The sequence below is a fragment of the Idiotropiscis lumnitzeri genome, chromosome 8 (assembly GCF_059441095.1).
Source record: "Idiotropiscis lumnitzeri isolate Australia: NSW breed Sydney's pygmy pipehorse chromosome 8, RoL_Ilum_1.0, whole genome shotgun sequence".
NCBI lineage: Eukaryota > Metazoa > Chordata > Actinopteri > Syngnathiformes > Syngnathidae > Idiotropiscis > Idiotropiscis lumnitzeri.
The window spans coordinates 20,087,679-20,224,222 of record NC_142398.1 but is presented as its reverse complement, the minus strand read 5'-3'; the positions used below and the strand labels follow the sequence as shown (position 1 = coordinate 20,224,222).

The 136,544-nt window shown below is 41.9% G+C and overlaps 15 protein-coding genes across 33 annotated transcripts in view; 9 read left to right on the top strand and 6 right to left on the bottom strand.

Annotated features, from left to right (window-relative positions):
• The window catches only part of aspscr1 (ASPSCR1 tether for SLC2A4, UBX domain containing), a 7,054-nt gene extending 6,267 nt beyond the window's left edge, over positions 1–787 (bottom strand). Inside the window, exons 1-3 of the mRNA XM_088301707.1 lie at positions 671–787; positions 399–454; positions 104–218 (exon numbers count right to left, since the gene is read on the bottom strand). Of these exons, the coding sequence (XP_088157833.1) occupies positions 104–218; positions 399–454; positions 671–760 (261 nt within the window). The 5' untranslated portion in view covers positions 761–787. The remainder of the gene's footprint in view (positions 1–103; positions 219–398; positions 455–670) is intronic.
• Positions 788–2,215: 1,428 nt separating this feature from the next.
• On the bottom strand, positions 2,216–12,892 carry tmc6b (transmembrane channel-like 6b). Of its 4 annotated transcripts, XM_088301702.1 has the most exons (22): positions 12,796–12,892; positions 10,091–10,250; positions 9,497–9,627; positions 8,488–8,646; positions 7,980–8,135; positions 7,283–7,391; positions 7,119–7,203; positions 6,844–6,918; positions 6,661–6,729; positions 5,967–6,181; positions 5,722–5,866; positions 5,369–5,524; positions 4,910–5,088; positions 4,730–4,820; positions 4,537–4,634; positions 4,220–4,315; positions 4,064–4,139; positions 3,550–3,683; positions 3,277–3,453; positions 3,071–3,149; positions 2,768–2,854; positions 2,216–2,687 (listed from the first exon to the last, which is right to left on the bottom strand). In XM_088301702.1, exons 2-22 carry the CDS (start codon positions 10,144–10,146, stop codon positions 2,676–2,678), a joined length of 2,385 nt encoding a protein of 794 aa, XP_088157828.1. In that variant the 5' UTR covers positions 10,147–10,250; positions 12,796–12,892; the 3' UTR covers positions 2,216–2,675. The 4 variants fall into 4 exon arrangements, with proteins under 4 accessions (XP_088157828.1, XP_088157825.1, XP_088157826.1 ...); XM_088301699.1 differs by having other exon boundaries at positions 6,661–6,918; XM_088301700.1 differs by having other exon boundaries at positions 6,661–6,918; positions 12,792–12,861.
• Positions 10,441–20,829, top strand: tmc8 (transmembrane channel-like 8). 5 transcript variants are annotated; one of them, XM_088301706.1, is made up of 16 exons: positions 10,441–10,672; positions 14,370–14,595; positions 14,740–14,888; positions 14,994–15,128; positions 15,213–15,265; positions 15,345–15,484; positions 15,916–16,063; positions 17,269–17,439; positions 17,517–17,668; positions 17,754–17,823; positions 18,290–18,387; positions 18,492–18,678; positions 18,963–19,120; positions 19,223–19,378; positions 19,964–20,042; positions 20,538–20,829. In XM_088301706.1, exons 2-16 carry the CDS (start codon positions 14,567–14,569, stop codon positions 20,640–20,642), a joined length of 1,830 nt encoding a protein of 609 aa, XP_088157832.1. In that variant the 5' UTR covers positions 10,441–10,672; positions 14,370–14,566; the 3' UTR covers positions 20,643–20,829. The 5 variants fall into 5 exon arrangements, 4 of the variants coding, with proteins under 4 accessions (XP_088157832.1, XP_088157830.1, XP_088157831.1 ...); XM_088301704.1 differs by lacking the exon at positions 10,441–10,672 and adding an exon at positions 13,888–14,228 and having other exon boundaries at positions 14,746–14,888; XM_088301705.1 differs by lacking the exon at positions 10,441–10,672 and adding an exon at positions 13,888–14,228 and having other exon boundaries at positions 18,996–19,120.
• A 24-nt stretch (positions 20,830–20,853) lies between these two features.
• LOC148332673 (Fc receptor-like protein 5) lies at positions 20,854–25,085 on the top strand. 4 transcript variants are annotated; one of them, XM_088301712.1, is made up of 10 exons: positions 20,854–20,982; positions 21,831–22,109; positions 22,186–22,482; positions 23,138–23,410; positions 23,711–23,818; positions 24,160–24,210; positions 24,310–24,408; positions 24,519–24,543; positions 24,618–24,714; positions 24,894–25,085. In XM_088301712.1, the coding sequence occupies exons 1-10, from the start codon at positions 20,943–20,945 to the stop codon at positions 24,912–24,914; spliced, it is 1,290 nt and encodes a 429-aa protein (XP_088157838.1). In that variant the 5' UTR covers positions 20,854–20,942; the 3' UTR covers positions 24,915–25,085. The 4 variants fall into 4 exon arrangements, with proteins under 4 accessions (XP_088157838.1, XP_088157837.1, XP_088157835.1 ...); XM_088301711.1 differs by having other exon boundaries at positions 23,492–23,818; XM_088301709.1 differs by having other exon boundaries at positions 23,138–23,818.
• Positions 25,086–25,261: 176 nt separating this feature from the next.
• On the top strand, positions 25,262–31,358 carry LOC148332672 (Fc receptor-like protein 5). The gene is made up of 13 exons (XM_088301713.1): positions 25,262–25,438; positions 25,515–25,541; positions 26,307–26,430; positions 26,526–26,701; positions 27,440–27,626; positions 27,737–27,843; positions 28,350–28,622; positions 28,702–29,007; positions 29,093–29,194; positions 29,298–29,325; positions 29,982–30,027; positions 30,151–30,216; positions 30,559–31,358. The coding sequence occupies exons 1-13, from the start codon at positions 25,405–25,407 to the stop codon at positions 30,616–30,618; spliced, it is 1,536 nt and encodes a 511-aa protein (XP_088157839.1). The 5' UTR covers positions 25,262–25,404; the 3' UTR covers positions 30,619–31,358.
• Positions 31,359–32,113: 755 nt separating this feature from the next.
• Positions 32,114–38,417, top strand: syngr2b (synaptogyrin 2b). Its single transcript, XM_088302838.1, has 4 exons — positions 32,114–32,373; positions 35,107–35,344; positions 36,996–37,132; positions 37,356–38,417. Exons 1-4 carry the CDS (start codon positions 32,263–32,265, stop codon positions 37,596–37,598), a joined length of 729 nt encoding a protein of 242 aa, XP_088158964.1. The 5' UTR covers positions 32,114–32,262; the 3' UTR covers positions 37,599–38,417.
• A 47-nt stretch (positions 38,418–38,464) lies between these two features.
• tk1 (thymidine kinase 1, soluble) lies at positions 38,465–42,039 on the bottom strand. The gene is made up of 7 exons (XM_088302840.1): positions 41,569–42,039; positions 41,368–41,399; positions 40,881–40,994; positions 40,581–40,674; positions 39,828–39,917; positions 39,499–39,618; positions 38,465–39,428 (listed from the first exon to the last, which is right to left on the bottom strand). The coding sequence occupies exons 1-7, from the start codon at positions 41,632–41,634 to the stop codon at positions 39,219–39,221; spliced, it is 726 nt and encodes a 241-aa protein (XP_088158966.1). The 5' UTR covers positions 41,635–42,039; the 3' UTR covers positions 38,465–39,218.
• On the top strand, positions 41,903–46,710 carry afmid (arylformamidase). The gene is made up of 12 exons (XM_088302837.1): positions 41,903–42,181; positions 42,270–42,355; positions 42,607–42,697; positions 43,440–43,544; positions 43,613–43,661; positions 44,079–44,164; positions 44,940–45,012; positions 45,086–45,183; positions 45,267–45,345; positions 45,529–45,664; positions 45,846–45,950; positions 46,097–46,710. Exons 1-12 carry the CDS (start codon positions 42,154–42,156, stop codon positions 46,124–46,126), a joined length of 966 nt encoding a protein of 321 aa, XP_088158963.1. The 5' UTR covers positions 41,903–42,153; the 3' UTR covers positions 46,127–46,710.
• Positions 46,711–47,497: 787 nt separating this feature from the next.
• Positions 47,498–52,202, top strand: cant1b (calcium activated nucleotidase 1b). 2 transcript variants are annotated; one of them, XM_088303833.1, is made up of 5 exons: positions 47,498–47,808; positions 49,294–49,882; positions 49,951–50,091; positions 50,847–51,050; positions 51,126–52,202. In XM_088303833.1, exons 2-5 carry the CDS (start codon positions 49,354–49,356, stop codon positions 51,494–51,496), a joined length of 1,245 nt encoding a protein of 414 aa, XP_088159959.1. In that variant the 5' UTR covers positions 47,498–47,808; positions 49,294–49,353; the 3' UTR covers positions 51,497–52,202. The 2 variants fall into 2 exon arrangements, with proteins under 2 accessions (XP_088159959.1, XP_088159958.1); XM_088303832.1 differs by having other exon boundaries at positions 47,498–47,872.
• Positions 52,203–52,651: 449 nt separating this feature from the next.
• ogal (O-GlcNAcase like) lies at positions 52,652–58,717 on the bottom strand. Of its 2 annotated transcripts, none has more exons than XM_088303829.1 (17): positions 58,364–58,717; positions 58,150–58,201; positions 57,908–58,005; positions 56,753–56,883; positions 56,455–56,626; positions 56,200–56,298; positions 55,721–55,860; positions 55,431–55,575; positions 55,249–55,347; positions 54,919–55,163; positions 54,661–54,835; positions 54,343–54,428; positions 53,889–53,981; positions 53,719–53,807; positions 53,336–53,456; positions 53,126–53,249; positions 52,652–52,914 (listed from the first exon to the last, which is right to left on the bottom strand). In XM_088303829.1, the coding sequence occupies exons 1-17, from the start codon at positions 58,434–58,436 to the stop codon at positions 52,778–52,780; spliced, it is 2,079 nt and encodes a 692-aa protein (XP_088159955.1). In that variant the 5' UTR covers positions 58,437–58,717; the 3' UTR covers positions 52,652–52,777. The 2 variants fall into 2 exon arrangements, with proteins under 2 accessions (XP_088159955.1, XP_088159956.1); XM_088303830.1 differs by having other exon boundaries at positions 55,249–55,338.
• Positions 58,718–59,102: 385 nt separating this feature from the next.
• Positions 59,103–64,981, bottom strand: LOC148332666 (uncharacterized). 4 transcript variants are annotated; one of them, XM_088303824.1, is made up of 11 exons: positions 64,664–64,981; positions 63,502–63,606; positions 63,224–63,385; positions 61,340–62,786; positions 61,187–61,240; positions 60,404–61,076; positions 60,130–60,321; positions 59,944–60,004; positions 59,729–59,850; positions 59,497–59,648; positions 59,103–59,297 (listed from the first exon to the last, which is right to left on the bottom strand). In XM_088303824.1, exons 1-11 carry the CDS (start codon positions 64,757–64,759, stop codon positions 59,200–59,202), a joined length of 3,162 nt encoding a protein of 1,053 aa, XP_088159950.1. In that variant the 5' UTR covers positions 64,760–64,981; the 3' UTR covers positions 59,103–59,199. The 4 variants fall into 4 exon arrangements, with proteins under 4 accessions (XP_088159950.1, XP_088159952.1, XP_088159954.1 ...); XM_088303826.1 differs by having other exon boundaries at positions 59,944–60,001; XM_088303828.1 differs by having other exon boundaries at positions 61,340–62,579.
• Positions 64,982–76,439: 11,458 nt separating this feature from the next.
• Positions 76,440–89,141, top strand: ldb1b (LIM-domain binding 1b). The gene is made up of 11 exons (XM_088303831.1): positions 76,440–76,603; positions 82,181–82,283; positions 83,039–83,083; positions 83,285–83,360; positions 83,438–83,540; positions 83,827–83,999; positions 84,786–84,908; positions 84,985–85,068; positions 86,023–86,146; positions 86,239–86,387; positions 87,050–89,141. Exons 1-11 carry the CDS (start codon positions 76,561–76,563, stop codon positions 87,278–87,280), a joined length of 1,254 nt encoding a protein of 417 aa, XP_088159957.1. The 5' UTR covers positions 76,440–76,560; the 3' UTR covers positions 87,281–89,141.
• An 824-nt stretch (positions 89,142–89,965) lies between these two features.
• armh3 (armadillo like helical domain containing 3) lies at positions 89,966–105,564 on the top strand. Of its 2 annotated transcripts, none has more exons than XM_088303464.1 (26): positions 89,966–90,078; positions 90,893–91,002; positions 91,090–91,146; positions 91,214–91,360; positions 91,464–91,571; positions 91,678–91,770; positions 91,861–91,935; positions 92,790–92,876; positions 93,025–93,081; positions 93,407–93,450; positions 93,815–93,875; positions 93,983–94,029; positions 94,181–94,256; positions 94,477–94,570; positions 95,804–95,905; positions 96,071–96,129; positions 96,218–96,283; positions 96,642–96,711; positions 96,937–96,997; positions 97,091–97,179; positions 98,391–98,473; positions 99,198–99,324; positions 99,785–99,860; positions 100,989–101,067; positions 103,427–103,543; positions 104,890–105,564. In XM_088303464.1, exons 2-26 carry the CDS (start codon positions 90,901–90,903, stop codon positions 104,980–104,982), a joined length of 2,070 nt encoding a protein of 689 aa, XP_088159590.1. In that variant the 5' UTR covers positions 89,966–90,078; positions 90,893–90,900; the 3' UTR covers positions 104,983–105,564. The 2 variants fall into 2 exon arrangements, with proteins under 2 accessions (XP_088159590.1, XP_088159591.1); XM_088303465.1 differs by lacking the exon at positions 89,966–90,078 and adding an exon at positions 90,172–90,344.
• A 3,211-nt stretch (positions 105,565–108,775) lies between these two features.
• Positions 108,776–117,788, top strand: LOC148332663 (A-type potassium channel modulatory protein KCNIP2-like). Of its 2 annotated transcripts, XM_088303142.1 has the most exons (9): positions 108,776–109,082; positions 114,359–114,457; positions 114,542–114,666; positions 114,740–114,809; positions 115,311–115,381; positions 115,564–115,671; positions 115,752–115,856; positions 116,023–116,085; positions 116,165–117,788. In XM_088303142.1, the coding sequence occupies exons 1-9, from the start codon at positions 109,010–109,012 to the stop codon at positions 116,210–116,212; spliced, it is 762 nt and encodes a 253-aa protein (XP_088159268.1). In that variant the 5' UTR covers positions 108,776–109,009; the 3' UTR covers positions 116,213–117,788. The 2 variants fall into 2 exon arrangements, with proteins under 2 accessions (XP_088159268.1, XP_088159267.1); XM_088303141.1 differs by having other exon boundaries at positions 114,359–114,666.
• Positions 117,789–118,135: 347 nt separating this feature from the next.
• jupa (junction plakoglobin a) lies at positions 118,136–135,785 on the bottom strand. Of its 2 annotated transcripts, XM_088302471.1 has the most exons (16): positions 135,610–135,785; positions 125,817–125,852; positions 125,328–125,495; positions 124,999–125,249; positions 123,732–123,970; positions 123,175–123,376; positions 122,665–122,809; positions 122,356–122,459; positions 121,759–122,097; positions 121,106–121,258; positions 120,914–121,033; positions 120,659–120,809; positions 120,251–120,372; positions 120,116–120,155; positions 119,307–119,445; positions 118,136–119,006 (listed from the first exon to the last, which is right to left on the bottom strand). In XM_088302471.1, exons 2-15 carry the CDS (start codon positions 125,827–125,829, stop codon positions 119,309–119,311), a joined length of 2,184 nt encoding a protein of 727 aa, XP_088158597.1. In that variant the 5' UTR covers positions 125,830–125,852; positions 135,610–135,785; the 3' UTR covers positions 118,136–119,006; positions 119,307–119,308. The 2 variants fall into 2 exon arrangements, with proteins under 2 accessions (XP_088158597.1, XP_088158598.1); XM_088302472.1 differs by having other exon boundaries at positions 118,136–119,445.
• Between the last annotated feature and the right edge of the window lie 759 nt (positions 135,786–136,544).

Genomic DNA, 136,544 nt, shown 5'->3' with positions numbered 1-136,544 from the left:
GAATAATTTCTCTTGCACGTTGCAACTCGCTCACTACACACTTGATTCTTGGCATGGACTTCAGGGACATTCACAAGTCACAGGAAAAAGGCTCGTAACTGACCTGACTATCAGATGAGGTCTGTGTCCTTGTACTTGACACCACTTCTAGCTTCGCGTTGTTGGGCAGGTTAGCAAATCTCCACTGCAGCGCCAGGTCGAGAACAGTCCTTTGAAATCTGCCCCCCAAAAAAGCGGTGTCCGTGGAATTGTATTTTAAAAACATACCCACCAATTAAGTGAATTTAAAATTGTGCACAAGTCAAAAATTTCACTTGGTATGTGACTATCATACACCAACATCACAACATATTAACTTGGATTTATTGCTGATTTCTAACTCTCAATAATTGACTTACTTCAAGCCGTGATTGTCGGGATTGAAACCATGCTTCTTGCAGACCTCCTCCAGCACCTACACACAAGACAACTAAAACTTAACATGCACATTACACATTACCTCATGCGACCAAAGTGTAGCGAAACAAAACCAGGAAAACCGAATTTGATCGGTCACGAGCTATAGCGACAGTTAGCCAAAGAAGCTAACTGAGAGCTACATTGTTAATACCAATACTGAAACAAACTGCCCAAAACAGGAAACGTTTAATGTAATTTAAATGAATGTTACCTGTAATAACGGTGTGTTGGGGGAAACTTTAACTGTCTGTCTTCTTCCATTTGGAGTTAGGACAGTCACGGATGTACCACTCGCTGCCATTGCGTTTTGTGACGTCACACTGTTTATTTGAACAACCTTTATTGATAGAGAAACACACGTACATGTAGTAGTCGGTTTAAAAAAATAAATGCTCGATTATCGCCACTTGTTAGGTGTAAATTCTCTAATTTCTATAAGTAAGACTTTTAATGTTCAGCACAGTTTGAGTCCTCTGAGTGAGAAGTGTTGTATCTTTATAAACAACTAACATTCATCTGTTTCTACATTACATATTTTGTCTTTGTAGTATATTCAATTAAATATAGGTTGAGATTTGCAAATCACTTCTGTTCTTCACATGACGTTGGAACAAAATTGGAATTGGGGTTTGTAGAAATTACAAAAATGTCAGATGAGTCAAATTTAGCATGTTGCAGCCCAAAAACATAATTTTACTTTTACAGCACCTTTCAAAACACATTCAGTACTGTGTGTATATATATATTTGAGCCTGTTTGAATAACATTACTCTTTGACGAATAAAGAAAATACCAAATTAATTAAAATGTACATTTCTAAAAAATATTAAAGTTGTTACAAGGTTTACTGTATTTTCTGTAAGTGCACAACGAGCAGAGAAGAACAATAATTGCTTCCTTTGCTGACGGGCGCAGGTGAAACAGGCATCCTTCTGAAGGTGGGCCACAACAGGATCCTGTGGTTCAAAAGCAACAAAGGGTTGCAGGTCCCAGGCCTGACTAACTGACTGAAATATTGGTCTCATTTTTTTTAATAAAAAAAAACTGGCATTTGACAGGAGATTGCAGTGATCCAGATTGTGAAGTGCATGAGCTTTGACGTGCAGAAAATGGCCCAGCAGCAAACGGCGAACGCTACTGGAAATGCTCAGTAATGGCAACTAAAAAGCCATTTTGCAATGGATGTGTATTTTTGAACCATGCAGAAATAATAAACCGCTGAACATCTGAGAAAAGGTGTACTCATAAAATAAATACCTTCCATCAACCAACAATCTTTGCTACATTGCAAACTAAATGAAAAACTTAAAAGTGACTAAAGTTAGGCACATTCAGAGAATGCGGGACACTGCGTATGGGATGCTGTCAAATATAATAGTCCCATATATAAATCAATAATCGAATATGCCGACTTAATTTTTAAAAATTGAATAGGTAAAATGTACATACTTGTAAACATATTTACTTTGTTCTACTGATATACAGTATATACTTCTATACATTTACCAGCAATTCAGAATCAATTTTTTGTGGCAACATTTCAAATATTTAGCATTAAAAAAAAGCAGAAAGTCATGCAATTTATTACAAATATTAGCTGCAAAAAGCATATTGCTGCACGTGCATTCCAATTCTGTCACCCAGGCAATTGTTGTGAGTTTGTTGGCGTAATTGAAGAATATTTTTTTTTTCGACAAACCGTCCATAGGTGGAAATGTATGCATGATTGTGCCCTGTGATTGAGTACACGACAATGTGTATAAAATATAATTTAATTCTAATGAGCATATCTAATGAGTTATTACTCTAAAAAAACAAAACAAAATACAATTTCCAGCATCCAGTTGCTAGCAGCACACACACTTGTAAAATTTTACAATATAAAAAAAAAAGACTACTGCATACTTTTCATGAAAGAGCTAAAAAATAAAAACAGTTCAACATTCATATGAAAGTGCATCTATTGCTGTTTTAAATCATTTACCTTATCTTATACAGTCCATTACTTTGACTTCCTTCAGGTATGTCACTTATGCCCAAAACTATTTCCTCTTCCTTTCCCTCAGAGAAACCTTTCCGCATCCAATTCCATTATGTTCAGTTCAACATTTGAATTTTGGTCAGATGCCACTACCCTTGTCAAGTGATTTTTCCAGTTAAAAGGCCTTCAGGTTTGAAGGAAGTTGATCTGCTTGAGAAAGGGAGTAGTTGTCTCATCAGGTAGAATCCTAGAAAATAAAAAGTTGGAGGTGAGTGGGGTGGGCGTTCTTTTCACGTTTATGCACTGTTTAAACTCAGACTCCTTTACCTGGCTTGTGAGCCTCCGGGTGGGTGTTCGTCTCTGCTCATGGACGGACTGCAGGCGAGTGATGAGAAACTTCTTGTCTTCGCCTTCCTGAGCAGGTGAGAGATACACAGAACGATGTTAGGAGAAAATAGTCCAAAAGAACATTCAGGCATTGTTGTTGTCTTGTGGAAAAACACATATTTTTTTTTTCACATTAATGGAATGTCTGTAATGCGGAAACCCCATTAACATTAAAAAAAAAAGTTTAAAAAATGGATGCAAGTGTTTTCCACAGGACAGCAACGATACGCATACTTAACATACATTCTCAATCTGCTCCTGCAGTAAGCCGATGATCTTCCTTTGGCCATCAACCACTTGACTGTGGAAATAGATGACGATCCTAATGGGAAAAACAGACATCAGCAGCGTCTCCAATAAAGAATAGCATTACACAAACCATATGACATGTGATTGTCACAATCGCATCTGTAGCCAGTGAAATTATATTTTCATTGTTGAGTACTAACAGGAAGATGCCTGCGCCCACAAACAGGAAGAGAGGGTTCTCCACAAGATACGAGTGAGCCCTGGCCAGCATTGATAAATTGGGATTTTCCTTTTCAAGGTCTTCCACCCAAAGCTTTCCAGCCTGAAACATTGTTTTGAGTTCACGAAAGGGACCGCATGAAGAGGAGGGTGTGATACTGGAGAGAAAGACAATGCATATGGGAATGAGTCAACATTTTTTGGTCACTGTTTGGATAAAGACCTCATGCAAGTTATGCACAATATGCGTTTACCTCCACATGGTGTAGGTGACACACACCGAGGCTCCGAGGAAGGAGGGGAAGCAGAGTAGAGTGATGAAGATGGTGGTCATCTGGCTGACTCTGTACGGCCTACTGGGGGCCTGACAGTTCATCATCACACTGCTCTAGAGCGAGGGAAAATTGAATTCAGTAAACATTGTTATCTTAAATCAGTCCTTTGCTATTATTTTCTGAAATGCCCCCCCCACCCCCAGCAAGAAGAAAACAATTCGCGCACCCCCGCAAGTATAAATAATAGCATTTTCATTGTAAAACAAACCTACACCGTTGAGTTAATACTCGTTGCGCACAATGTGTAAGGAGCGCGCCACTGCCATCTGCTGGAGTAAATGTGAAATGACACTTTATTGTAGTTAGCTGCAGCGGGAAAAAAAGCATTTTCCCCAGGGTCACACGCGCCCCCCTCATCATCGCACCGTATCAAATTGCCTCATTTGAAGTATATACATTTATTTACATGGTCTCTATAAATGAAAAAGTATACCTTTTTAATGTAAAAAAGCAGCAGGAGTTTCAGTATCTGCACCGCAGGCAGCAGAGGAGTGAAGAGAACGCCCAGCCTGTACAACACAATGTTCCATGTCAGTCAACAGAAAGTTTTATACAGTTTGCATTTGAGGCCAAGGAGCTCATACTGTACCAGGCCAGCGTTTGTCCATAGATGAGGTCAAGAACATTCTTGGCAATATCAAACACTGGTTTTCTATTCTTCTTTAGCACCTTCTCCGAAAACAACCTGCAGACATGTCATGACTTTGACTTTCTCTTCTGAATATTGGTCGATCCAGTGATTGCCATGCAACCTTTTCACGCTGGCAAACAAACTACCAACTGCAGTAACTCATGATAAGTAACGACGAGTATTAGAGATTGGCCTCGTCAAGCACCACTCATTGATTTCGTAGCTCTAATTAATAAATAAACAGTGACCAAAAGACATGATTGTGAATGACCCACCTCCAAAGAAACTCTCCAAACAAGGTGTCAAGGAGAGTAAAGATGAAATCTATTAACAGGAAGCGATAAAGTTCTTGGCCAACAAAACTCTCCCAGCACTGCGGATCAAAGAAAGCATGAAACATAAAAGAAAACAAACCAACACAATTGATAAGACTCCCAAAATTATTATTATTGTGCTGAGCCACGTTACCTTGAGGCCAATACTGTTTGGATCAGCAGCCACTCGACCCAGCCAATGGTAGCAAAGTACTCCAAGCACACTCACTTTTAACATCAAGTTTCTAGAAAACGATACACCATCTTATCACTCTGACGTCTTTTTAACAGTCTGTTAGGATTTGCGCACGGGCAATCGCTGTGGCGGTCGTACCTGCCAATGGCAACGTATGTGCGGACGGAAGGCGACTCGTAGTCCTCCATCCACGATGCCAGGTTGAACATAATAGGCAGCAGCAAGTTTATACACGACACCACCACAGGGAGAGCCAGGAGGCTGGCCTCGTTCAGTAAAGGGTCCTTGGTCACACTGCGAGAACTTTGCTGGAGGTTCTAGTGAGTGGCAGGGAGTGCAAGACAGTTCTTGGTGACATTTAATGATATTAAGTATACCTGTATCTACACATCTGTCTTGAAAGGGGAAGTCAATCGATTTTTTTTTTTTTTTTTAAATCAAGCAATCTTAATCAGAATGCCAGGTTTTGATTAGTGAAGGCGCATGGAACATTGTATTGCAAAGAATTTGGGGAGGTTGCTTTCCCCTTTAAATCGGGGTTTATACTGTACATTCAGTACAATGTGATGGAAAAAAAACAACATTACAGCACCATACCTGGTGCATGTGTTCAGAGAAGTAGAAGATGGAGAGCACACAAGCGGTGGTGCTCGCTACACATATGGCCCACGCCAGACCGTGGACCGCCGCTCGCCAGAGCTTCTGGCACAGTGTGTTTTGGGAGTGTTTATGATTCACCTCTGCTAGCAGCTCCTGCAAATTTGGAATGGAGAAAGATGATGTGAGAAAATCCAAAATTCCACCAAGTAGCTGAAGCTCATTTCTGTTTGATACAAATATGCACATTTTTTTGTATTTCCATTATCAGTTTTGATGGGTAGCAAATTGACACAACTCCACCACAAGACTGCAGTTTTTTTTGTCCCCACAAATGTTATTTTTCCTCTTACCTTGAGCTGAGTGCAGATATTCCCGGACATGAGTTTAATGGAAGACTTTTTGCTGACCTTGAAGTCCCAGGAGCAGAAGGCCTTCATGGCCAGGATGCTATACGATTTGTCAATTCGGAAGCTTCGACCAAATGACTTTGACATGCTGGTGGGAGATCACGGTCAGAAAACGGACATCCCATGTTACTCAGTGTTCTCATAGTGTGAGTTTAAATTGTACACATCGCCTGACGAAGAATGCATACCTGTATACAAGGATGATACACGTGACAAAGAAGGCCATGCCGATCGTAAAGAAATAGGCAAGTGACATTTTGTAAGGCAGACGCTTCAACGTGCAGTCCAGACTGGTTCCATTGGACCCAGATATATACTGCCCTCCACTTTCATTTTTGCAGTTCATACGAAGCGTGTAGTTACAGTAGTACCCATAGTACATCACCGTGTCTGAGAAATAGCCCTGAAACATGACCAGAAAATATACAATTCATCTGATTCTTGGCGACATTTAATCACCGGCAGGATATTAAGTATACAACAATTATCTACATTTCTGTCAATCACAATGTTTCTTTATAAAAAAATGTGTTCAATGCAGGCTCACCAGTCACAACATGGCTATTCTGATTCATATTCTGTTTGTGAAATATGACTTAAGCAGTAAATTCCACCCAATTTTCAGAGAGCGACAATTTTGCCGCTTGCTGTCAACTGAAAATGACATCACAGATAGTCAGGGCTCAGCTAACAACGAATTACGGCTCAGCTTCAGAAAATACGTAAACCGTGATCGGTCTTTACCTGAGCCCTGAGCAACTGTAGTTACGAGAAACGAGATCATTTCCAGCAGCAGACGTGATGCTCTCTCACGGCACAGCAATTGAGAACCACTTTTTAAATAATATTCAAAAAGGGCAATACCATAAAAACACAGCTTACCGCCCCCGTAAAAAGCTCCAGTCCGGTGAAAGACTGTCTGCCTTCAGACAGAGCAGGAGGGTGAACTGCCTGAGGAAGCACGATGAACACACCGGTCATCAGAAAGAGGAAGATGTTGAAGAAGAGCAGCGTCTTGAGAAACAGGAAGTACGACAGGACCCCGCTGCCGAATCGGCCGCTCACTCGCTTGAGTGCCACTTGCCACAGTTGGAGGGAGTGCACGAAAGAAAGCCAACTGTACCAACTCTGTCTTGCGGCCTGAGAGTACGAAGGAGAGGGAACCATGTTTTGTTCACAACATTTAACGCTGATCTTTGAAAAAAAAATCCACATATGTAATTTCTGTTAACCACTCGGAGTAAATGTTAACTACATGTATTCATGCAAACAAGTAAAAGGAGTAAATTACACAAAAAAAGACGCATGAATTGTAGACATTGGAGGTGAAAGTAACTCACAATGATGACGTAATATTTGAGTCGACTGCAGCACGGGATCTTATTGCCAGACAGAGTGCGTTTCTCCTTTTGCAACGCTAACCTTCTGCACATAAGCACAGAGGCAAACACAACATTCAGCGGACGGCAGAAAGCCTCCAAAATGGGGTCAAACAATACCGCACCGGAGTTCACTCTTTTCGGCTACATTGAGAGGCATAGCCCGGAGCATCCTGACTCGGTCGCTTGCCGACAGGTTCTGCAAGTTATTCACCAGATGATCCCTTTTACTTCCTTGAACACAAACACTTTGTGTAAATAAAACAAACTCTGCTACTTCATAATAGGTCATTTCTTCTGGTGTGACCACCCTGTATAAATAAACAGAGCAACTTATAGAAAAAAAAAAAAAAACTCTCTAAATTGCAGTGATGGGCGGGGTCAAGGCCTTCCAGGCCTTCTCTGCTGGCCTAACATAATCAAGAAATTATGATCATCGTCTTCAGATTGATGTCATATAATATCCTAGTGTTGAATTTTTAGGTGAGCGTTTTTATCCAATCAGAATTTAGCTAGCTTGTGTTGCCAGGCAGATTTTGTAATGCCAGTGGCAAGCACTATACACTTGTGCGGGTGTCTGTTCTGTGTCTCAAGGGTTTTCGATAGCCAATCAGATCAAGAGTTGATGACAGTAAGGCCTTCTCGCTGTCGAATGCACGGCCACTGCTAAATTGTACGTTGCAGCGCAGTTCTTCCCGATTGTAAACTCTCACACTTATGATCATAGTGTTAAATGAATACTTATCCAACAGTGATGTTAAACCCATTGCAACCTTTGTGTTAATTGATGTGCCTGCTTTAACTGTGCGTCATTCTTCTCACCCTCTGCGTCTGTACTGTCGGCCTCGATGCCGAAACCTCGAATGCTCGGTCGAGCCGAGTGTGAGAAGTCTTTGATGGAGGGTCTGCTCTGCTTGCGTCTCCGAAGCTGCATGGTCCTGTTGTAGTACTGAGAGATGATGGCTCCCCTGCTGCGGCCTGAAAGAGCGCCAAGAACCAGTTCAGAAAGCCGGCAGCGTTCTTTAGAATTTGCGCTCCACAACATGAAAAGGTCAAGAAATGACGCAGCTGACAGCTTAAACTCTAAAAAGAATCAGGATTCATGTATGCGTGTGTGAAGTAGACAGTAGGGTCGGGATTTTTGCGTGACAAAATAGTAAAGACTGTTTCCATTTTTGCAATGCTGAATACAAGTAGACAAGAAAGACTGAAATATTTTCAGCAATGTGATAAATAACTTTACGCATGCAAATTTGTCTTTTTACATCTACATTTGCAGTACAAAAAGTGATAATGTGTTCTATTTCCTGACAGGCGCAGTGAGACCAACCGATGGTGCGGCTGGGCATGGAAGACAGGATCTTCAAGGTGGCTGAAGACCAACGTTCGCCAATGAGCGGGTCAGGTTCACTTTCAACATCCTGTATTCCCGGCAGTCTTCCCCGATTCCTTCGCTCTGGTCCAGGGCTGGACAGGTGGGCCACATAGTCTAAGGAATTCAAACAAAAAGAATAAAGTAAAAGCCACTGTAGTATGTATTGAGAAGAAGACTCGCCATGGTCATAGTGTAAACAAAATTTCCTGCAGTCACACCTTTTGGGTTGATCGTAAATTGGTTCCGATTTCAAGGAAATTATTCACTAATTTGAATTAACGTGCTACAACAATCAGAATGAGAACGGTGTTTTACTTGATTTTCGGGGGAGATTTTTGCCAATTTATGACTATGTTGGTCCTTGAATTGGCTCCAAAAATGACTTAGATATTAAAAAAGTGAGGTGTAGTCGTTAGAGGCCTTCCTGTGACGTGTACTATGGCAATCACAATGAGGGAAAAAATAAAAAATATTTGATTTTGGGTGAATATTTTTGTCGATAAAGTTTAGTCTTTGTCCTTAAAAACTGTCTCCAACCTCCCCAAAATTATTCTTTTTTTTCTTTTTTTAATATTTAAACAGTGTTAATGTTCAAATAATGTTACAGTGACGTGAGATCACAAATAATAAAAACAATAATAATAAAAAAATCTTATGCCTCTGCCTATTTTTTTTGCTGAACACTTGGGCCTACTAAATTTATTTTTGTTCAACACTTAGGTCTGCTACGTGCTGAAACTTTATTTCAATGTTGCCCATTATGGTGGTACTTGGAGAGGTAGTCGTATGCATTTTTTGGGAGGTTGCACTCGGTGCAAAAACTTTAAGAAGCACTCAGCCATACAATCTGAAAATTGTACTGAAAATGTGAAAAATATGATCTAGCGGTAGTCTTTAACAAACTCTCACTGTCAATTTGGGCAAGTTTTAGATAGACTGCAGTTGTGCTGCATCCTGTATGTACCTCGACTCTCCTCATCCAGTTCTTTCTGTAGTTGCTGCAGTTCGAAGGCATCGCCCAGGCCGCCGTTGTGAATCTGCTCTGCTATTAGTTGATGGAATGAGTCATGAACGCCTTCCTCATCTGCCGGGCTCCTGACACCATGTCAGACACATGAGAGCACGTACACAAAGACAGGAAACTGCACTATAAGCACAAGAGTGAATCAAGTCCAGTTTCAATATAAACATCGCAATGAGAGAAGTTGCGGCCCTAGTGGAAGAAACTGTGAACAGATGCTCTGCGTTATCTTGATGTACGGTGAGGTCAAAACCGACAACACAGTTTGCGTGAAACAAACAAAAAAAAATAGAGGCAGTTCACATCTGTGCAGTTGCGAAAAGCAAATAAATAAATAAATAATAGTCGCAGGATTATGGTCTACCTTTTCACAGGCAAACACAATGTCCAAGACCAAACCGTCCAACCACCTGTGTTCCTTACTCTCCGCCCACTCACTGTGCTTAGCAAAGGCAGGTGAGCTTGAAACAAGCCAAAGAAAAAAAACTACAAGACTACACTGTAGAAGCATAAAAATTAAATAATGTCCACACTCACTCCAGTCCAGCTTCAATGAGGGGGTGTCCCAGGTCGAAATTAACATTCCGAGCCATTCTTCCGCTGACGGTGCGTGTGTTGACTCCTGGCAGCAGGCTTCACAACCTTACCAGATCATAAATGCACTCCACTCCCACCATGGCGCTGACTCCACTACCTGCTGAAAGGGGAGGAGACCAAAAAAAGAAAAGGCAGGACCATGAGAACATGACGAGAATATGACAGGTAAAAGGAAGGAACGCCAGCACACTACTTTGGAATCTAGACACACGAGTTGTGACTTGCCCGGAGCACTCGTTCAATTCCACGCAGGAATGAGACCTCGAGGTCTATTAAGCTTATGATCGTTGAGATTTTGTCCAAGTATTCTTCTTAGTATAGGGAAAATTATTATCAGAAAAATATATGCATCCATGGTTGTGGAGCTTCAAAATTAATCAACACTTTGGTCTTGTCATGGGAGCTTAGGTCACTAGAGCCTTTTTGTGGCACGGCATTTGATGAGGACTGAGTCAGATGCCACCGTGACCCTTGGAACATGAATATTCATGAACAAAAGCAGAATGATGCATTGTCAGAATTGTGAGTATGTGCGTGTGTGTGTGGGGGGGGGGGGAACAGTGAACAGTTCTTCTCCAAAAATAGTATGTAGGCAGTTGGCTGATGGCTAACTACGGTACTAGCTACAGCTAGCAAAAGAAAGCTTCAGAGCGCTACTTTTCGTCCAATAGCACAAACAGATGGGAATCAAATGCACCACCCCAGTCCCAGTCAAGCTAACATATCAAAGTCCTTAAAGCTTTTTGGGTCAACACCTGCTAAAAGGACCGAGAGCCATGTTTACTTCAAAGCTGCGTAACTTTTTTCAATTTTCACGCAAGCCACGACACAGTGCCGATTAAGCCTCTCAGCTCCTCTAAAATCTTTAAGTATCTTTTTGTATTTTAGCTTTGATATTTTATGTCGACTGGTGACACCCCATTGCTGCCGCAGCACAAATTGTGCATTTTACCTAGAAATGGGAGGAGCGTATCCTTGTCTCTCGTTTGTTAAAAGCTAACTTAACATATTACTTTGCGTTTCTGAAGCGGAACATAATTCAATAATCACCTCTTCTTTTTTCCTCACAGCCTTTCCCTCAAAACAGAATAAAAACATTCTAAAAATCACACGATGAAGAGGCGGGTGCTGGCGGCGTCATATCAAAGCGACAGCCCTCTGGTGGTAATGAAGAATTCCAGTCTCAGGGTGTAGCTTTAGCATAAATGAAAGTAGTTTAGAAGGTTAAAAAAATTGTTTGTTATTCTTCCTCAAGCTGCTTCATTTGAGGTTTATGATACCTTATATAATGGTTTTGCAATGATTAGCATAAGTAAACAGCGTTAGTTTCTTATAACATGCATATGCAACATTATCAATGTGGGGGAAGAGTGTCTGCTGCATGCACCACGTGGACAGATCGGCACACTTATCGACAATTTGATTTCTGTGGCGTGCTATTGAAATATTGCCTCCACCAGTGAAAATGTGTCTTCATGGTGATTCGCTTTTCTTTTGAAACTGCGCCGCTTGAGAACAAGTTGCCACTCGTCTAGATGCAATGCAACACCCTAGAGCCGTAATCCTGGTAAAGAACGCCCAGAGGCCTCTCAGAACAGAGGTTGGGGTAAACAGTGTTTAATTGTTTTGCGCTAAACTGACTTAATCATCAACTCCCATCCCTGTAACCGTTAAGCTTTTAATCTGGGAAATATACATGTCTGTTCTTATGCTGTCGCCTTAACTGGTGGGAAAAAAGGCACAATGACAAAGTGTGCATTTTGTTTTCATGGACAATACAGCCGGGACAGATTACTGTGGAGGTGACATAGCCACTTGGAGGAGGAGGCTGCATCACTGCCAAAACAAATAGTCTGGACAACTCTTATTTAGACATAGATGGCCAGAGAGGTCAAAATGGAATACAGGCTGATAAAATCACAACAGGAAAAGGAGTGGTGTCACATCTTTTTCATCGTAAAGAAATGCTTCACTTACTGAATGGGGTGGAATATTCCCAGAGGGCCAAATTAAGAGCAACAAGAAAACATTTAATTGGGTGCTTACCTTGCCAAAGCAAATGTATGTATTTACAGAAAGAATGCACATGTGGCGGAACATATTAGGAAGATTGAAAAGGGGCGTTTGCAATAAAGTCAGTCCTTATTACAAGGGGGTCTGCACGCCCGCATTAATCCAGACCAAAGGGGACAAAACCAAAGGGTCAATTCTGGCTTCATCGGAAATGAAATTTCCTCATTGCGTGTCTAAGCACAATGCATCCATGTAGGAACGTGAGAAAGCTCGAATACAATATGCAACTTTTAAACAACAAACCATCCAGCCATTGTTCAACAGAAGACACAAGCTCAATCACCCGGCTCGTTTTTTTTCCCCAAACCTCTGCATTATTTTTCTGCTGACCAAGCTTACTTCTCTCGGTACCAAGAGATCAAAAATATATATTTGTATTTAGCAATTTATAGCGACATTCTCAGCTGTTAATTTGGAAAGTAGTTCTTTCGGTAGGTGCCGCCGGTCGCTACTTCGTAATCAGTTTTATGAAGTTGTCAACGGTTTCGATATAGCGACGTATTTAACATTTAATAACCTGTCTGAGTGAGACAGAATATAAAATCAAGTCAAAGAAGTCCGTACTTACTCACCAATTGCTAGACTTCACAAACTGTCGAAGTCTCAGTTTACTTGTTGCAGTCAAAACAGACGACAGCACACTAAAACAGCGAGCCCGTGTGGGGGAAACCATCATTAAATGGGTGTTTGCGTTTTTAAGTATTGTACAAATTGCATAAAAGCGCAATTTTCGGCTAAGTTTGACTCCCCGTTTATCCTGTTTACTACTATTTCTTCTCGAGCCATCACTGATATTTTATATTTAGCAACATGACACTTTGATTGATAAGCAAGTAACCTATAGGTTTCCCACAGGCATTTCTCACAGTGGTTCAGCCCGAATCGCACGAGTCGCTCTTACCGATGTTTGGAAACACTTGACCAATTTTTAAACTGTAATCAGTAATCAGCACTTAATAGCATTTCTTGCAGTATATAATTTATAGAACGTATAGTGCCCATGTGAGGTTGAGTCTACCACTTGCAGAAAAATATTTAGATTTAGTAGTTCTGGTAAATCGATGTTAACTGATTGGTATCATTTGGATATATATATATATATATATATATATATATATATATATATATATATATATATATATATATATATATATATATATATATAATTCACTCAGAAGTATGCATAAAACTGGTAATCAGTGCAAAAGAAGCACTGACAACTATCAAAAACGTTGGTGACCCCTGTAATACTATTTATAATATTGGCTTAGGTTAACAACATATTCTAACACCCCCAAAAAATACATATAATATGAGTCAATATACTTCCCCATGTCACCGTTGAGATTCTCCAACAACCTTTTAAAATTAATCTGTTCTAAATAATAACACAAATGATTTGTGTTTATTTAACATATTCATAGAAATCCAATGATGATGTTGATGTAGAATAATGTATTATTATTATTATATTTTTGTATTGTTGTACTTTTACGGTTGGTGAGGTGTAGACGCCAGGAGGCTTCTGAAGTTCTTTAATTAAGAGATTAATTAATTGAGCATGTGTTCGTGGTCGATGTTTGTCGATGTCTGTCTTGTTGACAAATCATCATTGCATGTCATGTTTTTTGCATCCTGTCATGTGATTTCCTGTCAACCGCAGACTCCGGGTGTACTTTTCGATCAGATGATGCATATCTGACGTCTTTTCCACACAATGCAAAGGGAGCCCTTCAAACGGGACTTTGAAGACAAATGCTAATACTTAAAAAGCCACTGAGGAACTTTGAATATGATTCAACGGTGCAAAACGGGATATTTCTGATTGAGATTGCGGAACTAACTTTTGTGAAGGCAAGGTAGCTGCTGAGAAGAAAATGATTTCTTTATGAACATTTTTTCGCGGGACCGACATTGCGTGTTCGTACATTTTGTGACCTGCGTGACAAGCTAATTCATTGAGATAAAATGGAAACTAATGCCAACCTCTCAAGACTTTTATCAGGTAACATGACATTATATTCCAAATGTACTTGTTATCTGTGTGTGGGAGGCTAGATGATATTTTCCCCTGACAAAAAATGCAAAGAGTCAAAGCAAAAGCTCTCTCATTTTAGTTGTATTTTTTATTTTATTTTGGTTGCAGAAGAAAGCAATTGTTCCACCCTGTCATCAGACTCCTGCCAGTATTATCATACAGAGATATTCGACCAGTTGCCTAGCATCCAGGTTTTCCGGCCTCGGCAGAGCAGACAGAATGCTTCAGAAGCTGATGATCGTCTCGGACCCGTGTCCAAAGGACTCAGAGACAAGATTTCTACACAGCCACTAAGGAATCTTACCATGTGCATTCAAGCAAAAAGACAGGCCAGGTGGGCAGACTTTGTACATGAAGCTGCATGCTTCCTCTTTCTTGTTTTTTTCACTTTGCACTGCAAATTTACATGATCCTGCAATAACTGCTTCATAAGACATGTGCAATCTTGTGCAAATTATTTTTTTTACAACTTTCATAGAAACAGAAGGAAAATGCAAACCAGCAACATTGGTTTTTGGACATCATGGAGGCGGAGCCAAACTACCAACATAAAGAGGGTGTGGTCTAAAATGGGAGGGGTTATTCCAAGACTGTTACCATGGCAGCACACGCTACGTGTCATTGAAGGTATTGAATCGATTGTTCGGATGAGTTGCGGGAGGTGCATTTGGTACCTGATGATGATAAAACGATATTATATAATACAATAACCTTCACGTTGATCTTTTTCAGGCCGGTTTGGCGTTGGCGTAAATGCCTATTTTGTATTCCTCCGATATCTGATATACTTGAATCTCATCCACTGTGCTCTCATATGGGCTTTTATTCTCGGGCCTACAACATTTTACGGTAGAGGCAACAAAAATGGTGAGTGAGCTTTCCGAAAGAAACCACAACTGACTTAGATTAAAAAAAATGACAAAATGATGTTTGTTGTGTGTGAATTCACAGACCCATTAAAGTTTGGAGGCAATGACTCAGTTCTGGATTTCTTTCTGGGATCGGTAATGTTCTATGTGTTTGTGTGCGTCATGTGTTTTTTTTTTTCTTTTCTAATCTAACGCTTTCATTTAATCTGCTCAGGGCTACCTTGATCGTTCTCCAGTTTTTTATGGTTTCTATACACGTGGTTCACTCAATTATCCTTGCTTGACTACTCCACTGCTCTACTTCATTGGCATCCTTGCTATCCTCCTCCTCAGTGTCATCGTGGAGGTCCGTAGGTCAGTGGTCCAACAAATAATTAGATTTTTTTTTTTATATACTGGCTTGTAATAAGTGCCATTGAGTTTTCTTTTTGTGCTGTTGATTTTGGAACAGCAGCAGAACTTCAGTAACACCTCTCATGTTGCGTTAGCTTGAGTGCCATTGCTAATTTACGGTTTTAAATAACAATATCTGTTCTGTCACACATGATACAACTATAAGTGCCGAAATGAGAAACCAATCACGATTGGTTGTTATCTGAGAACGCAGCAACTGTGATGTAAATTTAAGTCGAGAGAAGTGACAAAATGGCCGCCCCACCTGACATGGCTAAAAACGGGTGGACGTGTTAATCACAATGCCATGTTTCAACTGCATCAAACAAAAATTTCTTGGGGCGAATGTTCACAAAGTATCGCTGTTGATATTTCTTTTTTTTAACAAATAGAACAACCGTCGGCTACAAGCACACATGGATGCTGGGAAAGCGTTCCAGGATGAATGTGAGCTATAAAATCTTTTGCGGCTGGGATTTCACCATCAAGGAGGCGGATGCAGCCACGCTGAACCGCAGCTTCCTGAGAAATGATCTCAAGGTGAATGGACACCTAAACAGAATCTTCATCAATGTTGACAAATTTAAATTTAATTTAAATGTTCATTTAAACTCTCAACTCATGTCTACATACTGTAGCTCCTTAGCTCGAAGAGGCCATTAGAGGGCGACAAAGCACTACTGTTGTCTAAATGAATCTCCTTAATTCACTTCAACCTCAGCACCAAAATGGCACCAAACGAATGTTGTTGTTTTGCTCTGGCCTGAGAACAAAAGCAGTGAAGTGGTGAGTTTTTCAGCAAACTACAGAAGATAGGCTCCGAAAAATATGTCATTTATGACTTTGTGAGAACCATTTTTTGGCAGAGCCTTTAAAAGTCGCTGAACCCCATGGCAAGAACTCACAAGGGAGTCGGTATTACACAGTTACTCAGCTGGCGATGTTAATGTGTCACTTGGCACATGTTGATAAATCACTAACTCATTACAAGTTCAACCTTTACACTTGGGTGCTTGGCCAACCCTTTTTTTTTTTTTTAAACCCTCAAAGGCCTCTGTACTGAGGCTAATACGACTCAGGAATGGCAGTTCCTATAGTGACACAAGTTATATGACACATAAATATGGTATCATGTGGTCATTTGCATAATTAAACTGCCAATTCCGTTGATCTTCATTCAAACAAGCTACATTCAGAGGAGACGATGGACATCCGCGTACACCAGCTATAGCAATGCCTTAAAATACAAATCTAGAAATCCAAATCAAACCTTTTTATCCACATCCATCAATTTCTATAGCGCTTGCCCTCATTAGGCTCGTTGAGTGAACTCGGGTCGGCACGGTGGATGACCGGTTAGCACGATGGATGACCGGTTAGCACGATGGCCTCACAGTGCAGTGGTCGTGGGTTCGATTCCGGCTGCGGCCTTCCTGTGTGGAGTTTGCATGTTCTCCCCGTGCCTGCGTGGGTTTCCTCCGGGTACTCCGCTTTCCTCCCACATTCCAAAAAACATGCATGGCAGGTTGATTGGACACTCTTGAGTGTGAGCGTGGATGTTTATTCGTCTCTGTGTGCTCTGCGATTGGCTGGCAACCAGTTCAGGGTGTCCCCCGCCGACTCCCCGAAGACGGCTGGGATCGACTCCTATAATAGCAATCAAATCAACAGCGTGAGGGTTGCTAAAATAACATTTGAGGTTTAAAACTGACCATGACGCTCACACACGTTCTTTATCTTCTCAGCTATATTTGGAGGAGCAGCGCTTCTCCCAGTATGAGGCCAGGAGGACAGTTTGCCAGCGGGTGCGGCTCTACCTGCTCCGGATCATCCTCAACCTGCTCGTTCTGTCCCTACTGGGTGGAGCGTTCTACCTCATCTATTTTGCGACCGAAACGTCCCAATCTATCGGCAAGGTAGCTGGAGTTCATGTCGACTTGTCGGTGAAAAGCCTCGTCTTTGTGATGTCGCTTAATCTCCGTGTGTTCTCCAGAACAGTCACTTCTGGTTGGTCAGTCTCCTCCTCCAGTACCTCCCGCCCATCACCATCACCTTTGTTAACTTTTTCCTCCCTCACATATTCCGAAAGATTTCATTTTTTGAGGATTACTCCTTCACCATGCAGGTGAACATCACGTTGGTGAGGTAAGAAGCACGTCATGCTGCACACAATGTAAGGAATGGCTTTGGTGCGCGCACGCACGGCTCAACTCCGATTGTCTTTCGTCAGGAGTATCTTTTTGAAGCTTGCCTCGCTGGGGATTTACTTATTTTTTGTCTACACAGCAACATATGAGCAAGTAAGTCATGTTTTACTTTCATGGTCATTTTTGAACCAGCGCTTTTTGATTGTCTTCATTCACATTCTAGTTTGCTTAGTTTTTAGTATTGATTGATTTGGAGGCTCTCAATTTATCCCAGTAATATTGATTTTGGATTATTCATTAATGAGCATGATAGATTACAAATAAAAATAAGATAGACTCTAAGCCGCAGCAACAGAACACACCCAAGAGTAGAAAAAAAATTGAGATCTATTTAGCGTATTTTCTGAACTCTAGAGCGTCCCCTACCGGTGAAAGAAAAATGCACAGAAAAGCCTCACCGTTGTAATAGCCACATGGTTCAAAATCTATGATAAAAGTAGCATCTTATAGTCCGGAAAATACAGTAAATTAATTTGACTTGACTTAGTGCACCTTCTTTTCCACATTGCGCATACAAAAAAAAATGCCATTTCACCTTTGACCTTATTCTGTTTTATAGTGCACGGAGAATCAATTTGGAAGAGAGCTGTACAAGCTCTGTATCTTTAACTTCCTTGCGACTTTTTGCAGCGCCTTTCTCGTCAACTACCCCAGGAAGTGAGTTTGTTTTTTTTTTTAAAGTCATCCTTGCTTTTTGAACTTAAATATCAATTGTACCAAGCAACTTGGTTCATCTCCTCATTCTCTGTATCGACTATCAGGTTGGTGCGTGAGAAGTTCGGCTCATCATTACTGGGCCGGTTATCAGGGAAGCAACATTTCTTGGTCCCCTTGAACGTGCTGGATCTGGTCTACGGTCAAACTGTGTCTTGGGTGGGCGTTTACTTCTGCCCTCTGCTGCCTCTGATAGGAACAGTCACGCTGATGGTGACGTTCTACATCAAGAAGGTAGTCTAAAATGTACAATGAACTTCATAGAAACACTCCGAGGTGAAATACACTATTTAAAGGGGAAGTCAAGCCAAAAATGTTCTATGCCCCTTCACTAGTTTAAACATGGTATTCTGATTAATATTGCGTTTATGAAATATGAGTTAAGAAAAAAAAAAAATCCCCGCATTTTTAGCCATCTCAGGGTGGCCATTTTATCACTTCCTGGTGACTGAAAATGTTGACTTCCCCTTTAAGATTGTTCAAGAAGAATGTTCACATCTTCACCCCTGTGATGTCAGTTCACAGTCTTGCGATGCTGTGTGGCAGAACAGAAGATGTTTCGAGCCTCCAACTCCTCGGTTTTATTCCACTTCATGTTGCTGCTCGGCCTTGTCATGGCTTCCACCACGCTGGGCTTCTCCCTCTTTCAGCAACAAGCCCCGGAGGATAAAAACATGTACTCCTTTAGTGAAATCAAAAGAGTTTAACTTTGAGTCTCATTATTGCATTTGTACTCGACTGATCATCTTCGTGATGTGTTTTTCCTCATGTGTGGCAGATTATTTCAACATTCCCCCTGTGGCCCGTTTGGAAATGGACAAAGTGTACTTAATGAGGCGGGCGTGTGTGTGAAAAGTCTTCCGAGCCTAGCACAAACCATTATCCACTACCTGACCTCTGAGGTCTTTGCACTGCCGCTCATACTTGCCGAGATGTAAGTCACCCACTTTCTCAGTAGGTTGAACTACGATCAAAGGCCTCTGCTATTGCATATGTGGCCTATTTATGTCAATGGATAAAAGCAACTTCAGAAAGCAGCGCACAAAGTGACTACATTTCTGGCTGGTTGACTTCCAAGCTATTCTTCTTTGAAACTCAACAATGTGAACTCATTCACTCCCATTGACGGATATAGACGCCAAAAAGTACATTTAGTTTACCTGGGCTGAGTGAATGTGTGTATGTCAACTTTTTCCAAATCTAACCACAAAGTGACTTTAGAGCACTTGATTAAGAAACTTAGGATGATTGTGACGAGTCACAATTAAGATGAATTCTACATAAAATTCGAACAAAAACTCTTCCAAAAATCTTGGTAAACATTAGAAAAGATTTTCCGCAAAGAATAGAAAAATATTGAAAACAAAATCCACAAGTATGCAAACCCGTGGGGGTTTTATGACCTAAAATCTGTAGACTAACTAATGAGAGAATTGTTCCAAATAACATCCAACCAAACATAACCTCATCAGAACTGCTTTCGTGCCTCAAAGTGAAACGTAACATTTTATTTCCTCAGTGTTATCTTAACCTCCTACGTGTCACGAGGACGAGCCAATCAGAAGACAATCGAGAGACTCAAAGATATGCTGGTTATGGTAAGTCGAAATTCTTGTTTTGTGCAAAAAGTACATTTGTTGTTTTTTAGAAATGCTGCAATCATGCCAGATGAATATTTCTCTGTGTGCTTATAAGAATACAGCCAGGGGGACGGGGACCGAACCCTAATAATGAAAATCCACAAGTAATTTGTTTATATTTGCCCATAGATTCTAAAACAAAACGCTACTTTTGTATTAGACAGGGCTATGGCATGAATGAATGGCGCTCCTCATCACTCTTTACCATAGTTCCTAGGCAACAAGATGTCTCTCATATTAGACATGGCTTTAGCCCAAAACAGCGAGTAGGGAAGTTTTTCAACAAATAACCAAGGTTAGTTTCCCAAAAATCAAGTGAGTAAAACGACCGGAACTTGTCAAAAAGGAATGGAACTCGAACTAATGTCATATTTTTTTTTTATATAAACAACTTCAACAGACTATTTTTTTTTATATAAATAATACACTGTCTATTTTTCTTTGCCTTCACAGAGCAGTTCAGATAAGCGTTTCCTGGTGAAAAAGCATGCGACGATGCTCCGACGTAAGAACATGCTCTCTCTGCATGATAGGAGAATGCCCACTCAAGCCACGTGAACCGGACTCTTGGCCTTCCTTCCACTGAAATGAAAACATTTCATGTAGCCACACCACGCTTGAGTATTACTAAATACTCTAATATAAATTGGAAAGCGTTCAGCTAAACAGAAACATTTTTATTTGCTTGTACTTTTGTAACAGTTCTGTTCAAGTACTGATCATTAAAGCCTCCCGTGAAGCCGAAGATGACGCCTGAGTTGTTATCTATTTCTAACATGCGTATGACAGCAGTAGAATTCACGCGTGCGCGTGAAAACACAGAAAAAAAATGTGTCGCGGTAAATTTGGAGCAGTGTTATGAGGACTCTACACACACTTTTTTTGTGGCCACTTCTGGGTGAGTAAAAGAAAAAAAATTTGAAAACAAGATGAAATTATTTTGTCGTATGCTGTTTTAGTCCAAAAAAAAAAAGAATCTATGAAAATTAGAATGAAGTAATTATATTGACTTCCGAAATAATTGGTTGTGTAGTGAATAAAAGCAAAGTAACATTACTCAAAATGCCAATGGACAATGTTCTCCCAAAAAATACATAGGTTATGAGAAACTCAAATATTTCGCATTAAATCTTTTTTTTTTTAAATATTTTGACCAATAGACATAGTTGCCAATCAAATTAAAAATGAACATGGCAGGTCCTCCTGGATATCGCCGTCACAACTCTGTTAAGGATCGAACTTGTGAGCCCATGGATAATTTCTGAGTTGTTGATCGCCACACCATCTGTTTTTGCAGCCATGTTTAAATTGTTGAAGTCAGACACACATTTTTAGCAGTGTCAAATGTGGTTTCAATCATTTTGGAAGTCATTGGACTATTTCTGGCTTTTCAACAGCAAATAGAATTTTGTTTTACAATTAATGATTGAGAAAACAGACTTTGACAGTACAAATAAAATCTCCCTCAAGGACTAATGTAATTCTATTTTTCAGCTTGGGGAAATACGACAATATAATATATTTTATATATATAAAATATATATATATTTTATATATATAGCGCCTCTGCTGGCTAAAGTCAAGTAGTGCACTCGATTTGACCTTACTTTCTTCAGTCAGTGAATTCCACGCAATTGACCAAGTTCTTAACAATGAATTAATTATGACAGTGTTGTTCCCATCTCCACTTTTACCAACATTTACATGTGAGTAACTAGTTGCAGTGCATGACATGGATTTCCTCAGGTGGATCAATAGCTTCTCACCCGGTGCTGACTGGTCCCGACATGGCATACCCTGGTTCACGAGTGGTTCTCCGTTGTATGGCGCCCGACTCCTCTCCACCAATCACATATGAACTGAGAAGGGACGGTCTCCTGATTGACGGTAGAACGCATCTCCAAGAGAACCAGCCGGCATCATTCTTGTTGACGGTGACCGTGACATCAGGAGGGTTGTACCACTGTGAGGCAAAAACTGAAGGAAGCATGAGAAGGAGCAACAGCATCAGAATCAGTGTCGCGAGTGAGTATCAAGCAAAGACACGCTCACATAAATTGATGTCCACTCTAATCTTCCGCCATCAATACCCCACTTGCAGTTCCACCCTCAAACACCAGGGTGAACTCTGACCCCTTTCCCGCAGTCCTATACGAGGGGTCCAGAATGGTTTTGAGTTGCGACACTGCCAGGGGCTCCCACCTCTCCTATAGTTGGTTTTTCAACAGGAAACAACTTGCCTCTGCAATCTCCCCTCGGCTTCACATCACTGGGAATAAGCTTGTGATGGAAAAGGCGACTCCAGAGAATGCTGGGCACTATTCATGTATGGCATGGTCCAGGGTGCGGGATGTCCAAAGAATTTCCAGCAGCTCAGAAGTCAAAGTGGTCATCAAAGGTATAGATTGGTTTTGAAATTACTCGATCAAGTGACAATGATCATGATTTTGTGGTTAAACATCTGCACAAGGGCAAACCGGTGTTGTGGCAAGTGGTGGTTAGCTTTCAATCTAAATATGACCAAAAAATTAGCCAATAAGGAAGCAAGATGAAGCTTGGGCTTTTGCCGGGCTCACATTGTAGAACGTCATTCATCACAATAGAAATGACAGAGAAGCTTGTAAATGTAATGTGCTGATACGTTTTTTTTTTTCATTTCTTCTCCTACTACTGACTACTGTCCTTGTTTCTATCGATGCATCGTGGCACCATGCCGCCTCTCACAGGTCAAACTTGGTACTGTGTTTGACATCTCACGCATGCGATCTGTGATGTATTGTGTTGCTCGTCTTGACTACCTCACTGATTCTGTTTATGTACTTTTATGTGCATTCACAGTACAAAATCGTTCTGTACATGCGAAAAACAGCAAATGTTTTTCAGCATATAAAATGGCGGCTTATAGCCGGTGCGGCTTGCATATCTTTTTTTTTTCCCTGAAGGGGTTGCTGCGGTTTAGATGCAGGTGCGTCTTACAGTCTGGAAAATATGGTAAATGTAAATTCCGCCTTTTTTTTTTTTTAACATTTTCTTCCTTTTCATTCAAACTTTAGTCCATCTTTTGAAACCGGAGATCTCGCTTTCCGTCTTCAAAGAGGGAGCGAGTTACCGTGGGAACGTGACCTGCTGGTCATCCAGAGGAACTCCTCCTGTCAACTTCTCTCTTTCGGTGGACGATAAGATGGTGGCCTCCGTTGTGGCTGCTGATTCTGCCTCTGCCTGGTTCAATGTCGCAGTGGTCCCTGGGTTAGATATGGGCGCGGCTCGATGTTGGGTGAAAAACGAGGTTCAGGAGTTGATGAGTGAGCCTTTGACACTGGAAGTGGGTATGAGCTATTCTTACTACTTTTTTGTGTGTTTTTTCCTTTTTGTTTTTTTTACGAATAATTCCTTCCCTGCTTGTCCAGTCCCAGTTGGAGGTGACGTAAACATTGAAGTCGAATATCTCTACAAATCAGACTCCAAACTGGCGGCAGCCAAACTGACGTGTCATGTCAGTCGAGGGTCTTTTCCTTTAATCTCTTGGCTTTTTAATAACGCCACACTTCCTTGCGAAACGCAAATGGTTTCCACGGCGCAGCAGGCCCGGTATGCTCTGACGGACTGGAAACGTACTCTCATTTTAGCCCAGCTGGACCCCGAAGACTCTGGTTTTTACCAGTGCAGGGTCAGGGACGGATATGACGAGTCCGGTTCCTGCCTGGAGAGTGAAGCCGTCTTCATCCAAGTTAAAGGTGAAAAGTTCACGTCTACGATTCGCAGATTGTTATTGTTTTGAATACTCTGTCAGAAATGCAGAGGTGGAGCTCAACACTGGGGTTGAAGTTATAAATTACATGTACAGCATAACAATGACCGAATCATATGATAAATTGTCGATTCTCTGCAAATGTTGAATGAGAGAGATGAGATTTGAAGTTGCACAACAAATCAATACTTTATCCCCCTCCCTGCTATATTTAATAATATATTTCAAAAACACCAAATGATGCCTTGAATAGAATCTGACACACGTTTGATTTCCTTTTTTCTGCACATTTTTTTTTTTTGATGATGCATTTCAATTCTTAACCAGACTGGATGCTTGACAACCCACCCCAAGAAACAGCGTCGCCCGAAACATCAAGTAAAAAGTTTTTATCCGAGCTTATGTCAATTATTTAAATGCTGCTTTCCCACGTACGCAAATTCAATAACTGTTCTTTTTTTTTTTGTACCACACAAGTGACCATGGAGATCATTGCCATAATATTCTGCTGCTTTCTCCTCCTCACTTTGGCAGTCAGCAGCTACTTCGTGTATGTGATGATTGACAACAAAAAAGGTGTGTGTGTGTGTGTGTGTGTCTGCATGAATTTGTATAAGTGAGGGGACATTTTCCTGGCTGCAGAATTAAATGTGATTTTTTTTTTTCCCCTTGCCAATCTAACTCAGGTGTTCACCCCCGTTCGGCCCCAAAGTAAGTGAATATACTTTGCTGCATTTATTATAATGACCAGAAAAACACGGTTTGTTCAAGATTTTTCCTTTCAGTTCCACTTCTGATGCACTGCCTTTGTCTATACCTAAATTCCATCTGGAGGGCCAACAGGCTGATACAAGATCAACAGGCTGCAGTATAAACACTCAGGTAAGAAAGTAAACTGGACTTAAAAAAAATATATAAAAAAATGGAGAAAAAAAATAACAGTGTAACATTCACTGACCGTGGCGCCAGAATTAAAAAGATGATATTTTCTGTTTTAAATAGAAACTCTAGATCAACTATGAACCAACACAATTAAAATTTTTTCCTTTTTCTTGTTCTAGATTATGGAGATCGCTGTATGAGAGTGCACATTTCATCAGACTCTTCAAGCATATTTTCATAGTTTCAATACTTATTATTAAAATTGTCATTTTCTGATGCTATTGTAACACAAATTTCAATTCACCCTTATTGCATAAGAGGATATTAAATCAATTCTTTCTAGACCAATTTAAAAGACCAACGTTACTGTATACTGGCAAACAAAATCAAAAATAAAAATTTCCAAATGAGGTGTTGTTTTTTTATATTCAGGAGACATAAATTGTTGCTCTTTTTCTGATACTGATGTTGCAGGAAAACAAAATAATAGCATCACAGCATGAGCGGATTGGCTCGTGCTGCACTGTGACAGAGGGGGTGGTCGTGGGAGGGAGGTGTACCATGCTATCAGTTATTTGCACGTTTCAATGAATTGCGTATGCGCGCATGGGTGTCTTCTTGACAAACTCTAAAAGCTCATGCCTCACGCCATCTTATTACAACACAGCATAAAGAAAATTTTAATCAAGAATGTTTCTGTGCCTACTTGTGGGAATGCTTCTAGGTAAGTGGAAGAATTTAGAGTAGACTGGAGCACTCGTAATTGATATTTTTTGTTTTTAAACTGATCCTGTTCTTAGGCTCATGCTGCTGCAGCAACGAAGGCAGTAAGTGAAGTCACAAATGTGTTCATTCTGTTCTGTACGAAAAAAAGCAGGTCAGAGGCATTGCACAAAACTCAAGTCATTTCAAATGGCAACTTTCTGGCTTTAAAGGGGAAGTCAACTCCGCAAAAAAAGTTTCAAAAATTATCTTCTGTGTGCCTTCACTCATCTAAACATAGCATCCTGATAAATATTATGTTCGTGGAATATAGATTAAGGACCAAAATCTACCTGTTTTTCTCGGGGTGGCCATTTTGTCAATTCTGTCAACTGAGAATGACATCACAGTTGCTCATCTGTTTTCCGAAGTGTTTGAATTAGAGCCCGCCACGGAAATGGCTTAGAAATGAAAAAGTTTTTATGCAACAGGACCAACACCAAGTGTGTTCGGGGCAGGTCAGAAAAAGTGGTTTAAAAAAAACATAACCAAAATCAGCCTTCTTGACCCTAATTCTATGTTTATTTGTTATCTGTGTAAACACGGGTGGATTTTGCTGCTTAAATCATCTTCCACAAATGCAATATTAATCTGAATATTAATCTGAATATGTTTAGACGAGTGGGGCTACATGAAACATCTTACGGCAAAAAACACGTTTGGATTGATTTCCCCTTATAAGCAGAAATGACTTTAGTTTGTTGTCATATCCATGATCTGCTTTTTTTTCCCTACAAATTGAAACAACTGAACATCCTCTGAGTTTGGAGATTCAGTCATTTTTGCCAGCGTTTGTATTTTTTGGAGGTTGTAGTCCCATTTTTCATTAGGTATAACATTGGGACGTCCAGAGTTGTTTGGTCCTTCAGTGGCTATGTTGAATGACATTGTCATCTTCAAGTGTGTGCTGTCGGTCTACCCAAAGAATGAAACCATCCTTCTGGAGTTGTACAAGTGCGTATTTTATGATTAATAAAAAAAAAATAAAACATACTAAAATGTTTTCACTCATCGACAAATTTTCCAATCCCTCAAATTTGTTCTCCCAGGGAGGGAAACAGGAACAAGTTGCTGGGGTTCTACAGTTCCCCGGATGGGCAGGTTGCGTCCTTCCCAGTTATAATCAAAACCTTTCATGACGGCAACCTTGAGTGTGTGGCCAGAGCACAGAACAATTCTCACGTGTTGCCGTCTGACAGCCATACTCACAACCTCAAGGTCATAGGTAAGTGTTTCTCCCATACAAGGGAAATATGTTACACATTGCACACATACGGCGATCATTGATACCTTTGCGTTAACGTGCACCCTTGCTATTCCTTGGAGATACGTTCTCTATATTAGTTTTACAGCTATCAATCATCTCTTGTCATCAAATATTTTAAATGGTATTCAAATTTGTGATGAAAAATAATAGAAATAGCCGATCCACTGGCTATTGCACCTTTCCTCATTAGTATCCAGTGGCGGGCGGTCACGGCCTTCAAGGCCTTCTCTACTGGCCTAACATAATCAAGAAATCATGATTATATCCTTCACATTGATATACAATTATATCCTAGTGTTGAATTTTTAGCTTGGAGTTTTTATCCAATCAGAATTCAGCTTGTGTTGCCAGGCAGATTTCATGACACCAGTAGCAGGTACTATTCGTCCGAGGCCTTCAGATACAATCGTCCGGGCGTCTCTTCTGTGTCTCAAGGGGGCTCTTGCCGTTGATAGACAGTTGCGATAGCCAATCAGATCACGAGTTGATGACAGTAAGGCCTTTTTGCTCGTTCTGGTTCTCTGGCTTAGCTGTGGATTACATGAGGTGGAATGCAAACTCGGGTTATGACGAGAACTAGAATCATATGCAAACCATCTGATGTTAACCAACTCCAATTGGACATTCCCGGAAAGCAAATGACAGCTAATATGATCCAGGCCACGTTATCAGTTTTTTACTACATCTGTTCTACAGAGCCAGTTGCAGGTGCAAAGGTCATCATTCAGTCGGATGCAGAGAAGCTCTTTGAGGGGAAGACACTGGAGCTGAGGTGTACTCTTGCAGCTGGGAATTATGTCTCTTACAAGTGGCGACTCAATGGTCAGCCTGTCTCACAGTCGCCGCTCCGCAATGTTACACATGACCAGCTTTTCATCTACAGGTCAGCCGTCTGCCAATGACAGGCATTTTTGTCTGCGATAAACTGACATATCTGAAAGAAGACGTATGTAGCAAAGTGAGTTAAGATATGATGATGTGTGTCGCCCTCAGAACCACCTCTGCAGACGTTGGCCGATACATGTGTGTTGCTACAAACAGCTACAACACAACACAGGTCTTCACATCCTATAGCTATGAAGTGGAAATCACATTCAAAGGTTAATTTGATGTATTATTATATTACATTAAAAAAAACACACAGGGCAACAGTTTACCAGTACTTGCATCTCTCATTTAAAAATGTTTTAAAAATCTGTTGATCAATGTTATATGATGCACACTGGTCTGGCCGCAGCCCACTTCGATGGTGATGGGATCGAGGAGGTTTACTATGCCCAAACGCAGTATGGAAATTTAAAACTAGTCCAATTAATTGAAGTCTAAATGGTATAAATTGGCTTGTTTGATTGTGCCCTCAAACACTTTAATAATAATAATAATAATAATAATAATACTCCCTTTATTAGTCCCACAATGGGGAAATTCGAGATTCGAACCCAGGCCTCCTGGGGAGACTGGGTCCGGAACGCGGCGCCTTAGACCACTCGGCCATCCTGGCAGCCAACGCACTTGACTAGCACTTTTCCACCTAATACATATAGTTTTCCAGGTGTGTTGTACCGGATTTCTTTTGACGAACCCTTTTCTCAACATCATCCCTCAGACACGGTGTCCGACGCGAACATTTCTTTCAACGTGCTGAAGAAGAAATCCGACAACTATTTCGCTGTGGTCACCTGCGAGTCAACCAGCGGGACACTGCCCATCACCTTTTCCCTCTACAACAGAACAAAATTGCTTTTCAATATGACAGTTGACGAGAGAAAAGTAAACTTCAAGGTTCCATTGGTTCTGACCAGTCACTTAGGATGGCTCCAGTGCCAAGCCAATAACGGCGATGAGGTTGCGTACAGTCGGTGGTTGCCCTTACAAGTTGGTAGGGTTTTCTTTTTAGTAAGGTCCTGCAAATCCCGCGAGACCGACCACTTTTAATGTCTCTCGATTTGTCTTGCCAGTAAGTGTTGGTGGGCCAGTGAAGATGCACTATGACTATGACATCGGACAAAACTATGCTGTAATTGGTCTAAGGTTCTACTGCAAGGCAACAAAAGGATCTCATCCACAGTTCCGATGGTTCCTCAACCAAACTCTTCTCCAAGATCGTGGAAGCTTTTACTACACGGTCAATCAGCCACCAGACCAGTCCATCCTGCTGTTATCTGTCGGGAGCAGCAGTGCAGGGACGTACCATTGCGAAGTATCTGACATCTTTGACAACACCACCGCCATCAGCAGTAATAAGCAGTACATAGACGAAAAAGGTAAAGCGATTCCAGTCCTTTTTTTGCTTTGATTGGATTGAATATTTTTTGATCTCACAACTTTTTTTTTTTTTTGTGCCACTAGTGCTGAATCATCTCCCTGTTTCTGTGGTGGCTGTTGTCTTTGGATGTTTCACTTTCTTGGTTGTCCTGGTCTGTGCTTGTTGTTTCATTGGAGTGTTTTTTCGTAAGTCCACAATCAGTCACAAATGTTTGGTTTTTTAATTGCTCTGGTTTCTCTTCTTCCAGAGTTGTGCAATGATAACTTAACTTTAACTCTTTTTTTTCAGGGAGAAGAAAGAGTAGAGAAGTTTACGTGTGAGTTACCTACATATTGTCGCGCTTGTACCTTCCGGTGCGATGGCGATGAGTGCGTAGACACACGACGAAGAATCTTCTCTCGTCAACTTGACTTGCCTCCAGTAACAATAAAGTTACAATCACAGCTGACATTGGTTGAGATGATACATGATGTTGTTTCGGTCCCTAGCTCGGGCACAGACAGCGTTTTAGCAGTGTCCATGTAGTGAGCCGCGATTACCACGCAACAAGAATCGATCCAACAACAGTCTCGCGATAATAAACGGCACTCATAACATCGCGTTGCATTCACTGACCAAACATAGGCTGGGAAAAAACTAAACAAAATAGCACTGCATGTTCCTAGGTTAATTAACAGGTTAAGTGCACCACACGATTTTTTTAAACAAAATTGTCCATAGTACATTTATTTATAGGACGAATTTAAAACCCTAGGAAGTTCTTATTCTGACATAATTATTAATTTGGAAGTTCTGTGTCTAACTTAAATCTGTCACGCATTGATACCGTATGTCTTGTATTGGGGCATCTAAGTTCTGAATAAATAAAATATCATCCCGAATTTTAAACGCAAAATAATACAACAAATGTCAGCCAATCATCTGTGAGTTCAAAGTTTATTTGTTTTGTATTTTTCTGCTTTTATCTTTCAGGGTGCGCCAGCAGACAGAGACATTTGCTGCATACGACGATGGCCTGGTTTGTCACATTTCTGGATCTTTGTCGTTAGGAAAACTTATTTCTTCATAGTGTCTGATCACATGGAGATGTCAAGCATATTATTGCATATGTTAAAACTATTACTTATATCGACACTTGCAGGCCATGTCAGAGTACTGCGAGAACAATGATGTGGTGAGGTCAGCCAGATGTGATGAGTTTGATTGGGTAAGACCAAACACAGTTCCAAGAAAAAATATTTGGAATGACATGGATTTCTGCATGAATTGTTCCTAATTTGTAATGAATATGCTAGCTCCTTCTTAAAAAAATAAACAAAGTCAGGAGTCAGCGAACCGACAGTCCAATTAATGTAACAAGATCGGAGGTGTTGGTTAAAGCTGCCCACACACGCTAGCTTGCTATCCTATCAGATGAAATTTTACGACCAATTGAACCAGTAAACCAGGTCGAGCAATTCCAAAGTTTTCGTATGTTTTCTTGCAACTTTAAATGTCATCCTAACAAAGCCGGTGGCCTCTTGAGTGACTGAATGTGTGTTGCTTTCAGGCATCAGAAGCCTCTGGAGATGATGCGATGTTTGCGGAAGAACCAGCTGATGAGGCCTGAGAGATCAAACTGTTGTTGTTTTTTTTTCAGTCTTTCTCACAACAAAGTGGTAGCTTAAGGAAGTGTATGTTGCAGAGTCTAAAGGAGTTTGAATGTTAGCTCAGGACTTTTTCTGTGCTGGCCAAAGGTGTGTCTCGCCTGCTTTTGAGCGTGCCGAAGAACGCCTAAAGTAAATCTAAGCACCACCAAACTTTGAGAGATTTAAAAAAATTATTACTGTGCGTGCCTTTCAGTCACACGGAATAGTACAAGGATATGTAACAAATTTTTGAACTTTTTTTTTTTTTTATCATTACCAGGCCTAATTTCTGTTACATTTAACCATAGGTCATTGTTTATGTTGTTTAGTAGGAATTATTTGCCACTTTTTCCTGCGAGGAAATGTTACAGGAGTTTAGATTAAAGAGCACTGACCTTTTTGAATTGCAATGAGAGAAGCACGCTTTTGCCGTGAGCATGTGTGTTAATATCAAAGTCAAGGAATGACTGACTAGCAAACTGAATGATGCACATTATCGCTGAAACTCCTTTTGTGTAAGCATGTGTGTGTTGCGCATGCATGGTGTGTGCATACGTGTGTTTGTGAGGGTGTGTGCATGTTTCTGAGTGGTAAAATGTGAAGCGCCCAACATCCCCCCCACCAACCGAGTTCCCGTCATTTTGAATGTGCTCTGGTGGCGAAACTATCAATAAACTTCTGATTCTATAATCTCCCACGATGAAAAATAAATAAAAACATATGTCATGTCTACCTGTGCTGTGGAAAACGTTTTATGGTGATCTCATCGTCCGTTCTCTACGGTGATGGCAATGTTGCCCTCTGCCGCAGGTTGCTAGCATTGTTATGATCATGGCTGGCAAAAAACAACAACAACAATATTTTACTGGGCCTCGGGCACAACATAATGGCCTCCTATACAAGCTCTTATGTTGTTGGGTTCTAATTACAATATGCCCATGTGACCAGGAAACAGAATCTGAGTTGTTCGGGATGGCTGCTAGCAAACAGACACAGACCATTTGTTCTCGCTCTCTCTCTCTCTCTATCTCTCAGCATGGTTGTTTCTCAACCTAGAGGTTGTGGGTTCAATGTCCGGCCCTCACAAGTGTCAGAGTGTCCAGTAAAGGCACCATGCATGTTTTTGGAACGTGGGGAGGAAACTAGAGTACCCGGAAAAAACCCACACAGGCACGAGGAGAATATGCAAACTTCGCAGAGGAAGGCCGGAGCCCGAATTAAACCCTGCACCTCTGAGCTATAAGGCCATCGTGCTAACCAGTCTGTACCGACCTTAAAAATAAAAATAAAAAAATAAAAATAAAATAAAAATAAAAATAAAAATAAAAATAAAAAATATATATATATAAATTAGTTATTATTATTATTATTATTATTATTATTATTATTATTATTATTATTATTATACTGTCCACACAGTCGTCAGGCGCTCCTTTCTTTCCCCTCCGGCACCGCAGCGGACGAATCTCCACCTCCTCAACTCCTCAACTCCTCTTGACGCCGTCAAATCAGACAACCCGGCGGAGTGAGGAGGCGGTATTTGCCTGTCACCCTCAAGACTCCCGACTAGTCTGCCTCCTTAGCTAGCTTCAGAAGGAGGGAGTTGCTTGTCAAAGGGGACAAACATGGAGGAGACCGGAGCCACGAGTGCGTACGGGCTTTCGCTCGCCGCAGGAGGCTTGGACGTTGGGAAGTTTGCCCGACAACCGCAAACTATTGTGCGGCTACTGAGCTGGGTGAGTACTTGGATGTGGGGGAAAAAAAGGTAGTATGCAAGGTCCGACTCGTGAGATTGAAAAAAGAAGGAGGAGAATCGTAAGTCAACAGGTGCAACCGTCCACTCGCCTGTGGAGCTACCAGACCAGGGCGTGTTTTTTTTTTGTTTTTTTTAACGACTTAGCTTAGCTCGGACACAAACGCAACGAAGCGTCTTAAATGTGGCGTCATGTTGCAATATGCAGCTGTCGGGTGACAGCATGCACATTGCACACACTAAGGACAAAAAAAACGTGTGCATGAAACGATATGCTAAGATAACGATGATCAGCTTGTCATTACATGTGCAATACTTCATTTTTCGACTCACTTTCAGTCGGAACATTCTGTAATTCTTAATTCTGTAATGTTTAAAAGTTGGCTAAAACGCAGACGTGGTATATTATCACTTTGTGGTTAAAAGTAGAAGTACACATTTTTGCTTTAAAAAAAAGATTGGTAAAAGTATAGATTCAACTGCTGCACGTAAGTAAGATTAAAAATAACTACTACGGTAACTCTTTAATGTACTTTCGTATAAAAGCAAAAAGCCAGCTAGCATTGGCTCAACCTCAACATAGTATGGAAAATGCTTTGTCACAGTTCCGACTGTTGTGAAATGCGCTATATAAATATAAATAAAGTATTTCTTTATTTATTGTGTTGAAAGTAGGGCTGGGCGATAAGACCTCAAATCAATATCATGATAAATTGAGCATGATAACAATCAATGCACGATAAATCATTGGAAAAGACCCACAAAAAAACTTTTATACTGCACCTCACATTTTGACAAGTTAGAGTTTTTAGCTAAATGCAAATTTGGACCACCAATCTGTAAAGTAATTGCCCGCACCATGATCAATCAATTTCTCTGATTGACTTCAAATAATTTTCTTACTCAGTGTGAACTTAAGCATGTTAAGTTGAACACAAAGCTGGTAGTCGCAGGAAACCACTACTTTTTCTGTTTTATGAATGGCAATAATTTGCATAAACGAGTTAATAGTACCTTCTGCTAAGAACCGGAAAAGCATTTAATTGCTCTACCTGTCACGATATGTCGCTGGCTTAGATTGATGGACACTGATGTAACTGTAAAAAATAAAGAAAATATTTTCCCTGCACACCTGGAAGGGTTCTGGGAATGGTCACGCTGCTGATCATCTGTTACACTTTTTTTTTTTTTAAAGTCTGTATCCCGGGTCCCATTATAGAAAGTCCAAAATGAACCACAACCTGGCAAGCTAAATAATGCATGCTGTCTTTACCCTGACTGATGTGAGGAAGCAGGTTGTAGGATTAATGTTTGAACTATTCCGAGCACTTTCATTCCAATGTCATCTATCCTCAGCTTGCTCTCCGTAGTGAATTTCACAGACTTGTGTCACGAAGTTAAAAATGTTACCCTTGGTGGGTGAGGACAGAATGTGCTTTGAGCTGTGAGCGTTTGTGTGCCTGGGGATGCAGTCAATGGTGTGTGTCACTTGTAAACAGGTAAGGTGATATCTGCGCCTGGCTGAACCTCCGTTCCAGTTTATGTCTCATCTCTATTCCACTCTGGAGTTGCCCACGATGAGAGGCGCCTAGCAGGCCAGGTGTTGGCATACTTATCAGCGATAGACCGATTATCGGCCGCCCGATTATCAGGGTTGATATTCGGCCTTTTAATTTTCAAGGCCGATAAATGAAAAGCCCGTTTATTTTGCAGATCACTTCTCTCTCTCTCCCTCGCTCTTTCTCTCGCTCTCCGATGTGCTGGTGCCCCCGCCTGCAGAAGCAGATGGGCCCGCCCACAGCAACATCTGATTGGTTACTTGCTTTTTCATTTTGTGTCAGTTATCGGCCTCCATGACCACTAATAATCTGTATTGTATCGGTCTTTCACTAATACTTTTTCCCCCTCCTGGCATGTACTTCGGGGTTCGCCTCTGTGAACGAAAGAGTGACCTCGTTCTGCCTTGAGTCGGGGGGTTACAGGACCTGACTGTTGTTTGTGACTTTTAACAAAGCATTTTCACACTGCTTTGCTTAGTCGTACTTGAAATGAATCCCCCTCATGTGAAGAATATGATCACGATTTCTTGATTATGTTAGACCAGCAGAGAAGGCCTTGCAGGCCTTGACGGCTCACCACTGGATTCCACATACAGTCCAATATTCCCACCCCGCGGCTCGTTGTCAGGATCTTTTGTCTCCTCGTCCCCACTAGCCCAAAAGCCCCTCTCTGTCCTCCGCCCAGACTTCATTATGAGCATTATTAGGGAACTGCTGGAGTCACAAGACTGGAAGCGGCACTCAGAACGAGGTCACATGATGAGGTGGTTTGCAAATGTGGACGGCAACAAACCACGGGATGGCCCTGGGAACCAGTTCAGTTAATCGCTAAATGATTTAGGTGCTACGCTGTGTTTTATTTATAATGAGGCCATGTGCGTGACGACCGCTCTTGGAGCTGAGTAGTTAGAAAATCACAAAATAAAAATGGGAATCCACCACGACAACAACTTTCAGAAAATTTGTTGCCTGCTGCCGACAAACATTTAACAATGGGAATGCGGTCACACATTTTAGTTTGCTTTTCAAACGGGAATTGAAAGTAGCCGAAGGGTAAACATTACAAACACTTTACTGAGACAGGTGTGTCTTGTTTGGTGGTAAAAAAAAATAAATCTGTGTTGTCTAACTGATCTCGTTTCTTTATCTGACTGCAGTTATTCGCCATTGTGGTTTTTGCCTGCATCACCACCGAGGGCTACATCAACCCGGTCTACAGTGCTGAGCCAAAGTGCATCTTCAACCAGAACGACTCTGCGTGTCACTACGCCGTCGGCATCGGTGTCATTGCGTTCCTGGCCTGTGTGGGCTTTCTGCTTTTGGATGTTTACATGCCTTTTATGAGCGACGCACAGCAGAGGAAATACGCTGTCATGGCGGACCTGGGATTCTCTGGTGAGAACGTCACTTTTATAAATGGCTTTAATAGTGAAAGCATTTTTGTGTTTCTGGTTTTGCGCTTGTTGTTGATTTGAGGTCAAATTGGTTGCTTACTGTAAGGATTAGGAATGTAGAAAAATGTGCTTGTCCTGATTGACCTGCATTTGCTTCATCTATTTTCTTGCTGCTAGCACTCGTCATCAGACCATGACACACACACACACACACACCATGTGATCGCTTCTTTATTAATGTAGTATGATAACTGTCACATATGTTTCTCTCAGATTGCACATTTACGTCAAATTTTTTTAAAATACCGTAAGTATGGACCAATCTATACGCTTCGCATTATGTGTCACAACTACAACTATTGAACTGTATATCGGCTATTCCCACTGATCGGGATGTAACCGATTTAAAATCGATTTTAAACTGCTTGAAATATGCATCGATGGAGAAAAAAAATGAAAGCATTGATTGGCAAGGCCAGGTTGATGCAACATAAATGCAGATGTTGAAAGTCAAATTTTTATTTAAAAAAATGACTATTTTTTTTATTTAAATTATTGTATTTTGGTGTTTAATTATGGCACCAATGAAACACTGATAAGAAAATAATGCAGTTAAATTTGAATAATGTTGCAATTTTTTATTTTTTTTTATAAACTTGCTGTTTGTTACATAAACAAAATGCAGATGTTTAAATAAAAATAACTAACGGTTATATAATGAGTCATTCATTTTCATTAAAAAAAAAAAATGAAATTGAGATTAGAAAATCGAATTACCCACTGTGGATTTTTTTTTCCTTCATACAGTATCGCATTTCTTACAGCGTTGGGAGATGCTCGACGCCACGAGTGATCATTTCTTTTTTGCCGATTTACCGCTGGTCCTCTCCTCCCTTGACACCCGGTCTCATACACAGATCCTTTGTGTTCCATAATGCCAGACAAACTACTCAGTGTTATCCTTACATCACAAAGTGCATTATTCATTGTTGCAATCAGCAGCAGATGATGCTGAGTGAGCATGTCGGAGGCCGAGGATGACCTCACAGATCCTCTTTAAATTCATCGGCTGGACATGCCGGTGTTTGTGAGACATTCTCTACGGAAACAATGACGTGCTACTGTGAACCTTGTGGTCATTTAGGATAATTGCATCAATTTGTGTGAATTTCTTCGGAACAGGCTATCCTTTTCATTTCGGAGCGTTTCGCTCGGCTTCACTGCATGTTCGTAAACGATAGATTTTTTTTTTTTGTACGATTAGATATCAGCCTCTATAAGAGCCTTTAGAATCACTACTGCTGTTTTTATTTTATAATTTTATTTTTTAAGCAATTAGACTGTAATGTTTGCCCTCAAAGGGTCATGTGCTACTCTGAAAGAGTAAAAAATGTAACCAAATCTGCATCAATTGAACACTTCCTAGACATTTTGGGCTCATTAATGAGGTTTTCAAATCTGTACGCCGAGTTGCGCTTTTGTTATGATATAAAAGCTTGGTGATGTTGACTGTGCTCTTTTGTCATACAACAAAACACGGTTACATCATCAGCTCACAATGCAATGCATACCAGAGAGATGGTGCCCCCTAAATCGGTGACGTTTGAGTTTCTCATGCAGTGACTGCGTCTGTGTCTTTGTATTCTTATCAGGGACATGGACCTTTCTGTGGTTTGTGTGCTTCTGCTTGTTGGCCAGTCAATGGAGTCGCACACACGACGTCAGTGGAATCCCCCAGGATGCTGCGCGTGCAACAGTGGCTTTTTCATTCTTCTCCATCGCTACCTGGGTGAGCACGGCCGCAGTTTTTTGTTGTTGTTGAATCGATTCGACACGCGAGGGCATGATTCGATTCGATTCACTTTGATTGATTTTCGATTCAATCAAGGATTTCATGCAGTACCAATTTTACTTCCATCGGGTAGGTATTCTCAGAAGAACCAATGATGTAATTAGGTGCATTAGTAATATTTACATTAAAACTGCATGCACCCCACTGTTTCATTTTGCAGGGAATCCTAACCTACTTCGCCTTGGGTCGTTTCCGCCGAGGCGCTGAGGACGTCGCCATCCCGACCTATACCGAGCAGCCTTACGACGAGCGCACGCCTTACCCACCGACCTACGCCCCCGCCTCCTACAACCCCACGCCGTACACCCCCACCACCTATAGCGCCTATCCCGACTTGAGTCAGCAGCCGACCTTCACCCCGAACCTGCAGCCGACGCCCGGCTATGAGCCGCCTAATTACTGACGCAGACGCCACAGCAAGACTCCTCTCTGTTGGTTAGCAGCCGATCCAGCGTGGTCGAGACATTTCTCCCTTGATGATATGGCTTCTCGTCGGATTTAACACTTCTCTAATTGTTAAACCTGAAAAGTTAACGATTGAGACCTGCATGCGAGCGAATAGAAGAGGGACAGGGACATCTTCACATCGGACTGCACGCTGACATGAGGTGGGATCTTCGGATCGGCTGACCTCTGCGCTATGATGTAACGCTTACCTCAAGCAGGATAATGGAGAGACAGAATGTACGCAGAATTTTAGACAACTTTTGACGCTCTCAACGACAGTTGCAATCCACACCATGTTTCTCTTGGATTTGTACAGATTTCTTCCTGAAACTCTTGCCATTTTAGTTGCTGTGTGCGACAATTTGTTTTCATCTCCCATCAATTGAATGGTCTTTATTCGCCGCAAACGTTATGGCGATATCGGTGCAAAGTGTTTCTTCTGTTTATTGTTCAGATTGTGCAGTTCAATTAGTCATCTCATAAATCATCCTTGAGAGTTTTTGAGTTCTTCTTAATAGCCTTTGTTTTCTCTTTTCCTGCAAAAAAAAAGAACAATTGTCCAACTAGACCTGGTTGTATGAAATTGCCCTTTTTTTTTTAAACTTGTGGTTTCGATTACGATAGTCAAGGTGGGTGGGAATGCAGAGAACGAATTGCCTGAATGCTGAAAGCATATATTGGAGTCTTTTATTTTTTTTCATTAGTTTATTATTCTTATAAGTCCCTCTGACTAAAAATTTGTCCAAGGCACAAATAAAATGAAATTCAAATCCAATTGAAATCAGTAACTCTTAATTACAAGTTAGTCACGCTTAGTTTAACCAATAAAGTGTGTATTTGGTTTTGCTTTACAACACTGCAGGTGATAGATCATTCCAAGTGCTTGTCAGCTACCTCCTGGGAGGCTGTCAGCACATTATTTTGGGCTACTTGCACAAGACAATAAAATTAGAAACCGGACTGCCAAATAATTTAAAAAATTTAATTAAAAAAAAAGAAAAAAAAAAGGGGGGCCAGTAAGGGACAGAGTGATGAGAAACCAGCACAGAAACATATCCCAATATAATTTCATTCATAAACAATGTACATCAAATCATGTCCCGAACTTAATTTCTAAACCAATGCCCGGTCCATTTATACACAGACTGTATTTCACGTTCATACGCAAGACCTTACGTACCGGCGGCTTTTAGAAGTTTCTGAATATGTTAATACTGTCCATTAAACCACCAAAAAGGCCGTCTAGATAACAAAAACAGAAATGCACCCAAAACTAACCATCTCAGCAATACAAAGTGGACCAAGTTGTGTTAAAGGCAAAAAACATGAAAAACAAAGCCCTCACCTCAATAACTTACTCAAATAAAACATACAAATATCAAAGTTCTTGTAGTGGTTACATTGATAACGTATAAAAACACATCATCGTCAATGTAAAAGCACAATTACCATTTCTTAACGGAACCTAAATAATTTCCCCATATCAGGATTTAAGTGGGCGGGACTTCACCACAAATCTAATTCATTAAATCGAAACTGTGTGTAAAGAAATGAAACTGCTTCAAACGCACAACAGCTAGACTTCACCTCTGCGTACTTTTGAGTGTTCAGAGGTGGGGGGAGAGAAAAGCTTCCTGGGAATTCCTGAGTCCAAAAGTTGTCCATTAAGTGCTTGTTGAGGAGTTTCATTCCTGAGCGGAGGTCGGTTCTCTTTGGTCGCCATCAGATCTCCGTAACACTTTCGACAGACTGCCTGATATTTGTCAGCACCGCCGATCACTTCTACCTGTGTAACGCCGGAATCATGACGGGGAATACAAAATAAATTTATTTTCTCGGGTGCACTGCACGCTCACCTCTTTCTCCGCGCCAATCCTCTTTGTGTAGGCCGCTTCTTTGTAACACTGCATGCAGACGGCGTGAAGCTTCACCACGCTTTCCGCCAGAGGGACAAGGTTCAGGATGTTTCCGAATGGCTACCAAAAAAAAAAAAAAAAAATGCACGAGAGAGTAGTTGACGCGTGAATAAACGAGGGGATAATCACCAGACGGAACAGAGATGTCTTTGTAAAAGAACAATGAGCACATTTTCCTCCACCTTGACCGTTTAATGCGCCGAAATTCCCACTCCGTCGCTAGACTCGACAACGATGTGCATTCGTTCGGAAAAAAAAAAGAAAGTCACCTTTCTCTGGAAGGTCGCATCCAAGGCAGCGACGATAACGATCTTGCCCAAATTGGCCATCTCCTCACAAAACTCCACCGTGTCCGGGAACTTTAGTGACACACACAAGCAGTTGACACACCAGTCCATCCACAAACGGTGTCAAGTTTTCTCAGTTCCAGGCAATTTGCAATCCACCTTTTGCACAAAATCATGGTCCAATTACAGTGGCTTGCAAAAGTATTAGCCCCCCTTGAACTTTGGGGGTTCACATTAGTTTGTTTTTTTTCCCTCTTGGCCAAAAAGGCTCAACTTTGCTTTCATCTGACCAGAGCACCTTTTCCAAAAGTTGTCTCCCAGGTGGCTTGCGGCAAACTTCAAAATGTAACTTGTAATGGATTCCTTTGAGAAATGGCTTTCTTCTTGCCACTCCTCCATAAAGGACAGATTTGTGCAGTGGACGGGTAAAGACAAGGATTTTTTTGAAATGCTGAAAGAATTTTATTTTTGGTGGATATTATTTTATGAAGATAAATAAAAATAATTGGGCATTTATCACTTTGGGCATATTGTGCCTGTAATATTGTGATTCTCCTCCACCACTGGTCAAGAATCCAGTCCTCTGAGGGGGGAGGTAGCTCTTATGTGATCACATACAGCCCTACTACAAACATAGCACTGTCTGCAATGACATTATTATTCACTTTTTTATTTTTAATTGTTATTATTTTCAGTCCGAAAAAAAAATGTACAGGAAAAGAATTGCACACTTACAAACTGCCCTTCATCAATTCCAATGACACAGCTTCCCAGTGCCAACGGGCGCACATCTCTGAGACAGTTTGACGGAACCGCCTCCATTGTGTTTCTAAGGAAAGCTCAAATGAATTCTTTTTGTGATCTACACTCCCATCGATCATGCCAGATGCATGCAATGACTAAGACAGAAGTTCAATAATAGCTGTCAGTTTGGTGCCGTTGCCATAGATGGAAATTGCAGAAAATAGTACAATATAAGATGATGCTGCAAAATGTTTTGCAAGACAAAACATAGAACTATAGCAGGTGGCTTACCTATCATGTGTGGCCATGCCAACATCCGAGTAACGTGTATCCTTGGCGTATTTGATCACCAAGCAGCTATACTGGGCTATTAGGAAACGCCGCACCCTTCGCATCAATTCAGTGCTACAAAAAACAGACATCAGTTTAGTTAATTCAATGCAAATTGCACAGAAAAAAAACATGCTTTGTGCAGTGATTCTCAAAGTGTGGAAAAAGTACCACTTGTATAAGGCCAAGCAATTACTGTATTAAATACAAATACAAATTATAGCATGGAATACAAACATATTAGAACAACTATTATTCGCTGGCCACATCGTAGATATGGGTTCCCTTTGAACACATTTGAGTGAAAGAGAGCGGGAGAGAAAGGAGTTGAGTGACGTGACGGATGAGTGAAATTTACTGTTGTTGCCACACCCAATTTAAAACACATTTACTATATAAATGAATGAAGCGAGGAACGATGACGATCGTGACATATTGTATGATTTACCTTTTGCCTGAAAACATCGGTCCAAATATGACCTGTGGGAATACATAGGCAGGGACAGTTAGAGAACAACAAATTTACGGAAATTACGGAACACAATCTCTCAACGTGCAAATACATTGCTAGCACAAACATGTCAACAGGATTACATTAAACATTTATGTTCGCTTTGATGGAAAACAAGGCAATACAGCTACGACAAACCTGGATTTGCCCTTGGGCTTTCCTCGGCGAATTTGGAAAAACTCTGGGAAAATCTACACAGTCCATTTCTTTTTAGAGCACAAAAAACTGTTTAAAAAAAAAGTAAACTATAGCCGTTACCAAGTCACAAAAACAGCTGCATTCAAGCAAGAAATTCAACGAGCGCGCGCTTCTGAGTGTATTCGCCCGGCCAGTTCGCAACCGGAAATGAATTCGACCAATTGACAGTTGTTTCTTAATATCACATGATTCTTTTAGCCAATGCGGGCTGAAACCGTGCCACTGCCTGATTTTTTAAACTTTACTCGCGCAAAAAAAACACACACAAAAACATGCTGTTCGAAAATCATCTCAGAGCACCCGAATACACACAGGCACCCACACGAACATTGGTGTTACGACCTCAAGAAGAATCCGAACGCACCCAAAGTCGCACGCTACAAGACGTCCAAAGAGTATATTTTTCTTTGACAAATCTATGGTCAAGACTTAGAATTCCAAATGTAGTACAAATGAATCAAACTGACAGAGAAACAATTATGTGACTTATCATGACATTCAAATCAGAAACTCCTCCAGATTGTTATGAACTTCAAGAGTATCGAGGAGTACGGTATACCCCTTTTACGTTTCAAAATGGTCTGTCTGGTGGGAGTCAAGCGACTAAAGTCCAAAGCAATTCTCCCCACTGCTGTTCACAGTTTGCCTTTGGTCATCTATCAAGAGACTCGCAACAAGGCTGCTTCAAGAAAGGAAAATGATATCCTGGACCGCCATGAAGAAAGATGTAAGACTGTCGTTATCTTATTACTCTTGGCCTATGAGAGACATGAGCTAGAGAGTGTGATGATGTCATGTTAGAGTTTCAGAACATGCGATAATGCAATGCTGTACCTGACTAACATGGCGGATGGCCACACCAAATCAGCAGAGGGCGCTGTTTTCCTTGTTTACCGTATTACTCCGCGAAGTGATGGCAGATGCCCGGTGCGGTTGGGTTCGCCTGACACCGTACTGAATCACTGCCTGTGTAACTAGGAGCTCGAGAGGCAGTATTCACCCAGCCGATGGTCACACAGGATGGCGGCGGACGACGTGATTAAGGCCCACGTCAAGGCTTTAAAGGAAGGTCAGTCGCTTTTAAAGTGAAACTTAACCTCGATAATATACAGTAAGTAGCTGCTGTACACAGAAGCCTCGTTCACGTTGAAACCATCGAGACGTGCAAGAAACAGGGGCGAAATCATTCATTGTAAAACCGTGTGAAATATTGCGCTGGTCTTGAGTATTTGTAGCCCATAATCGCCATAAAAGCGAGAGGTGTTTTCTGACCAATACATAACAATGGAATACTTAATTTATAAAGCGCATTTCACAACAGCCGGAGCTGTAACAAAGCACCTTCCATATGATGTAATATAAATTAACAAGAAATTAGAACACAAATTAAAACACATCAACACATATACAGTAGATACCACAAGAACAACAGAACAGCAACAGTCTCTTGTTGAGTCGAAAGCCAAAGAATAAAAAATGTCTTCAAACAAGTTTTTCAAGTGGACAGAGATGGCTTGCCTAACAAATAATGGGAGGTCTTTCCATAGGATCGGCAACAGAAAAGGCACGACTGGCTGACTCCAAAATAAAGTGCTTAACAATCTCGAGCCTACATGTAACAAAGGCATGGATTACTGTTTTGAAGTGCTGCTGAAAAACAAAGGGCTTCACCTTAGCCAGCTGCCTAAAATGAAGGAAGCTGGATTGCACAACAGCAATGATTTGTGTGTTATGTGTTGATCAAAACTTCAGCAATTTAAATGACTCATATGCATAATGGGATTTTGACTTTGTAGTTTTTTGACATTCAGGTACGGACCGTGCACGCAGTCTGGCTCAAACTCTACTCAATGTGCCCTATGGAGAAGGTGAAGGGGAAAGACTCGATGCCTACATACCCACCACCAACTGTCTTGGTATGCATCTGTCACGACTCGCCAACATGGTGTCCGATGAGTGCTGATAATGCACGTGTGTTTTTCAGATTTGCCTCTTGTTATTTACCTTCATGGAGGATACTGGCAGTTTCTCAGGTAAGCTCGTCACAATTTCTTGACAAGTTTGTGGTTTTTATTTTCGGGACACACGGTGGTTGCCCATCTGCCTCGCACCTGAGAGGTCTTGACTTCAAATCTGATCACAGGCCCTCTTCAAGTATGCACGTTCTCGCCGTGCTTGTGTGGGTTTTATTTTTCATTCGTTTTTTTTTTTTTTAGGTTAGTTTTTAGGTTACCTTCAGACTAACTTTTTCAATGGTGTTAATGTGAGTGTAAATGGTTGATTGGCTGGCGAGCAGCCTTGTGTGTGCCCTTTGTCTTGCCAAAAGTCAGCCGTGATTTGTTGCAGCTCACCTGCGACCAAAATGACAACACTTATTATATAAAAATGGATTGATATTTTTTGTTGTTGTAGTTCAGTTTTTTTCATACTGATGCGTTGTGTTTCGACAGTAAGGAGGAGTCAGGATTCATGGCAGTCCCGCTCATCGATAAAGGTGTCGTCGTGGTGGCAGTTGGGTACGACATCGCCCCGAGAGGTAGAGTCTGTTCCTGATGGATGTCCGTGTCTGGATTTACACTGCAAGGTTCAAGTGACACAATTCCTGAAAAAATACACGGAATTGGATGGATGGTATGATAAACAAAACTTCGACATCGACTGCAAGAATCAAGCATTCTATTCTAAAGACAGATTCTTATAAAATTTGTATTCAGACATGAATCTTGACCATCCCTGTCGACCTCATAGCTCTGGCACTAATGTGGATTTGTTCAGTTTGCTGTCTATAATTAAAATGGATTAATAGACCGCTCCCACTAAATTGTGGGCCAATCTCTTGAGGTCAAATGGAGGAAAAAAGTCATTAAATAGCATTGCGTCATCTTTTAAAAACTCCCACTGTAAATTTTGTACCACAGCAAAAGCATAGACCCGCAGATGGAGTTCAAACTTGGTACATTAGAGGCACGTCAATCGCCCAACTGCGTCCAGTAATGTGGATGTTACCCTCATTTAAATCTGTGGTGCAAAGAGTCAGCCCAAGCTTACTAAACATAATCTTATGTTTTCTATTTGTAATAATTATGCATTATCTGTCGTGTCACTGCCCAGTCTTGATGCTGGTTGTTTCATGTGTCCTGCAAATGTAAACACCTAGATCAGCAATGCGTCACTTGAAATATACATGGAACGACTCAAATAAATCGTGCATGGGCCGGCATTAAATCAGAGAGGACCACTTAAATGTGCAGTGTAAATCCAGCCCTGATGATAAGATGTTGGACTGCGTGTGAAAATGTTTCTTCTCTTAGGTAACATGGACCTGATGGTTTCGCAAGTGCGCAGGAGTGTTGTGTCTGTCGTTCAACAGTATTCTCATATCAGGTACCCCTCACGCTCGGTTGTCTTCAAAAACGCCACGTGACACTTGTAGGTCACATGATATGTCTCTTATTAGCGGTCTGTACCTGTGTGGCCACTCTGCCGGTGCTCACCTGGCTGCAATGGTTCTTTCCACGGACTGGTCGCAGTTTAGTATTAATCCTCAAATCAAAGGTGAGCAGAGTGTTGAGTTATTGTCTTTGGAGTTAAAGGAGAATGAGGGAAAAAAGGTTCACAATGTTTTTATTTTTCTTGAGGTGCTTTTCTTGTCAGCGGTATCTATGACCTCTTGCCCATCCTGTCTACCTACGTCAACGAGCCTTTGAAGATGACAGAGTAAGTATTTAGATGGCTGCCTGCCACTCTTGGCCTGCTCTCAAAATATAATTGTGAGCGCTCAGTTTTTTTCGGGATGATCATTTAGGTTTGTTTCAATTTGTATGTTTGATATGAATACAAATTATTATTATTATTGCTATGCAGATGAGAGATTTATTTATTTATTTTAACTTATTCCAGGGAGGTGGCCATAAGAAACAGCCCGAGCAAGCTGATGTCTCAGGTCAAACTTTCGTCCGCCAGTTGCCAAATTGTTTTGGCCGTCGCTGAGAACGACTCGCCGGAGTTTCGCAAGCAGTCGGACGACTACTACAATGTTTGTATTACGTAATTCCTTGTTCTGGTTTTGCTGTTTGTGAAGATGCAAAATAATTATTCACAATTACCATTAGTTGTTTGTTCCCCAGTGATTTCAGTGACTATGACTTTCATAAATTAAATTTCACACATTTTCTTATTTCTCCGTGACAAGCCATCTTTAATTTTGTCCCTCAAAGACTCTGAAGGCAACTGGGCTGAATGTGACCTTGGAGGACGTGTCGGACACGGACCACTTCAGTATCGTAGAGCAGCTGGTTGATGGAGATTATCACCTGACAAAGGTAGTTTGTTGCAAGTTGTCATAAAAATGAGGGCTCCGAATCAGAAATTCCCAATTTCTTGAGCAACTCCCTAAAGTAGACAAATGTTACCCCAGAAGAACAGCGCTTGAAATTCAGCACAATTGCTTTCACTTTTACTCTTGCAGCTCCTGTTGAAGATGATGGGCAAGTGCTGAGGTGGAAATGGAGATACCTCTGAGGAGACGTACTTGTTCGGAAACATGCACTGTGATGATAAATGAATCCCAGCATCAGGTTAAACTAGTATACAAATATTCACTGTAGTTACTTTTGTGTTGAAAATGCAGAAGAATATTTTATCTCTTGAAGGAACTGGGGAAAATTCATTGCATTCATGGCTACTTGGATTCTCTGGCATTTTTCTCGTTTTCATTGTGCTCAGCACGCAATTTATTGTTTTATTTGGTTCACATTCAAATGTTGTGTTTGTAGCAACGCTTAAGAGCTCAGCGTGGGCCAAAAATGCCTGTAGTTTAGATATTGTCCATTTGCAACCATGTTTTGTTAGATATCAACAACACAGAGTGTTGCCATTGTACTCTGTCATCATTAGTTTGTCTGAGAAAACTCAACACAACACAATGGGAATATATTTTAATGTCATTCAGGGATTGTTAACTTCAATGTAAAAATGATAATCACATGCTGTATCTTTATTGTATGGTTATGAAATGGAATGGTCAGTGTAAAATGTCTATATTTTAAGTGGAAGTACGGCGTAAATAAAATCTTGAATAGATGCACACAATCATTCACCACTTTGATTGCACCTTAACTAATGACGTGATTGTTTACACTTTGTCCTATATGATTCGTTGTCGAAATAAATAGATATGTATATTACTAAATGTGTTGATGTGGTTTGTAACGGGACGGGTGGTTCACTTTTATTCGAGATGTAGGCTTTTAAGATTTGTAATTTACTTTTATAGCGCATTTTGTAAGTAAGCGCTGGCTGCAGAGCCACGTTCCAAGCGTCATGGCTCAACCTAAAACGTATGACCCCGCCCACATCAATTATCGACATCTTTTTCCTGAGTGGATTTAATGTCTTATGACGTCACTTAAAAATTCACATTGAAAAAAAACCAAATAAACTATCAACGGACAGAAACCCAAATAACCATGCAGGGGAGTTCGCCCTCTCCTGCAGACATGCGGTACTACATATTCTTTTCATTTCTAAGTCGAGGAAGCCTTTTGACCACAACTTTTGAACCCAACACTCAGAATCAAAACTAACTCCCTCATTTGCACGGCCCCTGGACACACTTTCCAAGCTTTGGTGGCTCTATACAACCCTCTGTTGACCCAGAATGGACGTCAGATGGCCGTTTCGACCACTTCCGTCAACAGTTCATAGCTCCGCCCCGACTGATTGAGAGTTGAGAGTTTGTCATTTTCGATATTCACTAAAGTGTTAAAAAGTAAGCTTGACATCATAAGACGACACATCATTAAAATCACCAATTAAATGGTTCAACAAAAAATAAAAAAGGCGATTATGATGCATGTGGGCGGAGTCAAACGTTTAGCCACGCTTCTGACTGCGCTTAGCAGCGAAGGCTACTAGATTTTTGTTGCAGTCATGGTTGCAAATTGCAACCCTTGCCCTCGTTTTTGACTTCTACCGGGAATTGTTCCTGATAGCGACGTGTAGGAAACGGAGGTCGTTAAACTCGTTTACTGTCAGCCCAGATAAAAAGAATGTACTTTTTGGCTTCTCTACTTGTCAATGGCAGCGAGTGAGTTAACTCAGGCCAGGGGAAAAGAAGGGCGTTCGACGAAGTCGCCTTGAGACGAGACTGCAGGAAATTCTCTAACTATTACAAAAGAGGTAATTACAATTTACTAACACGTCGATGTAGACTGACAGACATGGAGACGAACACCGACACCAGGTAAGCCAACAGCTTTTAAACATCGTGAAGTTACTTTGGGGGAAAGGTGCTAAAGTCCAAATGGGGCTATGGGAAAAGTTTACACTCGGCAAACTTGTCAACGAAGCTGCTGGCTCACGTTAGCACGATGGCGACACCGTTTTTCGACCGGGTTCGGGTTAACTAGCCTAACAAACGCATCAAGGTGCTTTTTCTATCCTCGGAGTTTAAACATGCCACGTCGTGACTTGATTTCTTCTTCTTTCCTCCCCCCAGATGCGGTTTTCAGTCAAACATATTTCTTATAATTTCGTCCCACTGGGAGTTTTCATGCATCTATGGTTACTATTATATCGTCAACAAATGCAAGGAAATATTTGTAAATGCTAAATAAATTACCTAAAAAGGGTAAGGCATATTGTGGCTAAAACTAGTGGTTCGTACGTCTGTCTCTGTTTTTTTCCTAGCAACTCTAGCTCCCTCCAACATGCCCAAAAAATACGTTGGGTTAACTGAAGTCTAAATTTCTTCTGTTTTTTTTTTATTCACTGCCAAGTGTTATTGAAAATGGATGGATGCTGGGACTCAAGAAAAAACTCTGAGGACCCTTCCAGACAACACTCATCTAATCAATCGGATCGATCGATCAATGCTACCCCCCCCAAAAAAAATATTGTTAATACTCATGTATTAGCCTTCATACAATGTGTAGTGAACAGCCCGAACATCTTAAGCAACAACATGATATCTAATCTGTTGATGCCGTCATCTGGTCAAATTGGACCACAGGGGAGGAGAGTCGGTGATGGGCAGTCATGGCAAATATGGGTCGTGCTTACACTAGTGACAACAAAGCAGGCATTGTTGGTTGTGTGTGGGAAAAGTTGAACAAGCGTTTGGTGTAGTTGTGTGTGCGAGGAACATGAAGGCCAGAACAGAAGTACTGAGGATCAGTTGTCCTCAAGGTTTGCATTTTGAAAGTAAAACTTCTTATCAATGGAAATTATATTCTAACGCAAAGCTGTCCATGTCATGAAATGTTTAATTGGATAAAAGTACAATTTTTGTTAACATTTTGTAGCTGTTTTTTTTTGTGTGTGAAAAATACGAGGGCTGAACGATTTTAGGGAAATTCTGAATTGCGTTTTTTTTTTTTTTTTTTCTGACACCAAAAATATAGTCAAACAGCTGTTAAGGCACCATTAATGCTGAAAGGTTCACGCAGGTTTTGGAGAAACACGCTGCCATCCAAGCAACGCCTTTTTCATGGACGACCTTGCTTATTTCAGTCAGTCAATGCCAAACCATCGATCACATACCTTTTCCACAAAAAATGATCTGATCAGGATGTGTGGCCAATCGACGGCAGCGACCCTATTAAAAATGTACCAAACAATGAAATTTCTCTAACCTGGCCCTGACCTCTAAACTTCTGATCCTAGAACCGTCCCTGCATCCTTCCCCAGTTTGAAGTGCACAATGAGGATGAAGACGATTCTTCTATGAGGACTTTTGGCATCGACGTGCGAGACCTCCCCTTGGCCCTGTCATCCATGACGCAAGCCGTAACCTCGGACTCCCGCTTCAAGCCCAAATGGCGGGCGATCTCTGTGGCCACCATGCTGGCTTTCACGTTCATGTTGTACCTGCACCGCACGGGAAGGGACGGAGACGCTCCAGCCAGCCAGTCCTCCCGCAACACTTTGCAAATATATCATCGGGGTGATGACCACACGTTCTGGGACACGCAGAGACAAAATATGTTGCACTTCTCCCATTTGGAGAAAAGGGAAAAACCGTATAATGACACGTACCCTCTAAGTCCGCCTGTGAAGACCAGCAATGGCGTCCGGTACCGCATCGCCGTCATTGCAGACCTCGACACGGCGTCACGTAACCCGAAGGACCAGACGTGGTTCAGCTACATGAAGAAGGGTCACCTGACCGTTTCAGAAAGCGCTGACGCACTGGATGTGGAATGGGACGAGGAGACGATCACACTGGAGAGTCACCTCGCAGAGAAAGGACGAGGTGGAGCGACAATTCTGACGCCAAAGTGCACGTGTGCTCCGCATTGACTAATTGAGGCTCTTCTGCAGGTATGGAATTGTCGGAGCTGCTGGTGTTTAACGGGCATCTGTACAGCGTGGACGACCGCACAGGCGTGGTGTACAGGATTGAGGGCAGGCGGGCGGTACCCTGGGTCATACTGCCTGACGGCGATGGGACTGTTTCTAAAGGTCAGTCAACGCACTCACCGCATGTCTTGCAGAGCCAAGTGACATCTTCCCATTTCTTTCCCGTACTGTTTTTTTCAAGCCAATATTCATTTGTTGAAAAAAAAAAAGGGATAAAATGGTGTCAATGTTTTGAAAAATAAAATCTAAAAAAATTTGACTTAGTTTAAATGCGTTTAACCACATGTTTATGAAACAACTTTAGTCATTTACAACATGTTAAATATTTTTAAAAGTCAAACAAAAATTGCATGGAGGTCCCATGCTCAGCTACATGTTTTTCTAGTTCAATGAAAACAGACAGCTTTCTGCTGATTGGCTGCTACACGGAACCAATCAGATGGTGAGGTGGGCGGGCTAATCTGCTTCTGCAGGCAGGGCCACCAGCACAGCAGGGAGAGAGTGAGAAGTGTGCTGCAGCAAGCCAAAAAAAGAACAGCTTTTAATTTAGCGGCCTTGAAAGTAAAAAAAAAAAAAAGGCAGATGCTGATAATCGGCAACATGCCCGATATTGGCCCCGATAGTCGGCCCGGCCATTTTTCCCTGCTGCAACACACCTGATTCAAATCGAGGAACAGGATTGACAAACCCAGGTTTAGATTATTTTATTTTGACTACACTTTCACTTTTGTTGAAATATTTTATAATTGCGTAGTGATATTTTTAGTCAGTAAGCCCAGGTAGCAAATACTGCTGCCAAAAGTTCCGATAGATTGTGTCCTTTCTCCTGAGTTGAGTGTTCATGTGTGCATTCGTAGGCTTTAAGGCAGAGTGGCTTGCAGTGAAGGACGAGCACCTATACGTCGGCGGTCTCGGCAAGGAGTGGACCACCACCACGGGGGAGGTTGTCAACCACCACCCACAGTGGGTCAAAGTCGTGGGTTACCATGGCGACGTCGAGCATAAGAACTGGGTGTCCTACTACAACGCCCTGCGGAGCGCTGCGGGGATCAAACCACCAGGTTCTGATATTTCTCAGTTCCGTTCAGTCTCACGGACTCCATCGTACAATGTGCGCGTTGTCGGTTTGCTTGCAGGCTACCTTATCCACGAATCTGCAGCATGGAGTGAGCGGCTGCAACGTTGGTTCTTCCTGCCTCGACGCGCCAGTCACGAGCGCTACGAAGAGAACGCAGACGAGCGGCGCGCTACCAATTTACTGCTGTCCTGCCGGGCGGATTTCAGCGACATAACAAGGCGCCGCGTTGGGCCTCTGAAGCCAACCCACGGCTTTTCCTCATTTAAATTTGTGCCCGACACGGATGATCAGATTATTCTAGCCCTGAAATCCAAAGAGGATGCGGGCCGCATCGCCTCCTACATTGTTGCGTTCACGCTCGAAGGTCAGGTGCTGATGCCCGAGACAAAGATCGGAAATGTTAAGTACGAAGGCCTAGAGTTTATTTGAAAATGATGAGACTGATGTTTTTTTTTTTTTAAACATTATGACATTTGTAATAATGAATAATAAAATGCACAACTTAAAAGGGAAGTCAATCCAAAATATTTCTTAATGTGACCCCATTACTCGAAAAAATTAACAATCAACGCTCATCTTAAACAAAAAAAAACAAAAAAACAGGCACGTCGTGATTGGTCGTCACCTGAAAAACCGCAATGATGTTTTCCGTTGATAATAAGCGGCAAAATGGATAAAAAGTGGGTGGATTCGGATGCGGAATTGATTTTGCAAAAACACAATATTAATCAGAATATCGTGTTTAGGCTATTCGATTGTGTAAATAACCTTTTGGTGGTGACTTCCCCTTTAACAAATACAGGCAGACTGGTATTCGATCGTCATCAAATTAACTCTCAAAATATGCAATTTGTCTTCCGTGGGGAAACTGCTGGTCAGACTCTCAGGAGTAAAAAGTTCAAAAGCCGTCTAGCGTTTGCACACTGCTGAATGTTCCCGAACTACTTGAAATGGATGCTCCTTGGTAGAACTTTGTCTTTTGATTTTCATCGTTACACTGACCAGATTTAATGTTTTTATTATTGTAAGTCCTACTTAATCAATAAAACAAAAAGTTATTTAATGTAAAAATAAACCATTAATATATTTCTTTTGTATCACAGCCGCACAACTGAATAAATGTATCCCATTATGAGTGATGTCTAGGCTTCCTTTTTAACCTTTATTTTTTTATAAAAACATTGTAGTTGTGGTTAATATGAAATTCTCATTTCCAACTTCTGATCGTTCAATTTCTTTTTGGCGTGACTCAATCATTTCAATCGCCTGAATTTTGTGATTTATTGATTGAATCACGCAATTTGGGTCAGATCAGTCTCATTTTAGACTCATCACTTTGAAAATGTTCATTTGATATTTTCTACCGGATTACATTAAGATCCTTTTTATATAATCTTACATTTTCTGAAAAAGAAATTCCATGGCTCACTCAAATGGAATCAATTAATCGACTTGATTTTAACAAGTTGGAAATGCATACCATTTGTCGACCATGAACGAGAATATTAAACCGCGCAACAAATTAATAGCAACTTTTATGGTGTTGAAAATTAAAAATTGACACGACAGATCTACACGCATAACTCAAATCTGCAAAAGTTTATTTGTCGTTTTTATAGAGCTTGTTATGAAAATGCATTTTTCACAGCAGGTGCTGACTGCCACTAAATAACATTACAATTGAAGAGAATTTTCTTAAGCGATTCGAGATTAAAACCTCGTTCCCATGGCAATGACATCAGGAGGCAAACCGGACAGTTTGAGGGATTGGAAGGAGCTACTTTTGGAAAAGAAGTCGAGCATCCTCCGGTCATTGTTTCTCAACTCGCAAAATACGCCTTTGGAACCTGAAGAAAAAAAAAAAGTGTTTTCATCTCTACCTTAGTCTATGAAAACCTGCTTGTTTTTCTAATTTGGAAACGGGGTGTGTAATTCTTTTATAGCGAATAAATGCTCACATTTCTTTCCATAGTGATGCCAATTTCAAAGTGACAGTTTGCCACACTCCAAAATTTCATAGATGGAAAGTTGACCTTCTCATGAAGTGTGTCAACTTACCACAACTCCTGATGGTGGCCAACAGCTGTCCAATCATACGCTTCGCCGCAGAGGGGTCGGTGACCCTCGGCAGAATTTGTCCAGTGATTAATGAGGGGAAGTCCTCAAATACGCTTGTGTCTCTCTGGAGGGAAGAGATAAAGCAGCAGCATTTGAGATTCTTGTTGCTCTCCCATTTTGTTTTGGGAGTTGCCGACTCCAAATTGTTACCTGAATGGAGGCTGCGGCTGCTTTGGCATCGGCGAGCGCCAGCATGTAGCCGCATAGCCCCATGTCGTCCTCTAGGACGAGTGCGCACTGAGCGCTCGGGGGGATTTCACCTGTTGACAGACTGCAAAGGACACGATCACATTAGGATGGGATGCATTTTTTTTGGGGAGGGAGATTTTGGTTTGAATGAGACGCTGCACAATCTGCCTGCGCCTCAATTAAATCCACCAAAATGGCGTTGGACCACCTGCGCTGGAGTGCAACCAAAACGCAAATGTACTTGAGCACCAATTGAGTCGTTCTGCTTTAAAAGGCAGAATTTACAAAACCTCCAGCGGATATCTTTCATCACACAATAAAAGAATAATCACCGAGCAACTTACATGTCGCTCACAAGAGGGGCGTCTGTCATGGAGGCGACTTGAATCGGTCTCTCTCGTTGCATCTTCACGAAAATTCTCTGGACTTCCATCTAGAAGAGACATCAACGGAACGTGAGGTTGACAAAAAGGAAAATTGAGCAGGTTTAAGGCGATTGATTGAATAATCTCACTTTATCCTCCGCGCAGTAGGGCCGTATGCAGTACACCGACGTCGTCTGCGGATGTTTGAACAGGTCTCGGTTTCCATGGCCCGGCAGCATTCTCTGCAAGGACGTAAGCGATGTTGAACGACATTTGACAGCGAGCCACGCCGCATCTAACAAACATTCATAAATATTTTTATCACCAACCCAAAAAAGTTTTCAATTGCCACAAGATTGCGCCAAAGCACTATTTTTTTTTTGTAATAGACAAGACTATATAGCCTGACTAAATGAAACACCTCTCATTTCCGTCTTCCTAATCTCAAAATGGCGCCAAAGCAATAATTTTATTCTAGACATGCCTTTGGCCTGAGCTTAAAAACTGAAATAATTTAGCTTTTTCAACGAATAACAGGAAAGTTAGCAAAGATTAGAAAGCATTCACATACATCACTCGCAGGTGACAAGGAGCTCAGTTCACCTGAAACTCTCCAGAGAGGCCTCCTCTGAATCCCCACGGCTCTGGATCAGCACCCATGAGCTGGGCCGACGGTTTGCCAAGTGCTCCTGTGGCGAGCAAATGTTAAGGTTAAGTCCCGAGCGTTAAAAATATATTCCTTTTCGTCCTTACAAGGCTATCATTTTGAAGACACAAGTTCCCAGCTAGCTTTAGCTGCTGCAGCATAATGAGCTGCACATATTCTTGGAAAAAACGTTTTGGGTTGACTTCCCCTTTAAAACTCATTCACCGCCAGCCCATCTCCGTAACGAGTATGTGACACCATTCTGTGTTTCTCACCCAGCGATTTGACGTACGCTTGAGCCAGACTGACGCCGCTCTTGATGTCGCAGATGTAGTTGTAGAGGTCATACAGAATGCTGCGGTTGGGCGCGTTGGACAAGCGGTTGAACATCCGCACCACCGCTTCGCACATGTCGTCAAACTGCTGCGCTCTCGAAAACCACTCGGCGCTCTAGAAACACAACAGTGATGCACTTAATGGGTCACGTTTGAGCGGCTTTGACATTTCGCAGCAATAGAATAAGCAAATCTGACCTGCTCCGTCTTGACGGCGGCATCTTGATAGCGGCTCTTGAGCCAGTGGAGCTCATGCAGCATGGTCTTTGCCGTGGAGCCATATTCATACGGCAGGTAGAAGAGGTCGGACAGCAGCTTCAGGTCGTCTAGGGTCAGCGGCTCGGCTGTGTAAAGTGGATTCTCGTCCGGTCCGGGTACATACGAGTGTTCCCCAAGGTCTGTCTGCATGGGCTCCTCGTCCAAAGATTCCTTCTTCGAGCAAACTGGACGACGGTGTCATGGAAAGTTGTTACAGTTTGACTTCTACTCGTTTTTTTTTCTACAACAACAATCAAATCCAAAACCTACCCGTAGGCTGATCTGTGCTCATAAATTCCTCCAGCCAATCAGTGAGGGCCAGCGTTAGGGCTTTGTGGGGGCTATAGCAAGGGTCTTGTTCTTCATCGCCTCATGTTGGACGCACAAGAGTGAGAATAGAAAAACACGGCAAATTTTCTGTACAACTATCAGAGCAAAACAGCAAAGCTTACCCATTTCCACATCCCGGGGTGCTCCATCAGCAGAAGCTTTGCACCACGTCGCCAAGGTGTGGATCGCCACAAAATTCGGGTGGAACTCACAGTTGGGATTAGTCAGCACACCTCTCAGTTTGGGGATCAGTTCCGTTGGACGATCCTGAATGGAAAAGAAGAACATTTCCAGAGTGAACAAGCCAGGGGGAGTTTGACTAGTCAATGCTTTTTTCCACACAGCGGTTAGATTGGTTAGATGTCAAAGTCCCCCCCCCCCCCCTCACCCCAATCAATCAATCAATATTTACCTTATACGGTCCCATGAAAATTCTTTGTGGGTCATAGTCATTGGCGTGTATATTGTCCCAAATGACTGGCGCCCTCTTGAGGATGGAGGACACCTCGTCTATGGACTCCACTGAGATTTTATGGGATACCACCTTTGGACCTAAGATCAAATATTACTTGTGATAAGGTGGCGTAATTTTTTGATTAAGGGTATAAAAAAAAAAAAGGCAGATGAGAGACACAGACAGAACTTACTGATGTTACTTCCATTTTAAAAGTAATAAATAAATAAATAAATTAATTAATTAATTAATAAATACATAAATATATAGATATATAAATATTTTTTAATTTTTTAATTAATCAATTCACCATTTATAGACTGCATTTAATGTTTAATTATGTGTAATCTTTACAAACTCCGGATGACTTTAAAGATTAAAGAAGGGAAACCTTTTAAAAAGAGGCAAATACTGTATTTGTTCCTGTCAAAGAATACCTGTCCACAACACGTCTATCCCCGGCAGCAGCTCATCTCCCACAGTGTGAAGGTAAGATGACAGTGACACATTTGGGGTGCAGAAAGCAGCACAATAATCTGGAGTTTTGGACAAAGAATATTGGTTAGTAGGCGATGGTGCTCCGTCCCTAATTCTCGTTAATAGAAGGGATTCGCTGTGAATAAAATTAGAAGCATGAAAAAAAAAATTGATGGGCACAGAATTTTCAGTTTGGACAAATTCTCCAATGTGACCTGTAGGGCAGAAGAGGAAGGTGTCCGGTTCTCCCAAATGCCGGTACACCTCATTGGTGATGGCCACCTGCGCGTGGGCGAAGGAGCTGAAGGCTTGCTTGTCGGCCGGACACATCTCCGTTTCGATGTCGTCAAACAGTAATGAGAAGGAGCTGCAGCCAAAGTCTCGAACCTGGAGAGGGTATGGGACAATTTTTGCACAAATTTCAAACTTGCAATAAAGTCACTAAGACTGCACAAAACAAGCACATCGCATGACGCATGGCTCCTCCTTTTGATCATGCATACAAAGTCCTACCTGATCCAGTTTCCTCTTCAGGGCGGCCACCTCTTTGCGGTTGGAAAAAGTGACGTCCAGGCCGGGAGAGATTGCATAGATGAAGTCAATGTTGTGCTGCTTCGCTGCTGATATCAGGGCGATGAGTTGCTCTGCACATCAGACAGGAAGAATATTTTTCACAGAGTTTGAAGTCGGAATGCATGATCACTAGCAAAAACTGTCAGACCAGGGGGGAAAAATGACATGACAAAAAAAAAAAAATAATAATATATATATATATATATATATATATATATATATATATATAAAAAACTGGAGCGATGAGACGACTCAAATACGCCCAAATTGGTTTAGTCATTGTCTATGTGAGCCTCAGCCGCATGACGTAGCACGAAAACATGGCACTGCACCAGCCTGTCTTTTTTTTTTTTTTTTTTGTAACTCAGTCTTAACCATCTGAACAAAGCCTCACCCTTCTTTAATTGCGCCAACATGCAGTCGGTGCTTCTAGACTCGTTCTATCATGCGGGATCGTTAATTTACCTTAATATGCAACATCGACCACAGCAAGCTCAATATTGGCAATTACTTCGAATCCCATTAAGTCCCAAATGCATCCACAAGATGGGAACAAGAGTCTCCTTAAGCGCACAGCATGAGGAGAAAAAGTTTTACTTTGCACACGACTTGAATTGTTTTCATTCTCATGGTAGCATTCCAAATTTTTGTAGATGCCTCGTTCGTCTTATTATGGAGCTTGGTATCACTTCTCACGCTCATATTATGAGTGGACCAATTTTGGTATTAAATACAGATGTCTATCATGTTCATCCACACACCTCTTACACTTTTAAATGACACTGTCTTGTTTTTTTATCAGCACAAGGAACAACCAGGCATGTGGCTTGAGACACTCATTTGGGTCAAAGTTTAAATCAACACCTCTTCAGTGTCTCCGTGGAGATAATGATGACAGAGGTCGTAATGTTTTATCAATTTAGAAGTAGATAGTGTCGGGTTGGAGATAAATAGTCTTGGAAGCCCAGTTCAGAGTGTTTTTTTTTTTAGAATAGTATCAATTACGAATGTTCAATGTTTATGGCTGAGGAACAGTGCATAGCAACAACAAACAAATAAATAACGCGCTGAGTCGTGGTGGTGACTTGGACTCACCCGCCTCCTCGGGGGAGTAAAGGTCTCGCCAGTACATGCGGTGTTTGTAGTCATCCTTAGGAGCGTACAGGTACGTATTCAAACCCCACTTCTGTTCCCTGAGAAAGTAGGAGATGCAAATTACTTCACATCACATGAAACAGCTTTGCATACCAGTAGAAGATAGTAAAAAGAATGTATATATTGATAATTGGTGATGATTCAAAGTGATGTAGCTTGGGTGTGTTTGGATCCCATTGTACCTTTTGAAGAGCTCTGTTCTTTGCTCCATCGTCCATGGTCGGCCATAAAATCCTACGACAAGTAAAGATAAAATACGACTTGATAGAAATAATCCTGTCAGTCATGCTGCATTTGTAAAAATTCCAATAATTATGCTCATGCATCGGGGCGAGGGTCGTCGGACAATACCCGGTGTCGTATTGTGGGAGGGGGGATCGAACCCGGGTTGCTCACCTTCGACTACGCCGCCGATGAAGCGCTTGGCCCCACTCGGTGCTTTCTCGCGGACCTCGCTCGAAGTTGCCATGACTGTCCGTCCCCTGAAGGCGAGCTTCTCTTATTGTTTTCAAGGTGTCAAACGCTCGGACTGTCAGTCATGGCATGGAGTAAAACCAATACCACCCTTTAATATGTCATCTCGTGCGCGCGCGCGCACGCATACGCAGTTACGTAACGCGGACCTTGACAAGCTATAAAGTCTACACTTGTAAATATGAAGCGCATAGACCATCACAAGTTAGGATGAGTGAAGTTGACCACGAAATGGGCCGCGACTCCGGGCCAGCGCATGGACTCGACGTCACTTGCTGCCGGATGAACGTCTTAAAGGGACAGTGCATCAGCTTCTTAAAGGGACAGTACACCGCCCAAAACAGTACTCTTTTTTTCAAATGTGTTTATTCAATCATCGTGGGAGTCTATATCCCTAATGCATGGATTTATTCTCTAGGATAAGATAGCTAGATCACAGAAAAATAAACCACATTTTGAGGTTAAAACTTTTTATTTGTTTTAAGATATAAACATTTTGTATTAAGGAATGCAACAAACATATTCAATAGACTCCACTAGTGCATGCTGTGATAAGTGTGACATAATGAGTACTACATCCAAAACAAGAGCTTGTACAGGGGTAGGGAAGTGCGGGCAACGGAGGCAGAGCCTCAACTGCATGTGAAGAGTATTTTCGGAGGGGAGTAAACAAAAAAAGGTTTGCTACATAAATGTGAGCAAAAAAAAGCTCTGAGGTTGGTGTCTTTCTCTCTCCTCCTGTCCTCCCCTTTGCACTGCTACCTCAGCCCTCTTTGGGCTTGTTTCAGTAACGAATCAAAGTCGAGCTCCTGAATCTTGCCCTGGGCTGGAGACGGCTCTGCATCCACTTTTGCATCTGAGGAACAAAGCAAATCCAATATTTACACTTTGCCATGCATGGCATTCTGGAGGAAAAGGGGTGCAAACTGCATTCAGTTGTCTAACTTTGTGTTTGTCCAGAACATCATTAGCGCAAGATCATTTGTGAAATGGACGTTAAGACGTGGCAAACTGTGGGTGCAAATGAAGTTGTAATTAGTTGTTTACATTCTCACCTAGATCGGCATAGTCTGAATTACAAAATTGTCTTCTTCCTCCAAAGCAAATGTCAAAGGGCAGCTCATCAGGTCTTCTTAGTTTTCCACCATTGTCGATGGCTGCAAACGCGTCATCCATGTGGTAGAACGTGACAAAGCCATAATGGTCACTTTCGGGAGCAAACAAAATCATACTTTAGTACGTCACAATATGTATAGCACGGCTACTACAATCTTTTAATGTACTCACCCTTTATCTCGAAAGTGCAGAGACACGCATTCTACTTCTCCAAAATGAGAGAAGCGCTCTCTCAGTTCGTCGTGCGTCATGGACCTGCGAATGCGGCCGACGTACACAACTCTGCGCTCATCCTTTGGTGGAGGATTTGAGATGTGACTTAGCACGCGTTGGACAACAAATAATTGCAAAGACACCAGCGGGTATGACAGTAATGTCAGACTTACTATGGCTTTCAGCTTCTCAAGTCTCTCCTTGTGCTCCCTCTTGAGCTTCCAGGACTCTCTGCTGAGGGAGAAATTAGATGTTAGAACGGATTAAAGGCAACTCAAATCATTTCATTGGGGAACATTTATTTGAGAGACAAGTAAATAGTCAAAGTCCCATTCAATTTTCAGCACTAATTGACTCACCTGTAAATGTTTCTCCGTCGCGTAGGGAAAGTTGGTGAGGAAGGGGACGGTGACCGGGAGCGAGACCACGATCGGGGTCTGTTACATCTTAAACGCGTACAAGACAGTTTGCGGCGCCGAGGCGGGGAACGGGAGACGGAGCGAGAAGGGGAGGAAGACCAAGACCTGCTTCCTGAGCGCTCGCGATGGGACCTGGCAAAACACGCACAAGTGTAAATAAGAGTTGAGCACAAACTTCTAACTTAAGCTCGAGAGAGAGCACGAACATGACTACCTTCGTCTTTTTGGGGAGCGGGATGCAGAGCTGGAGGATGACGACGATGAACGACAACTGTCCGTGAGGGGCGATCTTCTGGAGTATCGCCTCTTCTCTCGTCCTCTGCTCGGGGGGCTGGGTGGAGGTGTAAGCGGGGTACATGGAGGGGCTGCATGTGTGCGTGTGGATGAGGCGGACTGGTATTTCTCGTCAGTTCTGATGGGAGAGTCACATTCCATGATGGAGGCTTGACTGCATTTGACAGAAGAGGAGGTCTCTTCCACTTCACGAGTGGCTCTTGCATCCAGAGGCATGCAGTAATCGTGATCTGCCGACACCGATGAACAAATGTGAGAAGGTGCGGCCAGCTCTGAAGCGTTCGTCTTCCTGGACGGCAGAGGGCGAGGATCAATGATCTGAATGCCCTTGGATGGCAGTGTCCTCCGTCTTACACCGACTACTTCCTGAGTGTGGAGAACGACGTCAGTGCCGAGAGGCTCAGGAATAACGTGTTCCGACTTTCTTTGGCGCTCCGGATAATTTTCGGTGATTTTTGGTTCTATCGAGTACAAAGTTCTGACAGGTCGGTGCGCATCTGTGGAGGTCTGCATTAGCGGAGAGTTCCTTTCCGTGTCTTTGTGTAGATTTGAGGGTGAAGCATTTGAAAAGATCGCTGGGTCACCTTCTTCAGCTGAAAAGGAGACAACCACAATAGGTCATGTGTGAGCATGCGCATGATACAACATACCAAATATTTTTACAAGCACAGCATTTGAAAAACATTATTTGCCATTCTGTCACCTTGTTTCTCCTCAAACTGCTCCAACAAGCTGGTAAGATCACAGGCTTCAATTCCTTAAACGGAATAAACAGACAGCAATGTCAAGCATTTCCTTGTTTCTGGGTTGTACGGATATTCATTTGAAGAAAGTCTTGCGTGTGTTTGGGCGGTACCTGATTCAGCTGGAGCAATCCGCTCGTGACAGGTTTGTTGCAGCGATGGTCGCGGCGTCTCGAGAAGAGAAGATCTTGTGGGGCCGTCTGGCAACGCTTCCCTGACTGGGTGACCTTGATCACATGTTACTGGGTCCGGACTTACTAACTGAGAAATCTTTGGCGCTGGCAAGAGGTTTTGTGCTTTCCTGCATTCTGAACTGGGTTTTGCTTGAGGTGTAATCGGGAACTGGCCATCCGCTTCTTGACTCGGAAGAGGTTCCGTGGCGGACCTTTGTATTTGTGATAGTGCAACTGAGTGCTCAACACTGGACAATATTGACGAGTGACAATTTGACGGGGCGGGTGTCGCGCTAACGGGCAAGTGAATGATGACCGGGTTCGGGGGGTCAGTGCTGAGCTGTGTCGGATTCTTTAATGGACTTTTCTCGCTTGCCGCTCCTTGACTGTGCTCATCGCTGCACTTCGAGCCATCAAGTGAGGCGTGTTCCGATTCAATTTGAAAAGATTTGACTCTGCGATGCCGAGCGGCAAACAATGGCTTTTTCTCTGGATGGCGACATGATGCCGATTTCATCTCACAGAGGTTTTGTCTCTGCCCATGTGAACAGAGAATGGGGGTCAGCTCTTTGGGGGGCCGCGGAACGGAGGGCCACTTGGTGGCGTTGCTTCGCTTTTTCTCCGCCAGAGGCTGCCTTTTCTGTCGCAGCTGTCTGTACTCTTGGAGGCTTAGCGATTTGGCTTTGCATTTTGGCGGCGGATCCTCGGCCTTGTTATTAATGTCTAACGACAAAGATGCTGTTGTTGGGACTTTAAGTACTTCACCATTGGGCGTATCTGCAGTGGCGACGCTGGGGAGAGTCTTCTCGTTGAATTCTACTTCCACAGACTGATCAAAAGAAGCCACTTGAACAGGACCAAAACTGACTCTTTTCTTTGCTCTGGGGAACAGACCTCCGGTTGATTTGGCAGTGAGTAATGCGCTTTTCAGGAGTGTGACGCTGTCTTTTTTTGCAAGCCCCTCTTTGTCCTTCACCGTCTCTTTCAGAGGTGCATCGTCATCATCATCAGATACAACATTGATATCTTCATCGCTGTCTTCAGTTGGCTTTTTATACTTCCATATTTCTCCCTGGGAGAACATTGTGCGTTTCTTCTGTAGTTCGTCCCAGGGCGATTGTGACGGTCCAGCTGTGATCCAGTGGTCTCTCCCCTCCTTCTCCTCCTCCTCCACATGCATCTTAAGGCAATAGGGGTGCATGAGTTTCACCAGGTTGACCAGAGAAGACGAATTGAAGACGTTCACTTGAGGATCTTCTTTCTTATTTAACAATGTCCGACTTTGTTGTTGAAATACGGGCTGAAGTCTGGCTACTTGGCTTTTGTCTTCTTTTCCTGCGTCTTTCTTGGCTCTCGGTCTAAGTTTGGCGGCAAAGGATACTTCATCCTAACGTGAGATGGGAAAGAATACAAATGGATTTTCGCTATTCAAGGGCTGACCTGGTCCCTATTCACCACAAATTGCAGGGGTGGACTGTAAATATATCATTTACCCAACAAAAAAAAAAAAAACATTTTTGTAATTAAAATTATAACGATAAAACAGAATTACTGCTGTTACAATATGTGTGTTTGTGTGACCAGTAGTTTCCGGGTTCCGTATTTAAAATATATACTATGTTCGATTTATGGGGCACTATGCTTTTATTTTATTTAATGAGTTATTTTTGAACAAACATGAACTTTATGGTTGTGTGTAAATTAATGACATCCAGGTCCAATTCCTTGTACAACTTGTATTCATCACCCAAGTAAGCACTGTTTGTAAAAATCAATATTTGCTTTGTTTTGACAATGAAAAATGAAAATAATTGTTGCACTTACAGTAGTCATGCTGTTCCCAAACTCTTGACAGCTGAGGAGCTTGGAATCTGGCAAGGTGTCAAAGGGAGAAAGAGTGCTGCCGACATCATCCTCCACACACTCCAACATCTGAGTCAGAGCCGACAGCAAGGTCTCGCTCTCTTCCTCCGCTTGCCTTGTGTCCTATAATGAGTAACAAAAGCAATTGATTATTTTGGTCACTTTTAGGGAGCGGGTATGAACACATAAAAACAAGTCTATTCCGCAGAGCTACTGTCATTCCTGGGTTGCACTCTGACCTCTGATGAAACAGTGGCATCCTCAAAAATGGCCAGGATAGAGTGCTCCATACAAGACCGCGTGTCGATATCCTCCCCACCAATGTTGCCTCCATATGTGCCAATCTGCAGATATATGGACAAATATGTGAATGCATCAAAATAAACATACTCACAAAAAAAAATCCAAAAATAATGCGGCACGTTATACACAAGCAATGTTTCAAACACGATTGAGCGGGGTACACATACTGAGAATTGGACCGAATTTGAGGCCCCCCCCACTCTCAATCAAGAAAGAATTATCATATGTCTTGAAAAGAAGATGCTGACCGGCTATTCTGAGGTGTGTTGCATGATTTTTTTTGGTGCATCTCACATTTAAAAGAAAAAAAAAATGTTTAAAATCTGTACTTGTGTGCACCGCGCAGCACATTGTCTCGAGTATAATACAGTATAACATGATGCCATTCAGTAATCCAAATTGGAAGTGTTAACATTTTGATGAACATAGTTTTTTAATTAGATTTCATATTTGCTTATGTGTAACATAATATAGATATGACAATAGTCAGGAGGAAAATATAAACTACAAAATAATAACTTGTGGCACTGAAAAGAGTGGAGACTAAAGCGATTTACAACGGCAAACCAACTGACACAAAAAAAAACTTTCTGGTCTATTGGGCTAACTCATGAATAATATAAAATCGGTGTCTGGATTCATAGATCTCAGTGACATATTGTGATACAAAGACAATACATTTTTCAAGTGAAAACAGGCCGTCTACATGATCAAAAAGGCCAGCAAATGTCGCGTTAAACGAAAACCGGCACAATGTGCCTGATTCAGATGACTTCAATGAAGAGTGTAGTCCGGAAATGCAGCGCTGCTCCCTTCCACCACCGCATTACAGTTTCAGTTACGAGAAGCACAACGAGAATGCCCCGAGTGTTAATTACACGTGACACCTAGCAGTTTCCGTGCTTTTCGAGAGCCCAAAAAGTGCTTTAGAGGTCCATCTACAGTTGATCGCTAACCTTCTACACTGCAGCCCAGCCCGTCTCAGCCACGTGTCGCGACGCGCGCATGTGCCAGCGAAATAAGCCCCACTACGACGCCCCAAAACCGCTACATATTCCCACGTGAGCCCTATAGTAGCTCAACTGGCGAAAGCGATACCTGGCAAGGGCTTCTGGAGCTCAGAAAGTCCACGTTGCCGGCATTTAAAGCCCCGTCTATGGGCCTCCACTGCGCCGCCATCTTGCTGCTCCACATGGTCGACTTGGCAGTACTGGACACGTGGTCACCGGCAGCGCGCGAACAGTCTGGCTGACCTGGGACCAGTTTGGCGCTCACAGCAGATTAGGGTAAAATTTGAAATCTGATCCTAGGTCGGAGACCTCTGTCGACTTACAATGCCATATGTGTGAAGGAATATTAATCTTTCGTCACGTTGGCGCGTTTCTGATAACGTTTGTTAGAAACTGGTATACTTGCATCGTGGTTAGGCACATCACAGTCACCATATAATAGCTTCTCTTTAATGCACGTGATTTTGATTGCGCCGAAGCGACATCTAGCGTTCAATTGACAGTATCACTGTTTCATTTACTATACATGTACTGGTATTTACATTATGAAAAGGGCAACAATAGTGGAGGACTATAAGTGCCAGAAATATTTATCTATTTATTTATTTTTATTTAAAAATACTTATTGGTAATTTAATTAGTTAATGACACATTGGTGGTGCATTTATGTATTCATCTGATGTATTTAATTCCATATTAAATGAATGAATGAAACAATTAATTAATTAAAGACAATTTTAAAGAAACAAGTTATGGTGTATTTATTTATCTAATTTTGTCACTTTCAGTCCTCCATAAGCAATAGGGTAACCAATATACTTACTATACTTGGGTAGATTTTTCCGGTATCTGTACTTGAATGTTTATTCTTTTATTCCCGCCATTTTAAATCTGATAATTGTTCTTTGTAATCCTTGCTTTCTAAAAATTATCTTTACTTTTTTTTTTATCAACGACGACTCTAATTAAATTGAAAGAGGTGAAGTTTAGTCAATAGCGTTTTAATGATAATGCAACATATTGTATTTGGAGAAACAAGATATTCCCACCCATAGCGTAATATAAGATAGATCTTTGATGTTGATGTCAGTCTATGTGTGAATGGTTGTTTGTCTAGCCAACCTGGGTTCCGAATCAAGAGACAAGATTAGGTTATTCAAGAAAACTCGACACTACAATACTTCTAATATGGGCTGGTTCTCAGTTTCTCCACTAGATGGTAGTACTGGGCTTATACCCTTACATTCTTCTGGCACCGCTTTCTACCTCTCAAAAGTTGTGAGTTTGTACATAAGATGATTGCCCCAGCCACCTATCCCCAGTAAATACCAATCAGATAGTGAATACATAACGAATGCAATGCATAACAAAGCGACATATTCATTGGCTCCTTGTGCTTGTGGCGTTATCTTGTATTATCTTCCCATTTCCAAAGAGGACGATGCATGTGTCTGGCCTCTTATCTCTTGCATACCAGCAAGGGGTTGACCTTTCTTCTGAATGTCATGCCGGTTTACAGAATGACTGTGCAAGATTTATAGGAAATGAAATTTTGTCACAGGAGCCGCTTTTATAACCTGGTGTGGAAGCTTCCTCGCATTGTCTTCTGATCGGTTGCTTGTTGTGTTCTTGTCATGACTTCACCATTTAGGATTTCATTGCTGTTTCTTTTGGGAATTTTCTAAAACAACATCGCCAATTTCCACAATCCTGATTGAATGGTTATAGTAAGCATTCATTCAAATGTGGTGAGAATCCAGATCAAGGTGAGGATTTTTTTTAATTTCCCCCTATGTTAAAATGAATATTGCTGTCTGCAGAAGCCATTTGGAGGTGATTTTTTTTTTTGTTCAACTCGGAATGTTTTTCTTTTCTTTATAATTGTCTTTTTCATTTAAACCACCAAATTCCCCCGCTACTGCCACTCCAGAAGCTTTCACTCATACACCCACACATACCCATGAAACACATTACTGTCTGAAATGGGGCCAAAGCCGCCGTCAGTCTCCTGCGGGTGCAGTATGTTCAGGAGTATGTGGGGACTTGTGTTGAGGAGGGGCAATTCAGTGTAAGTGGGTCACCTTACTGCAGCCTTCAACACTAAACAAGCACATCAACTCACACAGTCACATACAGTATAGTGTATTTATCCCACCGGGACCAGTTTTTTTTTTTTTTGTTTGCCAATAAACTCACAAATGGACCCTTTTCCAAAGCGCTAGTGCTTAAGTGACGAGCAAAATGAGTAAAAGCCTCTTTATTTCCCATCATGTTTCTCAACTCCTCACTCTTGACCTCCCAGGACTCCCTCTGAGCTTGTTTGAAGAACCTGTAAGGTCTTGGGAGTCATGTTGCCGCTTGTGTTACACGCCCCCTCTGTCTGTTCTGTAGCCCCCCAAACGCCCCCCCCCCTCTGATGATTTCATGAAATTCATGTGTGTGAACTTCAGTGCCCTGCAAAAGCACTCGGATCTTTAACTCGACACCTTCTCTACAGGGAGAGCAGGATACTCAAGCATTACTTGTTGCGCCTCTGTTGTCCTCATTGGACTCGTCTTTTTGCTATCACAGCGGAGAAGAAGAATGCCCTCCCACATGGCACAGCAAACATTTATTGAAAACAACCGAAGGGCTGGGGGGAACACAGGAGAAAGGGGGGGGGGGTGGTTAATCGAGAAAGAAAGATCAAGACAGTATGCGGGCAGAGATGAAGGAGACGTGGAGGAGATCTTGTTGACAGAACAACAGAAGTGGGGATTCAAAGGTGCACACGTTCGCATACACACAAACGCAGCATGGTGACGGAAGCCTGAAGACTTAAAAGAAGCAACATGCCCGTTTTATACCGTATTATGTAAGAGTTTGCGGCATCAGTGCACCCTGAAACGGAATGCACAAAAGTAAAACACAACACGCAAAGGCACAAGAACAGCAATAAAAGCTATTTCAATAAACTTTACGGAGCTATCTTATCGGGTTACTTGATATATATTGTATAACTGGTGGAAAAAACTTTGAAATTGTCAATTTTGGTTTCTTTGTCTATATCACAAAAAAATGGCATTTCAACAGGGGTGTGTAGACTTTTTTTTCAATGACCTTTTATCCAATACTCAGAGCAGATGTAATCAACAGAACATTTATAAGCGGAGGGGTCAAACTCAAATACACAGTGGGCCGGAAAGTAAAACTTGAACAAAGCCACGGGCCAGCATTTAATTTTTTTAAAAATAATATAAATGCTGATTTTTTTTAATTGATTTTTTTTAATTATAAGTGGTTTTATTAACACAATACAATGATTAGTCTTTAAAATTACTATTATCATATCAAATGTAAAATAATAGTAGTTATTTGGCCCACGGGCCAGAGTTTGACACCCATGATTTATACCAACAGTAATGCATAACCAATATGATATTTTTGCACAAAAATACAACTGTGTTAAATAATTCAATGTACATTTATCAGGGCACGGAATAAATCAGAACAAGCAGTTGAGGAAATGTGGAAGGTGAACATTTGTCAGAATAAAACTTAGATAAAGGAAGTAAATGTTTGGCAACTGTGATGCTTCTCGATTTTTTTTTTTCTCCGCTCTCCTTTGTCATGATAGTCACTCCTCGTCCTTTCTTCCGATTCTTGCTTTGTGCTTACTCTGTCTTTTACACTTTTCTGTGGCATCCAAGGACTGTTATTTGTCTTCATTACTGCGGCTTTGACTGTTCATCAGTGAATTTTTACGACGTGGTTTGATGTGCTTGTATGAAAGTGACGTCGGTAGAGCAGCTACTCTCGGTCATGTCACGTCTATGAACTTGTCAAAAGCGTCTGAAGAAAGTGTTGATGTGGGCAGATGACAATTTTTACTGGCAAATGTGTGTGTACGTGGTCTTTGAGAAGCTGATCATGCTTGTGCTATCCTTTTTCTGCCACATTGCCATGGCGACAGTGCCCTCCCGGGGTAATGGGGGACGAGTGCGCTAGAGCTATTTATTCTCCCTCCCTCACCCTTGCATTTCCTCTGTCTCTCGCTCATTCCATCTTTGCCCTCTCCCTTCTGCAACCTCTCCGTCGCTCTCCTTTCGCCATCTCCCTCCTTCCCTTTGCTCTTTCTTCCCCTCTCTGATTGGCTTAGCACTCCCCTCCTCAAAATGAGATACTGCCTAATGAGACGAGGGTGAGGACAAGAGCAAGGGAGACAAAGAGCAAATGTCTTAAAAAAAAAAGAGAGAGAAAAAGAAAAAGCATGGGGGGAGGTGATCTATGCAGACTTACGTTCTTCTTTGCATGTAAAGCGCCAACCTGTTTCAACACAACTCCGCGATACCGTTTTGAAAGCAAACAGTGGACAATGATGATAACACTGCCGAGATATGTGACCTCCTTTCTCTCACGTGTGGAGTATTCGCTCACAGGTCACATCATTAGGTACATGTGCACAATCTAATGTAGTAAAATACAAAAGCTGTGTAAAGGTTACCTTTCTCGCTTTTTTTTTTTTTTTTTTTTTTAATTACAGTTGTCCTCCATCCTTTTGTGGCCTTTTTACTGCATCGGTTAAGAACAGTTTGATCCGGTTTCTCTCTTCCATTTGTATGCTAATTTTGTTTGATTCCTTCCTGTGACTTTTCTGATATTTAACAATAGATACATGAGCCGGGGAAAAAAAATTGTGCATGCAATTAACTGGCTCAACAATTCCAAACTTCTGACACAGCCGCATAAACCACATGCAAAGCTGCACATCTCTAACCGGGAGGCACGTATGCCATAGCGATAGGAGACAGATTATAAACAGTGGGAGGGAAAAGGAGAACAGAAGAGCAATAAGGGAAAAGAGAGGCAGTGAGTGAGGATGATAAATGTCAGAGGAGGAGAGAAAAAAAAAGATGAGTGAAGTGAGAGAGCAGCACTGTGACATACTGCAGACAGAAAGACTAACGGAGCGAGAAAGGGAGATGACAGAGAGGGAGAGAGAAAAAGAGAGAAAGGAAAGAGCTGAGGCACGTCAATCGCCCCCACCTCCTTGCTCCTCCCCCTTTTTTTTGTCTCCCCCCTTGCCCTCCCTGCCGTGTAGCAGACCTTTGCTAGATGGTAACAAGCCACTCAGACGGCTGCAGCGCACGTACACAAACACACACGTGCAAACTTGGACGTCACTAGATCCCCTGAAGATCATGTGAACATGCATGTGCGCACGTTCTTGCGCGCGCGCGCGTGTGTGCGTGTAGCAGCATACTCTCTGTACATATTTAAAGGGGGAAAGGACCCACGTCACATGGTTGTTTTCGCTCAAATCTTTCAGGTCACTTTGACACACACGCACACATACAGATGCGCACTATATACACGCACCGTATACACACGCGCACACGCTCTGGCACTCGGCCTCATTCCCTCCCTTTCTCTCCTTCTCTCCTCCCACCTGAGCTGTAATTTGCAGGGCTGATGAGGGCAGAGCAGAGGCAGGACTGAATTCTGCTCACTCTATATAACATTCACACTCTAACACACACATCCACACTGCTCTCTTACTACTGAGAGAATCTGATCCTTTGTGTCTGTGTGTGCACGTGCGCGTGTGCGTGCGTGAGTGTGTGCAAGCTCTCTTTTTAACCTCTTCTTCTTCTCGTCTGTCTCTCTGTTGCGTGTTGTCACTCTCTCGTCCTCCCTCCCCGCTCTCCCTCCATCTCTCTCTGCTCCCCGGCTGCGTGTGCGTGTGCGCGTGTGTGTGTGTGTGTGTGCACGTGTGAGGGGGTGCGTGCGTGTGTGTGAACCGTGGGGAAAAAAACAGACGCTCATGTGAGCAGCAGCAGTGACTGGTGAGAGACAGGAAAGAGGAGAGGAAAAGAGCAGGGATAACAGAGGCAACACCATCATTCTCATCGGATTCCCACCAGACATGTGAGAAGATGTCGGTGGGCGGCTGCGCGTGTCCCGGTAAGTAGCCGCCGTGCCGATGCTGGCCGTTGACGACATCTGCAACGGCTGCCGCTGCCATTGTCTGACTTTTCCTTTTCATTTGCTGATGTATTTGGAGTTGGCGAGTGCTGTTCCTGCTGTGGCGTGACTGAAGCGTAGAGAAACAGGGAGCGCGGCGCCCTGGGGCCCCGGGCTCAGTTTGCAAAGGCTCATGGGATGTTGCCTTGTGTGCTGGCCTGAGAGGAGGGACGGAATAGACGGACGGGGTCAACATTTAGCTGTTTCTTTGCACTTTTAACTTGAGCGTAACTTTTTGCAGGATGTTACTAGAGTTCCGAGATTGATCATGGACAGATGTTTGTGACACGCAGCCAAGAAGTTGTTGCTATGGTAGCGCCAATATTCCTTCATTGTGCCTCGGCCTGTTGTTGTTGCAGATCATAACTGTCACTGAGTGAGTTTTTCTGAGGTTGGTATGGATGAAGGCTTGAAAATATGGACTTGGGAGAATGTGACAAGAAAGCAGAGGTCAAAGGTCGCACTGATTGCAAGACTGGCTCAGTTCAGTTCCAAAAAGGCTACGTTTCTATTATTTTAAATTTCGCATTGATGAAGCTAAGCCAACTCATCGCTTCATTTGTGAGGCCTTCAGCAGGCTGTCAACATAGTCTGACGGGTTGTCGTTTTTTGTTTCAGGGTGGAGGAGGAGTAATTAGCGTCGTACAATGCTGTCATTTTCATTATGAGGGCATTCATATGAAATGTGAAATTCTTCCTGGTTGCCCCCTTTAATGTTTTTTTTTTTTTTCAAATTAAGTAACATCAGATTCCTTCCTGGAAGTTCAGTCACAGCCAGCGACTTGGTGGAAGGAGCATCCATCATATTAACGTACTATATTGGAAAGTGTGTGATTTGTCCACTGTCTTTGAAGGATGAGGAACTCCCTGTAGGCTACATATGGTTGTATTTGGGTTTGGAAAGTCTGACAGCAAACAGATAACTCCACTCATTTTTATTGACTCTAATCACACATGGTAGGAAAGAAAAGGTCTAGAAATAAACCCTGCGCTGGTGTGCCCCAGGCGATATATTATTAAGTGTTAGAGCGATTTATGTCCCGCTCCTCATAGCACGTGTAGACATGAAATAGGCTCTAATCCCATAGCTGGAAATGTATTACTACATATTACTTGTACTGTCATGCAATATTCATCCAAGGGGGAGTGGAAGTCAGTGTGTTTTCAGTCTTTTGGAGGGTGTAATATCACCCCGACATGGCCTCTCGTCTCCCCCTCCTGATGAACAGACCACAGTGACTGCGGTGGTCAGAGGACTGGATGAACACCGAGACATGTGGCCAGCCGCAGACTTTAATCATGAGAAGGATCGAAAGACTAAATAAGCTCATGTTTTGTGGTTTGGAAACGACTTGAGTGGTATTTTTTTATTATTTTTTTTTTTTGTGAGGCAGCCACTTGAAAAGGGGCAGCCAAGTTCAGAGACAATGAATCCCGATGGATGAACAAATAGCCGAGCATTGTTGGGCACGATACAGTAGAGGCAGAAATGTGGAGTCTGGCTGTGTGATTAAGCCTCTGCATGTGTGATTAAACCCGCACGTGTGTTTCCAATCTCTGGCCCCTGTGCTACACAAGGCAAATAGTGCTGCCTCTTCAGCCGTTAAACAAGCTTGCACAGTTGAGGCCGGAGCTCTTGTTTAGAATACGTCCTTAGCTATCCTTGCGGTCAGATTGCGTACTTAATCAACATGGTCATGGAAATTTCCAAAAAGACGTACGACGTGCCCTGTGGTGAACCTCCCCCTTTTGCTCTCATATTGTTTTCTCCAGTGTTTCAAATCACTTCTTTCCACCTCATACTTTGTATTATCTGCTTGCTTTATTTTATTTCCATTTCATTCACACGACAAGTTATTAGCTATAAAAAACTATAAAAACAATTAAAGGAAGCTTGTGATGATTAAAAATGGTTTGATTATCTTATCTGTAATTCAGGGTGCGTCGCCTCGTGACCCTGAGCAGGAAAACCCAATATTGAAAATTGATAGTTGCATGGATGGTATGTCATTCAGCAGCACGGTGGATTAGTGGTAAGTTTGTCTGGCTCAAAATTCTGAGTTTCATGGTTTGATTCTTAGCTCTGATCGTCCTGTGTGGCATGTCCATGTCCTCCCCTTGGTTGCGCAGATCCTCTATAACTTCCTCAAACATTTCAAAAACAAGCATGTAAGGTTAACGCCGTGCTTTTCAATTATTACCCCCCCCCCTCTAGGAGGAAGAAAACAATTCGCGCCCCCCCCCCACCACCACTCACTCTCCGCCACAACTATAAATAATAGCATTTTGGTTGCAAACCAAACCTACACCGTAGAGTTAATACTCGCTGCGCACAATGGGCAAGGAGAGCGCCACTGCCAACTACTGGAGTGAATGTGTAATTACACTTTATTGTTTGTGGTCCAAAGAAGAACAACAAAATGACATTGACTATGGACTCCATCCACACAGACGTCATCAACGACATTATTCTGCTCAAAACAGCACAAGCATCGAAACAGGAGTTCAGAACATTCACATAGAATCACCCACGCCATGGGAATTTCCCTCACAGTCAATCAAGAACATTTAGTCAACCCCAATATAAATGAGACACTTCCACTAAGTGAGGCCAATGAACGGTGGTTTGTTCCACCCATCCAGATGTGGCGTTATCCACGACAGAAACGATCAAACTACAGTCGCTGAATAGTTGGGCCCATCTCACTCTCCCATTCTGGATTGTTTACATTCCAGTGCCATGTTCAACAGCAAAGGGTCCCTCCCCTCCTTCTTGTGTGGGCTCAGCGTTTGTGCTGGAGTGTGTGTGTGCATGTGGATGCACACGCAGCATGTGCCCCAGCATGTGGATGACATCAACACTGGAGCAGAATGTGTGGGGATGTGGTCAGATCTGTGACAAGAGAAAGAAACGATGTGTTATTGTGTCTGAAAGAGCAGATGCTCCGATAATTACATGAAATGATCACCCCCACACACACACACCCGACTTGACGTGTAGTCTCACCCAATTCTTTCTCAACTTTGTTTGTTTGCCACCCCCCCACTGCTCCGTTCTCATGTACACTGACTTCATACTCCTCTTTTCTTTTTGACGCCCCTGATTGCTAGCGTATGTTGCCTGGCTTGTTGGCAAGATGGAGGGGGGGGGGGGGTAAGGAGGGCGGGAGACAGACCGAGAGAAGGGGTGGGAGGGACTGTGGCCTCTCATGCAGGGAGTCACATGGTGTCCCTGATTGGAGGAAAATGAGTAAAGACTGCAGCCTGGCTGAAATGGCAAGAGACAAAAAGGCACAAAGGCTTAGCTGTTTGGAAACGGGTTGCACAACAAGAGGGACTGAAGAGGAGGGTGGGGGGGCTGGGATTATGAAGGGAAACAGAAAGCGAGAGTAGAAAGATGTGATTTGCGAAAGGAAGCGTTAGAGGGAGGGCTGAGATAAGAGAAAACAGGAGAGGGTGACAGAGGAGGGAGAAGTAAGAGGGATGAGGAGCAAATGGGAGATGAAGGCTGCAGGAGTGCATGAGGCGTGGGGAGGGAGGGAGCTTGAGACTGGGAGAAATCAGACTGTTTCGATGTTTTCTGCAAGGCTGAGCGCTGACGTGATTGGCTGGAGGGGGGTGGGTGGTGGTAAAGGGGGGGGGGGGGCAGACCTGACTCGGAGATCAGAGGCAGACAAAATGGCTCCCAGAGAACAGAAGAACGCAGCATCAGGCCACTGTTACATCCCCTCACACAGCTGTCAGCTGACTCGAGTCTCTAGCAAACTAACACACGCTCGCACACGTCCACACACACGCGCACGCTCAAAGGCGAAACCACCTGCTAGTGTGAGGGAAGAACGCTGACAATCACGCATTACGAAGATGATCATTGTGTTAGTATACCACATCGGTTTCTTTTTTCTTTTGCTGTAATTTAAAAAAAAAAAATACAGTTGTACTGTAAACTCACCAAGCACAATAATCAGAATTGAGTACTATTTTCTTGGCAAAAGCAACAACTTTGTTACAGATCTTGTTGGATATTGAAAAGGTGGTCGTAATATCGTGGCTGGTCGGTTTGATTGTTGGCATTCAACGCCGTGGTGGTATGTCGGTGCACACCTGAAATCCTGAGCTCGGGTTCGTGAGAGGGGCAGAAAGATACTACTCAAATCATCAGGAAACGCACATACACAATGCGGCCACACGAGGGCGCTGCTACCAAGGGCCTGACCGACAGACTTGCCTTCTGCCTTTGACAGTGTTATAGCTAATTTATGGTCTTCCCCACAGTGAAGTAAGGATTTCCTACTCATCAATCCATTGTCTATACTGCTTATTTCGTTTATGGTCATGGGTAGCTGGAACTTATCGCACCTGACTACAGGCAGACGACACCCTGGATGGGAAGAGTCAGTGCTTATATCTCTTTTTATTCTTAAGACTCACTTTTATCACATGGTATTCTCTCAATGGTGCTATTTATTATTTTGATTATTTTTAGATTGCAGTTCTATTGTATTTTTATTATTTGTATTTATTTATTTATTTATTTATTTATTTATTTTACTTTGTTGAAAATGCTCACTGGTGTTATTTTGGACAATGACTTGTTTTCATGTGAAACACCTTGAAACTTTGTTTTGAGACGTGATATATAAATGTATATTATTATTCATATTATTCATATTATTATTATTATTATTATTAGTAGTAGTAGTAGTAGTATTTAGTATTATTAATATTATTACTGTTTATAGTCACACTTGCACACCAAAGTTACGTGAATGAACAATAATACAGTCAGTAACACACAAAGGATGTCCTAACCACAAATAGAGTGGACTGTAGGGTGATATTTGTTTCCCGGGCGGCATCATTGTCTCTCGTAATGGGGCTGTAAAGCTCATTTGTGAAGCAAATAAAATAAACGATTAAAAGTTCCGCTCTTTAAGTAAGATTGTCATATCAAGACTAAAATTGTGAGCAATGGACTGAGTAAAAGTTGCATTATGAGCATGGATTTTTAATCAGTGGCTATGTTGAAAAATAAATAATATATTTTGTTTTAGGAGTTGATTAATGTTCAATCTATAAACTACACCAATATGGCTGCATCAGATCATTATCCTCACTGAAAAAAAAGTTGAGTGAATTCAAAATTTCAACACCATAAACCTTGATAACATTTTAACAATTAAAAAAAATACATTTTACTCACGTGAAAATCTTCTTTCCTGCATTTTTAACAAAGAAATTAGAGTTTACAGAACTAATTGTCCATTGCATTATCCCCAAAGTTAAAGATAACGACTAGCTAAAATCAATTCAGAAATTTGTTTCGGAGCAAACCACTTTGTTGCTTTGTTGTTGCTGCCATGCCTGTAAACAATTTTTATTTTAAAGTCGTCCCGACTTAAACCGAATCAGGTTGAGCTGGAGCCTCCCCCCTAGTTGACCCTGACCGGATTGCTAATCAATCGCAACGCACAAACTGACAAACAACTCTTCACACTCGTCCACGCAGGTGCAGAGATTCAAACCCCGAGTAAAACATCATCCATCCATCAATTTACTGTCCTGTTCACGATCGCAGGAAGCCGCAGCATCTTAACTTGACTTGGGACAATTTCTGTCAATCACATAACTGTTGAGTCGAGGAATAAAATAGTGTACCCCACTCGACAAATAGAGGGGTTTTCACAAAATATAGAAAGGAAAAAATAAACTTAAGAGTATTCGTTTTGGATTAGTCAGCTGACTTGAGATGAGTGCGGAAGCGCGTGTTGTCAAGGGAGGGCGAATGGGATGGTTGTTATCAGAACCGAGGCAGACATTCAGTTTCCTGTTGACTAGTGAGTGGAAGTGCCCCCTCCTCACCCAGCAATGCCTCTGAGCTGAGAGTCTGGACACTGGAGATATCACAGAGAGGGAGAGGCATGAACGCACGACACACAGCGTGTAGGAGTTTGAGCAGTGTATCGCAAGCAACGTGACTTTATGGGTGACAAAATGGCCATGTCACAGCTAGAAACTGAGGGAGGTAAGATGACCTTTTCCTTGTGGCCTCTCGCACAGCTGATTCAGCAGCACATGACTCAGGAAGGTTGGAGCCAGACGGCTTTTTTTTGCTGTGGCTTCTCTCCGCTCTGGTTCATTCTCATCTGCTTTATTATTATTTTTTTTCCTCTTCTTGTGCTTTGATTAAATTGGATTAAAGAGAGAGGTCAACTTCACTGAGCGCACATCAGGGAGTTTACTCACGGTGTGCCCACCTTTAATCATTTTTATCAAGAATATTAAAAAAAAAAAATGGTTGCACACCAAGGAAAATGTCAATGCGGTCTCTTTCGGTTTGATCAATTGGAAATCAATTTGTGGGACTCATCATGCCTACCTTAAGGCAAATAAAAACAATTAGATGGCCACTGGGTTGTGTGAATGGCAAATTAGGGACTGAAAAGAACCGTAAATCAGACAGACACACATGAGGGAATTGCTCCATAGAGGATCATGAGAAATGTTTGTCTTTGCACATAATGGGCTCTGTGTTACATATAAAATATATTTGATTATAGAGATTTCGTTAGCAGTTATGTGCAGACAGAACCACGCACAAATTGTTTTCCTGACGCTTTCATTGCCTCAGCTCATTCACTACCAGCCGAGTAAAAAAAAACAAACAACAAAATGGATCGTTGACGTCTTTAGCCGTCAATGGTCGTAAATGAGTAAATTGTTATTATTTATGCTTTATACTGTTACTTGGACACGGATGTCTTTGATCACAGAGTTTTCGCATTTTGGGATACAACATGATCATTTATTGTGAGCTAAAGTTGAATTTTATTGTGTTTTAATAAGAAAAGTCAAGCTATCTTTTGCGTGGGTGTGTTGCTTTTTGACGATCACGCTGATGCTCATTTAATGCCCATTCTTGACAGAGCGCACGCTGTTGATTGAAGAAACTGCTACTGTGTAAAATGTATTCCGTCAACTATTTTTTTTTTTAAAATCTATTTTTTTTTCCATTAAGTGATATATTCTGTTTACATAGTACTTGGATTTCTGGCTTTAGCTTTGAGGCTAGCCAGTGTAGGCAAGATTCGGCAGCTTAACATTTGTGTAGGGGTGTGTGCATGTGTGTGTGTGTGTGTGTGTGGTTGTCGCTGGTTTGGGTGCTGCTTGAAGATAAGGCTTGCCCTGTGCCTCACAGCGAAAGAGACGGTGTGTGTAAGCCCTTAAAGCCTTATCCTGATCCACCTCCCACCCCCACTGCCTCTCCATCACCCGACTCATACACTTGCTCTGTGGATTAACCCAGTCATGTAGCATTTCAATGGCCAAGCTTACGACACACACACACACACACACACACACGCACACCCTCACACGGGATTAACCCTTGTGTGCCCATAGATGATTCTTAGCCACTCTCCAGTTGTGAAAACTTGCTTGTGTTACCATGGCGACTGTGGCCATTGAATGTAAGACAGACAAATCCACATAGGTCACACATTACATAAACACACACGCACACACACACACGTCCAGATTCACTGCCCTAAGTGACTACACTACACTCTGGGACTAGACACCTGACAGAAGCCTCCTGAGCCATGACTGGAATTGTGTCATACACTTATTATGTTTGATGAAATATAAACACATAAAGTCAAGCGCAGCATCTTTTTCTCACAGGTCGGGTGAGTGGGGTGGCTTGAAAAGAGTTTGTCTCTTTAATGCAGTGCTTCTCAAATAGTGGGGCGGGCTCCCCTAGGGGGGGTGCAGTGCGATGCTGTTGGGGGTGCGTGAGAACCTGGGGAACGTGCTTTTTTTCCCACTGTAGTACAATAAAGTGTAATTGCACATCCACTCCAGTAGTTGGCAGTGGCGCTCTCCTTGCCCATTGTGCGCAGCGAGTATTAACTTTACGATGTAGGTTTGTTTTGCAATCAAAATGCGATTATTTATACTTGCGGTGGAGAGTGGGAGAGTGAGGATGAGCAATGAAGAAAACGGATTGATGGATGGGGGTGTTTTCACTCCGTGTTCTTGCAAAAAAAAAAATAAATAAATAAATCAGCACCCTGTGCTGGTGGGTCATGGTTCTGGCATGACAGACATACACTCAACAATACCTGTCCTTTTTCGTCTCCAACTTTATCCATACGGGTGACTCCTTTCTGGCTGTGATCTGAATATCTGATTATATTTTGAGGCGATTTAAGCAGATTTAGAGGCCATGGGAGTCTCCTTTAGGCTTAATGCTTTGTGTGAGCGTGTGCATAAGTGAGCATGAACGTTTGTGCGTGTATATGCGTGTGAGTGTAAGTGTGTGTGTGTGTGTGTGTGAGTGACTAGAAAAAAAGAGAGTGGGAGAAAAGTGATCCCTTTCTAATACTTTGTTGGTTCTAGTTCTGATTAAATCAAGAATCACATAGTTTTATGAATACAAGATGTCATCATATTTTCACTCCTCTATATTAGAAATGAAAATCGGATCAAAGGTTTTTAGAGACAGCGAGCGCAGAAGACTGGTTTTTGTTTTAGTATATATATATATATATATATATATATATATATATTTATTTATTTAGTATATTGGTTTAGTAAGTTGTTGGAAACTAACGGTATTGTATTAAAAAAAAAAAGATGACAACCCCGCTTCTCACCCGAAGTTGTCCACACTAGTGAGGATAAGTGGTGTAGAAGATGGATGAGTACTACAAAAATGTCGTAGTTCAAATATCTTTGCCAGCGAGCTGGAGTGACGGGCAGAGCAATTAAATTAAATTAATAAATCAAGAGCAAAAGGTACACAATTAACCTGTGTGTCCACTTTTTGTGACATTTTGTATGACATTTTAAAATGTTGATTTAAAAAAAAAAGTTCTTTCTTTCTGTCTTTTACTGATGCACCTCGGTTATTTGCAAAAGCTGATGTGCACTAATTAGGTGCACGTCAACATCACTTTGCAGTCAACATGATTTTCATTTCCACTCGTACTTCCAGTTCGGTTGTATTAGGCCAATTCTCATCTGTGTCATTTAGAAAGAAGGCATGGGATGAAGGAGGAGGAGGAGGAAGAGGGGAAAAATGCTTAGCAGACAACCTTTATGAGCATTGGAGTGGGGTGGAGGAGTGGGGGGGTCGACTGGCGGTGGCGGTCAGGGGAGAGAAGAGCAAATATACTGCGGAGAGAGAGGAGGAGGAGGAGGAGGAAGAAGAGGAGGAGGAGGAGGGCCTAGAGCTATTGTTCATGTCCTCCCGTGAACAAAGGGCTCATCGGGGTCCGTATGTAAACCCACAACAGGCTTCAGCCCTCTGACAAGGCCTCATGCGGGACAAAACATAGCGGTCACACTCCCGCTATTTGGGCCGTATCGCTTCTTGGGCCGTATCGCTTCTTGGGCCTCACAGTTGGCGGAGAACTGCATCGATCACGTTCATTGGGACGTGTTGTGTGGGTACGTTGCGCCTCGCCGTTCATTCAGCGGGCCTATCGGAGCGTACGCACGGACTCTACCACAGATCTGTAAACATTCGTTTTCTCACCGGACTTCAGTGCAGGTAAACGCTCGCTCGGCCCGGTTAGATGCTTCTCATCTTTCTCGCGGCCGGTGCCGTGATGAGTTACGGCTGATCGGCTAACGTTGCTTGGATTTATTTGGTTATTTATGTTGGTTTGTGGTCTAAACGGGGATTTAATACGAAGGTGTTAGTAGAGCAGCTAGCGGTGGATAACAGCTGCCATCTGGGCTTGCTAACGTTAGCTTGGCAACCAAGTCCTCGACGTGGTCGAATTTCACCCACTGGCGGTGGGGGCCAGTGGAGGTGTTTGTTGTGAATGTTTACAATATGTCTACCTTATTTATGGTTTACTTCCACGCGCGCCTGAATCGTCTTTTGCCTCGAAATGTACCAAGCTAACGTTTCAGCTAGCTAACTGCTAATGGTTAGCAGTGTGCGCTTGGTGCCTTTTCTAATTGCCTTTGTAACCTCTCAGTCCCTTTTAAAATGTGTGTGGGCCGATTTAGCAACAATAAACGTTTCCACGATGCCTTTACTAAGGTGCAAGTTTTAACGAAACTCACGTTTCACAGCAGGTCTTGTTTTTAGGAAAAGTTTATGGTTTGTTTGTTTCTTTGCGAGCTGCTGAGTGGTCGAAATCTGCGTCACATTTATTGTTTTAACACGAATAGGTAACGTTGTGTACAGTTTTTGTGCAGTCATATTTTTGGGGGAGTTGGTCATTGGTGTCATACAACGTAGTGTTGAGCCTCGACATATGCATGTTCAGTGTGTGTGTGTGTGTGTGTGTGTGTATATTTGGACAGTGCAGCGTCTGGTTGTTGGACAGAAATGAACAGATTCCCAATGGAGGAAGTGGAATCCTGCTGATGTGATTGGGACTGCCTGTCATTAACCACTAACAGGGGAGGAGAGGAGCTAATGGAGCTCTCACCAACTAATGGACACATAACATCGATTATTTATTTATTTATCAACTCCATTTGTGTTGTTTTTTTCCCTGCCTCTTGTTGTTGCACCCAGCCCATTGCACAGTACCGCTTGCATGCATGATAAACAGCTTTTGTTGACAGTGAGGCGTAGTTTTGTGGTTGAAGTTGTAAAACTCGTTGTAGTTCATCACAAAACAAGAATATTGTGTTATTACAGCTGTGGCGTATACATATGGTACTAAAGAAATAACACGATGCTGGCAATTCTATACGTTTTTTTTTTTTGTTGTTTTATATATACATCTGTGACATAACTGTCTACCAGTGTTGTTCATATGGTCAGTTGCCTTGTACTGTATGACGGCAATGTGAATTAAACATTTTAGACAGGAAAATATTTTCTATTTTGTTGTTGTTTTTGCACAAGCATAAATCCTCTTTAGATGTGCTTGAAAATCTGTCACACAAGGACATGGGCAAACGTTTATTATGGTGAGACAAGACATGAGGCGGGGCTTCACCATGGTAACGGCTGGGGTCGTGACCTGGTGACTGCTACTCTGGATAGCCTAAAGAGCGCTGGCCAATTAGTTTAATATCAAGTGCGAGAAAGAGACGTTATGTTTAGCCATGTCTGTTGGTACTTGTGGACTTTATAATAATCATGTGTGTTGCAAAAGCACTTGGACGTTAGGCATATGTGGATGCGCATATTTTTAAAAATGTTTTCAATGCTTGCCCCCTCTCTTTATTTCTGGCTGTTTTTCGCAGAAAATGCCTAACAAATGTTTATCAGTGGGCGTGTGTGTGCGTGCGTGTGCGTGTTTTTTAAGTGTTAAATAAAAAAGCAATCCAATTATTTCAACTAACATCCAGTTCACTGTTCATAGGCCAGTCCGTTCCCAATCCCCAACGAATAGTGTGGGTCCACTCTACAGGAACCCTTTCTCCCTCGTAATGTAGGATTTCATACTGCCAGTTGAGTGCATGTCCCAGAAGTGTTGTACATCTGCACAGTTTTAATGCTATACTATATGTCTGATTTAGGTGCCTTATGATAGTATTTTCGATTTAACATCTACACTGTAATTTACCAGTGTTTCCTTTGAGTTGATTTTTTTTTTTTCTCTTCCCCTTCTGCTTTCTCTTCCAGGCTGTTCCTCCAAGTCGTTCAAGCTGTACTCCCCCAAGGAGCCCCCCAACGGTAGCACTTTCCCCCCTTTCCATCCCGGCACCATGCTGGACCGAGACGTGGGGTGAGTTTTTTTAAATCATTTTGGCTATATGGAACGCCTGATTTTGTTTGCTCTCAGGAGCTAGGCACGGTCGAGACGAGGGATGGGTACTGAGCACCGGTACTAAACCGGCCTCGGGGCTGAATTATTAAAAACTGCAGTATAGATAAGTTCCACCCTTAATGGTTCTGTTAACGATCTTGGAGATATTATTAGTAAAAATCTTTTTTGATTGTTTGAGTTGATGAATGCTATTTTGCATCCTCTCCCTTTCCGATGTCGTTTCTAACCAGCAATAAAATTCTATTCGTTAAAGATGCATGTTCACAATCTGAGGCGAGTCATCTCGCCCCACTGTGTTGTCGCGCGCAAGAGGCACCTGTCATTTCTTCTGTGACAATGTTGTGCTGCGGTAATATTTCACATAGGTGGTCATTTAGTTTTCATAAGAGCGTAAGTTGTACGTTTGCGGAAGAAGTTGATTCGGCCTTGAAAAATCGCCGTGGGTCATTTTCATTGAGAGAAAAATGATGCTAAATTTGTCACTGTTATTCTGTTTATTACAACAATTGTGGCCATGAAAGAATAATAAAGGTAATGTCTTGAGATGAGCTACTAAGGGGACGCGTTATTTTCCAGAGCAGTTCTTGAGGGCTCTATTAAGTAATGAGAAAAAAAACATCTTGTGTGTTGCCGAGAAGTGTTAGATTTACTGTGCCAACCTGTTTGTTACACTTTTTGTGATTTAAAACAATCTCTCTTTTTCACTTCGCCAGTCCAACCCCAATGTATCCTCCCACATACCTGGAGCCAGGCATAGGGTAAGACGACATTAAACCGCTATTCCGATAATGTTGTGGTCTCCTCTCGCATCCAATTGAGCATTAAAGTCTGACCAGGCTAAATGAGGTCGTTAAACAGCTCTGATAGTGCCACAGCTCCGAATTTCCCGTCTGTTTTTATTACCACAAGCCAACTGTTTTACTTCTTTTGTTTTCACCTCCTGTCTTTTTATGGCGTAGGAGGCACACACCATATGGCAACCAGACAGACTACAGAATATTTGAACTAAACAAACGGCTACAGAACTGGACAGAGGTTTGTGAACGCTCGCACAAACTCTTTTGGCTCTGTGTGTGAGTAATGGAATCTTTGTCTCTTTTTCCAAACTGTAGGAGTGCGATAACCTATGGTGGGATGCGTTTACTACGGAGTTTTTTGAAGATGATGCCATGTTGACCATTACTTTCTGTCTGGAAGATGGACCCAAGCGTTACAGTAAGCACGAATGCCATATGAACAAATCCTGCAGACGTTCCATCCTGCCTATTTAGTAGGGGTGTGCATCTCTCCACAAAAAAACGATTTAAAACGGTTAATTTTGAAGGACGGTTTGATTTGAAAGAGGAACGATTTGACTCGGTTTGACTTTTAAATCAAAATAGGATTTTTCCGGTTCAAGCCGGTTTTGTTTCACCCCTGCTATTAAGCCTCATGACCGCTGTATAAACTAACTTATCATTTCTATTGTCTTACCCCTTTTGTTTCCATTCCACCCATCAAGCAATTGGTCGGACGTTGATTCCAAGGTACTTTCGGAGTATATTTGAGGGTGGCGCCACTGAACTCTACTATGTCCTGAAACACCCCAAGGAGTCATTTCACAACAACTTTGTCTCACTTGACTGTGATCAATGCACTATGGTCTCTCAGAATGGAAAGCCAATGTTCACGCAGGTGAGTGGCCCCCACCTCTATTTTGTTGATTGCTGCATCTGTCTAGGACCATACGGCCCACTTAAAATCCTTTCATTTTCTCAAGTATTGACAGTGGGTCTTGTAATCTCGTGCAGCGGTCCCTAGCATTTTTTTCCGCCGTGAGCCAGTTTATACATCGACATAACTTTTGCGGACTGGGTGCTGGCGCTCGCCGATCTATGTGACGAGCCGGCTTCCTTTGTGCTATCGTTACTCAATTCGCTAACTTGTGTGTTTAACATTAGCATAAAGCGACAGAGACAATTAGCATCTTGACATTTTTTTTCCCCACGTCCCAGTGGTTGGAGACCGCTGATTATGAATGGATTTCCTATTAGGGCTGGGCGACATGACTGAAAACAATTTCGCAATATAAGTCGAGTCGTTGTACACCACGTATCCATCAGGAGGAGTTGAAATCGGGTCGGCTCTGCTTTGTGCACTGGGATACAAGAGGCGGGCCACAGAGTTGAAAGCATATGTCTAATATGTCTTCGTAACATGAAGAATTAAGTTTCTAGAAATAATAAGGGCCCTAGTCTGTAATCCCAGTTAATATATTTGTCTACTTGAAGCATCGTTGTCGTGCAAAGTCAAATAAGGTAAATGCTCTCTGTTGATCTCTAATCAATGTAAAGGACCAATAAACCAACAAGCCTGATTGTAAACCCTTCTCCCATGATGGAGGGTGAGATGCAGCAATCCATTTAATGATCAAACTCTGAATACACTCATTCCAATCCTTCCCGGACTTCTCTTCTGTAGGTGTGTGTTGAGGGGCGCTTGTACTTGGAGTTCATGTTTGACGACATGATGAGGATAAAAACGTGGCACTTTAGCATCCGGCAACATCGTGAACTCATCCCTCGCAGTATACTGGCCATGCACGTGAGTAGATGGCACTCCGGGATCTTTTACATTATGTTGTCGTCTATTTACTTTGTTCTGTTGATAACCGTCTCAGGCCCAGGACCCGCAGATGCTGGACCAGCTGTCCAAAAATATTACAAGATGTGGCCTGTCAAACTCTACTCTAAACTACCTCCGAGTAAGTCAAACGCAAAACTTCAAGCCCTGCACTTTTGTTTTTTAAATTTGACCACACACCTAAAGGAGCGTCTTGCCTGAAGAGTACCATGCCGAGGAGTATGTGTCTTAGTTTCTAATGATGCATGTACAAGTCAAACTGGGTCTGCAAGTTACGTGGCCTCTGAACAATGTTCACTGCATGAGTCAATTTCTGGACTTTGTCTAAACAATGCTTCTCTTATTTGTTAAAAGTGCCAACTAAGAAGCATTACTTGACTCGACATTCTTGTTAATTGGGTGACAAAACGTATTCTCGGTTATTTGATATATTGCGTTTTGGATGCAAGGAGTTAAAAAAGCAAATGAAAGCAAATTTTTTTTGAAAGAGAAAATGATCTTGCAACAGTTCCTCACAACTCCAAATTCTTAGTTCAAACAAACGAAAGCAGAATACTTGTGGATGAAAAAGCAGCATATTCCTTGAATAGAAATAGCTTTGTGGCTTTATTTTCGCCCTCGGCTGGTTTTGGAACACTGGTGAATTACTTGCTCCATTACTTGGATCGAGTTGTTGGTGAGAGACAAGTGACGTTGAGAACTTACAAAGTCCTTAGTTGTTTAGCATCCCCACACTCAGACATATTTCCATGCATGCTTGCGGGTGTGCTCAGCTGTGTGTGAAGTGCAACAAAATTATGTCCAGTAAAGTATGCATTTAATTTCCACTCATTTATAATGACTATACGTAGATTGTGTTTTTAAAAATGTAGCTGCACCTGGCAATGCTGTGTTGCTTTTTGATATTAGTTACTCTAACGTGAGCAAATCCGAACTCCATTGATGATATTTTGAGTTTGTGTAAATTAATTTGAAATAGTTAACTAAAATTATAATTAAGTTATTTGTACTCTCTTGAAAAGTTGACGTTAAAAATATGAACACCAGCCTTCTACCCGTGTCTTCTGTGCTCCAGCTGTGTGTGATCCTGGAGCCCATGCAGGAGCTGATGTCCAGACACAAGACGTACAGCCTCAGCCCCAGAGACTGCCTCAAGACCTGCCTCTTCCAGAAATGGCAGCGAATGGTGGCGCCTCCAGGTAACACACATACTGTATGCCAACATATGACAAGACGTTAAATACCCACAAATATTTCCATACACGTAACTCTTCCCGTTTCCCGTGTGTAGCCGAGCCATCAAGACAGGCCCCAAGCAAACGACGGAAGCGCAAGATGTCGGGTGGCAGCACCATCAGCGGAGGAGGAGGAACTAATAACAACAACAATAACAAGAAGAAGAGTCCTGGCAGTGGCTTCCCTCTACCCAGCCAGGTCCCAGTAAGTACATCAGCGGAATCCTCTGTGTATGCTATCGGTACTCGACAAATAATTGTCTGCCCCGGGACATGCACCTTTTTATTGGCTCTTCTGTATAAATGGCACAGAATGTGGGCACACAATCCAAAAGTCCACATTTTGAGGTAGTGTCACAGTCGGGGTTTTGTGTGATCGTCGTACCTTGACTTCCAAGTGCTCTAAGTTAGTTAACTTGGAAAAAAATAACCAAGTGCCTACACTTGGCCGATGTTTTCTGTCACATTAAAATTTCGAGAAACCATTACAACTCCGTAAAAGGGGATTTTGAGCACAAAAGTGTTTCAAGCCCGTACGAGTTTTCATCCGCTGAAGAAGCTGCTTGAACCATTAAAGTCGTGCACGTGTGCATGCACTCTGTTGGGTATGCATGTTCAACTGACATGCTATGAAATTGTTCAAATGAGATGTGATCTCCTGCAAACATTGGTCTTTACTCTCTATATTGGCTATAAAATGTTTTATTTTTTTTATTTGGACTCGTAAGATAAGACATTTTCTTGTTCTTTTTAGATTGACAGTAAGAACAATTTCCTACAAACAAATGTGGTTTTATTTCTCCATTATTTATTTATTTATCTTTCAACAACCCTCCCAGCATTCAACATTTGATTTTGTCCGTGCAGGATGTGATGGTGGTGGGAGAGCCCACGCTGATGGGAGGGGAGTTTGGCGACGAGGACGAGCGTTTGATTACTCGGCTGGAGAACACCCAGTTTGATGCAGCCAACGGCATTGACGATGAGGACAGCTTCAACAACTCCCCGGCTCTGGGATCCAACTCGCCCTGGAACAACAAGGCACCCTCTAGCCAGGAGAGCAAGAGCGACAACCCCACCTCACAGGCATCGCAATAGAGTTCGGGCCCCTCCTCCGCAACACAATTCCCTCGCGCCCTCCTCTGAGCCTTCCCAAAGACAAAAGTCACGAGAGCAACAGGTTTCTTAGCAGCCCCCTGACATGCGTTTTGAGCTCTGACTCTTCCAACACGCGGTGCCTGGCGGAGCTCCGTTAGAGCTGCCGCCAGAGCGTCACCATGACTGTGTGACTTCCCGACTTAAGGCCCCGTGGCCCCAACACCCCCTTCTGATCCTGTTCCGCGTATCATACTCAAAATGTCCTGTCTGCTCTTGTTAATTTCCACTTTGGACAGCGACATGATAGTTGTGATGAAGGAGGAGTGGTGATTAAATCCAGGAGAACTAAACCACACTAAACCCAACAACGCGACAAATCGGTGTGGCGTGGCCATGGTGGCAAGTTGCTTAGGGACAGCTTGTGCACCAGCCGCTAAACAACTCAATTCTGGACTGCTCTGATGGACCAAGGCACTAGAAACCTTTGTTTAAAATAAAACAAACACAAAAGTGTGTGTGTGAGAGAGAGAGGCTCACGGTCAGTGAGTGCATGAGAAAAGTTTCCGGAGAGAAGAAGCCTAAACACATTAGTGTCTTTGCCAAATCGAGCAGGCCAGAATTTAGAGACGTCTTGCAACATTTTTGAAATTGTCACACTTTTAGTGTGAGGCGCAACAATTTACACTAAACACACACTTAACCACACACATTCACACACACAAATAATGGAAGGAGTTTCAGTCCCTTGGTGCGTGAGCCATCTCTGAGTAGACTCCGGCGTGAGCAACATACACACTTATACATTTTAAGAGTTTTTATACAGTATATATTTCCCTAGAATGTTTTTTAATTTCTATTAAACATCTTCAGTTCAATTGTTATGTTATTTTATTTTTTTTACCAATACTGAAAAGCTACAGACCAAGGAGCACCACAGGACTTTTATTCCTCCCCTAAAATATATTGTTTTTATCTTTTTGTGTTTATAAAATGAAAAATTATTTAGTGTGGATGTTTTATTTTGTCTTTCAGTTGCTTTTGGAAATTTGAAATTTTGTGTATTTGTGCTTGTATATTTAAGGTAGTAGCAAAGTTCTGTCTGACTGTAATAAGATGTATTCTTACTTAGATATACCTAAAGCCATCTTGATCTAATGTAAAGAAACAAAATAGGAGAAATGAGGAAAAAAAAAACACCCTGCTCTTTGCTCCTCCCTCTTTTTTTAAGGGTAGTGTAAATGAAATGACAAAAGCCCTGAGGGTACAATGGCACCATGGGAAAATGTTTCCTGTGTCTTTTGTTTTTCTTCTGTATTTATTTAGGACGTTCAGAAATTCACGCAGCTGTTTCATGTCTACATAAATTGTTAGTTCTTTTCCCCTCCACTGTCAGATGTTTTATGTATTGCGTAACCTGATTCAACCCGTGTCAAGTGAATGTGCTGAAATGTTAGCCAACGTTCACTCCAATCACTGGCTTTCAAACATTATTTCCCCGCAATGTTTTAATTTGTGCCATCTTCAAACATGTTCTAAAAACCAGCTTAACATGTTCATCCTGCATAGTTTGTTAACAGTTTAGTCCATAAATTCCACTCATGAGTCATAAAAAGTCTGAAAGAAGTCCTGCTGTTCTTGATTTGGCCCTTCTGGTATTCATTGCGACCATAAGTGAAGTGGAATCTTTGTACATTTCTATTTTGTTACACTTTCAACCCATTTAAAATTGAGTTTGAATGGTGACTTGTACCTTCCTCAAACCCTGTAGAATCATTGTTTGGTATCATTTTTTTTATTTGGTTAGTTTCTGCCCTTGCTAATTAATGTATGGTACCAATAAAAAAGATACATTTTCACTTTAGAGATTGTTTGAAATTATGAAGTTATTGCTAAACTAACAAAGTTGGTACTTAACATTGCGACATTTACCAAAGCAATTTTAGATTTTGCATTTATTTTTTTTAAACATATGTGCCAGTATATAGTACAAATTGGTGATGAAAACAAAACGTGTGATACAGAGCTAATAGATTTTATTTTTCAAATTTATTTTAATTACATAGTCAAATGACTCAGGAGCAGTTGTGACACACCCACTAATCAACATATAGAGCACAACCAAGAAAGTAGTGGCGTGATTAAAATACATTTTAATTTAAGAATAAAAAATATTTTGCATATTGGTGTATGTGGTGTATACAAATGGTCTACGCAAATACACTTAATGATGCTATAGTAATTGATTGAATTATTGAACATGTAAACAGTTAACAAGAGTTATATATATATATATATCATATTTTTAGTTAATTAATTTAATATTCGATTTTTTTAGAGTACAAAGTAGATGCAATTATTGTTTGAGAAATAATTAACATGATCTGTGTCGTGACATATGACTTATTTGGGCAAATGTGTTATTTCAGAAGTGTTACCCCTTCACATATTATTAGGACTATCTATAGACAACATTTTGAGTTTACAGACTGTATTTTATCAGCTTTTTAAAGTCAATATTTTTAATACATAAAAAGTCAATGATTCATTCTCACACTGTTTAGACTTATTGTGCCATAGAGGGAAAGAAATCACTGAAATGAAATCCCTCAATAATAAATTTTTAGCAACGTTTTTTTTTTTTTAGTTTATTAGTCCAAATAAGTGCGCAACACTTAATGTGTGTATCGGGGTGTAGTGACACTATGTACCGGTAGAAGGCTTAACACTAGTTAGCAGCATGCTAGCTGAAGAACAACTGTTGTGTCAAGGATTCATGAGCAACATACACGGAAAGTGAGGTGAGAGCGAACACTTGTATCTTTACGGAAATGCGGATAAATAATGCAACGCGATTTTGATGGCAATTTCCACGGCCACACATTGCTTGTGACGGCTCATTTGATGGATGCGACCGTGTTTTTTCTTGACAGATTTCAGCAAGCAAGCATTAGCTGTCGATTCGCTAATCGAGGATTCAAAAGCAGGGTGTTATTTGAAAAGTGTTAACAGTGGAATAAAATGCTCTTGGTAACATGATGAACGGAGCGTTTTATTCGTAAATCAGGTGAAGCCTAGACTCCAGAAGACTAGTTAGCAAACATTGCGTTTTAAGCTAACGCTAGTTCATTAGCTTCCCATCCCAATTCATCCTTAATGATTCATTTTTAGCCAACGCCAGTTGGTAAACAAGTTACATGGCATAAGTGCGAATTTAAATTAAGAAGAAAAACGTTGTTAAACTGTCAACCGACTGACAGCAAAAATCAAGAGACGGCCGAAATATAGAGAGAAGGGTGGGTTGGTTCTTAGGGCAAAAGCACACCACTTTTCGGCATGCCTTTGCTGTGCCCCATTGCATGCCCCGTAGCACAGGTTCGAGTTCTTAAGAGCTGCTCACGTCAACGTCTCACCATAAACATCTCTTTACACCTTATCGTGGCTTTCGCTGCTGACAGTGATCTTATCGGAACCCGTATTATTCAAGTCCAGACCATTTGTGTTGGACTGAATCACATCTATGGATGATGATTGGTGTCCTCGAGCCATTACTCTGAGTCAGCGTCTACCTTATATTATCATCTGTAATGAATATGTATGTGTCCGTGTCCTTAGACCTCGCCATGTCTCAGGTGGAGAAGAAGGCAGGTTTGTTGAGGAGGACATCGTCCTCCAAGAAACCGCTGAAGGAAAAGGTGGTGTTGATGTATGATGAGATCTTCGGAGTGAGTATCATACGTCACAAATCCCCATTACATCAACGTTTATAGTCATATTATTTTTGTAAATAATGCGTTGTATGTTTGTTTTAGAAAGAGGACCCAGCTAAGAATAACCCTCGCTTCTGGGATGAGCTGTTTCTGATGAAGGTATATTTATGGAGTCAATATTAACATAGACAGAGACAATTAGCATCATGACATCCTCTTTTTGCAGGTGAACCTGGAGTACTTGGAGTCGAAGCTGGAGAGTGTCGATGGCGAGGAGGTGCAGCGGATTCAGGACAACATCAATTCTCTCTTCCATCACAGTGTTCAGGCTCTCGGGGAGGAACATCAGATCAAAGTGGTCAATGCTCTCCAGGTGACTTTTGGATGAGTTTTAGACTGCGTTGTGTGCTGTATGTTTCATCTCTAACCAAATTCTGGCTTTGTGCTACCTGTGTTGTACTTCTCTGTTCTCCCAGACTCTATGTGCACTTTTCAGAGGAGTTCATCAAAAGAACAAGTCGGCATCTGGCTTTGACATCATTAATATGCTTGTGGGTTTTGACAAGGCCGAGCAAAGGATGAAGGTATTCAGTCAGTCTACGACGTGAAAGACAAAAACTCTCTGTCATGCACATGGATGGCAAATGCATGAAAAGAAAAGAAGTTCAATCCTAGCTGTGTTTGCTACAGGACCTCATGGAAAGACTGGACAGCCTCCTTTGTGGGGACGGCTCGGAGAGTCTGAAGAGCCTTTGTCTCAAACTTCTGCTGTGTCTAGTGACGGTGAGACATCATAGCAAAATTGACGAGTGCAGTTGCTGTTGTTACTATCAGGGGTCATTTTTAACTTGATTAAACTGCGTGTGTTTGCAGGTAACGGACAATATTAGTCAGAACACCATCTTGGAATATGTGATGATCAATAGCATCTTTGAAGCCATTCTGCAGGTAAGATGGCGTCAAAGGAGAGAGAGGCGTGAACATGTCAATTTTGTTTTTGGAGTGAAAGACCACTTTCAGTGCACAAATATCCCACCCTTAATGTATATTGTTGAAGGGGAAGTCAATCCCATTTTTTTTTAATGCATAGACTAGTCTGCATAGAACATCTATGCTGACTAGTCCAAACGCAGCATTCTGATTAACATTGCGTTTGCGGAATATGAGTTAAGCAGTAAAATCCACCTGTTTTTAGCCATCCAAAGGGGCGGCCATTTTGTCATTTCTGTCAACTGAAAATGACATCACAGTTGCTCAGGGTTCAGTTTAAAAAAAAAAGGAAGGAGGTGATTGGTTATTACCTTCGCCCTGAGCAATGGTGATGTCATTTTCAGTCGACTGATGTGACAAAATGGCTGCCTCGTGAGATGACTAAAAACAAGTGGATTTTGCTTCTTAACTCCTATTCCACAAACACAATATTAATCAGAATGTGATGTTTAGACTAGTCAAGGTGCATGGTACATTTTACATATTAAAGATTTTTTTTTTTTTTTTTTTTTTGGAGGTGTGGGGTGTTGACTTCCCTTTGTGTTGGAGGGTTTTTTTCCCCCTCGTTACTAACATACAATTAGTAACGTTGCTGGAGTTTTAAATGTGAAATGGGATAAACCAAATACCAGAACAGCAGATTAAATCAGTCTCTAAACGGGCAAATCCAAATGGGGGAAATATAATCTGAAAGTTGGTTGTTTTACCACTTGTTAATATTTAATATAATATTTAGTCTTGACCTTAAAGTCTGTATTGTGATTATTTTATTTTTAAAACATGTTATCAGTGATTCTACCTGGTCTCTGCAGATTCTTTCTGATGCGTCCAGTAGAGGGCAGCATGGTTACGATGCCGTCGTTCTTCTTGCCCTTCTGGTCAATTACAGGAAGTATGAGGTTTGTTTTTTTGACTGACTTGATGCACTCAATATTTGCAATATAACAAAAACGTTTACCTTGATTCGACTTGTGCAAATTGTGTGTATTTCAGTGCAAAATGGATGGTAAAATTCTTTCAAATGCTTTCTTTTTCTGTTTGTGTCAGTCGGTAAATCCATATATCGTGAAGCTCTCCATCGTGGATGATGAGCCCACACTGGATGTAAGTATGTCTAGTACGGTGCAGTGCAAACGTTTCAAATGACCTTTTGCTTTGACGGAATAAAGTTCACTGCGTCTCTTATTTATGATTAAAATCTTTGGTTCTTTTATCTCAGGAAGGTTTTTTAGGTTGTAATTTACCAGACATGTTTTGATGTGGATTTTGCTCTCCTCAGGAACATTTTAGTTTTCCATATATTCCATGCAGAATTGGTCAAACATAACATCTAACTGTGGCTCAGACATGTATGTCACACAAATAAAATAAGCGTTCATACAAAACAATCTAATATATATCCTTGTTTTGCTCTTCTTTTTCCGCTCAGGGAATGGGCCTGGTTGTCCACCACGCGCTAACAGAATATAACAGGTACGATGTAATCCTTTACATGTACAAACAAAAAACAAGGCACCATAAGTTTATTTTTGCTGTTTTAAATACATGTCTGAAGGAAATAATGAAACAGTTATTTATAGCCTGCTGTCCTTTGTCAGCCATGAATGTTTTTGTATGCAGCAATGATTGGAATTTCAATGCTGTTTCTAAAGTACGTAAGCGGTTATGTCACTTGACAAATGTGTCCGAGTAATTAGTGTCAGCTTTGTTTAGTCCATTGCTGTGCATACAATGCATCAATCTTTTGGTTACTTTGTCTGACTCTACCTATCATTCTGTCAACCTTTTTTTACTTCCTTCTTCCTGTTAATTGTCCCACTTTATTCTCTCGCTACAGGCAGTACAAAGACAAAGAGGAAGAGCACCAGGGTGGCTTCTTCTCCACCCTCACTAGTATGGTAGGTATTTCCTTAGTACAATTTATTGAAAGAAAGGATGTTCAGTTTTGCACTGATGGTCCGATTTGTTGTTCTCTAAATTTGAGCAATTCCGCATTTGTCCACAGGTGGGCAGCATGTTTATTGCGGATGCGGATGAGAAGCTCTCTGTTCAGTACGTAACAATCTCAGTTTTTGTGTTTGGGTTGTTTTTAACTTTGCTGGAACCGATTGGTAATATTGCTGAGGTTGTTGCAAAAGTGTGATGGTTTCTCTCTGTCAATGACTCTGCTGGCTCCGACTTTGAATGTCCGTTTTGTCTGCAGGACTAACGAAGCAATTTTGCTGGCACTGTACGAGGCCGTCCACCTCAACCGCAACTTCATTACTGTATTAGCACAGGTAACGTTCAGACCTTTTCTATGGGTTTGCTCGTCTGTCGACACACTGCTGCACGTTTGTGCTCTTCATTAAGATATCATTTTGTTAAGTTGCACAAGCAGCTTCATGTCTTATTACTCATTTATAACTACCGTTTTTTTCTCAGTGCACTGAAGGAAACAGCTGGTGTTCACTGAGTGACACCTTTATAATATCTTCCATGTTTTTGGTCTTTCCTCAGAGCCACCCCGAGATCGACATTGTCGCTACACCGACCAACCAACCTCAGACGACACCAACAACGCCACTTGGCACAACGCCACCTTCTCTCGACAGTATGTCGTTCTCCTTTTTCTCCCCTTATCTTTTTCTTCTCTCTTGTTCTTATAGCCGTAGAGCTGTTGTTATTATTTTTTTGCAATTAGTTTGGGAGTCATACCACAAGGTCTAACATGCTAGATTACTTCTAATGCCCTAAAACCTTCTGAATTTCGAGAATGGAAAAAGTAATTTCCCTTGCAGTGCCCCCAGCAAACTGCAACCCTGCTTTTCAATTTTAAGTATCCCAGAGCCTCCACTGGAACTATGTATTTACAAAAGCTTCAAACCACAAGTTTCCCTTTAAACAATTTGGAAGTACCTGAAGGGGTCAGGGGATGGAACAAAGTATTTTGAAAGCTTTTTAGCATTCTACCTCGTTTCCTCAGTTTGAGCTGAACTGTGTTGCAAAATGCATTTTTCATGACTACTTTCCCCGACATTGCGACTTTGTCCTGTCGTGACCAAAAACCCTTGGACACCCAAATGCACCTACACCGGCAGCCTTTTCAAACATTTAGTAGTTTGTTTTATGAAATGGAGATGGTTCAGTTAACAAGACAACTGGAAGACAACTCAGTAGTGATGTTTCTCAGTGGACCAAAATGCTTCCAGTTTAGTTTGCACGTCGGGTTCATTTGGGATACACTTATGTTAATAGGGGCATGTTTCTATCTCGGGCTAGTTGTCCCATGGCTACGAGAGCCATTTTCTGTATGAAATATTAACTCCTCCGTTAAGATGAACCTGTCACATGCAGCCTGCGTTAAAACATGATCACACGTATGCCTGCAGTCCGGAATATCCAAGCGCGTTAGAACTCCCTGTGATGGAATCTGTACTGACAGTGTGGAAATGTTTCAGTCCTGTGGGCCTGCAGTGAGCGCAAATAGAAATGGCCGCGTCATCATTAGTGAAACAAGCTATTGTGAGAAAAGATTTTCAGTGGGTGAAAATACCGGTCGAGACAACATAGCAGCTTCAATGATGGATTTGAAACTTACCTTCTCTTATCGTTGTTTGCTTGAATGAATATAACCACTACGAGGCGGTATGCTTACTTTAAGAGGGCCAAGTCAGAGCTCAGCGATATTTATTTATTTATTTTTGGATTAGGTTATCATGGGAATGACTGAACTGGAACTGACATGTGTTGAATGGTTTCTCAGATTCAAAGTTATTCGATAGGAGCTTTTCCATGCGCTTACACCCAGATTGGCTGAAGTTTTAATTGTTCATGTGCTGTCTAGTGATGAACAACCCAGAGCTGCCACTGGATCCCAACTTGCAGACAAGCAACCTTCTCATCACCTTCCTCAAGTACGCCTCTATCGTAATGCAGGATACTAAAGGTAAAAATAGCACATTTCCTATTCTGTCCGCTTTCTTTTAATGCTTCCTCGCAGTCCTCATCTTTCATCCATACAATATATACTTGCGTGATGTGTGCATATCCTTCCATGTTTATGAATTTTCTCCGATCTTTTTCCACCAATTAAAACCTTACATGTTTTCAGATGAGCATCGACTCAACAGTGCCAGACTGTGCCTAATCATCCTCACATGTATAGCCGAGGTAGGAGCAGCGTGCATACTTTGACATCCTTCATCACTTGAGCTCTGGATCTCGGTCGTGTTTACCACGTGGTGTATGTGTGTGACAGGACCAGTATGCTGATGCCTTTCTGCACGATGATAATATGAACTTCAGAGTCAGTTTGCATAGAATGGTGAGTCCATGGTGTGAACATGTTGAGTGGTTTACTGTGTATGTTTGTGCTATCGCCTAATGTGTCCTAAATGTCATGAGGTTTGAAGCAATTTTGAAAATCTGGTCCGAGTGAATTTGTTGGCATTTTTTATATTTCTTTGTTTGTTGGGCATTTCTTTGCAAAACTGGTGATTTCAGGTAGCTGGAGATCTGGGTGATTAAGGCAACTATGTAATAATAGTCCAGCCAGGGGCACCCCCACAGTTGTCGCTAGGAGTTTTACAATTTTTATTGTATAAAAAACAAATAATAGAACGTAATTTTGGATGAAGGCAAGGTAGCAGATCATTGACGTGTCAAATGTATTCCTTTTGCAGCCCATGAGGCACAGAAAGAAAGCCGTGGAGAAGAACATTCCTTGTTTGCCGCTAGTATGCGCCGTTCTGGGTAAGATGTTTTTTATTAGTTGTCACATTTGCCTCATCTTCATCAAATTCCTGTTTATAATTATTCACTGTAATTGGTGATTACTTGGGAGTCGTACGTGTAACAGAAATATCACTGACAGTTATTTTAACACGCATTTGTCTCCTTTTGTTGGAGACATTTTGCAAAAAGAGATCAGCTTTTATAATTCACTTTTCTACTGCTTTTTTTTGGTACTTTCTACAGATCTGATGGTCGAATTTATCGTCACACACATGATGAAGGATTTTCCCATGGATTTGTACTTGTGAGTATATGCAGGACTCAATGCCCACAAAATTGCATTGATGTTAGTCACATTTTTATTTTATTTTTTTTTGTTTGTTTACGTCCTCATCAGGCGCTGTGTTCAGATCATTCACAAGCTTCTCTGCTACCAGAAGAAGTGCAGAATCAGGTTACACTACACATGGAGAGAGCTATGGTCAGGTATGCATCATTTCCGAAAAGGAAAATCAGCTGTAACATTACATCAACCAGTCACCATAACAATATGACCGCGATGAGCTGAGTAAAATATTCTGCCTTTTGCAAATGTGATAATGTTGACTTTTATTTAATACAATAAATCTCTGACATTGTCAATTAAAACGGAGCCTCACAGGCAGGATATTTTACACATATCAGCATAGTATTAAGTATCGTCATTAGGGCTGGAAGGTAAATCAATATCAAAAGAAAATGCGTTCCATAAAATGTTCAATAGGAAAAAAAATCAGGACTAAAATCCTTGTTTACGGTCCTCGTTTGAACAGTGCACGTCTCATTAATAAGGGGCGTGGCTTCGGTCAGACTCAAGGGTTTGAGGGAGCAGTGAAGTCAAGTCAGACGACATTGAAATTTTGCAAACCGTTTTAGAACTGCAAACTTGCTCTCTAAAGTTGCATATTTTTGAACTCATGACTGGATTTTGCTGTCTTTCATCTTTTTTTTTTTTCCCTCCCTCTCAGCTATGTTGACAACTACAGTTTTTCTTTTTTGTAAGATTTGTGTTGTAAATCTCTTGATGCTTACATTTGTTGTGCATCAATGTTTAAGAGTTTACACTCATTGCAAGCAAAACGCAATTTCACTCCGAAGTCATTGCCATGTGCGTTTGGAAATAAATTGCATCATTGAGTTTGGATAATGAGTCTCTAAAGAAAGCACAATCCATCATGGTGGCCCTGGTTTCAGCCTGGTCAACACAACACAGGATCACATTCCACTTTTTAATGGTCCCATTGCGCTGTCTCTCATTAGAATACTGATTCCTCTAATCAGACCAATAATCGGCTTCATTCTGTGGATGGCGCCGCTTTCCCTGCTTGCGGTAATGATAATAAGGAGAAAAGAAAAGAATGAGTCAAATTAAACCGGTAGATGCTTATCTTTCAGCGTCTTACAGAAAGTATTTTTATTTATGCTTTTTGCATAGGTTTCTCTAAGTCCTATATTATTACATCTTATTAACTCATTTACTACCATTGACGGCTAAAGACGTCAAAGATCCTCTTTTTTTTTTAACTCTGCTGTTAGTGATGTGCAGTACACTGAATAAAGCTTGGTGCCGACATAATTCTCTGCTCAAAGATGTCTATCAACCCTCTGGATATATATATTTTTTTTTCATTAACGACTTCTTGTCTCCCTCTGCATAGCGCTTATCAACCTGCTCAAGTTCCTACTGTCAAATGAAACCACACTGCTGGCTAAGCACAACATCTTTCATCTGGCGCTACTGGTAAGAAACACCGACTCAATGTTACTAAGACAAAAAAGGCAATATCGAAAAGTGCCTGACAGTCTTCTGCGTGACTAATGTGCACAAGATTGAATTGCGAGATGTGTTAAAAAAGTTCCAAGACTGATGTTGCAAAAGATACATTTAAAACACAAACTACTACTACCGCCCCCCCCCCCCCCCCATCCCCACCACTTTTGCTTTCGCACACTGCATGTGGAGAGGCGAGTGTTGTAGCAGGCCACCTTGTGGCTGCAGCTTCACCATGACAATTCATCTGAGCAGCCAACAGTAGTTGGCCAAGAAGATTATCGTGCTGGAGCAGTCTCTGCTCACTCAACCTGCCTCCGTGTGATTTCCCAACCCCCTCTTTCCAAGCTTAAGGCTGTCATTAAATACCTGTTTCAAAGACAAGGAAGACATCAAGATGGCTGTGATGACAGCACTGCGGAGGATTCGAGAAAAATCCTTACAGGAGTTCTTGGCGTGGCAGAGAAGGGTGAAAAAGTGTGTTAGCCTCCCGGGGGATTACTTCAAAGCGGGGAATTTGAAGTGTGTCTTATGTGACACCCGTCCTGGGATATTTCTGCTACACCTTGTATTGCTTTAGGATGCAGATGAAGTTAATTCGATGTAATCATGATATTATGTGGCATAAATGTCTGTCTTTGGATTAAGCATGCTGTAATGTTTAATGGTTCTTCCTTCCTGTCTCCGAATCCAGGTGGTCAACCTGTTCAACATGTTCATCACATATGGTGACACATTTCTGCCCACGTCTAACAGCTATGATGAGCTCTACTATGAGATTGTGCGAATGCACCAAGTGTTTGACAACCTCTACTGTATGGGTACGTTTAACTTCTTGAAGCATTTCCAAACCCAAGTAAAGCTGAAGTTCTTCTGCAAACGATAAAAACTTGCTAAAAGTCTTAACTGATTCCTGACATTGACAGTAAAGAATTTGTAAAAAAAAAAAACCTTTTAATTTAACAGAATGAAGCCTTTAATGAAAGAATTACACTCGCAACTCAAAGCAAAAAATTGACTGAGCCACGGCTTGTATCTTATAAAAATCGGAAATGGGGAGGTTAATGTCAGTCGAGGCAACACTGCCTTCTTTAAACCTGCAGATAGATATTTGGGGAAAAAATTACATGCAGCTTTACTTTTTACTCAAAAATGTGTTCATCAACCAACACGGCCAATAATTCTGTCTCCAGATTTTGCTAATTATGAAAAATTGTGACCCTATAACATTTTTTTTTCAAATTAGTACACAATAAAATCATGCAACTTGTTGTTTTTCAGTGCTGAGAGTTTCAACAAACACTGGCCAGTGGAAGGAGGCTGCGAGTAAAGTCACACACGCCCTTGTTAATGTTCGGTAATAAAACACACACACGCACACACATTCTTGACCACCAAAACTGTATGCAAGAGGAAAGAGTCACATTGGCGTGTTGAATGAATTTCAAAGAAGAATGTGGTACAGAAAGTTCAAAATAGTAAATCATTTATTTGTATTTAATTTTGTTTCGGGATCCCAACCTAATTCCTGTTTGAACGTCTTCCACCTCTCCCTCCTGCCCTTCAATTAGATTCACACACGTACTGTCTTTTCCCAGTGGTAAAGTAATTCCTCATCTATGATCCTCTGGGGTCACCCTGGCTTTGAGTTGTCCCTTTATGAGCTGGTTTCTTTCACCTAATCAGTTGCGCCCTCCAGAGAGCTTCGGCTGCTTAAATTGGCAGTTGTAAAGGCTGAAGGGAAGGCGGCGGGATGTAAGTGTTGCCGAATAATTTACAGAGGAATAAATAAACAAAGGCAGGGAGAAATCAAGAAGTCATATCGTCGATGGAGAAACTAAACCAATTGGATTTCTTCCCATCATCCCTTTCTGACATTCAATGGCTATTGTTTTCTTCATGCTAAGGGGGGCGTAACAGAAAATAATTGAGAAGCACTGGCAAAGCCCCTATCTTGTCAAACCTGCTCACCGTAATCCATTACTTGGGTGCACCCGTATTTGAGTTTGCAATCTGCAGTTTAGCAACACGCCATAGTTGCCTCCTGTACTTCACTGCAGTGTTTCCCCAAAGCACGCAAGCACATTGCAGGTGGTACGAGGAAACAATTTGTTGATAATTGTATCAATGTAGTCAAATCAAAGTATTTTTATATGTGCTTAAAGATTCCCATCTTGATACGATTAAGTCCGTCTTTGGTGTGCCTCGTGCCCACTCTGCTGCAATCTGCTGAGGCTTGACCTCGTCTCCCTTCTCGGAGATGAATTGGACTCAGACTGTGAGCCAGGTCGTCATCAGTGCCGCGCGGCCCTCCTAATGCTCTTGTGGGTGTTTGGGAGCAAATCCCCGCCAGCCTGCTTCCAAAATCGCAATGAAAGCTTTTGCAGCAGACTGGCGCAGAAGATTTCATTTCTGTAAATAGTGAATGAGTTGTTCCGTCACGTGTCGCTGTACACCCGGTAACATGCTTGTTTTGTTTTTGAAGGGCAATCATCAACCATTTTAACCCCAAGATTGAGTCATATGCTGCTGTGAACCACATCTCGCAACTGTCAGAGGAGCAGGTAACAGCACGCAACAGAATTTCAAAATCTCATGGGCATTTGGCCAGGATGTGGCATTACACACAATGTTGATTTCAATTTATTTGTGTTGTACATTTCCTGTTTACATTATGCGTTCAGTTCCCACTCAGACAGTGTGAAATGGTTGTTTGTCTATATTTGGACGGACAGAAACCTCCTATGTGCAAATTTGGTCAATTTAATATTTTTTCACATTTTGATAATGTTGGTCAGTCTCCGTGCGGGTGGGTCTGTTGTTTTTACAAATTTTTGACCAATGTAAAGCGTTGAAAATGGCTTACTGTCTTTGATAATACAATGTTACTGGCTCAAAAAAAAAAAAAAAAACGTGCCATTTTTGGTTTTCATGAAAAGCAAGAGATGAGGAAAAAAAAAGGCAATTCACTGAATTTTTCCTGCTTGCTTTTCCCCTCTTAAATTCACATTGTGCTTTGCAGCAAACTGTCTTGAAACATTTGCAGTGAGGCAATTTCAAACACAACTAAAAATCATTAAAGCACAAACACATATACAGTTCAGTTTAAACTTGTTCACGTGGCATGATTTTAAAATTGTTGGCACACTTACAAAACTTGAGCGACCCCACACACGATTTAAAAAAAAACAAAACAAATCAAAGGCATATCAGTTAAAGTCATCACATCGTACACCTGGTGTGGCCTGAAAATGTTTTGTGATTTACGTTAAGAGATCATTACTCTCGCCAAACAGAAGACAAGCAATGTGTCGAATGTCTGTGACTTGCTGCCATGCTATTGCCCTGACATGTTTTCAGTTTACCTGCAGTGATTGCCGGCTGCCATACAAACCAAATCTGGACTTACTTATTTGATCTGTTTACAAACATAAAATGAACCCTTTTCCCGACACACACGCACGTAAACACTAAATTACTTCTTTTTGTCATTAAGGAAGCGCTGATGAAGAGACGAGCTCATTAAAGTCAAAGCGAGCACAGCGAGGATAGAAAAAACATTTTTCAAAACGATAAGAGTGATGGATATGGTCATTATAATCCCGCCATGCTCTTATCTGCTTGACTTAAGCACAACAAGCAAGCGAGGAAAATGGAAGTTTGGTGTGACTGAGCTGCGAGATTCCCATTGCGCGACCAGGAGTTTCAAATGAGAAGAAAGAATCCCGATGGATTCACTCGTGCTTTGCACATCAGCCTCAATGTTGTCTTACATCTGACTGCGGGCTGTTGACTCTGTTCTGACACTGATTGCTTTCGAGGATCATTTAAACTGCGGATTCTCAAATGCAGCATTAAGTCTTGAGTTTCGGTGCTCTTCCTCGAGTGAACACACACGCCACCTGTACACCGTCAACTTCTTGTGTCTTCATTCCCGAAAGTGACACAAAAAGATTGTTGTCCAGAACCACGGATCCACATTAAAATGCAAACACATCCTAGCATGGGGGCTGCTTGCGTTGCTTGTTATTTGAGATAACAAAAACACGAGGGGGACGTGCCTGCTTGATGATGCCGAGTTGTGTTTGCGGGCTAAAGCCTCTTTGCTCAACCGTCACGTGAGCCGGCTTGCAGCCTCCTGTCTTCTCTGGATTCCTTTTTCATGCTCTGTTTGCTTTCTTTCCATTTTTTGTTTTTGTGCTTCCAGCCTGTTTGTCACAGGAGGCACATAAACTGAGGTTATCATTCAAACGTGGAATTTTTCCATCATAATGCCGTTTCATAAATAGAAATAGGTGGAGCGCTTCGGATTAATCAAAGTAAAATGTCTAAAAGTGATGGCTCAGCTGTTTTGGACATACTGCATTCCACGTGGTGAGTGCATGCAATAAGTGGAACCCCACCACACTTAACATCGATGTGTTTCCAGTCATCCACATCAGCAGCGTTTTTATTTTGCCGAGGAAAGCGTTCCAAGGCGAACGTTTCATGCTGTGTTTCGGGGTCATTAATAAAATAATGAAAAATGTTGGCATTAACGCCTATTTCATGGCTGAGAGGGTAACTGTCAGGGGAGGAGCTGTGGAGCATCTTTGCATAATTAGCTCTGATTTCACTCCAGCTTCTCATCTCAGCTGGACGCACACACACACACACACACACACACACACACGTCAGCTTTTATCATTTGGAATACACGAACTGAGATGCCAAGTTGATCATGCACATATTGAGACTGAAGAGTGGAAAAGAGAAGAGCTGGAAATAGCTTAGAAGTAGCCAGCAGACGATGGTGACGATGCAGCGCGTGATCCCTCATAAATAAAATGTTTTGTTGAAGTATTCAACCCTGATTAATATTTGACTGTCTCAGTTATGCGTTCATGTCATGCAATGTGTCTCTTTTGCCTGCGGCTGCGTTAGGTGCTGGAGGTGGTGCGCTCCAACTACGACACCCTGACACTCAAACTGCAGGATGGTTTGGACCAGTTTGAGAGATACTCGGAGCAGCCCAAAGAGGCGGCTTTCTTTAAGGAGCTGGTGAGACGACCAAAGTGTACCTCAAATTTCCAGCCTTTAGTAATGCTTCCATTTACGCTTGTGCTTTGTCAATATGAATTTGGATGATTTATTATTTTGTCTATCGATATAAGATGCTCCTGGCCTCTTGGCTTTTCCTATTTTTTTTTTTTCATTAATGTGCTGTCCTCGCGACACGTGCCTATGTGCAGCCAGACAGCCAGGGAACTAACGAAGAAAACTCCGTAGACATGGCGTACTTTTCTTGCTTTTATGAAGTTCTCTTGTCCATACAGACAACAATTTTAAGCATTTTTTTTAAATATAAATATAGTAACTGCAACAAAGAAGAAATAACCAGAGTTAATATAGTGCAGGTCTGTACACGAGCAGTTAGCTTGATGAAATAACACATTCCCATACACTTGCGTTCAAAATAAAGTACACACTTGACCTAAAATAAATGTTGATGAAATAAGAAACACTCACAAAGACAAAAGTCTTCCAAGGCTCGAGTGTTTTGGAGTACGTTTACCAAGTCATGAGCCTCTCTTACGCTAATACGACTCTCTTTTTCTTCGGAGGTGAAATACGTCAAAGATCCACTATTGAAACAGATGCGCTAACATCAACAAATTCCAAAACGATCCACAAAAAGAAGAGTTCTTACTCTCACACTTTTATCGGTCGTTTTAACAGCTTGCACTAAGCAATCGAAAATAATAAACTTATTTATGAGGAAACGTGAACTTATTCAAAATCTTTGACGAGCACAAACTTGTGAAATATTAACGTCTATGCAAGACATGACAGTTAGTCTTAAACAATTGCAAAATAATTAGACGTCATTATTACTTTAACAATGGCGTGACCGGCAATTTGACGGCTTGCAGCGCAAGAGCATTACGATACAATGGGCGCTCCTCTAACTGTTTCTCATTATTTCATACGTCAATTTACATTAAAAGATATTCACAGCTGAATTTCAATGAACAACATTTTATTCGACACTCGAGCAGTAAGCAATAATCATTTTAGTCGATGAAATCATTGCTGTTCTCCCCGTACCTGTGTGGGTTTTCTCCGGGGACTCCGGTTTCCTCCCAAAAATATGCACGGTAGCTCGATGTGATTGTGAGTGTGAATGGTTGTTCGTCTACGTGTGCTCCGCGATTGACTGGAAACAGTTCAAGTTGTATCCCGCCTACTGCCCAAAGACAGCGCGGCTCGGATTATGGATGGCTGCAAATTCGTCAAGCTTTCATCAGACAGCGACAAAAGCCAGCTGTTCAAAAGCCACATCCTATGTCGCGGCATCACTTAGCTGTGACTGCACTGACCAATACGTGTCCCGTGTGTGTCCTCAGGTGCGCTCCATCAGCCTGAATGTGAGGAAAAACGTGTCCTTGAACACCCTGAGTCAGGATGTGCTTCTCAAAGAGTTCTCCACCATCTCCTGAGAAGCATTCTCATGCACTGACGGTGTACAGACGCGCACGCTAACACCAACTAGAACATGTCTTCTTCATTCCTCTTGGACTATTGAAACTTCTCTCACGGGCCAGAAGCACTTTGCAGAAGCTCTACCATGTGAGATGCGAGTGCGGGTGTGGCTCCTTGTGTGCAAGCTGCAGTATTGGCTGGACTGTTAACATGCCCTGAATTTTTGGATGGCAGATAATTTGAAGAAGTATTTTTAATCCACTGCTGGTGGCGTCTGCTGTGATTGGGTGTGTCTAATTTATTTCTCTACTTTGCGCTTCATGTTCTTGTACGTGTTCAATTACATTTCAAGTATTTTCACTTGACACATTTTGCTGATGGTCGAATAGTAATGACGTTGATGCTCTGGAGTTACCAAAAGGAAGCCATGACTAACTACTGTGTATCTTAACAATCATTTCTTACTTAAGTTGAATGAAACTGAATATGGTGATTTTTCTTTTTGTTGTTGTTGTTTTTCTAAATAGGTTTGTGATCCCCCCCACATGGTTTGGTTTTTGCTTCAAGTCTGACTTAATAAAAAAATATATATAAATATATTTCGGTACACGGGATTCCTCATTTGTTCACTGCCTGTAATTTACAATGGCTTGTTCTATTTTCCTTATTTCATGTTTTATTTGTTCATGTTTATTGTTTCGATAAAGCAAACCTCTGCTCACGTGGGCACAATCAGGAGACATATTGCGCACATACTGATATTGTCCAGCAACTTAACTGCGAATTTATGCTTTGTACGTTTTTATGATCTGATTTCCGTGTAGTGGTCCACTCGCCCGACGTCACTCCAGTCAGCGTGCAATCAGTTCCCATAATCTGCCGATGTGAAAAGTTGCTTACCCTGCGATGCACCGGCCCCGCTGTAGTCTGCCTTTCGCCAAGCTAACCTGAAGGTTAAAGAATGGATGTGTGTGTTTAAGTGCAAATCAAGCCAGACGTTTTTACTGCGACAATCCATTAATGCTGCTGAGTATTTGGAATGTTGCAATTGAAGCATATCGGCTTTCTCATCAAATTTTCATTCAGACGGAGATTGCCTACTTTGTTTCTACTGATACTCCCCCGTGCGCCCCCCTCCTTCGTTTCACTTTGTGTGTCCTGGACTGCATCTGTGTGAGCACAACGCGAGACTAAACACTCCTGAAGACGTTCGGCTTTACTGTACTGATTTTATTTCACTTTTTGGCATCATCACGAGTCAAGCTGTGAGTTTGCTAACTCATTTGTGTGCATTTACCCCACTGTATTTGTCACCTGCTATCAGTACTCCATCTTGAACCCTGTTGGCACTGTACTCGAGTACAGTGACTTGATAGTTAACAGCTAATCAAAAAATAAGCATAAGGCTGTTGAATGCTTCTCCCGGTTAAAATTTCAAAATTCACCCAAACAGCAAGGCACTGCTATCGTAATGCTAATGCTAATTAGCCTTTATGTAACCCTTCCATACAAGCAACAGAATGCATATAAATGGTTTCGCAACATGTAGGCAGATGATATTATAGTATTTCGTGGCAGATCTCCTTCATCCTCTGCGTAGAGCGACTAACATTAGTGCCGTACTGATGAACTCAGAGGAGTTGAGGTGTTATGAATCCCACTTGAGTTCCAGGCAGGTGAAATATATGGCTGCTTGCAAAGAGGCAAGGAATGCCAAGACTCAATGGAGCGCTATAGTGCCTCAATGAATAGTAGATCCATGTTTCTGTCCTACACTGTCCCCGTGGCAAAGGAGGCGCACCAGAAGGACCAGCATTTTATTGATCTTGTTTTATTCTTTTTAATTGTCATTTCTGTACATTTTTACTAAGTACAGTTTGAGTGTTTTTTTTTCTCTCATTAGTATATGCATTTCAACATTTTTTTTTTTTGGTGGGCTTGACCCAATTAATGGCATTTCCATTATTTCAATGGGAAAAGGTGATTTGGTTTCAGGAACAGATTACACTTTTATCTCTGTTGACCTAATTTTCTTGTCTTTGAGAAACCCACAAAAATTGAAAAGGCTTTAGGTTGAAATTTCAAGATGAACTTAAAAGCACGATGAGCTTTACGGGTGAACATAATATGATATTCTCTCAAATTTTCACTGCATTTCTTCAGTGTTTCAGTTCTTGCACAGCTTGCTGGCCTCATTCATGAATCCAACACCTTCCCGTTCCGCTCCTTGTTAGGGAACAGCAAGATGAGCAAAAAGTGATGAGACATTCAACAGTTTTGGCACATGCGTTCAAAAGTTTATACAAAGTCAAACATTTTTTATGAAGTGTTCTCTCCTTTTCAAACTCGCTCTCCATCCAGCCAGCCATCAATTTTCTGTACTGCCCCTCCTCATTGGTGAGCTGGAGCCTATTGCGTCTGAATTTGGGTGAGGTAAACGCTGCTGATTCAATATTCAAAGTGACTTAATTGATCTCCGAAGGTCAGTCCAAGTTTGACACTGGAGTGTGAGAAGGAAAACTGGAATATAAATATGCTTAGGCGATCTGTTGGTTCGCCATCAATAAGACGTCAGAATGACACATAACCCGTCTGACTTTCTGGCTGGCCGTTTTTTTTTTTTTCTTCCCAGATGGAGCTCAGGCCCTTTGTCTGCACTCCCCTATTTACATATGCATTTATTCGATATCGATATTTACTATGCTGCTGAAGCATTTTCTTATCCTTCCCTGACAAGCCATAAAGCCATAAAACCCGGAGGGGGGACAGGAGGCTGCCGTTATCAAAGAATTTTACAAGGTGGCAGCCCTCTTGGGAAGACCTGCCCCTGTCTGCACAAGTGATAAAGAACAGAGGAGAAAGGAGATAGCACCATGGGGGAAACTGGATTTGAGGTGATGGGATTGGACATGTGACCATTCACAAATATTTCTTGCAGTCTGCCTATTTGGAAGTTTACAAGCAAGAATGAAAGCTGCTCTGGTTGATTCAAAGAAATTCGACAATGCGTTGCTGCAAATGAAAGTCTTGCATGGGAATTTGTTTTTTCTTTAGTGCATGAATAGGAGAATAATGAGAAAAAAATATTTTGAACTCAGTTGAAAAGATGATTTCATCTTGTCCAGTATTGTCTTTTTCATTGCTTTCTGTTTATTCCACACTTTAGTCAGTTTGTGTCATCTGTGACAAATTGACCTCGTACCTATACTCCACCTCTTCAACAACACAACAAAATAATTTGGGGTATTTTTTAGCAGAAGTGAGTTGTGTCCACAGAAGTTGCTGAAGTTTCCAAAAAGTTATTTTTTCTCGTATTTTTGGGGAGATGGGGAAAAACATTGGCCAAATCTTTTCTGTGATTTTTTTTCACTAATTCCTATGTAGTTTTCTTAGTATATATATATATTTTTAAAAGAAGTAGAAGGAAACCAGAGGGATCTCTATGAATTAAGGATAAGGTTGAGCAGCAGGTGGATTTTCATCGTTATAAATTTCAATGCATAGTAAAATCCTCATTGCGCGAGCGTTTATTATCAAATTAAAACACACATACACACACAAAAAAAATAAAATATTGTCAAACGGAAAAAAGGAAATCAGCGTGAAAGATAAATCAATATCGCAGTAAAATATTATTATTATTTTGTGAACATTATTAAATGAATGCAGTTTTTCTATTTTCTTGATTGAGTCATTTCATCATCGTCATCATTCATCGTACTGAACGAAGTGACCAGAAAATGTGCCGTATGTAACAAGCTGCTTTTTTTTTGTCGCTCATCTGCGTGCATGCCCCCCCCCCTTCCTTCTCGTACACGCGCGATCCGACGAGCGAGGCGATCAGACGTTCTTTTTGAAAGTTCGTGTGAAAAGAGGAGCAGCTGAGATTGGACGAGCAAAGGAGGAGGGAGCGGGATCATCGACATAATCACACTCGTCCACACTTTGCAGCCTTGGCGATGTTCGGGAGATGAACGCGCACGCGCGCACAGTTCGCGTGCAGGTCCAGCGGTTCCACGGGTCCTGTAAAGTCGTGGGCCAAACATGAAATCCTCAAGTCAAGACCACAGCTTGTCGGAGTCTACCGAACTGGACCGATCTTACGACCCGCTCACAGGTACGTGGATCTGTCTTGATTTGGGGAATGATCTATTTCATGAGGCAAATATTCCACTCAGTTCAGTCCCAGAAATGGAAAGAGGAGGTTAAACCATACATATGCGATCAGTACTGCTCGTGTAAAAGCTGCATGCTTTCATATATTTTTCATTGATTATGACTGTATTAAATACAACACAAATATCTTTAATATTCTTAAATCGTGATGTTCTACAAGCAGTGTGTTTTGTTGAGTCAAGGCAAATATTTTATAAAAGAAATAGTGAATACACACAAAGGTCACTTCTGTTCAGTCCTTCAGCCATCTAATAGAAGAGCATTTAATTGTACTGCCTGTCACTATACGTCGCAATCCAAGAAAGTTGAAAAAAAGGCGCATGATTTGCTTGTGATGCAAAATCATTTTTGGACCGATTTCATAAAGCTAAATATTTTTTTTAGTGAATCTTACAAGGTGAGTCAATTTTTGCATCACAAATTTGATGAGATTTTTTTCACATTTGCAGTGAATCTAATTATTTTTTTTGTGCATAATATGACATAATATTAAATGAATACCTTTGGTAGTGTCAATCAAAACTTTGAGTTTGATAGTTTGTGATGGTCGATGTACGTCTCGCTGTTCCGAATTTCGGTTTCTAATCTCAGGTTCAGTCTTCCTGTGCGTAGTTTGTCTGTTTTCCCCGTGCTTGTCTGGACTTTCTTCATGGACTGCCGCTTCCTCCCCCATTCCAATAACCAACAAAGTTAATTGAAGACTCTAAATTGTCCTGGACTATGAGTGTGAATGTTTGTGGAAATGTCCCCTGCAATTTGCTGCCGACCAGTCTTGGGTGTCACCCGACCTTTAACCCCAAAGTCATTGCCAAGTGACCCAAATTAGGACTGTAGAAAGTAGATGGCGGCGTCTGTTTTTTGCAATGGTTGGTATCAAATGGTGCAGGTATTCCCACCAAAGTGTTTACAGGGGTGGCAGAGACATGAGCCTGCAAAAACATTTCATCCAGGCTGCGATTTCACCTCAGAAGAACTGCAATAAAATAAAAAAAAAGAAAAACACCAAAATGTTCAACTCAATTCGAATGAATGAATAGAATGAATGGATGAATATATAATAATCAATTGTATTTAACGACTAAACTAATTGCTGTGTGATCAGGACGATAATGCCGCCTTAACTTTTTTAATGAAGATATTGCATTGCTGTGATATATATATATATTTTTTTAACGAGATAAACAAGTGAGCATGAAGTGAGAGGCATCAAGCAAGAAAATGGAAGGCGCTTGCAGGAAATCAAGTGAAAGTCTTCCAGCATCTCTTGTCATCTCTTCCTCATCGTGTTTGGAGTGTAATTAGATCAGTGAGACGCTCTTCTCTCTCCTTCAACGCAAACCATTTATTTATTTATTTTACATACTTGCAAAGACAAGCGCACTTAATCATCCCTGTTAGATCATCCCAAAATAGACTTTGTCACTAAAAATAACCGAGTGCCTGCTCTTATAATAAATCTTTGAATAGAAGTGTGCGCAGCTGGCTGGTTTGGTAGACGATTCGAATGAATGTTTAATTTCATGTTTGTCACTTTCTTCTGCTGGTGTGCTGGCCATTCAAATGTTTGATTAGCCAAACAGTCAACAGGTGCATCAACACACTCCGCAAGACACACCTTTGTATGGATAGGGATTAGATGACAGCAACCGTGGAAGGCATTATAACAACACACGCACTCACGAATACGATCAAGAGTGTTTGATGTCACGTCTAAAAAGGTTCCTCAACGATGGGACTTTTGAAGGAAAATGAAAACCTTCCAAGTTTACAGAATTTTAATTGAATCAGTTTCCTTCTTCTGTGAAGATTTTCTCCAGTGTCACAACATAAAGTGCTACCAATTGCTAACAATGCTAACAGATAGCATTAAGCTAACTTGCTAACGTGGTCATTTTTTACTCCGGTGTCCTTCTTGTCGTCACATATACAAAGTAGAATCACTCGAATGAGAGTTGCAAATATATTGAAATAAAAAAAAAGGGTGAGTGCGCACGGTTTGTAAGAAATGGTCCTCCGGAATGTGAATGTCGTCCCAGTAAGGATTACTGTAAGCAACGTGATTGATTTAGCTGGGCCTAACCCGTCTTAAGCTGCCCGGACGTCCCAGAGGAAAGAAAGTCAACATCAACACAGCGCTGCCCTCTCACAAGTGATTATCAAATCACAAGATGAGTTTGGCACCTTCAAGGAAACTGCAAGAAGGTCTTATTGTCGCCAACTTGTGATGTCATTGGCTATCGTAACTGTTAGCAACTGTTAGAGCCCGTTCACTCACACAGCAGAAGACACTTGCACTGTTTGACTCTGAAGGCAGCGGACGAATAGTACGTGCCACTGGTACTATGAAATCTGCCTGGCAACACAAGCTTGCTGAATTCTGATTGGATAAAAACTCTCACCTAAAAATACAACACTGCGATATAATATGTCATGAAGGTGAGGAATAATTTTTCCAGCACACATTTGTTCCTAAACACTTTAGAAAATTGATGGATGGAGGAAGTATAGCATTTATGCCAATAGCATTTTGATGCTTAGAACCTTACAGCGATTCAATAAAATACATTTTGGGTAATAGGACTTTAACACCTCATTGAAATATCATCATATTGATCCCAAAAATGAATTATTGCCTGCGGCCTTGCCATGGCCTGGAGAGAATCTGAATGATGCAACTCCTACATTGCTTGTGACTTGAGGAATGTTCCAATATTTTTTTTTTTATGTTTTAAGATAATGGGACAAAATCAAAACTCATTGAGGAAATTATTAATTTTAGCAAATGTATTTATTTATTTATTTATTTTATTGTTATTTTATAAAAGAAAATAATCTTTAAGTATAGTAGGGGAAAGGGATAGCCAACAATTTAATTAAATGTATTTTTTAATTTTTAATTTTTAATTTTTAATTTTTAATTTTTAATTTTTAATTTTTAATTTTTAATTTTTAATTTTTAATTTTTAATTTTTAATTTTTAATTTTTAATTTTTAATTTGTGTTTTTTTTAATTATTTTTAATTTTTAATTTTTAATTTTTATTTTTTTCTGTAGAATTCATGACAAAAAACAAGACCCACTCTCTAAAAATACGGATTGCATTTTTTTTACTTCCCTGCCAATGTATATTTTCCGACTGTGTTTTTCTTCTCATTTCTCTTGCCCTTGTGCCTCATCTCATCCTCAGCTGGTAAAAGAGTAGATAAGAGTTTTTTAATTGTGTTAGTCGCAGTAGAGAGGAGTGTATCGATCTGCCTCCGTGGGCTGCATACAATGAAATTGATTGAAACAATCAAAGTCAGCCCGAGGGCATGCACAGGTCCAATCTTTGAGGGCGAAGTGTTTTGGAAACACATTTAACCACTTTATAGACATGAACATGCCTAAATGTGCTTGCTTGTGTTGGTAATTGTGTTCAACCACAACATGCACTAGTAAACACATTCCCCAAACCCCGTGTGTGTGTGTGTGTGGGGGGGGTGTGCGTGGGGGTGTGCGTGTGTGTGTTTTGATCTCTTCAAATTCCAGTGTGATCAATGTTCTCTTCTAAAAATACTTGCCGGGAGAAAGAATGACATTGGCATGGAAACTTTTTCTTCTCTCTCTGGTTAAATACGCTCAATAGACCCCCAAAAAAGATTGCATCATTTTTGCTGTTCTGCGTCATAAAGCTGTCAAGTGGCGTCCTTTTTTTATTTGCTTTTCCATTTCTTTATTTGCTTTTCCACCCGGCTGCAGCTGGCGTATTTGAACGTTTGATTGACATCTCAACAGCAAACATCATCACTGCATGAAGCTCTCGATGAATAATAGCGGCATGCACATGTGCAATCAGCACGTAGCGTGCTCATAAATACGCTTATACAACTTCTTAGCCTCCTATTAGTATAAAGGTGGTTTTCAAATTCATTATGTTTATGATCATTAGTCTGTCTTGTATCTGGATTTATTACAAAATATCTCTCATAACACAATTTGTTATGTATAAGATGCATTCAATTTTTAAATAGTTTTTGTGAAGCATAACGAACAATAAAATTACATAAATAAAGCGGTCTGTGCGCCCGCCTCACCATCTGATTCTCTGTTGGAACATCACTGTGTGGAGTGTGGCTGATCCTAAAAACTTTCCTAAAATCTCTATCTTTCTATTTCCGTCTTTTTCTTTCTTTCTTAGCATTTCTCTATTTCTCTTGACTACACTGCTTCCAGTATATGTATGTTAGTTTTTTTTTTTTTTTTTTTTGTCCAATCAGATTTCAGCCTCAATATGCTGCCATGTCCTTCCAATCTGCCCAAGGCCTTCAGAATTAGCAAGATGATGTAAATTAAATATATTAGGAATGACTTTTGCTTTCACCAATCAGATTTGAAATTAATCCTCACAGGACCAGAGAGCTGGTACTTAATAATTTCAGCGTTTGTCCCTTCCTTGGTTAGGTTGGCCACAGCCAAAACACATTTCGCAATCTGTACTTCTGATGAGTTTGATGTATTTTGTTTGAACATTACAGTTTCATGAGGATTCTGTTCTCTCTTTTTGTTTTCAGTTTGACTGCCATTGATGTGTCAAAATCAAACATGTCACCCACACAGCTTGGCTATGGCTGTTAGTGGAAGTGGAGATGTGTCATCAGCATCAGGCTTAGGGTTATCCAACATGTTGGATGTGTGTGTGCCTTGTGTATGTCTTGTGCAGTAGTATTTTTTATTGGCCACAGTTTCTCGTGTTGCGCTATGGAGCAACATTGCCCTCTGCTGGCCAGATTCATCAATACACCGTCAAGTTCGCTGCAAACGAGTTACAATACATTCATCGTTATTTATATCGCGTTTTTGCTTTTTAAAGAAGAGAATTAATGTGACGAATTAAAAATAATGTAGGACTTTACATTATTACCAATTTCAATTATCTCTACTGGAATAACCTGAAAGTTTATCCTAAACTTATGGAAGTGATCTGACATTCAAAATCTCTGCGCTTGACAACAACGTAAATGCGTAAATGGCTGCTTTGTTATATAGTATGCATTTACTTCAAAATAATGAATGTTTATTAATCTATTTATGCTCGCGACATGTAGTGACAGGCAGTAGAATTTACTGCTCTCCCACTAGCGAGGTGTCTCTTGATGTGTATCCACTTGTTACCATTCATACGCAGCATAAAAGCTTTGGGTTCCACTATTCTATTCTATTCTATTCTATTCTATCCAGGTAACCCTCCAAATAAAGCCTCCAAAAGGAGCATCAAGCAGCGCTTCCTCAAACTGCTGCCCTGCTACCATTCTGGCTCGAGCCCGTCCATCAATCAAAGCAAGTGGCCCTCGGCGTCCCGTTACGCATGTAATGCATCTCCTGCGCTGTCTCAATTTGTTTTGTGTTTCCCTGCTCGAGCAGATAGCGTGAGCGACGAGGCCGAGCTGTCGGCGGTGCGCTACCGACCCGAAGGCCTCGAACGTCTCATGGGGCAGACCAGCTTCAGCAAGAAAGAGCTGCAGATCCTCTACAGAGGGTTCAAAAATGTGAGTTGCGTTGGCAACATTTGCTCTCGCCTGCGATCACTTTCAAGCGCGTCCTTATATCTTCTCATTTCAGGAGTGTCCCAGTGGTGCAGTGAATGAGGAGACGTTTAAAAACATCTACTCTCAATTCTTCCCTCAGGGAGGTCAGTTAGAGTATCTTCTTAAAATACAACTATGCTGTGGTTAGCAAACTCCAAATATGAAGACGGTAATTACAAAGATGAGCAGAGAAAAGAATCGAACAAAAAAAAAACAAAAAAAAAAACAGAGCAGTCTGCGTGAAAGGGTCAGTCCCGTGTCATTTTCAGCGTGGGAATTTGGACATTTTACAAGAGTGGGATGACATTTTTTACTTTGAGAACAGTTTTTTTTTTTCAGTTCAAGAAAGCACCCAACTCATTTGTAACAACAAACTTAATTTGCGCTGTAGTCCGTCCATAGAAAAGTTGACAGCTTTTATTTGATTTCAAAACTAATGTGTGGGTGTGGGAAACACCATCTTATGCTGGATATAATGGTAAAAATGTTTTTAAAAAAGACATGTATCTAACATTAGCATTTATGCTAGTGCTAACAAAACATAAAGTGTGTGATATGTGCTTACAAAATGTGTATAGTGATCATATAAAGTGCTCCTTTTCCAGATACAAGCACGTATGCGCATTTCCTGTTTGAGGCTTTCGACACTCACAACAGCGGATCTGTCAACTTTGAGGTAAAACAGTAGCGTGTCAAATGGGTCAAAAGATTTCCACACAGCTAGCTTGCGTGGCTTTATGCGGGATGTGGTTTAGAAGAAAAAACAAAGTTGTGTCAGATGTACACTTCACTTCTCTCTCTTATGTCCCATTTGTTTATTTTTTTGTGTGTTTTTTTTTTTTTTTAAATCGGCCGTAGGACTTTGTCCTAAGTCTGTCCATCATCCTCAGAGGTTCCATCACAGATAAACTCAACTGGGCCTTCAACCTTTACGACCTCAACAAGGACGGCTGCATTACTCGAGAGGTGCCGGTACTCTTCATTCCATTTTTTTTTTCCTTTTAATGTTTTACTTAAAGCTTTTGCCGATGATTTATTCTGGTCAGGAGATGACAGACATCATGCACGCCATTTATGACATGATGGGCAAGTATACGTACCCCTGCATGAGGGACAGCGCTCCCAAGGACCATGTGGAACTCTTCTTCCAGGTTGGGAACAATAAGAATTATAGAACAAATATGGAGGCAACACAGTGACATAGTTCAAAGGTCAGCTTGGTGTATAAGATCGGTACACACGTTAATTAGTACCCAAGAAAAATCTTACCGCATTTATATGAATATAAATTAACGCTGATGCTGTGTCACCTTGTAGAAAATGGACACGAACAAGGACGGCGTCGTCACCATCGACGAGTTCTTGGAGACATGCCAAAAGGTTGATTATTATCATTTTAAAAAAAAATCTTATTTCCAACTTGAGTCAACAACAACTTGTCGTGTGCCTCCCCTTCTAGGATGAGAACATCATGCAGTCCATGCACATGTTTGACAACGTCATCTAAAAGTGGAGACCAACATTTCTACCGTCGGAGCGCCACCTCAGCGCTGCAGTGTGTGCGTGCGTTCCTGCATGTGTGTGTGCGTGTGTGTGTGTGCGCTTGGTGGACTTGAACACCTTTGTCACCTCACAAAGTGACAAAATAGATCAAGATAGATTTGTTGGAGCCGTTCAAGACTGAAGCACGACCGTGGGACAATTTTGTAGGAAACGAAGGTTCGGTTTGCACATCTGCCTCATAGTTCTGATGTTCAGGGTTTGAATTTGGCCGTCCCATGAGGAGCTTGCACGTTCTCCCCATACTCGCTTGGTCCAAATATTTCCTTACTATAATATCAAACTCAGACTCAAAGAAAAAAAAAAAACTGTCTAAAAAAGGAAACCTTGCAGAACGTTGCATTGCACATTTTGTCTGCCCATATTGTATTGCATGTCTCCTTCTTATTTGATATTTAGCATTCATAAGGCGCTCGGATAAAAACTGTTCATAAAGCCGAAAAGCAGTCTTTGCACATCACGCTCCAGTAGTTCCATGGACAGGTGGAGACCAGCGGCGTCATCTGTAGACGGTATGCAAACTGGAAGGGGTTAAACGTGGATGGTGGAATGGAGGTGACATGTTATTTTATTCGTCTTAACAATGATTTCTTAATAGTGGAGATGATCGCTGCCGGGTGATAATCATCCAGAGTAGTGACAGTGGATCTGTTGGGGTACTGGGACGATAGTGGCCATTTTGAAACATACAGGCACAACTGCTTGACTCAGGGAGATATTAAAAAAATGTCTGTCAGGATCTAATATGTTCGATGCGCCCCCGCTAGTCCAAATGCGGCATTACATTTTGTTTGCGGAATATGAATTATGCAGGAAAATCCTCGCATTTTTATCCAACTCTGGGAGCTGCCTTGTAATCACATTTGCAGTCAATTGAAAGTGTCAAAATGGCTGCCCCCTGAGATGGATAAAAACCGGTGGATTCTGCTACTTAATTCATATCACAAAAATGCAATATTAATCAGAATTCCGTTTTTAGATTAGTGGGGGCGCATACAAAAAAAAAAATGTAAAGAAAATTTTTGACTTGACTTCCCCTTTAAAGACTTTATTGTCTATAGGTGTAAATGAGTATGAATGGTCATAGGTGTCAAATCCAGTTCCAGAAAGTCAAAACCCTGCCACAATTCGGATTTAGCCACAGGTGTAAACACCTGCAACCTGATTTGTCACCTCGGGACTTTTTAGGGAACCTTGTGATTATCTGAACACCAGTCAAGATAGTACACAGGGCCCTTGCTAATTTCAAATGTCGGCAAATACTATTTGACATAACTCGCTATATCATTTCCTCCTCAACCCTAACCCTGTCATATCTGATACACACATGAGACACGAGGCTGTGAACTCATGCGATAACGTGGTCATGGCGCTAAGTCACTTTCCTGGATATTGTGAACCTCTCACATTTATTCGGACCCTCTCGTGTCTGCATGACGTGCGGTCACACAAGCCGTGTGTTGAAATATTTTCCATAGGAATGTGATGATGATGGATGACAATAAAACCTCACAGTTAAGATGTAACAACTGCTCCTCTGTCCTTTAGTACTTGCCAAGTTTGATACAGAAGACTTCGAACCCAGGCCTCGCTGCGTGGAGTTTGCGTGTTCGCACTCTGCACTCCGGCGTCGAGTGTATTGAAGGCAATAAATTGTCGTTAGATTGAGGATGTGCGTGTGTGGAGTTATGATGAGCTTTCGTGTGCTGAGCGCCCCGTTTCTCAACTGTTATTTTCACAATTTATGACATACAAAATGAAAATTGTATGCTATTAAAATCCTGCACTCATGTATGCAACAGGTTAAAACTGAGCTTATAGTGTTTGACGGAGAACGAAAGTTGTTGGAAAAAAACCCCCCACAAACAAGTAGTTTAATATATCCTTTAATTTTATTTAACAAAATTTCAGTAAAAACTCTTAGTAAATACAAATGTCCCTGTCAGTAGTGTTTCTCCAGCTGGCGTCCCGTCTATATTAAATCCACAAAAAAGAAATCAGTCAATCTGTTGAACCGACGCGTCTATCAGACTTTTGACATCAAATCGTAAATAGCTACAGACACACACGAGCTCTTCTTTTCGGTTAAAACTGACACGCGTTATTAATCTGGCTAAGCAAAGTATGCAATCCTTTTCCCATAAAATATAAAAGAATAAAATGTGAGAAACAATTGATAAAAAGAAGCATCTCGTTTAGCCCCGCCCCCCCTCGCTGTAAAGGCGTTGTGTCAAACTCGAGCAGCGCGGGTCTTGACACTTCCGGGTTACAGCGGGAGAAAGCCAACGCTTTATCGTCAAAATGACTCTTTGAAAGGCATTAAAAAGAAAGGTGAGCAGGTTTACACTGTTCCACCTGCGGCAGTGTTGTCAACTAGTCCTCTTTTTAAGAAGAAAAAAAAACAACCAAAAAAAACACACAAAGCAATCTATGTGATCTCCACAAATTGAAATCTCTTTGGCATAGATTACCCACCCAAAAGCAGAAAAGCACACACAAACACACACTTTTAACTTCTATGCACACTTACACGCAATCTTAGAACCTTTTTCAAGCGTGAGTAAATGATCCTCAGCATTGTTAGGATAAAAAAACCCATATGTAAGCCCTGTTAAGATTAGGAGTCCCATACTCAATGATAATTGCATATATATATTTTTTTTTACATATAAACGGAATCAAGATCTTTGTTCCATTGTAGCCCAGCGGCCCACTTTTTGGAAAGTTTCTCCTCTCATGGTCTGTGGAACGGAAACGCAGGCATGAGAAAAAAAGAAATAGGCAACAACATATTTTCAGAGGTTACATTTTTCCAGTCATCTTCAAATAGCAAAATACAGTAAATGAAAATTATTTATGACTGGATGGCTTTAATGTGAAAGATAAAATGGGAGCAGATGGATGGAGTGTTTTGGTTTTGTGAAGAGAAGATTTATGATTAAACTGATAAGGTCAGTCCACACGCGCTGTTATCCAACGACAACGACATCTGCGGCATATGGTCCAGCGACTGCACATTTATGTTTCTGAGCTCTGCTGACCTTTAATAAGGCTCAAACTGCTGTTGTCTGTCGTAGACCATGTTGGGGGCGAAATCGTCATGCATCAAGTTGGCGTCCACCGTGTCCATGGGAATGTCACCTGCGTAGCCGCCAAAGTTTTGAAACGGAGCGTCCAGCTCTGCAAAGACATGAGCACATTTTCCATCTTGATATTGACACCAGCTGCTCCTGCTCTTGATTTTGTGATGGTGGAAGGAAAAAAAAATGTTTCTGATGTGCGGCCACGGGGAGGAAAAGAAAATACGGAAATCTGGGTATTTATTTGATAATGCTTGATGTTCCTCTTCAGGACCATGTCTGATCTTTGCTCTCACTAGTGCGACGATTCGGCACACTCATAGAATGATTGTCCTGCGAGACAAATTTCTTGCACTAATGTACGATATTTCTGGACAGTTGTGGGAAAAAAAAGACTAGTAAAAAGACATTCCACTAGTGCACTGAATGGTCTTACTGGTGAGGACAACGAATGTAAGCTGCCTATCAAGGATTTCGAAATAAATCTCCAAAAAGGTTTCCATAAGAGAACACAGGATGGTGCTGGAAAGTCCAAAAAAAGGACAGAGAGGAGAAAAATCGTTGCTGATTGAAGACAGAAAATGTAACTTCTGTAACCCAGAGTGACCTTCTGACTAATCAGATGCAGAATTAACATTTGGTTTACTGGAAGATCGCCCCCCCCCCTTGTGTGACTTTATGTTGACGATGATGTATCGTGTGGGTTGCTCTTGCGGTTCATGCTGAGCGATATGTTGTTGTGTGCGCACATTCCAGGCGCATATCCTCACCATCTTGGTAGGACGCTTCCATGGTGACACTGTTGTGAGCCTGCAGACAGGTCAGGCAAGGTACGGTAAGACAATTTGGCACATGTCGTCCATAAGTCAGCGAGTGATTGACGGAGGCGGCGGCGGCACACTCACCATCTCCCAAGCGGCCGGGTCGTGCTTGAACATGGAGTGTGTGAGCTCCCTGGAAACTCGCTTCTTGTGCTCGGCGCTCTTATCCTCGGAGATGCGGAAGAGGACAGCAGCGGCGTATGTGGCTGAGGAGCAAATCAAAGAGTCACTGTCTGCTCTTGTTGGGAACACCAAAGTGACGCTTTTCTTTGATGCAACAACGATTATCTGGCTGTAACATTTAAAACAGAAAATTAGAGATTACAGCGGTTATTTTATTTTAAAATAATTAATGGTAGCGGGCGATGTTCAACGAGTTTCTGCAGCTTCTCTTTGAAAAGTCAGTAATTCAAAATGAAAGAAGGTAAAGCGCCGTTGTTTGAAATGAGCGAATGCCCCATATAGCGTGACGTGAAACGTGAAGTGACCTACCGATGCCCTCGTTGTCTGAGTGCAGCAGCTCCATCAGCGGAGAAGATGCTCCCTCGCCATCGATGGCCTCAGCTGATTGTTTGTCCAGAGCCAGCTCGCAGAGGACGCCCGCCGCCACGCGCTTCACATTGTCGACTGGCGAGTAGAGAAGCTGGCAAGCGGGAGGAGGACATTTTAGGATAGCACAAAAAGAAATCACACCCAAACAGAAAAATAACGAAGTGGGGGAAAAAAAGAATGTTTGGCTTCTGGTACCTGAACAAAAAGAGGAATGGTCTGCAGGTTGGCGATCTCTGCTTTGTTGACAGGATCTCTGGCCAGGATGTGCAGAGCTCCTGTGCAGCCCTCCACGATCTCCTCCATCCTCACGCCATCCTGACGCCACACATGACAAGAGATGAGCACATCCGGCACGTACAAACACGTCGAGACATGCGCAACATGTACCTGGTATGTCTGCTGGTTGGACGAGCCGTGTTTCTGGGCATCCTGGTGGGCTTTGAGCAGCAGGTTGACCAGGCGGGGGATGGCGCCCGCGTCCCTCAGCGGGGCTTGGTTGTCCGGGCACAGGGCCAGGTTACGGATCAGGCCGACCACAGCCTTCAGGACAGGAAAACAAATGAACAAGGCCTTGATATACTTCCAGCTCAAGGTAAGACAAAACTTTGTTTCCCCCAGTGGCGAGCAGTGCATTTCATATGTAGGCCTTCGGTGAAGTCCTACTTCGTCCTGCTTGAATCAATCCCCTCATATTAGCATCATTTATGACACCACGGCTTCACAAATAATACACGGAAACACACTTACGCACTACTGAGTGAATATTGGACGACCTAGCTTCTCTTGACTTTAAAAGAACCGACGCCCGCACGATTGTATCTGAAGGCCTCGGACGAATAGTGCGTGCTACTGGTATATTGAAATCTGCCTGGCAACACGAGCTAGCTGAATTCTGATTGGATCAAAACTCTAAGCTAAAAATTCAACACGAGGATACAATATGACATTCATGTGAAGAATACGATCAGGATTCATTCATTATGTTCAGCCACCAGAGATGGCCTTGACCGCCCACCACTGGTTTCCCTCATTCCCGCTACCTTAATAACTGGCCAGTAGTACGGCTGGTTGAGGAGCTTGACGATGGCCGGGATGCCGTAGTGCCTCCTCACGGCGTTCTGCGCCACCTCAGCCTGCTGATGGCGTGACGTCAGGTGACGCAAAGCGCAAATGGCGGGCTCGGTCACATCCTCTTTCTCGCCGGCGCGCAGGATGGCGTGGATCAGCGCCTCGATGCCGTTGTTCTGGGTGACCAGGGTTTTATTGTAGGCGTTGTTGCATGTGAGATTGGACAAGATCCCGGTGGCGCAGGTGAGCATGTTGATGTCATCTGAGCTCAGCAGGTTGACCAACACCTGCAGCAGGCTGTCCATTCCCTCCTGCAACACGACAGAGAGATATATTGTCATGTGATTCAAAAAGCAAACCTATAACTAAACATTTAACTTTCAGTTTGACTCACTACTTCCGCCACACGAATCCATAAAAAAAAAAAATGCTACTCAAGTACTGACTGACTGTTTTAATGTTCCATGGGAGCCCCGTAGTTTTGACGGCGCCTTAAGCAGGTGCCTAATTCACTTATGCCTTGGCCGAGCTCTGTAAGGGGCAACATTACGCTAAAAGCGAAAACACACCTGCTTGGTGGCCGCATCAGACAGGTTCCTGAGCGTCCAGAGGCAATTCTGCATCAGACGCTGGCTGCTGCCAGTCAGGTGTTTACCCAGAGCCTGCATGCCACCTGGAGGGAACGCAGGCATGCGTCAGCTGTCAACCACACCATCTCATAATATGTGCAGTCATGAAACGTTGCGCTTCATGAGAAGCCATTAGCCACGTCTCTATGAACAAAGAGTCGCCACACCCGCATAACTGGCTTATGCACACAAGTGGGGTGTGTGTGTGTGTGTGTGTGTTTGTGCACTGAAAAGACATTTCTCACACACCAGCCTCTACAATGGCAGGTTTGTTGCTGGGGCACACGGACAGGACTTTGAGAACACGGCTTGTGGTCCACAGCAGCTTTTCGTAGTTGTAGTTCCTCATGATGTGAACAAGACCCTCAGGACCTCCGTTGGCGAGGATGATGAGCTGTGACAAAGACATATTAAATATATAAACAGACAGACAAATAGATGAATGCATTGATCCAAAGGAATGTGCAAAGGGACATGAGGTGCGTATATTTTGGAAAGGAAACTTCACTTGTATCTTCAACAAAAAAAGCTGTTTAAGGACACTGATACTGATTAGTGTGTAGACTGAATACGGCTGTGATCTGTCCAAGCATGCAAAATAATTTCACATTAGACGTTTGATTTTACTTACCACACCCAAACCTGACTGAACCTGAACCGTGTACACACGCCACACCCAAATCAAACCCTGCCTACGCATGCACGCTTGACAAAGTACGGCACTCGACCGCACCAGCATGCGCACGCACGGAAACACACCTTGCTCTCCTGATTGCCGTAAGACAGCAGCTGCAGACAGTCCGTGGTGATGGCCAAAAACTTGGGGTTGCTTTTCTTCAGGAGGGGGACCATCCTCTGCAGGCCGTCAGCCAAACGGACGGCCATTTTGGCTCCCTCCTGGTGCAGGAGCAGGTTGTGCAGGGTTGTGATGGCATAGAAGAGCACTGATTCCATGGGAGAGCTGAAGGGACAATAAAGTACCCGTAAGGAACAATTGCCCTAAAATGTCACTACCAGCCGAGTAAAAAAAAAAAAAAAAAAAAAAAAGGGATCTTTGACGTCTTGATCCGTCAATGGTAGTAAATGAGTTAAGCCACTGTGATCAAAACAAATCAAAGCCTCCAGAAGATCCTGTCCGGAAATAGACATCGTCTGATCACCCCAAGGTGCCAGGAAAGTTTGTACGTACATACGTCTACACAAACTTGTGAACAGCAAGGCTCAAACAACAGGAAATGCTTGGGCTTGGTCCACTAATGGTATCCATATATTATCAGACTGCTGGTGTGAGTGCAGATGAAAGCCAGCGAAGGTACCTGAGCATGCGGACAAGCGCAGGGATGCCACCAGACTTGAAAATGGAGAGCAGGCCCTCCCTTTTGTGAGAGAGATTGTGGAGGATGCTGGCCGTGGCCCGGGCGGTCTCCATGTCGTTGGTGTTCTGCATGGCCCGCACCACGGCAGACACCACCTGAGGCGACTGCATCAGCGCATGGCGGGACGCCTCCTTGCGTGTTAGCTGGTTGACAATCTGTGCCGCCTTGCTGACCACCACCTGATGGAAAGACCATTATTCCCATTGGTTGAGAGTGCAAAAGTCTTGAGTAACATTTCAATATAACAGAGACGCCATCTTCAATTGCCGTTAAATAAAGTTTCATTTGTTTTTTTCTTTTTACTCTCACATTCCACTGTCAGAGTTTTTAAGAATTAATGGACTGACCGGTGATTTTCTATTCTTCCGTAAGCCGGCTCAAACATGTTTCATACATTGCGAGAACGTGGCTTTCAAAGGAAGCAGGAACTTTCAGGGCAAACCTTACTAGACAATCGAGACAGGGAGCCCAGTACGGCAGCACTAAGAGCAAATTCATTCAAATTAAATTTTATATATGAACCATTTTAAGAGTTTAGATGTATTTCCGTGTTCTCGGGAACACATTCATTAATGCTCATGTATTGTTGTAGGATCAAAATAGTTTCTTTTTTTGGTACAAGCAGGTTATTCATTTCTTGAAACTTTACGGTAGTGCTTTTGTTTGTGTGCCTTTAAAGGGGGGGACTAAAGCCAAAGTCTGAGGTCACCGGACCAAAAATGACTAAATCTTCCAAGGACGTCGCCCAGATTGACTAAAAGTTATTGTTTTAACTCTCTTTGTTATTTTCTGACAAATTCTTACTTCATGTACAGCAGACACGGTTGTTTTAAAGTGCTCCACGAATAAAGTGAAGTCACAAAAGGATTTTAAAGCAATCAATTTTATGCTAGCACTAGCCAAAACAGCGCTCGAATTAATCTTTTTTTTTTTTAACTTAAAATTAAACAAGAATAACATATCAACAAAAAGAGGGCACTAAATTGGGCGAAATCATTCTCAGATACGCTACGGTAGCGTGGTGACCGCTAGCTAGCATAGCGCGCAATTGAACCTGTTGGAAGACACCATCATGTGACACTCCGAAGAAGACGAAAGACTGTCGCTGAAACATGTCAGGTAAATGACACGCTAATAGGCGGTCTGTGATAAAAGAATCAACGAATTCAAAAAGTCATTTGTTGCCGCGGAATATTTACTACTATACCTGATCTTCATCATTGAGCAGTTTGGTGAGCTCAGGCACAGCACGGGTGGCGAGCTCGGCATCATCTTGGTAGTTGATCAGATGAATGATTGCCGTCTTAAGCATCTGGGAGGGCTCGGCCAGACGTTGGACGTTGGTCAACTGGGACGGATCTGTTTGGGTCGTCGTCAGGATGGTCGTGCTGTCCTCCAACGTCTCCGGGAACATGGCGGCCCGCACCCGCTGGCCTCTGGTCAACACGTACTGCGAGTCTGGGAACGAATGACGACGCGCTTCAACTAAATACCCGAGAGGTTGCGCCCGATGGTTGGATCGTTTTCGTGTCATACCTGGCGGTTCTGATGTGACCGTGGTGGTCACGGTGTACTGCTTGGAGGTGGTTAAGTCGCCGTCGTCATCTCTGACCGTGTTGGCTCCAGACTGGATCCCCGAGTCATACGTGTATCTCGTCTCCTGCCACTCCTTCACCTTCGATACCCCGCCATTGAGCTCACCCACTGTCACATACCATGTCAGACCAAAGTTCTCGCTTGTGGCTTATGTCATTTTCAAATGTCATTTATTCTGCTGCACCTGATTGGATTTTGTGTTTCTGCATTATGTTGCAATCCAATTACCGCCAACTGACATTTTATAACATCAGCTTTTATTCTTAGTTTCTATTCGGAATAAGAAGCTAAATGAATGATAACGCATCCCTATTGCCATCATCAATATTTTGGATTTAGATCCACATCAAAGAATTGCAAAAAAATGAATGAAACATTGGAGACACGCACGCACAAAAGACGGGAACAATAATTCAAAATGAGACTTACATTGCACGGACATTCTCGCCTCCTGTAGTCAAAAACCTGAAAAAAAAAAACAGGCCAAAAATATTAGTACTTACTCCGTATGAATGACACCACACTTCATCATATCCGTGTTGTACGCACACAACTTCCTTTCTTTTTTTTTTTCATTCACGTAAGAGTGTATTTGGAGATGTGTCCAACCCTTCAGCAAACAAGAGCAAATCATGGGTGAGCAGAGCGAAGTAGGAGAGATAGAAATTAGAGACTTCTGCAAATTAGGAATGCTAGCAGGCCCTGCTGACCGCTCACCTCAAGCCTACGCCCAAAAAAAAAAAAAAGTTGTGGGAGCAGCCTATTGCTGACACATCGCAAACCGAAACCTGTCCTTCTGGTTTTGGGTCAGAGTGTGTGCATGTGAAAAGACAGTAAGTGAAATGTGTGATGCGATTGTGAATGTCGCACCCAAGCTTGTCTCGCGAACGCCTGCAACTTATCGCTCAGAAATGACTGACTAATATAGAGAATGAGCTCACCATGCAGACGACAAGAGATCAGACACCACAGGGATTTTTTGGAACTGTTGAAAATGTGTTTTCTCAGCATTTCAGATGATGCAACAGACATTTGTCAGAGCACGTCTGATGTAAACACTTCCCGTCTTTACGAATCACCCTTTTCATGATCAAATTCTCCTTCATGTAGCAACAGCTTTATTCAATTTGTGATCCAGTTCTCTGCATACATAAGATAATTATTTCCATCCTACTGTTTGCTTTAAATCATATCAACGGTTTGAGTCAAACCAAAAAAAAAAAAAGAAATAAATAACAGGCTTGAAGGAATGTTTTCCTCTTGCCCATTTCTGCAGCTGCGACATTACCCACATTACACAGTATCTTCGCTCATCACAGAAACATCTGCATTTTTAATAGCAGTCTGCCTCAAGACGTTTCACTGATAACACAATGCGTCCACTGTGCTGTTTAGTCTTTTGAGCATTAGCACGTTCGCATCTACATGACATCACATATTGGATGTCTTTTTAAGACTTTTACTGAGAGGAAACAAAATTGCCGTAATTTACGGACTATAAAGTGCACTCTTTTTTGAAAAAAAAAAAAAAAACTAACAAAAAAAACGACATGAAAGCCACACCAGGCTAGAAGCCACAGTTTTGTATGTTGAAAAAAATGTGTTGTTTACTGGATGTACAGACCGATTTTGTACTGTGAATGCACATAAAGGATTCTTAAAACTGTGCCTTTTAACACGGCAACAACTTTGCTAATCAAAAGAGATTTATTTAATGTATTTTCTGCTGAACTATAGAGTGCACCTTATAGCCCGGAAAATACGGTACACTGAAATGATTCCGGCCGTTTGTAAAAAAAAAATAAAAATAAATAAATAAAAAAAAAATTATAATAATAAAAGAAATAAATACATAAAAAATAAAAATAAAAATAAAAAAATAAATAAATAAAATGAAAAAAATAATCACCACCTTCTGTGTGACATGTGATTGCAGTGTGTAGGTTTATAGCACAGATGCTAGCAAAGTTAGCATTTTGTTGTTTAGCTAATCAACTCATGTTTGTTTAGTTTCCCCATATTTGAAACTTTATATGGGTTTCACAATACGGTACTCCCGCAGAAGTACTAATTAAAAATGTTGTAGTTCAGAAACATAGCTATTTGTTTTTGCTCTGTGGACTCCAGATGCCCGAAGCAGTGCCTCGGCAGTTGTGCGGAGCCGTCGATCCTGCCTAACCAGGCCCCTTGACTACTTGCAGTAACACGCTACATGATAAGGCAATGACTCATGTGCATATAAATCACTTTTACAGGGTGTGGGCTCTTGCCCATTAGGTGGTAAGTGACCAAAGTCTGTTTATCAACCCAGAGATATGCATCCACAGAAACATTTTACTGATAAACAGCACTGGAGACAACACAACAACAAGTTTCCTGTAAATCCGGGGGAAGCGCTTAGTTTTTGTTTTTTTTCAGGGCGAGTCAGTGGGTTCAGTGAACTGTTGCAATGCTGCGACACACCCGCATATCACCTAGGTAACCAAAACTCTGCATGGCCAGTGGTCCACGGTGGGGATTTTATCTGCTCGGAATAAGGGCTTGCTTGCTTATTTGCTACCCACAAATTCTCAAGTGTCCCAACGAAAAAACAATGATAACACAATAAAATCAAAGTTCAACTTTACTCTCATGTACTTCTGAGCGGACTTTGCTCCCTTCCAGTTAATCAGTGATGCCTCATTTCACCCTCACTGTATATTTCTCCATCAGCACAATTACCGCAAATAATTACAAAATAAAAAACACACTCGACTCCCTTGACCAAGAAGGAAAACACCCGCTGTCTAGTTTAGCAATGTCGCACAAGATGAGGGACTTCTTTTCGGTGGAACGCAAAAGCGGGGCAGATGAAGCTGCAGGTGAACAAGTCGCAACAGAAACGCTTGGCTGACGTTGTTCAGCAACGCTGCTAAAACGCTCCCGTGACATTCCACACACACGTAACACATTCAGACTGTGCACTGTGCAGTTGCTCATGTTCGCAAACCTCACTTCCTAAATTTAGCTCAACTGCTTGCTCATTAATTTATAAAGACATTTCAGCAACAATGGAAAAATGCTCATGATGTGCTTAATCACGACAAACTTTCTGCTCGCCTTTCACTCAGGCATGCGAAGACAGGGAGTGTCTCCCCACTCCCCAGTGGTGACAAGCTCTCAAAAAGGGGTGTGGCATCAGCATGTGGGGGGGGGGGGTGCACATGTGTGGAATGATTGGGAATTATACACCTAAAAGTGCACTCAAGCGCTGACAATTAACCATTAAAGTCTCAACGATAGAGAACCAAAACGCGTGTATTTCCACACTGAGTGTACTTATAAAAGACATTCCGGCGAACCCGATTTGGACTTTGCTGGTCTAAGCGCTTCTTTCTGTCACAGCAGGAATGAATCAGCTCGGGCAGGAGGCCCAGGGGGTTGGAGATGAATGCTGCTTCGACTTCAGAGTGGATCCCAACATACATACTGCAATGATTTGCTATCGCACTCCTACGGTTTTGGCAAGAATGGTTGAAAATAACATAGCGCTGGAATATTAGCGTCTTTTCCGTCCAAGCTTTTATTTTCAGGCATGCTTTAGTCTTTTCAAATTAGAATAAAGTGACACAAACTGGGAGAAGCAATCTGATGTTATGCTAAATGTGTAACTGGGGCAGTTTTATTTTAGCTTAGCATGACAAAAACATCCCTTAAAAATTACCACCCCCCCCCCCAAAAAAAATGATGCACTAATTGGGTTAATTTGTCTCAACAGCCCAATTTTAGTTTTTTTTTGGGAGAAAGTTGGGTCAAACTGACCCAAGTAGGGGCTCAGTCCATTTTTGACCCAAAATTGTTTTTTGTCTTTTTTTTACCCAAAATTGTGTTATTTTTCCATCCAACTGTCTGTGGGTCTGGAATTTTACACGGTAGCAGCATAGGCTGCCAATTTTGTTTTTCCGTATCGTGCGTGCCCACGCTAAAAACTGCACGCACATCTCCCCCATTTGTACATATCTTATATTTCCATTCACCAGTTTTGTTTGTGTTTCACTTTCGTTTTGAAGTGGTTGCATTTGCTTTTCTCCGATCACAACACAAGCAAAACACGCTAATGCGAACCAATAAGGCACCTCGCTTAGTCTTGATTTTTTTTAACAGGCTTGCTAAAATGTCACGTTTAGACCGTCATGCGCATAAAGCAGATTATGTTACCACACATCTGTAACGCTTAGACCATCTGCACGAAAACAGATCAAGTATTAGACATATCGTCTGGCTCCACAAACACGCGACTCCGGACCCGTGCGGTAGCCCACATGCCCCCCCCCCCTCTTGACATACAACACAACAATCTCTTCCTTTAAACCATTTCCAAGATGACTTAAACGCAACACCACTCACACCGCGTCGTCATCATGACATAGCAACAGGCTGCAGCAGACTGACAATCTGCACATCAGCTCTCTAGGGAGGATACGGCTTGACACGCCGCGAACTTTCCGAGTCCCAAAGCAACAGAAAGTACGCCCAGGACAAGCGCAACAGCAGCTTTGGCGATATAACGGACCTTGAAGGGGTTAACTGGATAAATGTTTGTTAACGATCAATATGGGAGGATGTGAAGTGGTGCACAGCTAATGGGTTCACAGTGACGGGTGACAGGAAGTGGTCGAAATGGCCGGACACCAGTGCTGGGTCCATTTATTAGGAAAAAAGATGCACTTGAGCAAATGTTGATAGGACACAAAAACTTTGGGGGGGAATCATGTGATGGGCTTGTTTCACAATTGCTGGCCTTAATTTTGTAAAAACACTGCGAGAGAGTGTTTTTGTCAATTGACTAAAACAGGCAAGATGATGGAAACCAGAAGACAGCAGGAGCAAGACGCCAAGAGCTCAGGGAAAGAATGAAAAAAACGACATTCTGATGCACGGTTGTGCAACACTCAAATTAAACGCGTCTAAAAGTGGCAGAAACAGCAACACTCGCTCCGCTTCTTTGACTGTTCTGGAAAGATTCCCAGCAAACACACTCAAGCCGAGCAAGCACAACAGTGAATAAACTTAAGCAGTCCTTTCTGTCAACGTGCTACTGAAAATTTGGTGGAGTGGCTGTGGCCAAAAGAAGCAGTTTGGCGTCTGCGTTCCAATCTATTGTGAATCAAAGGAAACGCGAGTTGTCTCCGAGGAGGGGCCCCATGTGTTGCGCAGTTTCAGATTACATGAGGTTGATAAAGGAGAACAGAAATGGTGAGAAGGAGTGCATTTGGCCCGATTTGCGTGGCTCATGCGAACGTTCCCGAAACACTCTCAGATTGTTTATATCCGAAGGCTACTGTGTTGTTACAGTTTGTGTCCAAGTTCGCGTTAGAGGGGGAAAAAAAAGCCGCAACAACACCCTCATAAGTCAGTTTCAAGACTGCTTTTCCATGTGTTACCACTAGACTAGAGTCGCGTGTTTACAGCAACAACTCCAAGCAGTGCATTTTGTCTCCTTTTTTTTTTGTTGCACTTTTTCTTTTCTTTCGAATCAATTTGTCCCACTGCACCACGGCAAACAACATTGTCTCAACCAGACCAAAGTGACTGGATCGCCAATTAATTAATACTGAATCGTGGAAAAGTTCATGTCGGTCATCCCGCGAGCCTCAACAATGACACGGCAATAAAATGCTAGCCATAACAAATCGTACCATTAAGTGGAAAGGAGGCACCAGTGAAACAGACTAAGCACTTTCATTAGATACATGATCCGGAGTTTTTTTTTTTTTTGTGCCCACCAGAATCGGGAGAAAAGTTCAAAGGTGCCGTGATGACCCAGACCAAGATCTGCTGAGAGATGCCAGCTTGCTTTCCTGACACCGCCGGCAGGCACCACTTCTCCAATAACTTCACCTAATCTCCATACGCAACTTTGCTACCAACGTGTACGTCCTAACACTAACAATACTAAGAAGTGATTTATTTAAAGCAAGAGACAAAGAGAACAAGATGCTGTGAAGTTGCGGTAAATAAAAAGAGAAGGAGACAAAGGCGTGTTGTGTCTCGTTTACTTTCCGAAACAAAACTGACAGTTTTCACATTAGGCTGTCAGCCACTCCCTTTTAACTCTTTCAAGAGTTAAACATCAGGCACTCCACTTCGAACACAGAAATATGTACAACTCCCTCCCCTTCCTTAAAAACACAATACATCTCTCCCACGTGGGCCATATTGAAGTGAGCCCAACAATTATTTTATGTCTTTGAAGTTACGTCAGAGCAGTTGACATCCAAGGAACAACACTGCGATGTACTCCGATACTACAACACTGATACCACACACAAGGCACCATTCATCTCCACAGGCAGAATTTTAAGATGAGGAGATTTCTTTTTTTTTTGTGCAATGAGGCATTTGCGGCTTTGTCCCAACCCACCAAAGGTTTGGCTTGAGGTCGCAAGGAAAAGAAGAAAAAGTATTTGCTTGAACACAGAGTGACTGTGTTAAAGATAGGAAAAGAGAAGCAGTATTGTCCCAGTTGTGCTGTCACGGTGAAAAACAACCTGGGATTCAAGTGTCTCTATTGGTTGCAACCAAAGAAGCAGAAACGTCTGCGCTCACGGGCCAAGCGTGCTGGCCAAAGCCATGGATGGGAACGGACAAGCACTTTGAGCTCAAAGCACCACTCTTGCGCATCAGCGTGTGGCTGCACGATGAGGCGATTTGACAGATGATGAATTTTTCAGGGAGAATACAATCGCAGTAGAGACGGACCGCGAGAACACGGTGAAAGTGTCACGGAAGCTTCAAGAATGCGATGCTGGAGTCCAGTTCATCTCGGCTGACTCAATGATCCACCAAGAACGGTCGGTGTCTCGGTTGATTTCAAAACCGCGCCCTCCTCAATTAGGAGATGAGGACGAACGGAAGGAAACGACTAGAAAAAGACACCGTGTTCATTATCAGGAACAAAAGGCGCCAAATAAACCGAGTCAGTCAAGTGCAAAATATTCAGCATCAAGTTGACGCCCTCCTGCCTGGATACACGGCTCGTAACGACAACAATGAAAACGTATTCATGAGGTGGATATTTCTGTCTGGCACATCAGCCAGATGGCCCCTCTAGCGTGGACTTAAGTTGAACTAATTAACTTTACAGCGATGACAATTTTAGATTCAATTCCATCACTGGAAATCTTGAGGTATGCTGTTCATTTACGTTTTGGGATCTGCTAGTCAGGAAATTGGTAGCTGAATAATATTATTTTAATCTGCCGGAATTCCTCCGGCTGTATCCTGACTTTGATGGCGATAAAACCACCTGCAGTCGGGTCAAGCCTGGAAGCCGTCCAGAAACTTTATCGCTCGGCGTTCCTATTTTACGGGAACAGCAGAGGCAAGGTGATATGCAAACACAGAACAGGCCACACGACATGTACGCTGGGCTGCAACTGAGCCCTGTGGAACGTACCCACCCCGGCACCCGTGCACACCCAACAAGGGGGGGGGGGGGGGCGCGACACTGACGCCACAGGAAAACGTATTATTCCAAGCAAACAAAGAGGTTAGGCTATATGCCGTATAGTAATCCCCTTTTGCAAAGTGTAGACCGATTTATAAATGCAAGGATCTCCTGGCCCCTTGCTCTGCTAATGTAGGACAGTATGCGGGAATTAAGCAGGACGGGAGAGATTATCACTGTGCCATCACAGCTGTATCTGTGAAATCTAAAGCAAGTCACCCCCTAGTGCGCTCCCAGCACCCATCTACCCCCCACCCCACCCCCTTCCTCTTTTCAGGGCAGACGGGTGTAGCTTTCAGACCAGGGGGGCTGGGGGGGGGCTTGTGTGCTTACGCACGACATGGCCAAGGGTTGGCTTACATGAGAGACACAACGTATTGGCACCCGAACTCTTCGTTCGTGCGGTTATGTATTCCACAACCGACGCTGGACACACAACAAGCTGGACTCCATAAAAATGTATTCACTGCCAGCCGAGGTAAAATGAATGTACTTTTTGGCGTCTATACCCGTCAATGGCAGTGAATGAGTTAAAAGAACACTTTTGTGATGGTGCCACTTGCAAAAGGACAACAGGCTTGTGTTTCACGCCACTAAAGACGATTTGATTTGATAAAACGAGTATAATATCTCATTACACGGCAAATCATGCAAGAGTTTACTGAGACAGATGCAAAAAAGTTGGACGCCACGAGACTTAATCGCATCGAAAAAGGCGGATAAGATGAAAGTAATTTGGGCTCGATGCTGATTTCAGTGGAATTACTCATAAAGCTTACTCATGAAGCTAAATGAAAGGAATGTGTGCTCCCGTGGCCACCGCTAAGCAGGATTGGAAAAATGTTTTCTTGTCAAGCCTGGAGCAACAATATCAAGGCCAGTTTGGCAGCAGCGTGAGGCGAGACGTTTGGGTGGTTAAGAGTTGTAGAAAGACCATTTAGGGGATGATTCATTATTTAGTGTCAGGAATTACTGAAGTGTCACGCTCCCGATATGGAATTAGCTGTTGAGGTCAAATGTGGGGGGTTTTAATTTTGCGCCTCACATTATTTTGAAAACAAACTAATCTCCAGACTATTACTCTTAATGTGGCTCGTCTCGGTGGTGCAAATGACCATCACATTTTCCATGAGCCCAAAACAACAAGAAAAAGGAAAACAGATTCCCCTGCAAAGTGGATCTTTCGTTACGGAATTAGTTTTCACTTGGCGAGTTGTAAAATGATCAACCAGCGTCAGAGTCAATTCATCATTACAGTGGAGTAGAATGCAATTTCAAATTGTAAAGGATGCAATAAAATAAATTTTAAAAAAGTATATATATATATATATATATATATACTTTTATTTATTTATTTTTTTACACTTCTTCACGACCTTCATATAAAGATATTCAGTTCAAAAACTGGCACAAGTTACCAAAACTATCAACAGTGATTTGCGACCAATGAATCGCAATAGTTTCAGCTTCTGTGTGTGGTACATTTAGCGTGTAACTCAAGTTAAGCGATATTATAATGTATTGTCATTTGACCAGTTTCCACCTGTTTTGCTTTCTTTTTTAACTGATGCATTTAAAGGGTTAAAGACCTCTTGTTTACATGAGAGGTCTCAGCATGCCACAAACCCAAATAGTCGTGGCGGATAGTATTCACTATTCCATTAAATTCACACAAATAACAGCACAAACCCATGTTTGTTTTTTTATTTTAATTCATGCATTATATATCCAATATTGGAAACAGTCAAATATGGTGATTGATTTTACCTGGGATGGACCGCCATTTATAAGAACAACCTATAAAAAAAGTGTGTTTCATGTACATTTGTCTTTATTTTAGCAAAAGCCTAAAGTATAAGACCAAAACCTTGATGCATGTCTGGCATTTCTTATTGTAATAGAAACATGTTTATTGTTTGAGGACCATGAAAAAAGTGAAACATTAAATTGCAATCAACAGTAAAGTTAATTCAGCCTGTTGTTGACATATTGGCAGGTACAGAAAGTACTCTTCTGGAAACTAGTTTCTAGTTAAACCAGTCCATAAAATGGAACCCAACTTCTATTTAACGTTAGAGTCCTCATATAAACTTTTATACTGCTTTAATACTGTTTTGTTTGTTTGTTTGGTTTTTTGCTCCGTGTAGTGGTTTTTTTTTTGTCTTTGTCCTCTTCAACTTCTCTCTCAACGATTGCACTTCCCTTAAAATACAAATTACATCACTACATACATAGGGAGCGGTTCAAACTCCCATGCTGCGCTGATAAACTGGTCAGGCATAAAAAGGCAGACATGTCCACGATTCTGCACGACAAAGCAGAAATACTGGTACAAAACAAAAAGTACAGAAAAAAATTCATCGGAAAAGATTACACGAGGCGTCCAGTTATTCACCTGCCTCAAGCGCACACAACTTTGCGAGCGCTTACAATGTTGGGAGTTTATTGACAAGTGACGTCAAGTAACAATCGATACTGAGCCCAAGCAGAAAAAAAATCAACAGAGAGAAGTCTGGAACACTGTGACCGCGAAAAAACAATAGTAAAGTGTCGATGACTGCAACTCGGTGCGAGCCATGCGGAAACAAACGAAGCTTCATTTGAAATGTACAACGCGACAGCAGACAGACGAGTAGTTATATATCACGTCACTTCGAGGTGCCCATTCACGCTAACAGTGAAAAACACGACAAGAAAGCACAGTAAGCGAAAGGTTCATTTGGCGAAACTCACCTGTCGAGTTTTGCAGAAGAGCGATCGAGTTTATTCCAAGAAAGTCTTGTTAGATTTCTTTTCCCGACAGGATGGCACACAATCTTGTATTCTGCGCAACTTTCCTCCACTCTCTTTCTTTATTGTTCTTCCCCGCAGCACTGCCGTTGGAAGTCAACGTCCTCACGCTCACTCACTCCAACAGACAAGAGAGAGCAAGCGGCAGCGTCACCTCCAAGCAAACCCCGCCCCCTTCGCTCCAACCCCACCCTGCATTGCGCCGCCTTCATTGTTAACAGGAACTGTTGAATAGGAGTGGATTACCTCGGTACAACAATACTGAGCAGTCGTTTCATGGTAATTACACCCACATGTTTTTTTTAATAACTTCATCTTTGAACGACCTGCGGTCAATAGCTGTTGTGTCAGGACAAAAAAACACCAGCTTCCGTATTTTAAAATGTTACTGTGCAATCTGGGGGGTAGTGTAAAGTGTATTATTTCACATAGCCGCAGCTAATTTGTATTTATGATGTATTGCCTTGCTTGTGGATGACCTATTTTTAAGTCTTGATCATCCTGTCATGGTGCATCAAAACTGTGCATTATCCACTGCCCCCCCACCACCACCTCTCAGTAAATGAAAAAGATAAACTATTCCTCTTGTATAAATTCCATCCATTATCCAAGCCGCTTATCCTCACGAGAGTCTCGGGCACTTAAGTACATTTCTAGGGTCTCGCTTACAATAAACCACGCACGGAGATGTAGTGCTGACACGGCGTGTGATGCGCAAGTAGTGTGCGCGTCATGAAGGCCACACCTCGATGGAGTAACAGCGAAACCAGACAACCAAAGTGAGTCACCACAGTCGGGAAAGGAATTACGCATACATTACTTGGTGATACCATTGATTTTTATCGTGTGTGGGTGTGCGTGTGTGTGTGTTGCTGTAT

Excerpts from the sequence above, each read along its gene's own strand:
- tmc8 (XM_088301703.1), top strand. The coding sequence starts at position 14,192 with ATGGAAACTAATGCCAACCTCTCAAGACTTTTATCAG. Across the intron at positions 14,889-14,993 it reads CACGCTACGTGTCATTGAAG|GCCGGTTTGGCGTTGGCGTA; the intron begins GTATTGAATCGA and ends GATCTTTTTCAG. Across the intron at positions 15,485-15,915 it reads GTCATCGTGGAGGTCCGTAG|AACAACCGTCGGCTACAAGC; the intron begins GTCAGTGGTCCA and ends TTTAACAAATAG.
- afmid (XM_088302837.1), top strand. The coding sequence starts at position 42,154 with ATGAACTTCAAGAGTATCGAGGAGTACG. Across the intron at positions 45,346-45,528 it reads GAGCCTTTGAAGATGACAGA|GGAGGTGGCCATAAGAAACA; the intron begins GTAAGTATTTAG and ends AACTTATTCCAG. Across the intron at positions 45,665-45,845 it reads AGTCGGACGACTACTACAAT|ACTCTGAAGGCAACTGGGCT; the intron begins GTTTGTATTACG and ends TGTCCCTCAAAG.
- ldb1b (XM_088303831.1), top strand. The coding sequence starts at position 76,561 with ATGGGTGACAAAATGGCCATGTCACAGCTAGAAACTGAGGGAG. Across the intron at positions 84,909-84,984 it reads GCAGTATACTGGCCATGCAC|GCCCAGGACCCGCAGATGCT; the intron begins GTGAGTAGATGG and ends TAACCGTCTCAG. Across the intron at positions 85,069-86,022 it reads CTACTCTAAACTACCTCCGA|CTGTGTGTGATCCTGGAGCC; the intron begins GTAAGTCAAACG and ends TCTGTGCTCCAG.
- LOC148332666 (XM_088303824.1), bottom strand. The coding sequence starts at position 64,759 with ATGTGGAGCAGCAAGATGGCGGCGCAGTGGAGGCCCATAGACGGGGCT. Across the intron at positions 63,607-64,663 it reads GCTCCAGAAGCCCTTGCCAG|ATTGGCACATATGGAGGCAA; the intron begins GTATCGCTTTCG and ends ATATATCTGCAG. Across the intron at positions 62,787-63,223 it reads TTGGGAACAGCATGACTACT|GATGAAGTATCCTTTGCCGC; the intron begins GTAAGTGCAACA and ends ATCTCACGTTAG.
- cant1b (XM_088303833.1), top strand. The coding sequence starts at position 49,354 with ATGAGGACTTTTGGCATCGACGTGCGAGACCTCCCCTTGGCCCTGTCA. Across the intron at positions 49,883-49,950 it reads CCTCGCAGAGAAAGGACGAG|GTATGGAATTGTCGGAGCTG; the intron begins GTGGAGCGACAA and ends GCTCTTCTGCAG. Across the intron at positions 51,051-51,125 it reads TGCGGGGATCAAACCACCAG|GCTACCTTATCCACGAATCT; the intron begins GTTCTGATATTT and ends GTTTGCTTGCAG.
- ogal (XM_088303829.1), bottom strand. The coding sequence starts at position 58,436 with ATGGCAACTTCGAGCGAGGTCCGCGAGAAAGCACCGAGTGGGGCCAAG. Across the intron at positions 58,006-58,149 it reads AGAACAGAGCTCTTCAAAAG|GGAACAGAAGTGGGGTTTGA; the intron begins GTACAATGGGAT and ends CTACTTTCTCAG. Across the intron at positions 56,299-56,454 it reads CTTCCTCTTCTGCCCTACAG|ATTATTGTGCTGCTTTCTGC; the intron begins GTCACATTGGAG and ends CCAAAACTCCAG.
- LOC148332673 (XM_088301709.1), top strand. The coding sequence starts at position 20,943 with ATGAGGACTCTACACACACTTTTTTTGTGGCCACTTCTGG. Across the intron at positions 22,110-22,185 it reads CATCAGAATCAGTGTCGCGA|TTCCACCCTCAAACACCAGG; the intron begins GTGAGTATCAAG and ends CCCCACTTGCAG. Across the intron at positions 24,211-24,309 it reads AGCGTCGCCCGAAACATCAA|TGACCATGGAGATCATTGCC; the intron begins GTAAAAAGTTTT and ends GTACCACACAAG.
- jupa (XM_088302472.1), bottom strand. Across the intron at positions 122,460-122,664 it reads ACCTGCCATTGTAGAGGCTG|GTGGCATGCAGGCTCTGGGT; the intron begins GTGTGTGAGAAA and ends CGTTCCCTCCAG. Across the intron at positions 120,810-120,913 it reads CCATTCCTCTTTTTGTTCAG|CTTCTCTACTCGCCAGTCGA; the intron begins GTACCAGAAGCC and ends CCCGCTTGCCAG.
- tmc6b (XM_088301699.1), bottom strand. The coding sequence starts at position 10,146 with ATGGCTCGGAATGTTAATTTCGACCTGGGACACCCCCTCATTGAAGCT. Across the intron at positions 9,628-10,090 it reads CTCATTGAAGCTGGACTGGA|GAGCCCGGCAGATGAGGAAG; the intron begins GTGAGTGTGGAC and ends ACATGGTGTCAG. Across the intron at positions 4,140-4,219 it reads TATGGACAAACGCTGGCCTG|GCTGGGCGTTCTCTTCACTC; the intron begins GTACAGTATGAG and ends TGTGTTGTACAG.
- LOC148332672 (XM_088301713.1), top strand. The coding sequence starts at position 25,405 with ATGTTTCTGTGCCTACTTGTGGGAATGCTTCTAG. Across the intron at positions 27,627-27,736 it reads GACCAGCTTTTCATCTACAG|AACCACCTCTGCAGACGTTG; the intron begins GTCAGCCGTCTG and ends TGTCGCCCTCAG. Across the intron at positions 29,326-29,981 it reads AAGAGTAGAGAAGTTTACGT|GGTGCGCCAGCAGACAGAGA; the intron begins GTGAGTTACCTA and ends TTTATCTTTCAG.
- armh3 (XM_088303464.1), top strand. The coding sequence starts at position 90,901 with ATGTCTCAGGTGGAGAAGAAGGCAGGTTTGTTGAGGAGGACATCGTCC. Across the intron at positions 96,712-96,936 it reads GCTAGTATGCGCCGTTCTGG|ATCTGATGGTCGAATTTATC; the intron begins GTAAGATGTTTT and ends TACTTTCTACAG. Across the intron at positions 98,474-99,197 it reads TCTTTCATCTGGCGCTACTG|GTGGTCAACCTGTTCAACAT; the intron begins GTAAGAAACACC and ends CTCCGAATCCAG.
- tk1 (XM_088302840.1), bottom strand. The coding sequence starts at position 41,634 with ATGGACTGTGTAGATTTTCCCAGAGTTTTTCCAAATTCGCCGAGGAAA. Across the intron at positions 41,400-41,568 it reads AAGCCCAAGGGCAAATCCAG|GTCATATTTGGACCGATGTT; the intron begins GTTTGTCGTAGC and ends GTATTCCCACAG. Across the intron at positions 39,619-39,827 it reads ATGCGACCTTCCAGAGAAAG|CCATTCGGAAACATCCTGAA; the intron begins GTGACTTTCTTT and ends TTTTTTTGGTAG.
- LOC148332663 (XM_088303141.1), top strand. The coding sequence starts at position 109,010 with ATGAAATCCTCAAGTCAAGACCACAGCTTGTCGGAGTCTACCGAACTG. Across the intron at positions 114,810-115,310 it reads TCAATTCTTCCCTCAGGGAG|ATACAAGCACGTATGCGCAT; the intron begins GTCAGTTAGAGT and ends CTCCTTTTCCAG. Across the intron at positions 115,672-115,751 it reads ACGGCTGCATTACTCGAGAG|GAGATGACAGACATCATGCA; the intron begins GTGCCGGTACTC and ends TATTCTGGTCAG.
- syngr2b (XM_088302838.1), top strand. The coding sequence starts at position 32,263 with ATGGAGGAGACCGGAGCCACGAGTGCGTACGGGCTTTCGCTCGCCGCA. Across the intron at positions 35,345-36,995 it reads GGCGGACCTGGGATTCTCTG|GGACATGGACCTTTCTGTGG; the intron begins GTGAGAACGTCA and ends TATTCTTATCAG. Across the intron at positions 37,133-37,355 it reads TCTTCTCCATCGCTACCTGG|GGAATCCTAACCTACTTCGC; the intron begins GTGAGCACGGCC and ends TTCATTTTGCAG.